The 144,179-nt window shown below is 36.2% G+C and overlaps 1 protein-coding gene, 1 non-coding gene and 1 pseudogene across 3 annotated transcripts; 2 read left to right on the forward strand and 1 right to left on the reverse strand.

Moving 5' to 3' along the window:
- The first annotated feature begins 1,398 nt into the window (after positions 1-1,398).
- Positions 1,399-37,908, forward strand: LOC144374013 (axin interactor, dorsalization-associated protein-like). The gene is made up of 6 exons (XM_078036973.1): positions 1,399-1,564; positions 19,481-19,544; positions 19,803-19,909; positions 35,095-35,217; positions 36,841-36,963; positions 37,772-37,908. The coding sequence occupies exons 1-6, from the start codon at positions 1,399-1,401 to the stop codon at positions 37,891-37,893; spliced, it is 705 nt and encodes a 234-aa protein (XP_077893099.1). The 3' UTR covers positions 37,894-37,908.
- A 4,492-nt stretch (positions 37,909-42,400) lies between these two features.
- LOC144374018 (transport and Golgi organization protein 1 homolog) lies at positions 42,401-110,724 on the reverse strand (annotated as a pseudogene). The gene is made up of 26 exons (XR_013433543.1): positions 110,538-110,724; positions 89,930-90,063; positions 82,585-82,671; positions 80,286-80,844; positions 79,812-80,015; positions 77,492-77,637; positions 61,300-61,428; positions 59,005-59,026; positions 57,993-58,081; positions 57,675-57,752; positions 57,476-57,586; positions 56,336-56,407; positions 56,052-56,156; positions 55,286-55,408; positions 55,082-55,187; positions 54,018-54,073; positions 53,839-53,929; positions 53,529-53,667; positions 48,723-48,824; positions 47,797-47,857; positions 47,646-47,681; positions 47,502-47,569; positions 47,282-47,382; positions 45,941-46,017; positions 44,214-44,364; positions 42,401-43,205 (listed from the first exon to the last, which is right to left on the reverse strand). The product of XR_013433543.1 is annotated as a transport and Golgi organization protein 1 homolog (transcript).
- On the forward strand, positions 74,374-74,476 carry LOC144374026 (U6 spliceosomal RNA). Its single transcript, XR_013433568.1, has one exon. It is a non-coding gene; the product is annotated as a U6 spliceosomal RNA (small nuclear RNA).
- Positions 110,725-144,179: the final 33,455 nt, after the last annotated feature.

Consider the following 144,179-nt stretch of genomic DNA (forward strand, 5'->3'; position numbering starts at 1 on the left):
TGTCTTTAAGGTGGATGAGGTATTAATCAAACTAACAGAGAAAGGGTCTGCCAAGGATGTGGATTAAAAATAGAATGACACTGCAATAGGCAGATGCCTGGCACAGGAAACCCCCGGCACACTCCCTATGAGCACAGTGGGAGAGTATGGCTTGGGAGGATTTTTAAAGGCAAAAATAAAAGAATTACAACATATGTTTCAAAACAATAAGTCTTGGCCACATTGGTCAATAACAAGGTACATGTGAGTCCAAAGTTAAAGAGAGAGTTGCTGGGCAGATACCCTTGCAGAAGTCTGTTCTCTTTAAGGCTTCATTCCAGCAGAATTCTTGTCAAGAAATAATGGGTGAGATGGCTTTTTTCGTAACCTTCTCACTTATTTCTTTCTTTCTTATTCTTTTTTTTTTTAAGGTTGGCACACAAGCAAATTCATTGTGATACCAATGATGCTGATAACTTTCAGAGAGTCCAGGCTGTCCTGGCAGGCTATGCTTTGTCCTGAAAATGCTGTCCTGGGCCAGGGAGGAGAGCAGAAGCCTGCAGACCCCTCCATACAAAGGCAGCTTAGAGTATCTTACCTCCAAGGGGGAGATAATTTGTGAGGAAGGGCTGTGCAAGAAGTGTCTACCTAAAGCACATGTTGGTTTGAATTTGGCAACTGCTGTTATTTGGGGGTGGTCTTGCTGTCTTTGTGCCTGTTGCTGTGGTAGTGGCTGCATAAGTCCACCTTTCTCCAGAGCACTAAAAGATGCACAGTCAGGGATCTACCCCGGGGGTGACTGCTGTCCCATCAGAAGACAGTCACAATTCTGGATATTCTCTCTCTCTCTCTCTCTCTCTCTCTCTCTCTCTCTCTCTCTGTGTGTGTGTGTGTGTGTGTGTGTGTGTGTGTGTGTGTGCTTGCTAGGGAGCAGGGGGTTATTTGAAGGATTTGGGGTTTTCCTTGGTTATTTGTTTGTGTGTGTGCTTTTGCTTTTTGATTTTTTTCTTCTTGTTTTCTTCACAGAGCCTTCCTGAACTCAATAACTTATATGCAGATTCAAGAGAGTCCTTTGACCTGAACCCCTGTGGATAGTTACACAATAACCTATGTCTATAGCTCTCTAAAATGTAATGCCATGTTGTTCTCCAGTTATAAGTTTGACCCAGTCATAGACCTCTTCAGATCCCTCATCCCAAAGCTGCTGGGTTGGGGAAATAGGCTGCTATGCAGCACCTTGCTGTCCAGCTGGCCCAATGGGCACTGACAGAGAACTGACTACTATTTGTGGAGGACATGTATATCTGAGAGCTCAGGACCTCTCCATTCCTTTGATAACCTGGACCCTGCTGTTGTAGAAGGGAGGGCACATGCTGCTCTAAGTCCCCATGCTTCTTCAGCACTAGAAATAGTCCTGAAATGGCAGTTTCTTTTGGTAATTCTGGGGCTGTTGAAGCTGCTGAAGATAATATCCTCAGTCATTCTGCCATTGTCCTTCATACAGTAGATACTTACAAGGGACCTGCTGGTCCTGATACTGCTGCATCTTTCTGTTTTAAGCCACCTGTTTCAAAGTTATCCAATTGTAAGCCACCAAGATTTCCAAGATGCGATCTCTCAACAGCACCACTGCCCAGCCCTCTTCCCCCAGCAGGCTCCATTGGGAAGAGCAGGCTGGTTGTCATTCTCTGGTGACAAGCAATCGTTTTTTCTCCCTAGGTCATAGTCGGGCTCTTTTGTTTTGAAATCAAATCTAAAAAGAAAGAGAAATTATTTGTAATAAAATATAAGGTAGAGGATTGGGCTGTGGCTCACTGGTAGTGCACTTGCCTGGTATGTATAAGGAACTGGGTTTGATTCTCAGCACCATCTATACATAAATAAAAATTAGTAAAGTTAAACAACTATATATGGTAGTTTAGCTTAGTTTCATAACTATCACTGACTTGCTTCTTGACCTTGAGTAGACCCAAAAAAGGCAATCCTTCCTGGGATGTCCATATGACTGAGGTTATGAATGGTGCATAATTCCAAACTCCCAACTGTCCACAGAGTCTGAAGCAGCACTTCTGCCCATTGGAACCCAGGCTTTTAAAATTCTCCCAGCAACCCTTCTGCAAACTCTGTATTTATGCTAAATCGATCTCCAGCTGCCCTTCATACATTCCTAGAACTTCTTTTTTTTTTCTCAAGATGCCCCACCAAGTTACATTCATGACACAATGTATTGTAAAAATATTTTTAACTATTTTTGTATTTAAAAGCAACAAACAGAACAAGAAAGGGTTTGTCATCACTGGACTGTGCATTTTATAATTGGTCCTAATAAGTGCGCTGAATACTCTAGTCTTCATATTTTTATCCTGTAAAAAGACAGGACAATTGTAATGTGGGCCATAGTCCCCAAAGCTTAGAGGTAGGTGTATGGAAATGATAAAATGCTTTTTAGACTAGAAAGCATAATTAGCCAAGGGTTGGAAGAGCACAGACAAGAGTGTCTGAAAGCCTTTTGATATTTGATCACTCCTGGAACCCATCTTCAAGTTCAGAATGGCTTTAAGTTATCAAGTAAAAGCATCATTGATCCATAATTAAGACAATTAAAATTTTAACTATACTTAACAAAACAATGATATCTGAGGGTGCCCAGGGGAGCCTTTGGATATTGTTGATCTGAGTTTTTGAGACAAACTTCGAAGACAGCTGTATCACAGAATTTTTCACTTGGAATCATTTTCACAACTTTGGGCTTGAGGACATAGAACACCTTGAAGTCTTCCACCAGAGAGTTTCCTGTCTCTCCAACAGCTCCTGTGGACACAGCTCTGCAGGCTACATCCCTTAGACCACTAGAGGGCATCATCCACACAGTGCAGGTGGGGATGCTCTTCCTGAATATCCTGTTGACTCCTGGGGTGTTTTGTGTAGAAGCAGGTCAAGACTAGAGAATTTTTTGTCAGTTTTTTTTCATTTTGCTATCATAATGTTTGATTACAAAACAGTGTATACTCATTATTGTCATTTAAGCAACACCAGGAGTAGTGAAGAAATCTTGCATTTATGGTTGTTGTCCTTTGCCCACCCTCTTGGAATCATTGTGAAGAATTTCACATGCTTTGTTTTTCATGTGTCTCACATTTATTTAAGTGTGAAATTCTGAAATGATATTAAATTACTTAATAAAACGTGTTTTGCATGCATTTACAAGGGATGTAACACACAAACCTTTATTTTGTAAACATCTTCCTTCATATAATGAGACTGAGAACAGGTGGAAAAATAGCAACTCTTAGAGGGGGAATGTCTTATTTGGACAGTAACTTGCAATATTGATTGAAGTGGCAGATGCCTGGCAATTCTGCTTCTAGATGTTTCCACAGGAAAATGCTATGCTTTCTTAAAGAACACTGAATCCCCAGATAAGAAGGCTCACATAAAATTATCAAGTTTTCCCCCACAATATCTAATAGCTGTGATGAGGCTTGTTTTAAGTTTTTTTGTTTGTTTGTTTGATGGCCTGAGTGTTGGATCCAGGGGTCCTCTCCACGTAGCTAGTTTGCCAACCCTCTTTATTTTTGGAGACACTGTCACACAGAGTTGCTTAGGTGGTTTTGAATTTGTGACTCTCATTCCTCAGCCTTCACAGTTGTTGAAATTATAGGTGTTGTCCACCTTATCAGAATTAGTTCATGGTTTTGGAGGTTTCAGTCCCTATTCAGTTGCCATGAATTTCTCATACTTGGTTGGGCATTCCACAGTAGTTTAGCTCAGTGGAAAATTATCAAAGATTACTTAAATACACAAAAATTCTTATAGTTCAAAGTTAGGGATTGGTTGCCTAATATTGTGAATTTAGGGTTAGAAACACACACACACACACACACACACACACACACACATACACACACACACACTTTGATTTCTTGTTATGTTAGAGCACAAAGTAATAAAGTATAAAATGCAAAACATCAAACTGCTCCCTGTCATTAATTTCCTCTGCCCAATAATTCCAGTTTAGTTCTCATAATGTGGTAGTCTCTCCTATTTCTTCTGTGCATATTGCCTGTGTTTCTAGTGTATATAGAGAGAAAAAATATAAACAGGGTATCAAATAATACATGTTTTGATTTTACATTCATGTCTACATGAGTGCTAGCATAAAAGCTTAGGAGATCATCAAAAATTTGGAAAAAGTTCATTAATATCAGTACACATAAATCTACTTTATTCCATGTAGGAGCTGCAAACAATCCTGTGGATGGATATACCATTATTTACCCAGACAGTGCCCTATTCATGGACACATGGCGTGTTTCTTTTTTTCCCCAATATAAAACATGCTTCATGAACATACTTGTGCATATATATTTTTAACAGTTGCATTTATTTATTTATGTAGGTGCTGGGTTTTAAACCCAGAGACATTTCACCATTGAGCTATATTCCCAGACCTATTTAACTTTTTATTTTGAGACAGGATCTCACTAAGTTGCAGAGTTGTGTGCCCCTGAACTTTCAATTCCTTGCCCCAACCTTTGGAATACTTGAGATTACTAGCATGTGACCTCCTATATTTTAATAGCAAATTTATAAAACAGCACAGAAGATGGACAGTATTAAAAACCTGCACTAGCATGTAGGACAACTCAGAAAGTCATAGTGAGTGAAATCCACTATATGATCAAAATTCTACAAATGACATTTAGTGGCTGTCAATAAGAAGCTAATTATTTTTTTAAAAGTCAAAATGCTGCCATGGTCCAAAAAAAGAAAAAAAATAGCAGTACCTATATTATCCTTATACAGTTGAATCGCCAGAAGTTTTTCACTGAAACATTTTGATCTGCTTTCCTGCTTTGCATGCTTTACATTTATATAAAAAATTCACACACAAACAAAAATGGAAAAGCTACCAATACCTGATTCCTCTCCCCTAGTTTTCTACTTGTATTCATCCACTGAGATTCCTTTTGACACCTTGGAGACAAAGGGAATGTTTAACATCAGATCTACCAAGAGTGGTTTGGTTTGTTGTTTTTGAGATGCTGTGGATCAATCCCAGGGCCTCGTGCATGGGAGGCTTTCACACAGCTACACATACACACAGCCCCATAGTAGGTTCTTATGTAAGTTCTCAATGTGTCAGAGTGCTATTTGGAGGTCATTTGGCATAACTGCTGCACGTTTGGCATGGATAGCACAGATCTTATTTGTGTCTTCTAAAAAGACAACCAGAGAGTCTTCATTTGCCTCCCACCAATTTGGATAGCTGCCCTCTGGAAGCAGAAATCTGTTTTTAAATCCGAGCATTTTCTCACACCATACTCTTGAAGGCAAGTAAGTCAATCTGAATTTTTTTCTTTTTTAAAATTATTAGTTGTTCAAGACATTACAAAGCTCTTGACATATCATATTTCATACATTTGATTCAAGTGGATTATGAACTCCCATTTTTATCCACATTCTATCTCTGCAAATAGCCAATTTTTTTCAAGCCTGGATCCTGTCCTAACTCTGAATTTACTTCATTTGTGTTCATTTAGCTAATTCAGCATTTCATTATACATAGCCTTATTTTCTTCTCTGGTTAATTATATAAGTAAATCTTGTCTCAAGAACCTTGAGAGCAGAAACCTGCTTCTAGAGACAGAATAGGCATTTAGGGTTAGGGTTAGGTTGGGTTAGGGTTAGGGTTAGGGTTAGGGTAGTTAGGGTTAGGGTTGTTAGGGTTAGGGTTAGGGTTGTTAGGGTGAGGGTTGTTAGGGTTAGGGTTGTTAGGGTTAGGGTTAGAGTTGGGGTTGGGGTTGGGGTGGTTAGGGTTAGGGGGTTAGGGTTAGGGGGTTAAGGTTTAGGGTTGGGGTTGGGGTTAGGGTTTGGGGTTTAGGGTTAGGATTAGGGTGAGGGTAGGGTTTAGAGTTTAGGGTTAGGGGTTGGGGTTAGGGTTAGGGTTGGGTTAGGGTTAAGGTTTAGGGTTTTGGGTTAGTGTTGGGGGTTAGGGTTAGGGTTAGGGTTAGCATGTATTATGATTTTATTCCTTTTTATTGGTGAATTTACAGTATTACATTGTATGGCTGTCTCATGTTTTATGTGCCTATTCACTCATTAGTTGGTTGACATTTGAATTTTGGTTATTTTCAATAAAACTGCATTGAACATTCATGTCAATATTTTATGTGGACACATTCTTCATTTCTCTTGAATAAATACCTATAAGTAGAATTGCTGAGTCATATGTTCAGTTTGTAACTTTTTACAGTAGCTGTCAAATTTTCCAAATTGGGTGTACCATTTTATATCTCTACCAGCAGTATGAAGGGGTTTTCTGTTTCTCTGTATAGCAGCATTTATTATTATTTTTTTTTGATTGTAGCTATTATCAGTATACTTAACTATAGGTTTAATTTACATTTTTCTAATGTCTAATAATGTTGAATGTCTTTTCATATGCTTATTTTTCCCTCTGTAAATCTTGTTTGTGAAATGTCTGTTCAAATCTTTTACCTATTTTTTAAAATGAATTATCTCTTACCTATTGAGTTGTAGGTGTTCTTTACATTTATGTGGTGCTGAGGATCGAACCCAGTGCCTTGTGCATGCTAGGCGAGCACTCTACCACTGAGCCACAACCCCAGCCCTGATTATTAGTATTTAAACAGGAGTTGAAAGCTATACTTTTTTTTTTCCTGACAAGAATCCTGCTTAGGGGCTGGGGCTGGAGCTTTGGCTTATTGGTAGAGTACTTGCCTAGCATGTGCAAGGCACTGGGTTCCATCCTCAGCACCACATAAAATAAATACATAAAATAAAAGGTATTGGTTCCAACTACAACTAAAAAAATAACAAAACAAAACTATTTAAATTAAAAAAAGAATCCTGCTTAGGTTGATAGCCACACTTAGCAAATTATATGTAGAAATATTCAAATAAAGAAACTATTACACTATAACTTCCCTGAACTCAGGGATGTATAGTTGACATTGCTAAGGGTGTATAGACCATGAATTCCTTTAAGAGTCCACATAGGTCAGCAAGAGTTTAAAAAAAAAGAAAGCAAATCCAGAAAAAGGACAATGGGCCATATTTATTTGTACCTTCTCCTGCATAAGAATTCATAAAACTGTGAGACTGTGAGTAAGTGAATGACATTTTAGAAAAATATATTGTGTGGTTTCCAGCTTTGGAAGCAAGTAAGTAAATGGATGAAAATTTGACTAAGTAACATGGTGGAGCTATCTTAGCAAATGTTAAGATTTCTTGTAAGAATTTATTGCTTAATGATAAAGGATGCAGACTTTTCATAAAGAGGATAGAGACCATTGAGAATACTACTTGATCTTTAAGGATATGATTGCATAGAGTAGAACTCTTATCTAGTACTTGTTTTTTGGAACTGTGATGAACTCTCTTTTTTAATTGCCTTTTTCTAGCTAGCACTTGCTGCCATTCCTACTCCTATACCTCAACCAAAATAGCAATCTTATTTTCAAAATCTTTTGCTAGCTTTTTTCTTGCATTTTTTTAGCATATACCATAAAACTCACTATTTTAATGTGTACAGTGAAGTGGTCTTTAATGTATTCACAGTGTGTTATAACCATCACTATTGTAATTCCTAAAAATTTCTCCTACTCCCAGAAGAAACTTCATACCTGGTGTCAATCATTCTAAATTTCTCCATATCCTGGTAACCACTCATCTGCTTTCTTTCTCTATGAATTTACCTTTCCTGGACATTTCATGTAAATGGAATCATATAACATGACCATTTACATTTGACTTCTTTTATATAGCATAATCTTTTTGAAGTTCATTCATACTGTAGCTAGCATATTATCTGAGTTTCATTCCTCTTTATGACTGAATAATATTCTACTGAATATATGTACCACGTTTTGTTCATCCATTAATTGATGGACAATTTGGTTGTATGACTTTTTGATCATTACAAATAATGCTGCTATAAACATTTGTGTACATGTGCTTTGTGCGAACATTTATTTTTAGTTTTTTGGATATATCCATCTAGGAGTTGATGGAGCATACAGTTCCTCTGTATTTAACTATATTAAACTTTTCCACAACGGCTGGCACCAATTTACATTCCCATTAGCAATGCATGAGGGTTCCAGTTTTTTCCGTACTCTCTCTACGCCTATTATTTTCTTCATCTCTCTTTTTTTTAAATTATATCCATCTGCATGGGTGCTAAGTAATTATTTTATGATTCTGATATGCATTTCCCTGATGTCTAATGATACTGAATATTTTTTCATGTGTTTATTGGCCATTTTTATATCTTGTTTAGAAACATGTCTAATCAAATACTGTGTCTAAAATTGGTCTTTTTTTCCCCTCTTTCTTCATAAGAGTAAATTTTTGCCTTTTACTGTCTCAGAAATAGCTTTGGATCTTCACTGTTGAGCTTGGACTAGCATCATAAATTCATCCTGGAAAACTCACTCAAGGCCTACCTGCCATTTTTAGATATGATGATAACTGGGCAAGCAGTATTTTCTGTTTTTGATTGGTGGACGGCTTTTCTTTATTTTCCATTAAAAATGTTTCAAAAGCATATTTTGATGGAGTTATTGTCATGGCTGTAATTTGGATTTGGGCAAATCTTATTGGGAAATTAATTATGATAGAATGATAACGTATCTATGGTTGATACTCTTATTGGTGCTCACTGGAAGTGTTAAAGTAGAATCTAGAAAACTATTTATTGGTTGTTTATAGAAGAAATTAGTGCATAATAAAGAAAGTTAAATTATGTGCTTTTTGAGATTCTTTTCAGCTTTAAGATTCTGAAATTTGTCCCAGTGAAATGGTATTAAAAGTATCTTATTGCATCATTATTTTGTACAAACTTTTTTTTGTAAAAAGTTTGATTCTCAGGGTAATGTAGATTTGCCTTGAAAATGTGGAATTACTTCAAAAACAGAACGAAGTATTATGTACTTTATTGTTTTTAAGAGATTTAATTTGTTTTACTTTGTTGCAGTTGAGATAGTTTGCTTTCAGTCCTTAAAAAAAAATGTTTTCTTACAGATTAGCAAGACATCTACAAAAAGAGGCCCAAGCTCAACACAACAATTCTGAATTCACAGAAGAGCAAAAGGTACCATCAAATAATATCTAGATATATTCAATTCCAAATGAAATTGCTCTTGAGTCCATTAAGCAGAAAAATAAACAAAAAACTGTTATATTTAAGTAAAAAAAATCAGATTGATCATGCTTTGCCTAACATTAAGTGAACATTTATACAGATATATAACTTATCACTTAATGAATTTCTTTTCTTAACTATTTAGGCCTTATTTAACTCTAACGGAAGTCATCCACACTTTAGTTGAAAAGCATGGGTAACCCAAAGACTGGAGTTTGTTCCGAGTCACTTGGAAAAACAGAAGGATTGGGAATAAGTGCATTCCACCTCAATGCTTAACTCTGAATTTTCATAACTCTTTATGTATCACCTCTCAAAGCAAAAAAAGAAAACACACACAAAACCCCCCAAACCAAAAAACAAATGGAAAAAAAATTAGGTCAAGTCAAGAACTTGGCATACAGACCTGTCAGCTAAATAAACATATAAGATTGCAAAATGTTTCACTACTGTTCTTTCTTCCTTGAATTAAAATTTTTGTATGTCAAGTTGATTCCCTGATAGAGATTATGTAAAAGGGGATACTTTAAAGTAACTTATTCTAAAAGAAGAGAAGAAATGGGAGGAAACAACACCCATTTTCTCCTGGCTCAGAGTAAGTAGTGTTAAGTCAATTTTTAATCTTGTAGATAGTGAAAAGTATGTGTTAGTCTTTTCTTCATCTCTTGTTTTTGAATAAATTTTATTTTTATTTATTTATTTATTTATTTATTTATTATTGGTTGTTCAAAACATTACAAAGCTCTTGACATTTCATATTTCATACATTAGATTCAAGTGGGTTATGAACTCCCATTTTTACCCCAAATACAGATTGCAGAATCACATTGGTTACACAGCCACAATTTTACATAATGCCCTATTAGTAACTGTTGTATTCTGCTACCTTTCCTATCCTCTACTATCCCCCTTTTCCTCATCTCTTAAGAAAAGGCAGTGTGAAAACCCTGGTGACCTAATTCAGTCTTATTAATACTTTTCTTTTTTTGCACAAGGGGAAATGGGAGTAATTTTTTGCATAACTTTTTAATTAAACTTAAGCAAGTTTTTAATCCATAGGCCTGTGTTTATTGATTCTTAGTTCCAGGAGTTTGGGGAGAAAAAGCCCCCAGAGGGTTAGCCATATTTCTTGCCCAAATATATTTGTATTTTTAAAATATTTAAAATCTACTTAAAAAATTATGTTACTACAATTTGAAAGGGTGTTTTTCGTTTTTCCTTAGTAAGTGCTAATATCCACAATAGATTTAAGAGACTTAGGATGTTAGTCCTGGAAAATAATTATCACAAAGGAAATAGCTGATATGCTTAAGGAAAGGAACAAAGACTATACACTATCCCATTTCTGTAAGATTTGTGAAATCTATCTAGGAACTGATTAGGAAGTGATCAGCTGGCATCATTGAATTAAGACTTAAAATATCTAAATCTTGATGAATAGAATCTTAGATATCCAGGTACATAAATTAATAGTTAATGAAGTACGTTATGAATATGAAGACAATAAAAAATGTAAAAAAGTTTTAATGATCCCATATTTTAGTCACCTATTTGCCTTCAATTAGTTAGATTTCTCCAGCATTTGTTGCTCAGGAGTAGAACCTGTGAGCCACATGACCTGAGATTAAAGTCTTTTGACCTCCTAAAACATTTTAAAATTACAAAACAAACAGGTTAATATCAAAAAATGAACCTTGTTAAGTGATGAGGAAAAAATTAACTTTTTCTTCATTTTCTTTATTATTCTGAGACTAGAGTTGTTGTTGAGAATGCTATTGATTCTTTAATTTATAGCTGTCCAGCTTGTCTTTGGTTATAAAGACCCCCAGATCTTGTACTCCAAAAGATCCAGGAGGCTGCAGGACCTAGGGGAGAGAGCTGAGACCTAGAGTCAGAAGACTTAAGTCTTGCATCCTGGCTTTGGCTCTGGGCCTGGTTTTCCTTATATAAGAAATGAGAGATTAGAGAACTCTTAAGTGACTTTAAAAGGTCTTTCCTTCCTAAAACTCCAGTGACCTCTACCTGTGAAGTGGTCTGTACCTCCTCCTTTCCTGGAAGCCTGATTTCTGAGGAACATATTATTTATAATACCTGCCCAGGAGGCATTTCTGGCTGCCAGGTGTAACTGCAGACCATATCTAATTAAATTATATATAATTAAATTATATATAATTAAAATAATCTATAATTAAATTATATATAATTAAATCATATCTAGACCTACACCAAACCAAACTTGATTTAGAATTGGTTGTGGCATATTAGTTTAGAAGAGAATATATACTCATCTCTCTCCCACTTCTCAGCCCTTTGTCTTCTGATTCTCTTCTCTAAAACCTGCAAGGTGCTAGAAAAGGAATAATAATTTATTTAAAGAAGTATAGATCTCTTTTGTAAATTTTTTAAATTGTAGATGGACACTATACCTTTGTTTTATTTATTTTTTTTATGTGGTACTGAGGATCGAGCCCAGTGCCTCACACATGTGAGGCAAGTGTTCAACCACTGAGCTAAAATCCCAGTCCCTATAGATCTCTTATAAATAAAAATTCTTGATTTTAGTAACTGACAGTTAAAATTATCTTGGGATTTATAGCATTTTTTTCCTACAGAAAACCATAGGCAAAATTGCAACATGCTTGGAATTGTGAAGTGCAGCTTTACAGATAAATGGATTTTTTTAAATGAATTATTCTAAATTGTTCTGATAAGATATTAGACATTCATGCCCAAAGCAATATTATCTCAGAAGGGTTTTATAACAATTGGAATTGATCAGTTGAACTCACACTTAAATGATTTAGTTCATACTTTGTAAACGGTAGAAATAAAAGATATGATTCTAATTTTTTCTGTTTCTATTAGCTTGAATATTCCAAAAATCAGTTTGGAACTTTTCATTTTCTACCTTTAAAACAAGAAATATATTTATTTTAAATATTTTATTCTTGCCATTTAAAAGACATAGGGTGCAGTGAAATCTTTGTAATGAAAAGATATAATATGCATATTTTAAATTTAGTCCACACAGTCCCAGGAAGAATTTAAACTGGAGGACCTGAAGAAGCTAGAACCAAGTAAGTTTTGTTTTATATTTTTTAGTGATTTTTTTTTAGGAAGAGAGTTTTATCTGTTGTGAATATTAAGATTGTTTAGCACAGAAAGTGATTGGATTTATTTCTCTTATTTTTTGGTGCTTTTAAAATTCCTACAATATTTGTATTTTTAATTACCATTTGGGTTTAATCTTTATTATAGAATATATATGTTGTACTTCATCTAAATATCCAAATTAACCTTTAATTTGTCTTAATGGCTTTAATAAGATTATAATTATTTTGATAAACATTTTCAGTAGAGTCCAGTAGAGAATATAAGGTTACAGTCATTAATGCCCATTCACATTACATGTTATTGAAAACTACAGTCTGAATGTTGGGAATGCATTACAAAGTGTTTTTTTGTTGTCTCCATTTTTTTCCCTTCTTCAAAATTTTAAAAAGTAAACAATTCCTTCAGTTATCTTGTTGGTTAGGATATTCCCAAATAAAGCCTTTTTGCTGTTTCAAATGATTGCTCTCTTAGAACTGTCTGCAGTATGGGCAAAGGCACAGTGTGAATAACTGAATGAATGTAAGTTAATGTAGCCTTTTTAAAAAAACTTTTTTAGTTGTAGACAGATACAATACCTTTATTTTATTTATTTGTTTTTATGTGGTGTTGAGGATCGAATCCAGTACCTCACACATGCAAGGCAAATGCTCTGCCAACTGAACTATAACCCAGCTCCTGTACTCTTTTTTTATTGAGATAAGATTGCACATCTCAGTGCATTTATGTGACTAGGGAATAGTAGATTTTATTTATCCAACTAAGTAAGATTTTTAAGTAGGGAATCATAAAATCAAAGCATTTTCAAACAGAAAGGAGTCTCAGACTTGTGATCACATTCTCTATTGAGGAAAGAAATGAAATGATTTGTTTGTCCTGTTTCACTTCAATCTCCAGTAACTGAGCAGGGCCTAAATCTCAGAACATTTGTCAGTGTATCTCAGTTCACACTAGTGCAATCCTTTTAATGTAAACATGCTTTGAGTAAGAGATAAAATATTAATTTAAGAACTAAAGAGAGCCTTGCACAGTGGCGCATGCCTGTAATCACAGCCGCTCGGGAGGCTGAGGCAGAAGGATATCAAATTCAAAGCCAACCCTAGCAAAGCAAGGCACTAAGCAACTTAGTGAGACCCTGTCTCTAAATAAAATACAAAATAGGGCTGGGGATGTGGCTCAGTGGTCAAGTGCCCCTGAGTTTAATCCCAGTACCCCCTGCCAAAAAAGAACTAAATAGAATGTTCCTATAAATTCCACAAACTGCCAATATCTAATTCATTATAGCAATTCTAACAAAGACATATATTATTGAGATAGCTGAAATGTGATTGTATTGCAGATCCAGGATAGAAAAAGGATTCTCAGAGTATACTGAAGGGGATCTGATTTTCTGTTGTTTGGGTTGGAAAAGAGAAGTTAACAACAACAACAGACAACAACAAAGGAATGCATAGCAGATTTGTTGTGATTCTGGTGGCTTTTCCACAGTTTTAGATGATCATATTTCATTTCTTCAGAACACCATTCTTCTGAATATGGCAAGAATTCTGTCATTTTAATAGTTTTGGTTTCTTTATGTAATCCAGATCATAAAGTTTTGTTTTCTTTGTGGTTCTGGGGATCAAACCCATGACCTCACACATGCTAGGCAAGTATTTCACCATTGAGCTACATCTCCAGCCCTAGATCATAAGAGTTGGAGATGTTGTAAGAGACACAACTTATATTCAGAAATAGTTCTTATGCCTATATCCAATGTATATAAGGATACTAATCAATGTAATATTTCTCACAAATTTTGGGGTTTTTTTGTATCTAAAACTTTATTTCTCAAAAGCATTAATAAATACTTTGTATAAGATTGAGATATAATTTATATAAAGCACAATTCACCAATTTAACGTATCATTCAATTTTTTTAGTAAATTGGAAGAGTTATGCAGACATCACCACAATCAATTTTAGGACATTTTCATCACCACAAGAAGAAACCCTATTCCCATGAGCAGTCATTCACTTCTTGCCATCCCCCTAAAATCCCTTCCAATTCCCAGCCCTATGAAACCATTAGTTTGATTTCTGTCTATAAATTGTCCTATTGTAGACATTTTATTTAAATGGACTCATATGATATATGATCATTTATGACTGACTACATATAAGATTATTTTGAGAAAAACACATTGATGGCTTTAAATAAAAGATTGCAACAGTTGTTTATATGGTGGTTCTACTGAAAATTATGTTTGTGTGTGAGTGTGTGTGTGTGTGTGTGTGTGTGTGTGTGAGAGAGAGAGAGAGAGAGAGAGAGAGAGAGAGAGAGAGAGAGAGAGAGAGAGAGAGAGAGATGATGCAGGGGATTGAACTAAGGGCTTTGGGCATGTTAGACAAGTGCTTTACCATAAACTATGTCACCAGCCCTCAGTTTTTTATGATAAAAATTATTAGGATTTTGGCTTCTTATTCAGTCACTATTTCCTATTAGTTGTTTGTTTCCAAACAAAATTTAAGAATCTTATAGATACACAGAGTGGCCGTAAAGACTGTGGATGTTTATTTCATATATTTATTATCTCTTCTCTTCCTCTGAGCATACTCAAGTACTTCTATTGCCTCACAAGATCTTTCATTAATTGCCTTTTTTTTTTTTTAGAATAGCATCTATATGCTAAGCACTCGAATCCTCTCAGTAACATTCTGCTAAGGACAACACCGACACTAGCTTGTAAATCCCAGCAATGAGTTTTAGGGTCACCTGGATTGGTTCTTTCACTATGCTGTTAGTAATACCTGTAGTGGTGCTGTACTACATCATTCCTAAGTACAGCTCTCCAGTTCAAATTCCTAAGAAATTATTGACCCATGTATTAGTCGAAGATCAGGTTAAAATCTATTAATTTTTTGGCTTTTTAAAAAAGATTTGGAATAGAAATGGAAAGAGTATTTTGGAGATTCACTTTATTATACTTTATATAATGTTTTTCATTTGTACTTTTCCCTTCTTGATAGTTATCTTTTTAGATGATTTTAATTTGCTGTTGCTTCTCAAAGAAACATAAGTGAGTATTCTGTATTTCAGTAGGGTAGACTCTGTAATTTGGAATTTATCCAAGCAGGGCACTTGTTGTGAGTTAATTATTGAGTTGGAATTAAATATTTTCTACAAATTGGTATTTAGTAATATTTCAGATTAAGTATACTTATTCAAGCCTTCTTTTTAAAATGTTAAGCCTCTTCTAAGGAAAATAGTGAATTCTAACTTTTAATATGTTGAACTTAACTGGTTTCCTTTCTTTTAAAAAAGTTTTTTTTTTAAATTTAATGCGTGTGTGTGGTGCTGGGGATCGAACCCAGGGCATTTCCCATATAAGGCAAATCCTCTACCACTGAGCTACATCACTAGCTCTTGGCTGGTTTATTAGGCTGATGTATTCTTTACTTGAACATTTTGAAATCTTTTAAATTCTGCTGAAAATACTAAAACTATGATTGTGAAAGTCTGAGCCATTTTTTCTTATGTTAATTGCAGTAATGTACTGCTGCTTACTCAAGCATATCTCCCCACCACCACCCTGCAAAATTCCCTTCTGTTAAGCCACCCTTCAAGGCTTCACAGAAATCCCACCTCTCCCTGAAAGCTTTCTCTGCTGTCTCTATTTAGGCATAAATAAACTCTGCCTCCTCTCCTGTATAGAATCATTTTAACTATCCATTGTCAGATTCTCACATGTGTTATTTTCACTTGTATTTGTTTTAGTCCTCAAAGAGATTTGAATGAACTCTTCCCCCACCCCAGAGCCTATTGAATGCTTTAAGTGTAGTATGAACTTGGCAAGATTGTGTTGAGTTAAATAGATTTGAATGTTTTGAAGGAATCTTTTCCTATAATTTAAAAAATAACCTTTCAAAATTGAGGCAGCTGCCCATTTTCCTACCACAAAAATGAAACACGTCAGTCACCAAAAGCAAAATGCATTTTGATATTTGCCTGTGTGTCATCTTTTGAGGGTTAGCTTCAGGAGGTTGGTAGGTCTGTGCTCCAAGAGAAAGGCTGGGAGTGCTGAATTTTCCATGGTGGAGTAGCATCAGATGTCTGCCATGTAGTGATCCAAAGTGTGTAAGTCCTACCAAATCAGCCAATGAATCTCCAACCCATGACATGCTTCATACTTATGATAATGTCTTTTGTAAAATTCAAGCTCCTCTTCAATTCCTCCTAAGACATCATTGCTAGTATTGGTAGAAAGAAAACTCTATGTAAAGTTTAAGCTATTTTAAAAGAACAATAGAATCTGTTATTCCATAGTTGTTGAAAATGTAAACCTATAATACAGTTATAGAAAGTAAAACAGAATTTGTTTTAAAGCTATTTAAATTTGTTCTAAAGCTATTCACATAAATTAAATGTTTCATAGTACTTTAACTTGTAAAAATAATATAACAAAGCTATTATTCTAAAGCAAATACTTCCTCTTCAGAGCTTTGATACCAAAGAAATGAAAATACTATTTAATTATTCTGTTACAATACAAATGCAAGATAACCACTGAGCCACATCCCCAGCCCTATTTTGTATTTTATTTAGAGACAGGGTCTCACTGAGTTGCTTATGCCTCACTTTTGCTGAGGCTGGCTTTGAATTCTTAATCCTCCTAAGCCTCTGGGATTACAGGTGTGCACTACCACACTCAGCCAAGATATTCTTAATAACCAAGATATTTTTCAACTTTTTTGTTTGTTTTTGACGTACTGGGGATTGAACCCAGGGGTGCTCTACCACTGAGCTATATTTCCAGTCCTTTTTATTTTTATTTTTTAAAACATTTTTAGTTGTAGATGGACACAATACCTTTATTTTATTTATTCATTTCATGTAGTGCTAAGGATTGAACCCATTGCCACATGTGCAAGGCAAGCACTCTACCACTGAACTACAACCCCAGCCCTTTTATTGTTTTATTTTTATTTTGAGACAGGGTCTCCCTACATTGCGTAGGCAGATGAACTTCTAGTCCTCCTGACTCAGGCTTTTGGTACCTGGGATTACAGACACATGACACCATAACAGGATCAGCTTTTAAAAATTATTGTTATATACATTTTTAATGGTTGATTTCTTTGCTCATTTCATTAAACTCTTATTACAATATGATCATTTCTGTGTGTTTGTTTCTGGTATGAGTGAGACATGATCTTTTTGTTACCTGCTCCCCATTCTTGGTATCTATTCCATTGTTGTGTAAGTGATCAATATTTATTAATATTACTTATTAATATTGAGTTGATTTAATAGTTTAGTAACAATGATCATGCAGAAGTATAGAAAAGATGTTCTTGTATTAAAAAATAAACAGTACTTCTTAGTGAGATAAGAAATATTAGGATTCTAGTCAACTAGATCAAAAAGGTCATGGAGAGAGTGAATGTCCATTTTAGATTTTCCCTTGCCATTTTGTATACATTTATTTAGGCTGTAATTCTCTCAATAGCCTGTAAAGGAAGTAGCATTCTCATTTTAGAACTGGGGAGATTAGAGTATTTATGTAAATGTTCAAGTTATTGTTGTAATTGTAGGGCTAGGTTTTGGTTTAAACCTTCTACTTTGATCTCCTGCTGCTTCCCCTTTGCTTGTCAGACTTAAGTTCCCACAGTCCTTTCTGTGCCTTGAATAAGGCAAACTGTTTCCTACTTGGAACCTTTGTTGTTGCTCCAGCCTGTTCTTTAATACCTGGGAAGCCTTATGCTAGAGCCACTTATGGATGATTCCTCTCATCTCAGGTCTTGGCTCAAATGTCTTCTTACAGTTTAGTTTTGAAAGGCACCCTGTCTACCTTAGCTACTCTACCAGGTTCTCTCTGCTTTTACACAGCATCCTGCTTGTATCCTTCATACCACTAATCACATCTTACATTATCTTGTTTATTTGTTGGCATATTTATTGTCTACTTTTCCTTAGTAAGGTCTAAGGTCCAAATATGAGTTCTTGATTACTGTGTATCTTTAGCACCTAAAACAGTGATTGGAACATTGTGAGTACTCGGTATGCATTTGTTGAGAAGAAGAAAGAGATAAAGAATGAAGAAGAGCTAAAGGGAGAGAGAATAAGAGTGAGTAATGAGAATCTGGGTACAAGTTTCCAACTTCTTTCTCACTGGATGATTGACTCCTATTGGAATAAGTTATGTAATTACAACCTGTTCTTTTTGAATTTCCTTATTTAGGAACCCAATATGCCATACTCCTTTTAACTGAAATCTGCAAGACTCCAAAATTAAAGTCTGAGTAATTAGAGTAAAAACCATGGGTTGCCCAATTAATAATGCTAAATATTCACCTTGAAATAATTGCAGGTAGTCACTAGGAACCCATAAATTGGGAAATGAAACAATAAATTTCATAAAATACTTTTCCAGATACAGATAGAATTGTAGAACATCTGTCTGTAGGCTTACATGCCAGAAAGTAATCAACCAGGACACAAGAGGTGATAGCATTATGTTGTTTGATGACTTCCCTGAGGAGAAAGTCTGCTGTGTGTGTGTGTGTGTGTATGTGTATGTGTGTGTACACACGTGTAAAAATATATATATATATATATATATATATATATATATATATAAACACACATATATATATATATATATGCATGTATATATGTGTGCACACATATACAATAAATTTCATCATAAAAGGAATATTGGAATTATAACCTTGCTGCTACAAACCTTACCAGTGTGATAAGTATTGAGGGAAATCTATTTAGGATAAAGAATAAGATGTGATTATCTATTTCTCTTTAATTAATCATCTTCAGTATCAATCTTTTAATTAAAATACTTCAGGAGAAGAGGTATTCTCTTTCACTGGTACCCCATATCACCTAGGACCTTGTACATTGGAGAACTATTTTATGGTTCATTTTCTATGAGGGCTCTGAGACTTTCCTTGGAGATCTTACAGTACTCTGAAAATACTGGTACCTGCAGTCCATTATGGACATTTTTATTTTGCTAAGACACTCAGTAGTCAATTGCAGAGTCTTAAAATGATAGTGAAGCTCGGAATTTAAAATACATATATTAATGTGTGCTTAATACACTATAAAATATGATTAAAAGTATCAATTTAAGATATAACATATGAGACTAACTAATATATAAGACTTACATAACATGTAAGACTAAGATATAAGACTAATGTTTGTCTATGTCTTTATTCTAGTCCTAAAAAATATTCTCACATATAATAAAGAATTTCCATTTGATGTTCAGCCTAGCCCATTAAGGTAAATAAATAAGCATCCATATTTTGTCTTCTGATTTTATTATCTATTTTATGCCTGTTTTTCAAATATTTCTGTATTTTTTTCCCTATCAAATTTGGTATTGGTGATATGACTGGTAGCAATGAGATGATTGACATTGACATTTATATCAACATCAACCTAATAATCAGCATCTTATCTGGGAAGTTAGTGGCTATGAGGGTTAGCTGGTGTATTAAGTGGAGTAGCTCACTAATTTTTCTGTCCTTTTTTATATAGGAGAATTTTAGCCCCTGGTGAGGAAGAGCATTTGGAATTTGAAGAAGATGAAGAAGAAGGTGGTGCTGGAGCAGGGTCTCCTAATTCTTTTCCTGCTAGAGTGCCTGGTGGGTACAAAAAATATACATTATATAATTTAAGGTCAGGTGTTTGGAACTTACTTTTGTACTTGTTAGTGGCGGGTAAAACATCTCCAGGTTTGCCAATCTTAAGCAAATTATCATGGCCATTCTGTTAGCGGTAGCTATCGGTTTATTGTGAAAGTATCTTACTATTTGTGTCAGGGATCCTCAAAACATCCCATGTTTAGTGATTGGCTAGGAAGACCCACAGGACTCAGCATATAGCTGTACTCACAGTTGTATTCTGAGTCATTACAACAAGAAAACACAAGAACAAAATCAGCAAAGGGTAAAGGCACACAGGCAAATTCCAGAGGAAACCAAACTTCTAAGAGTCCTCTCCCAGCAGAGTCAAATATGTATTTGATTCTCTCAACATTCTTTCACACCTGTGAAATGAAAAAATATTGTCTATTGGGGAAGCACTGTAGAGATTCAGTGCACAAGACACTTATTGGGGTTAGCATGAACCAAAACTACAGACTCCAGGAAGAAAGCAAGTGTTCAGCACAAACCATATTGTTTGCATGGACGGTTTAGGCACAGTGATCTTCTTAACAGGGCATGATGGGAATCCTGCTGAAATCCAGGTTCCCAGATGCTAGCCATAGACCAACATTGTAAGTAGGCTTTCTAGAGTAACTGTTTGCTATGTTAATTCTTTTCTTTATATATCTAGCTGTTCTTTAAATAATCATATATGATTGTGAAACCTGGACCTGGAGGAATAGATACTAAACAGTTGCCCTTAACAGGGAAATAAAGAATACATAGCAAGTCCTTTTTATTTTTGGAAGATCTTGACAAGGTTGTAAAATACCCTAGTCAAGCACCCTGAGTAAATTATTTGCCTCTTCTACTTCTATACTTTCTTCTGTTCTTATACAGTGCACAGTTTTTACTTCTGATGAATTAGTTCATTTTTGGAAGTGTAGAAATAGCACTGTACTATTGTGATGCATTTTTTTAAAAGACTCTATGCTTTATGGTATAATTAAATATAATATACATATCATCCAGAAAACTTCATAATTAAAGTCATATTCCAGTAATTTAAATACTCTTTGGTAGAAGACGTTTGTAATATAAACAGTATAGGCTTAGACCAATAACATACCTGCACTTTTGAGTCTAACATCTGCCAATCAGTAGTTAAGTGACTGTACTTAATTCTTTATAAAAGGAGATGTTGACAATGTCTAATTAATAGGGTTACAATAAAAATTAGGCACCACATACAAATCATTTGGCATTATACTTTTCATTTGCTGGGGTAGTGGTGGCTACTGTATTTTCATTATCACCTATAAATGATGCTAACAGTCCTACACCATAGGATTATTAGAAAAATTACAATCACTATAAAATGTTATTGTTAGTGTTTCTTTGGTACAAGGTAATTATTTCCAATCTGCCTGTCTTTATGAATAAAGAGCTATATTTTACTTGTTATATTTGTAGGAAATTCAAGATTGCTGAGATGATGAGGTAAATAAATTTGCTAAAATTTTTCTGCATTTTTTATTTCCTTTTCAAACCACATGCTGTAATTGAAATAGATTCCAGTTCTATAAATTTCTGGGTTTGGTTATTTGTTCACTAGTTATACTTCTGTAGCAAACAAGATCCTTAAAGCAGATGATGTAAGTCATGAAATGGACAGGTCTTTGTGGGGTTCAGGTTGCTGAGTTGAAAAGAAACTCTGTAAATTAAGTCTATTTGCTATGAAAGATTAAGCCCAAAGTAATTAGATTTTTTTATTCTGATATAGCATTTTGGTATTTTATTTCAGAGATACAGAAAGCTAACTAAACCTTTCTATTCCATGAATTATTTTCCTCAAAGTAAGAAAGAGTACATATAGTTCAATTGGCTATATTTGATTTTTGATCATATTTTCCAGGGCCTGTGTCATTATAAAATTGAAAATGTCATTGAAGGACAATTTGACCTTTAACTTAATTGTAGAATGGGAAAAAAATTGTTATACTGTAGACATCCAAGATTTCATTCGTGATAAGGCTGTTGTGTCTACATTATCATGGCAGGGTGCTTCTAAGAATTATAACATTTTTATTACCTTTATTTTATGTAATTTATATAATTGTAAGTTTGTTGTACTTTTTTTTTTTGGTACTGAGGATTTAACACAGGGGTACTTTACCAGTGAGCCACATTCTCAGCCCTTTTTATTTTTTATTTTGAGACAGGATTTCACTTAGTTGCTTAGGGCCTCACTTAGTTGCTGAGATTAGTCTTAAACTTGGGATCCTCCTGCCTCAGCCTCCCAAGTCACCTGGATTCCAGGCTTGTGCTATAGCATCTAGCTTATTGTGATCTTTTTAAAAAAAGATTTATTAAGGTGTCCCTTACATATATAAAAGGCATCTTTTTTAATGTACAGCTTTATAAGTTTTGACAAACACACATGGTAAACACTACTACTGTTAAGCTAATGAGATAAAGTATAATATATGAATATGGTATGATCAAGAGTAGTTTATTCCCATTTAAAATCAAAAATGGATTTTTATCCAACCTTTCTTGAAAAGAATAAAAAATTGTTGAACCTTTCTTTGACATTATTATCATTTTCAAAGCCTTCAATTCTCATAAGACAGTAACTTTTTTGTACTGCTTTAAACACTAACTGGCTTAAGTCCAAATAGTAGTTTAATTTTCTTAAGGTAATCTCAGTAGATTTCATTTAAATAGAGGATAAAAATTTATAACCTATTATTTATTACCTGAAAATTTATTTATCATGTTGAATATTAAAGCTTCTAAATGATAAAACAAAGTAATACAAATTTAAAAAAAATAGCTGGCCAGGATTATATGCTTATAATCCTAGCTACTTGAGAAATTGAGGCAGGAGGATTGCAAGTTTGAGGCCAGTGGGGGCAACTTAGAGAGACTTTGTCTCAAAATAGAAAGAACTAGGGATGTAGCTCAGTGGTAGGGTGCTTGCCTCACCTGTGTGAAGCCCTACATTCATTTCCTAGTACCACATGCACAAATAGCCATGTCACAATTTTAGACAAAATTTTAAAAAACGTTTCTGAGTGACCTAAACATAAGCCTAGCAATCTCAACATTATTCTAGATTTGTATTGGTTATTCATCTTTTATATAGTCTTAGATATGTACAAAAAATGTTTTTTTGAAACTCAAAATGAAGAGTGAATCTTACTTCTTTAATATCAAACCTGTACTTGTTTCTTTCCTGCATAAATATTCAATTCTGAGTTGAACTTGAGATTAAGCAAATATGTATTTCATTTTCAGCTAAAGTGCAGTTTTTTTCTTACCCATGCATATAGGAAGTTGAAAACTGCAACAAAATATTCATTGCTGTTCCATGAATATTAGGGCATCCTTATTTCACAGAATTTCAGAATATATTTAGGGTTAAACAGTAAATACCACCAAAGTGTGCAGATAGACTCTGGCTCTCCGAGCACATCCTTTCTCTCAAAGTCTCAAATTCTCAGACTGAGCCAAACAGTCAGAGCCAGAGTCCCTCATCCAGTCATGTACTTATATTGAAAGGAAAGAAAAATACCATTCAATGTTATCTGGTAGTTCTCCTAGCTGTTTTTCAATAGTTTTAAGGCTTGTTAATATTCTATTACTCTCAAGCAGTTTTGAAAGATTTCTTTTTTATAATTTGTTTCTACATGTTTGTTTGTAGTACTGGGGATTGAAGTCAGGGATGCTCTACCACCTAGCTACATCCCCAGCTCTTTGATTTATTTTTTTATTTTGAAACAGGGTTTTGCTAAGTTGCCCACGCTGGCCTCTCTTGCCTTAACTTGCCAAGTTGTTGGGATTACAGGCATGCAGCACTATGTCTGGCTCAGTTTGTTTTGTTTTGTTTGTTTTGTTTTTTAATCCATGAATCTTGTCACTTGAAGTCAAAAGGTTTTCTCCAGAGCTTTGCAGAAATTGGTTCATAGGAAATGTCTATTGAGTAGGCTCTTCATCAAGGCTCTAAGCAACATCTGGCCTGCTTTTTCTTTCTTTTTTTTTAAAAGAGAGAGTGAGAGAGGAGAGAGAGAGAATTTTAATATTTATTTTTCAGTTATTGGCGGACACAACATCTTTGTTTGTATGTGGTGCTGAGGATCGAACCCGGGCCACAGGCATGCCAGGCGAGCGCGCTACCGCTTGAGCCACATCCCCAGCCCCAGGCCTGCTTTTTCTTGAAAGTCCTCTGGCCACTCAAATTTTTAACCCAACACCTGTAGTAACTCTTCCTTGCATGCTAAATGGCATCTGTGTATGAAGCATATACCCACTGATTCATCTTAGGTTTTGTGAGAGTATTTATTATTTTTTTCCAGATATGATGGTGACACTTAAGAATTCAGCCATTATCCAAATCACATATTTCTGAACACAGAAAAATACATATTTCTAGTACCAGTCAATAAAGAAAATAAAAACAAGAATATACTCATATAACCTATATACAAACAACTTTAATAAAGTATAATTTTTGACAGACATAGAAATATTATTGTTTGAATGCTAATGACCCCTAAGATTTTTATCAAACTTTTAATATAATTTCAAAGTGAATAAACTTCTTATGATTTTACTCTTTATCTTGAAAGGTTGGAGCAGTTCCTCAACTACTAATCAGTTACCAACCAAAAGAAATTGTGCATGTGTTTTCATATTTTCACACAATTTGTATGTGTGTACAAATTGCAGATGTGCAGTACAAATTGCAAAATTTTTCTCTTGCTAGATTTTTAAGACCCATTTCATGTTTTGTGCCATTTACAAAATGTTATGACCAAATAATGATTTGACAATACCATTATTTTAAATTATGTTAAAATTATCCCAAAATAATAGAAAATATTATTTTATATATATCCTTTTTATTGGATTTTAAAATTACAAAGAAATGTGCACTTAAAAAATGTGTGTGACAGACTTTGAATTGATAGTATCAAACATCTGAATTTAATTGCAAGTATGATAAATCTAAAACAAAGAAGACATAAATATATAATCACACACATATGATAATGCTTAGTTTACATTTTAGATATCAGGTCCATCTCTGTCCTAAAAGTATGGACAACAAATTTTGTACTCCTTATTCATGACATTTAATTCACCAAACACCAAGGCAAAATGAAGACTGACTCACCTCTTATTGAAGTAAATGCCTGTGACAAACATTTGTACAATATCATGTAAAAAGCAAATTCAAATCAGTGTTTTAAAAAAATATAATCTTTGGTAATTTTCCTCTTTTAATGTTCTTACCTAGACAATAATGTACTATTTTGGAACAAAGACTGTCACGCCATTTCCAATTTTGGACTAGAAATTGTCCTTATGGTATGATATGAGATATAAACAATAGAAATTTTTAAAAAGCAAAAATAAAAAGTTGAAAGAAAAGAATGACTTCCTCTTCTGCATGTGAGGACAGGGCCTTAAGGATCCCACTGACCTTCATATCCATGTCACTCCAGACTCATCCTCGGGTTGGTGGTCCTTTCATTGTCTGATTCTCCATGATCTCTATGGCTACACAGAGACTATTGAATGTGAGGCCATCCTACTTGATACTTAGACCTTCATTTTTCTCAGCACCCTCTTGGAACAAAGAAGTTATGGGCGGGGGGGGGGTGAGGGGCTTCAGATGTTCTCCCATTGTTTTTCTGTACCTGTTGCAGGTACAGTGGTGTTTCATTGCTCGGTCTGTGTCAGTGCTGTTGGGTGCCCAGCAGAGGCAGAGGCCTTACTTGCACAATTCCCTTTCCTCTCCACAGTGGCAGTGGCTGTAACATTCTTGGCTAGGTCAGATGTTTTTACACAGTTTTTAAAACATTCTTAAGCAAACTTGTCTATGTTTAACAAACAGCCATTTGGGGGATCCATAGCTACCTTCATAAATTGTTTTCCACAGATGAAGCACAATGAAATAGAGCAACTTAAGTTTTTACCCAAGTACCACCTGTTAATAAACAGTTTCCATCAACAAGATGGACTTTTTGGTATCCCCTATTACAGTAGTGTGGTAAAATGGTTCCAAACCTTCCAATTCATTGTCATTATTTTATCAGAGTTGTCTTTAGGTTTAGGCTTAGAATCTTCCTCTCACAGAAAATCACACTGAATTCAGTAATTCCTTCCAACTCTTTTTGACACCAGTGAGAGCATGCTTACTCTGGTTGGTGCATAAGAGGTGGTTGGGGGCAGATAAGTCAGAAAAAGACGTGCTTTCTGTGTTCAGTACAACTTGGGGCTCACCAGCTACCAATGGCTTCCTTTGTCTTGCAGTAAAAACTGAAAGTGGAATTAACCAAATGAACACAGTCCTGCTGCTCACTGCTATACGAGTGTTAAAGACCTATCATATTGCTATCTGGGCTACTCAGTCTCTGTCCATTCCTGTGAATGTGCACTGCTCAGTGTACAAAGTTCAAATGTTACTATTTTTTAATCAATCCCTTACTTGGGAGTTCTTAGTGACAGCTCAATAACATCCCTGGGATGTTATTGAAAACTTGGTTTGGACAGCTGTAGCCATTTAGAGTTTTCCATATTTAAAAGTATGAGGCACAAATAGTGGCCTCACAAAAATGTCTATATTCTAATCCTGGGAACCTGTGACTGTTATGTTTACATGGCAAAAGGAACTTTGCAGAAGCTTGAGATGGGGAGGTTCTCCTGCAGTTCCTTTTAAGGCTTTAGGGACAATTAAAATAAAAATGTTAAAATGAGACATGATGGTTAAAAGCATGGACTCTGTAGCCAAACTGCTGTGATTATGGATAATTTGTTTTTCTATGCCTCACTTTTCACCTCTGAAAAATAGAACTAAACTATTGCTGTGAGGATTAGATGAGAGGAGTAGGATAGTATGTGGCACAACACAAATACTCACAAGTGTTAGCTATTTCTTATTTACATAGCAGTTCCATGTGGAAGAACATTTCTTCTGATATTTGCTCTAGATCTGAGAGCAGATGATGTAGCTGGAATAGCACAGTTTACACTGGATTGTGTGTAGTGATTTCTTTCTTATCCTTGTTAGTCTTCGAATTTTATGAATGTAGTTGACTTGTTCTCATATTACACTATGTAATTGGATATGTTAATTCTTCACTTAGAAATCTTCCTTTTAATGCATTGGCTCAATTTACAACTATCATGGTTCTATCTTTGATGCAAAAACATGCACCCTTTTTCATCTACCTGGGAGCTATAGATGGTATGGTATTATTCTAGTATTTGATCTTCTTTTATGTTTATTATTTCTTCACTCATTGATATAGATTCTCTAGCCATTTGTTTACTAGAGCATGATAACCTCTAGAACTGGAAATTCAGTCATTCATTCAATAAAATATTTCTTCAACAAAGATCTGTTTATTCCTTGTGCATACTACAAAAGGAACAGTTCCCACACCTTTCAGGATGCTTATTGTGTAGTCAGCAAGACAGAGCCAAAAGCACATGATTATGATTAGAGATGTGCACCAATGTCGTAGGTTGGCAAAAAAGAAGGGCTGAGGGAGTTCAATAAATCTGGCCAGATTTAGGACTCACTGAGTATGTAAGAGTTGACCATGTAGAGAGAGCACATCATAGAGCATTCTGAAACACCTTAAATAGGCACCTTTCTATGTAATCTATGATCTTAATTACAGTCAGCTTCCTTCATTATGGAACACAATGTTTGACATTCTACCTTGAATTAAACAAGAAATTCAGACTTGAAATCACTGCCTCCATATTAAATTATCTGAAGCATAATGATTACATTAAACCTTACTGTGTAGTCTCAGGAAAAAAGATTGTTGGTAAGGAATGTAGCATCAGCCCTACCATTTCAACTGAAAGATCTAGATAATGACAGCTTATAAAATTGACTCACCCCAAAGTAACAACAAGTTTAATTTCAACTTGGCAAAAAATAATCTTAACATCAAAAAGACTTTTTGAAAGTTGTAAAGCAATCATCTTTTGAATGTCAAAACAGGTAGTAAAGAGGTAATACATAAAAGAGGTAACATTCTTGGGGGTTTTTGGGGGTGGGGTGGGGTGGGTTCTTTTTTGTCTTTTTAGGAACTGGGGTTCGATTCCAGGATTTTGCAAATGCAAGGCAGACACTTTGCCACTGAGCTACATCCCAACCCAACATTCTTAATATATAAAGAAAAATGTTAATTGTAATAACCAAAGCAGAATACATGAGAGGAAAAGACAATATGAGCAAGCATGTGAGCGTGCACACACACACACACACACACACACACACACACACACATTTTAAAAATACCCGTTAAACATATAAAAAGATACTCAACTTTATTTTTAATAAAAACATAAATTAAAGCTACTGTTGGAGAGTCTTAGGGGAAATAGATACTTATTAATCACTGGTGGGAATAGAAAAATGGTACAGTTCCTTTGGAGGGGAATTGAGCATTCTCTAACAACATATAAGTACATATTTTTTCCTTAGCAATCCCATTCCTGAGAATTTACTCTGAAGATGCACCCCCAAAATACAGGAAAAGAGGGGAAAACATATGCATATACACAAGATTCTCTGTTTAGGTGTTTTTTATAATGATAAAAAGTTAGAAATAATGTAACTGCCAAATGAAGATTGACTGAATAAACATAGGATGCTGTGGAAAATAATTCAGAAAATCTCCCTGAACTAATGAGTGCTTTTTCAAATTATTGTTAGCAGAATTTATCAAGGTAGTTCACATTAGCAGATTAAGGGGAAAGATTTCATAAAGTTGTCAACAATGCAGAAAAAGTTTTCAGTTAAATTTGAAATACAGCCTTGATTTTAAACAATTCTTGGCAAAGAACAGAAAAACATCCTTAACTTGATAAAACATGGCTACATGACATTTACAGCCCAAAATCATTTAATGATGAATTTGAACAAAACAAGATTATCTATTACTTCTTTTCATCAGCATTGTTTTGGAAGCCCTAGCTACTGCACTAGGACAAGAAAATGAAATATAAAAGGGGGGATGTTCTTTATTTGCATATTTATGAATATATAGAGAATATATGCAAAAACCTATTCATAACTCATTAATAAGATAATGCGGTTCCTGGATATAAAATCTGTACAGACAAATCAATTCTATCTCAAACAAGTAATAGTTGCTTAGAAAATGAACTATTATAATATTTATAGTAGTATTAAATAATATCAAGGACCTTATTATAAATTCAACAAAAGAAATATAAGAATTTTATGTAGAAAATAAACCTTTGTTAAAAAAATAAAAGAATATCAAAAGAAAATGAAACTGGAGCCATCTTGAAATTAGAGAAAAAGATGGAAGAGTGACTTAATAATTGTTATGTTTTGTGAGATGTTGAATTATACATTCTCTTTTACTTTTTTCATTTCTCTCAATTGAATTGTTTATGAGAATGCATTTTATAAAAACAGTGAAGTCATTATTCTTTTTTTCATTTGTTCATAATAGTTATTCTTGACATTAGATTCATTTGGACTAATTATAAATGCATGGAATATAATTTGCTCCAATTCAGTCCCTTCACCCTCCTCATCCTCCCTCCCACTGTTCCCTTTCATCCACTTTACTGATCTATTTATGTACATTTTTTAAAATTAGTATCTTATAGATATTCAAAATGATGAGTTTCATTATAGTATATTCACATATGTGCATTGGAAAGTTAGTTTGGGTTCATTCCACAGTTTTTCCCTACCCACTCCCCATTCCCTTCTTTTTCTTTTATTGATTTTATTTTTTTTAATACACGACAATGGACAATTCTTATTACACATATAGAGCACAATTTTTTTATCTTTGTATAAAGTATGTTCACGCCAATTCACGTTATTCATGTACTTGTTTTTTTTGCATTACAATTCTTATTACACATATATACCACAATTTTTCGTATCTCTCTATATAAAGTAGGTTGACACCCAATTTGTGTCTTCAGACATGTTCTTTGGATAATGATGTCCATCACATTCATTAGGAGGCTAATCCCCTGCCTCCTTGCTTTCCCTCACTCCCCTCTTCCCTATCTAGAATCCATCTATTCATCCCATGCTCCTCCTCCCTACTCTATTATGAGTCAGCCTCCTTATATCAGAGAAAACATTTGGCATTTGTTTTTGGGGGATTGACTAACTTCACTTAGCATTATCTTCTCCAATGCCATCCATTTACCTGAAAATGCCATGATTTTATTCTCTTTTAAAAACGTTCATAGTGTATATATGCCACATTTTTTAAAATCCATTCATCCACTTAAGGGCATGTAGGTTGGCTCCACAGTTTAGCTATTGTGAATTGTGCTGCTATAAACATTGATGTGGCTGTGTCCCTGTAGTATGTTGTTTTTAAGTCCTTTGGGTATAGTCCAAGGAGAGGAATAGCTTGGTCAAATGGTGGTTCCATTCCCAGATTTTCAAAGAATCTCCATACTGCTTTCCAGATTGGCTGCACAAATTTGCAGTCCCACCAGCAATGTATGAGTGTGCCTTTTTCCCCACATCCTCTCCAATACTTATTGTTGTTTGTCTTCATAATAGCTGCCATTCTGACTGGAGTTGTATCTTAGTTTTGATTTGCATTTCTCTGATTGCTAGAGATGTTGAAAATTTTTTCATATATTTGTTGATTGATTGTATATCCTCTTCTGAGAAGTGTTTGTTCAAGTCCTTGGCCCATTTTTTGATTGGGTTACTTGTTTTTTCAGTGCTTAGCTTTTGAGTTCTTTCTATACCCTAGAGATTAGTGCTCTATCTGATGTGTGAGGGGTAAAAGTTTTCTCCCAGGATGTAGGCTCTCTGTTCACCTCACGGATTGTTTTCTTTTGCTGACAAAAAACTTTTTAGTTTGAATCCATCCCATTTATTGATTCCTGGTTTTAATTCTTGTGCCATAGGGGTCTTATTAAGGAAGTTGTGGTCTAACCCACATGATGAAGTTTAGGGCCTACTTTTTTCTTCTATTAGACGAAGAGTCTCTGGCTTAATTCCTAGGTCCTTCATCCATTTTGAGTTAAGTTTTGTGCATGGTGAGAGTTATGAGTTTAATTTCATTTTGTTGCATATGGATTTCCAGTTTTCCCAGCACCATTTATTGAAAATGCTATCTTTTCTCCAGTGCATGTTTTTGGCACCTTTGTCTAAAATAAGATGATTGTAATTTTGTGGGTTAGTCTCTGTGTCCTCTATTCTGTACCATTGGCCTACCAGTCTGTTTTAGTGCTGAAACCATGCTGTTTTTGTTACTATTTCTATGTAGCATAGTTTAAGGTCTCATATAGCAATACTCCCTGCTTCACTCTTCCTGCTAAGGATTTCTTTAGCTATTCTTGGTCTCTTATTTTTCCAGATGAATTTCATGATTGCTTTTTCTATTTCTATGAGGAATGCCATTGAGATTTTGATTGGAATTGCATTAAATCTATATAGCACTTTTGGTAGTATGGTCATTTTGATAATATTAATTCTGCCTATCCAAGAGCAAGGTCGATCTTTCCAGAAATAGTAAATGAATTCAGCAAAGGAGCAGGATATAAATCAATACCCATAAATCAAAGGCATTTCTGTATATCAGTGACAAAGCCTCTGAGAAGGAAATGAGGAAAACTACTCCATTCACAATAACCTCAAAAAAATGATACTTGAGAATCAATGAAAGAAGTCAAAGATCTATACAATGAAAACTACAGAACCCTAAAGAGAGAAATCAAAGAAGATCTTAGAAGATGGAAAGATCTACACATTCCCTTCTTAAAAGGAGAAAGGGAGGAGGAGGGAGAGAGAGAGGGGGAAGGTGGGCAGGGTCAGATCAGAATATGATAGCCCAAAGGGTGAGGTTTTGGCCTGCTGAGAACTTCTAACTGAAGGAGATTGGAATCCCAAAAGCAACCTCAGCAGCAAAGCCTCTGCTCTCCTCCTGCCCTCCTGTCCATTCACCCTTCTCTCCCAAAGCCAGTCATAAAACCTAGAAAGCGCTCTTTCTCTCTTTCTCTTTCTCTTTCCTTCCCTCCCTGCTATTCCCTTACTGTCCCCCTACCCTCCCTTACCCCTCCCTTACAAACCCTCATTCCAGACAGGACCTGCCTTAGGTCCAGAAGGAAAGAAAGCTATACAGAGAGGCCAAGAAGAATCTGACCAGACAGGGCTTGCTGGGACCCTGGCAGCCTTTTACCATTAGCTCACACCCCCTTTTCCAGTCATTTCTACATGGCCATACATTCTTCATGGAACATAAACAAAAAAACAGGAGTTTTCCCTGGATCTGTAGGTCTTTATTTCTGAAGGCTTTTAGGTCAAATAAAATTCTATTAAATAATTGTTATGATTTTTAAAATGTAAAGATATATACTAGTTCATAAATTAGAAGAAGCAGTTTATAAAGATAGACTCTTTCTGAAACTCATCTGAATTTTTATTGCAGTTCCTGGACCTTTTATACAGCTATAGAATTAAGATACTGTATTAGTGGTAAGAGGATAAACAGTCCGGTAAGACAGAATAGAAAACTCAGAAAGTGATTGCCACATGATTTATGATTGAGGTGGGACTGCAGATCAGTGGTGGAAAATGTCAGTCTTTTTAATGAGTAGTGCTGAGACAATTGAGTATTTATGTGAAATTGAATAAAATTAAAGCTCCTACTATACACCGTAGTCAATAATTCTATGTGACATATAGAATTAAGTGTGAATGGCAAAACTATGCTTTCAAGATAATACCTTTATGATTTTGGAATGGGGTAAGTTTTCTTAAATATGACATAAAAAGCACTGATTGTAAAGGAAGATATTAAGAAATTTGAATATTACTAGCAGTAAGTATTTATCATAATCAGAAGACACCATGGCAGAGAAAAGTCATTCTTAACATTCAAAACTAACAATTGGTGTTAGAAGTTAGCAATGGTTGCTATCTTTTGGAAGAGTGAATTGGATAGGGTGGGGGGAAGGACACTCCCAGGAGGCTGATCATATCTTTCCTAGATCTGATACTAGTTATACAGGTGTATTCACTTTGTGGAAGTTCAGCAAACTGTACTAACAATTTGTGCATTTTAAAATGTATATGCTCTACTTCAACAAAAAGTCTTTATAAAGGAAAACTACTAAGAAGCTATTTGTAAAACATTTGTCCAGCAAAATAATAGAGACCTCCTACAGCTCAATAAGATAGACATCTCAATAGAAAATCGAGCAAAATAATTGAACACACTTCAGAAAAGAGGAAATCATACATTTGATTTATTCTAAAAGGTGCTCAACCTTATTAATCTTCAGAGGAATGCAAATTAAAATGATTGATCTCTTTATACCAAAATTGGCTAACATGAAGAATCTGAGAAAACAGTACCTAGTGAGGATGTGGAGCAATGGGAACACTACTGCACTTGGGCTAGGAATAAAAGTTGGCACAACCACCTTGGGAAATGGATTGTCATTACATAGTAGGTATGGAGGTAACATGCCAGGTGACTTAGTGATTCCCCTGTTTCAGAAATGGGTGCTTATGTGCACTAGAAGATGTTAGAAGAGTATTTATAATAGCCTGTTAACTATATCCAAACACTTGAAGTAATTCAAATGTCTATCAACACAAGAATGTGTACATAAACTGTAGCATATTTATACAGCCATGTACTACATAATAGAATGAACTTTTCTGCAGAAAAATTCATATATGATATACATACATATGAATATGTATGTATATATATATATAAATATAAATGTATACATATTCACATTTTTCATAAAATTTCAGAAGTGTTACTTAACTTTCTGAAGTTCATCCCAGATGTCCAGGTACAAGCCCCTCTTCTAAAAGTACCCTCACTTGTCAATCAAAGAAGATGCATAAAAGGTATTATGTATATATTTAATGATATCAGCCTGAGCCCATTTAGGTTTGTTAATGCAACAGTGGAATGCAGCCTCCAGGCCTTCCTATTATTGCATTTGTCTGTATCGTCTTCATATTTGTTTAAATTAGAAAGTAATACATTTTAACAGCACTGTTGAGGTACAATTTGCATTTCATAACATTTCCCTTCTGTAAGTATAAAATTCATCGATTTTTGACACCTCTATAGAGTTTTGCATGTGCCATCACTATACAAGTTCAGAACATTCCCATCACCTCCCAAAATTTCCTCAAGCCACATTTGCCATCAATCGTGTATTTTCAAATGTAGTGTGTTGATTACTTCATGTATTTCAAATAACTCATCATTAAAAGTAGCATAACACATTGTTGAATAGAAACTTGAAAAACATCAACCAAAATCTTTTGTTAAGTGTATTTTGAGGTTCTGTACACATACTTGATTAAAATCAGCTTATTTGCATCTGTTCTCTATTGGTAGTTTCAAAAAAGGGAACATACTGAACAGTTGATTTCTTCCTTCATATGTTCTTGGTGGGTGAATGTTGTCATGTTGTTCTGGGTGGGTTTTAGTTTTAAAAATTTTAGTTGGTTTTGGAAAAAATGTTCAGTTATACAAATGGCCATTTTATATGTCAGTCTGTATAGTACTAATTTCTGAGGGAATAAATCATACAAAATAGAATGAAGAATAGAAGTTAGACTATATAGTTAAATTAAAACATAAATATCAAATTGTAAATTATTTTCTTTATTAGGAGTAACTAAAGAGAAGAATGTATTGATCAACTGTGATATTAAATGTCTCAGACTTTAGAACAGTATAACAAGTATTTTAAAAGCTTTTCTTGTCTTTGTTCTACCACTTCATATTAAGATGCTGAATATAATATAGAAGTACATATTGAATATAAATATTATGTGAGCATATTATACTATTATGTATCATTGGGCTTCCTCAAGTGATGTTTTTAACATACTTTTATTATACATACTATATACTATTATTATAGAAATTATTATTTCTGCTTAAAGGTGATTGTATGGGTGGGAAATGCAGATATATTATGTGTAAATTTAAATATCTTTCTAAAAAAGTATAACATCAGATGTTCATGAATTTTGGAAATAAAAATACATAATGCCTAGCTAGTTCCTAAGAGGTAGGCTATATCTTCTGTTTGTCAAAGTATTTACTCTGAATTGTTGGTGGAGCTAACTTTTATTGAGGTTTCTCTGTTGCCAGGTACTTTATTACCAAGGTTGCCATCAGAACCGGGAATGACATTACTCACTATCAGGATTGAGAAAATTGGTCTGAAAGACGCTGGACAGTGCATCGATCCCTATATTACAGTTAGTGTAAAGGGTAAATAACTGGCAAATTGCATTATGTTTTTTCTCATATGGGACAAAGTTTTTGACAGGGGATGATCTTGTATATGTGACAACTTACATTAATGCATTCTATAATGAGGCAAAATCCTAGAAGAGATCATAACAGAACATAGTTCGAAAGACTTACAAAAAATATTTCCTACTTATACACTCACTTTTGCTTTTGAGTTTGTATAGATTTTTGCTCTTCAGATTCCATCTAACGTGCAGACTAAACATACACATTGTCCTTAAAAGCAGCTACAGCCTTCAGGATGTAGATTAACAATAGCACCCCTCACCTTCTCCTACCCAGTCTATATTCATTTCTCTCCACAAAGCCCCATGTCCTGTTTTCCCATCTCTCCTGCTTCAACCCCTTCTTCTTCCTGTGCTACCGAGGTATCTACTTAGGTGAGTCCTACAGAGGCAGATGAAAATCAGGGGACAGGGAAGTAGGGTGCGTCCATAACATCCATGCCCTGAAAGCAATCCCGTGGGATGATGATGTGATTAAGGAATAAATTATACCATTTTACAGAAATAACTATAGGTAGTACAAACGGCTTATTTTAATCTATAGTTTTGCACCAAAGGAACAGATTGGTGCTGAAATTAAATGGAGGAACTTTTATCAATTGACCACAAAGAAAAACATTTATTTAAAGAACAGAATCCACAGCACTAATACTGGTACACTTTTAAATTCCGATGTTACCAGTTATCAAATATATAGTATACTGGAAAATATTTACATTGTTTGATAGGCCATTTGTAAAACTGCATACTCATTCAGAAAGTATACTTAAAACACAAAAATATTTAATGATGTTGTAAATGTTAAATTACCTTTGCATATGTTAAACTGAAATATTTTTATGTAAATATTTTTTAATTATTAAATGTACTAAATTGTTTTTGAGCTTTTTGAGACACATAAATGAATAACACATAAACACTGAGGAGTTATTAAATGAGTCCATGTTGCATTTGACTAAACTGAGATTTTAAAAACCAGAAAATTAAAACTATATATAACGTACCATCTGGTTGTTGTAAATTCAGGGTATGTTGTAAACAGTATAACCAGAATTTATATATATGAAAAATTATTCATTAACAAAAGGGTTTTTGTTGGCTGTTCTCATCCATTTTTGGTTCTTAACAGGGAAATTATGATAAGGTTAGGTTTAAAGGCTTTTCTAAATAAGTCATACTTGATCAAAGTTAGAAATTGGTGGCAGAGCTCCATTGTGGCAAATTAAATACTCCAGATTTTTTTTTTTGCATAGAAAAATATAGTGGGCTATTCCCTAAGAAAAACATGTTTGTTCTTTTTACCACTTCACTATAAAGATCAAGTTTTGTCCACTTGGCCATGTAAAGGCTTCCTTGTTCCCTTCATGAGGTCTCCTATCCAGTCTATATTCATTTCTCTCCACATACCCCATGAACTTCAACAACTGTCACATACTTGCTCACACCAAATAGGAATCTCTTAACCTGAGAATCTCCTCTCAGCTCTTTCCATGCCTCTTTAGGAACTGTAACCTTTGCAGTTTCTATATTTTCCGTCTGTATATGTGAATGCTCATAAGCAGAAACTTTTCTCCAGATCTGAATGGCATAGATTTAACTACTGTGCAAGATACTCCTGTGGCTTCAAGAAAAGAAGATACATATGTTCATTTTAATGTGGACATTGAGCTCCAGAAGCATATTGAAAAATTAACCAAAGGTTTGTAATTATCAGTTACTGACTTCTTAAGGACACAGTACTTATCTGGGTTTGTGTTCATAGTGTACTTAACACAAGATCTTATGTCACATAGTTATGAATATTGACTTAAAGTCAAATCAATTTTTTTAAAATATGAGAATTAGCAGTTGCATTATCTAGTTGTGTAATAATGTGGTTAAATATTATTTGATAGGGAAGTTTTTCTCATAATACAGAGTTAAGGAAGCAGGTTCCCTAATAATTACCTTAAGTCCTTTTAGGAACCTAATGATTACTTTCTAACAGTTAAATTATTTTTTTTTCTTTCAATAAGATGCATTGGGTAAAAAGATAGTATAACTGGCAGTTAGTTTGTAAGAATATGGAAAGGACAATCTGGGCGTGGTTGTTTCAGGAGGGAGAGAAATGATATAAAGTAGAATTTTTTTAAAGGAACTCTTAAATTTCTATTCTATCTAATATAGGTGCTTATTGAAACCATTTTTATAGGTACTGCTGATACTTAAGTAACTTCTGTTTTTCTTGTGGTATTTAATATTTTATATTCTTTGGTAGTTTATGATTCTACCTGTGTACATAACTTACATTCTTGCTATACAATTTTGTTGTACTTTGTAGAATTAAATGATATGGAGAAATGTCACTCAGACATGCTAGTACCAGAGCTTGGAGTGACAGCCACAGTGAGTTATCAACAGTTGTGTCATCAGACTGTTTGACACGTTACTTTGTAAAATCATAGGCTTCTGGTGACACATAAGAAATGTGTGGTCTCTGGCTTATGTTGTTTGTTTTAATTCCTTAGGTGCAGCTATCTTCTTTGAATTCAAACACTACAAGCTTACAAAAAGGTTTACCAGCACCAAATGTTTTGCTTTCATGGAGATGGATGAGATTAAACCTGGGCCAACTGTAATAGAACTGTAAGTGATATACATATAGGATTCATACTGTTCTAATGGTTACTAGTTCATGTTTCTTCTTAGTCCCTCTTATCGAGAATGTAACATTGGAGTAGATCAATCATCAAAGTATTTTAAATCTATTGTGGTTACAGATACAAGAAACCCACTGACTTTAAAAGAAATTGCAGTTATTGACCAAGAAACCACTTTATCTTCATCTACATCAAACTTTGCACAAGGAATGATTCTGACATGAGTAATGTCTAATTTCTGTGAATTTTACCACTCAGTAGAAACCATCATAGCTCTGTGTAGCATATTCATCCTTCAGGAGGCAGGAAGTGAGCCGTACCTATAGGCCAGTGAGTCCATTGCAAAGCTGTACCACAGAACTAAAGTCCAGTTCCTCATTGTTATGACTCCTTTGGATACAGGTTTATTGTAGATTTTGAAACTTGTTTTTACTTTCCTATTAATTGTGCAATTAATAGTCTATTTCCTAATTTACCACTGTTCCTACCCTGCTTCCTGGAACAATACTGCTGTGGTAGGTATGCTCATCTTCAAACTTAGTACAGCAATAAGAATGTGCTAGGATTTACACATTTGCTCACTTTTGCTCCAATATGGTCTTTTGATTTGAATTAACTTCAAACTTTTGAATTGAAGTGGGTAGGATAGTACCAGATTGCTTTGAAAGGAAATTGGATTAGTTATGGTCTGTCTTATAGGCTGTTCCTTAGAGCTGGCCTAAATTCACCCTCATCTGATAGTTCTACTTAGAAATAGTGTGCCTTGATCAGATCAATATCCTATATGGGAGTGTTCCCCAGATTGTAGCTGTGATTTTTTTTTCCAGATGACCAGATTGTTTTTCTGAAAGTGAGCACATTTTTAGTCATGTTGATTAGTTGTTCTACATCACATTGCTATTGTTTCTAGGGTTAACATTAATGATTCTAGGGTTAACATTAAAACCATCTCTCTCAGAATAATTACAAATTTTGGGGTGGGTTTATGTCTTCTAAGTCATGTCATCTAAAAAATTGAGTCAGATGCTAATGAGATACTTTAGGAACAACTGCTGTTTTTCTGACAACTGATTGTGAAACCTTAAAACCTGCATACCTTGTCTTTATAAAGTGATGAGTATGTGTTGAGAGCCACAGCCAAAGGGGCCCCAGCAAACTTCCAGCTGCCAGCAAGCTTCAGACTGCCAGCTGATGATTGGCTCACAGTGGCCCCAGCAACATCTAGCTGATTGGCTCCTCTGTGGTGATGTTCATTGGGCTGTTTCCCTGCCCTTCAGACTGCCAGCTGATGATTGGCTCACAGCGGCCCCAGCAACATCTAGCTGATTGGCTCCTCCACGGAGCTGCTCATTGGATGACTTCTTTGGCTTTGCCCACGCAACCCAGCCAATCGACCTCAAGAGCAGGAGGATTGTGGGAGGCTGAGAGGCTGGTGTGGGGGTGAGAGGCTTGTGGAAGCCGGTGGTGGCAGTTGGGCTCTGAGGGTTTTTTCCCTGAGGAGCTGTTTTGTTTGGCGTTTGTAGTTCTAAAAATAAAGTTAGTTTCTTTTTGACAAGTGGCTCCTGATTTGTGCCAAGCCAGACTTCGGCAAGTATGAAAAATCTGGAAAGATATTTTATTTTTTTTTAATATAGGTAGATATGACTGCCATTTATTTCCTATTTAGATATATTGACATTCATATAAAATATGCAGGTCATTAGCCTATTATAATTTCACTATTTACATTACTTTTAACTTGATGAGACATAAATAAAACTTTCATAGTACACAAGGTGCATATTTGATACACAGAACATAAAGATTTGTGAGGAGCTTTTTTGTGGGTTACATGTAGAACCCACGTATTTTAATATTCACTATTTTAAATGAACAATGCATGAAGGGAATGCAATACTTGGCCTATTTTTAAACTAGTGTAAACCCTAATCATACCATCCGTTTGCTTTTTAAAACAAATAACAGTTGTTTTAGCCCTTGCACTTCAAGAGATCTAGTCTTTAATTTTTCAGTTGTCTGTTAGGTCAGTTTTGTTTACTAGACTCATAAAACTATATGAGCCTGAAAGAATTATCAACCAAATTTAATCTTTTCTTTCATCTGGATTGGGTTAATTTCACAAGTGCAAAAATAGTTCAGTCTACAGTAGTTCTAGGAAATGAAGAATTTGCCTTAATAAAATGTTCACTCAACTGAAACTCTGAGTAGTCAAAATTTCCAGACTGTAAACTTCTCAAGAGAAGGGCCTCATCTTCTCCATGTCATGTAAACTTTCCAAGGTGCTTGGCAGCAGTCTGTACCCTGTGGAGTACTCAGTACCTTTTTGTTTGATGTTACTGATGTTTGATGTTGCTCCCTTAAAATCTGCTATTAAAATGTAGCAAAACGGATACATTGTTCTTTCTGTTCTCTCATACTATAAAACATGTATATCAAAGTGATAATTTAAAAAAAAAAAAACAACCTTTTTTTTTTTGGTTGTAGATGGACACAGTACCTTTATATTTATATGTGGTGCTGAGGATCAAACCCAGTGCCTCACATGCAACCCCAGCCCCTCAAAGTGATAATTTATATGAAGAAACATTTAGCATCCTTCACATAAAAATGCTTTTTTTAACCTCTATTTATTTATGTGGTGCTGAGGATTAAACCCAGGGCCTTGCCTGTGCTAGGCAAGTACTCTACCACTGAGCCACAACCCCAGCTTCCACCAAAGAATGGGGTTATATGAAAAAAAAGAGGATGCTTTGTATGAATGTCTTTCATCAGCATTAAACAAATTTAAATTGAACATTGTCATCAGCTTAGCTTTAATTCAGACCTGAATGACCAAACCTCCCCCCCACAAAAAAGGTGATTTTATCTTGAAGCAGTTAACACAAAGCAATCTGTATCTCACAAATTAGTTGTTTAAATTTACTTTCTAGTGTGGGAGGAGATGAGTTACTGGACAATAATTACAACTATAGCAATAATACTTTCAGGTTGAAACACTACTGCTTCACAAATGAAATGATTTTAGTAACTAAATTCAAACACAACTTGCTGGAGAGGACTTCTAAAACTTTTGAGATACAAAAGTATACTTGAATCAAGGGACAGTATTCTCTACACAACCTGTATATGGGCAGCTACCTTGGGCTTTGCTACAGAAGTGGTACAATCAATCAGATGGATGTAAGGAGAGGCAACTATGGGTGGGTTCAGAACTGCTCAGATAAACTACGTAGAACACATTATAACTTACTAATAGAATAAATACAAAAAAGGCTTTAGAGGGAAAACTACTGTTGCTTTGAATAAAATAATAAATCTGCCTTTTCTTGAAAATCTATCTTCCTAGCTGACATCACCTTTATTTAAATGGTATTTTAAAATTAGAAGTTAAGTAACTTCAGCATTGCCTTGTGTCCTGTAGAGGTTGAAAGATACATTCAAAATATGTTTGTGACTTAAATTTTATTTTACATGGTTAAAAATGGCATAAGCTATTATATGGTTTTCCTCTTACACACAGCTGCTGCTTCTAATATTAAATGGAGGTTATGTAGATAGAATTTGAGTCCTTTAGGAAGAATTCATTTTTATTCTGAGTTATCTTCAGTAGTTTAGAGATTTTGTTTCACAGATATTTTGTTTCACACTGAAGCTTTTGCCCGTATTTTGAGAATACTCAGGGGACATAAAAAAACAATGATATGTTATGTTCTAGGTTTTAACAATCCTATTACTTTCTAGAATTTAAAAGAATGGAAGAATATGGTCTAGCAGTAAACAAAAGTATCAGGCTTTTATAATTTTATTTAAATCTTAAACCTCTTAAAATGTACTGTTAAAATTGCCGTAATTAAAATTACAGTTCTGGAGAGCTAGTTCTTAGAAACATTGTTTTAAAGACAGTAGTTACAGATCCAGGACTTGCTTTAATTGTTTTTTAAATAAAATATGTTTGAGTATCTATCAAAAAAAAAAGAATTTAATTAAGCCCGTAGTTGCTGAGTAAAGACATTATAAGCCTTAGAGTTTCATTCATTCTTAGAGGATTATACTTTTCTAATTTTTTTATCATATTCCTTGAAAATCAGTGGGAAGGTATGGGAAAGAGAAGAGTGTGTTGTGTACATTTTTAAAAAGAAATTTCCTTATTTTTTATAGACACAACATACCACCATATATTTTACTGTTACAATGCAATAATGGCAAAAGCAGTAGCTCTTGCTACTAATGTAAACTCATTCTCAGAAAAGCATTCTCACATGGACAGTAGTTAGAAAAAAGTACATGAATGTGCTACAAAAATAGAGCCACAAGACTTCTCACAAGTAAAAGAAATCCTCTGTAGAAGTCCACAGTTGACCAAGGTCCAGCCTCCTTAACAGTGAGCAACAGGGAATATGCTGCCAAGTCACTATCTTCAGTTCTGAGAGTGCGTTTACATGCTTCCCCAATGACACAAAATCTCATGACGATCCAATGAATCAACAGACACTTGGGAAATATTAATAAACAATTTTTATGAACTATTACAACAAAGAACTTCAGCAAGAAGGAAAATGATGTTTATGATCTTTGAGTAAACATTTTTAGCCCAACAGTCTCTGCGACCAGATATTGAAAGAGAAAAAATATCAAGCTTATAAAACACCATTTCTCTGTTATCAACTGGAATACACTAATAATAGGATAATGGAAATACATGTTCTTAAAGCATTTCCACAGGAAATGTCCATAATTATGACATTCTAAATCATTTAGCAATTGTATATGCTACATTAACTAAAACAAAGGTATTCCTTATTGCACATTTTTAAATTGGAAGGATACTCTAGCTTAAGTGGGGGATATTTAGGGGGAAAATATTTTGGCTCAAAATGTATACTGCGCCAAGGCAGCTTCATTCTGAAAACATAAACCATTTAAAATAAACTTTTATATTTTGAAGCCAATAATCCTTTAACTCTGACTAAGTGTCAGAGGTTAATTTTATGGGCCGTGTTTTTAAGGCCTGTGAACAGCCCTCACTACTCTTGAGAATTAGGTGGAGTTTCATCTTTAAAGCCTGAAGGCATTAAGTCTTTTGCAGCAGGTGCTGGCCCATAGTCTTGGGGACCATGAGTTGGAGGTGGTAATGGGGCACCAGGAATGAAGTACTCTCTTGGGCCAAATGAGCCTAAAGGTCTAAATGGTGCTGGTGCAGGTCCTGGAAAAAAATCACGAGGGTCAAAAGGCAAATCCCATTTTCCAGGTGTAACACCTGGTGCATATTCTCTGAAGCCTATTGGTGGACGCATACCAGGACCTGGAAAATAAAAAGGAAGTTATGTAAATACCAGAAATTTCTGAACTAGGGTGATTTCAAGTATGTTAATATAGTCTTTAATTTCTCCCAAGCCTAGAACATCAGCTGGTGAACATCCTGACTTGCCAGATGAGGCAAACTGAGATGGAACAAGTTTAGGTTATAGCCTTTGACCAACCAGCCATGAAGCAACATATTAAGGATTTAACATGGCTCTACCTAGCTCCAGGCTTGTCTTTTTTCTTTCCCTACTATATAATTGCAGAATTATTTCTATCTCACAAGAGCTCCATTTATATTTGGAAGTATTACCATGACAAGATGATAGATTATGAAATAAGAACTTTACTACATCAAAGAAATTTTGATAAAAGGAAATCTCACTATCTATTACTGTATCCATTAAAAATTCATGAAGTATTTCAGCATGGACTTTACACATGCCATCAGAATCAAGGTGCACGCATGCCCTCCTGGAAAAGGCCTTCCACAGCCACCTAATTAAACCAGGAACATTTATTAGGTCACTGTTAAATCCTCTTTAACACTTCCCTCTGACTTTTTTCAAGATAAGGAGGGTTTGACTTTTCCTTTTCTATATTCTATAACCTACTGCTTATGCTTCTATTATGGGTGATTACAAACTTTATGTTATAGGATTTTTATATCTGTGACAAAATTTTAAGTTATGGCATGCGTCTCATCCACCTTTCCATCTATTGCAGTGCATATCAACAGATTTTCAACAAACATCTGCAGAAGTAATATTTCTGGCTTTTCTGTATATAGCCCCTTATCCTTGTCTATGAGAGATAGCTATTGCCTATCTCAGTATAAGATTATGTAGTGTCCCATATGTCCCAGAAAACTGGAGGAAAAGTTAAAATGTACTCAGCTTTATCCTTTCATTGTTAAGACCTGAGATAGCAACCAACTGTTTTAGCAAGCAATAGAAGTGGAAGATGAATGTGATTTATAAGTCAATCACTACTGTTCAGATCATCATACCAAATGGTGGAGGAATTGGCCGAGGCCCAAAAGGCCCACCGAGCTGAAGTGGCGGTCCATACCAAATGGGAGGTGGTGGAGGCCGTCCCATCGGGGGTCCCATGAAGGGTACCCCTGACAAAGGAGGGGGCCCTTTCATAGCCATATGAACCTGCAATTTAAGATTTGAAAGCAGTTAAAAGTTTTAATATTCCTATGTATTAAGACAAAGTACCAATACCTATAAAAGCTAAAACCCAAAACCTGTCCAGAGAACACCATCAGTGCAACAAAACTCTACCCACCCCTCCTGTGTATTCCCACTGACAGCTTACAGAAGTTGGAAGGATGCCACAAGAGGGAGCAGTTTGTTACTGATTATATCTGCACAGGAAAGGCAAAGGCAAGAGGACTGGCAGGGGTTATTAACAGAGGTGATTTCTGACCAGTATGTCATGCTGTATTCACTACAATCTATTTCAAAGGGAGTCCCCCCATCCCCATCACTTCCCTTTCATCACAATAACTCATTACTTCCATATTAAGAATGAACAGAATAAAATGAAAAATCCATTCTCTACTCATGTAATAATAGCTACTATTCTATATCTTCAGTAAGTCTTTCATATATTATTCAACCTCTGAGATCTTTAAGTAGACTGTCTTGTTTTAAATAAGAGGGAACAAAAGCAAACGGGATATCATAATTTGTTGAAGGCCACACTGCATATTAAAGAACTCAATCCCAGGTTTGCCTCCAAGCCATGCTTTTCCCACCTCTATTTCTCTCTAACAATGGGTCTTTGCTCTCTTTTAAATCTTCTACTACAAAGGGGTTTGGGGTCTTATCTAAGCTGCCCTTAGATTTCTCCAGAGATGTATATTCCTGGAATATATATACACTGGAACTTGAGAAGTATTTTCCATCACAGTGCTATATACACAAATTAGGAAGACAAGCCTTTAATATTTACTTTCATTTACTGTACACCATTTGAGATATTGGTTTATCATTTCCTATGAGTAGTGGGTTTGAAACTAAACAATTAAAAATTTATTTTATTATAGAGCTGCAGAAGACCTACTAGATATAATAGCAACACAGTTACAAGAGAATACACTTATGTGAACAAATGAGACCATTTTTTGGGACTGGCTCAAGAGGTCATTTCAGATGATCATTGTTTCACAGAAAATCTGATACCAATCTAATTCAAATCACTCAAAATAGGGTTTGCACAAATGGAGGAATTCTTAAATAACATTCTTCCAAACAAAAATAAAAATGATGAATTATATAATTTATAATGAATTTACTTTGCCTTAGAACATTCAACACAAAACACCATATAAAGTTAGAGTGATAACTTTTCACATTCTGTAGTTCATTATAGTTGTACACACTTAAGCAACATTCCCAAGTTAAAGAGAAAAGTAAGCTCAATATTGCATGCAGTTTAAAGCAAACAAGATCAGTGTCATGCTCTGAATATCCTTCCCATAAATGCACAGAATAAAACCCAATTCAGTTCTCAACCTCTAAGTACTTACTCCAACTGGATGCTCAGTCAAAGAAGTAAGGGTGGAGACTGAGGGGGTCTCAGGTTCTTGGGGAACAGTTTGCTTTTTAAAAAACAAATGGGATAGTACAAATAGAACACAAAGAAGGATAAAGCAAAGAGCAAGTACTGTAGGAAAGCTACATGTTCCTGCATGACCACATGATTCACAGTAACTACAGAACTTACCTTGCCCTCATTCGTCACCTTAGCTGGAGAAGAACTTCTGGAGCTGCTGTTCATGTGAGCTGGACCACATCCTGAGTCTGTTAGAGATCAAAGAATGGATTCAGACTATTCTAACATGAAAAGAATAAAAATCCTCCATCCACAATTACAGATTCTTTGAAATTACTTGGTCCCTTTACCAGAGGCAACGGGTTTCCCAGATGCCTCAGAAGACCAGTATGAGGTAAAGGTCCATCCATTGACCTTGGGAAAGAAAGATCAGAGCCCTTGTATGTATTTTTCAGAAGAAATAAACCACTGGTGGACAGGTCAGGGTTCAACAATAACTAGAAAGCAACATGAAAAATGGGTTGCCCAGGGGTTGGTGTCATAGCTCAGTTGTAGAGTGTTTGCCTAGCATGTGTGAGGCACTGGGTTTGATTCTCAGCACACATTTAAAAAATAAATAAAGATATGTCCATCTACAATTAAAAATATTTTTTTAAATGGGTTGCCCAATACGTAAATCACAATTTATGAAGAGACTTAAGTAAAATAAAGAACTGCCTTGGGTTGATAGAACAGGAGATTAATAAGTACTGGTCCTAAACTTTAAGCTATAGACTTAAAGTATGTGTAGGCTGGCTTTTCTTTAGTCTGTATAACCTGACTTCCAATCTTACCAAGACTACAGTCCTATTTAGAATTTGAAATAAGATTCAGTATTTCATGTTGGAAATATGTATGCTACATAAAGTTTAAGGCTACTTTTATAATATTTGGGAAAGGAACACCATAGAGATTTAATTTAAAGATAAAGGTTTACACTTCGCAGTGTAAAATTTAAAAGAAAAAAACAATACAGGGACCTCCAGGAAAAGAAAAATGTTTTCTATTCTAGAACAGAATTTCCAGAAAACATTCACTAAGATAAAGTAAGAAATTATCTTCTATATATTGTACAGGCCCAAATTCAATGTTTTCATTAGAATATTCAAAAGGGGAAAAAAAAACCTTGAAGCAGTTTACTATAAAGCAACACGTGAATGCTCACCAAATCCGTTTCTAGGCATATCTTTTTGATTAAGAGTAGCAGAAGGAGGTCTCCCAGCTGGCTCTGCTGTCAGTGGAGGGGAACATTCTCCACCACTCATGGGGGATGGACCAAAAGAGCCATTATGGCTCAGTGGACCTAAAGACCTTACTACTTTAAGGCAGCCTTCTCCCTGACACCAACCCTCACCTCCTGCTTTAGCAAATCATTCAGATTATTTCATAACCATTACACACAGAAATAAAAAGTAATTTACATACATTCTGCACCAAGAAATAAAATAGCTCCTTTTACAAAGTGCCCCCTACCTCTCTGAGGAGGATTTTGTAAATCTGGTCTTCCCAGCATAGGTTTTACAATCCCGGGTTCATCTTGACGCACTGCGATCTTTTGGGTCATTTCCAATAGTCTTGAATATTGAGAAAGAATGGACTGAATTATGAAACAGCAATCTATTCCTTCATAGATAATATCTAGCATAACCTTAAAACACTATAAAACATATAGGAAGATACCAAAATCACATACTTCTGTCTCAAATTAGCAACTTCCCTTTTCTCTTCAGCTATAGCTCTTTCTGCAGAACGAGCTTTGAGCTATTAAAGAGAAAATATTCAAATTCAGTAGCAGTAGGCTATGCACAAAATAAAGAAAAGGGGGAAAAAATCTTACCCAATTATCATGAGCTTTCTTCTCATGCATAGCAATCTGAAAAAGACAATACATTAAAAAATATGTTTTTAGGGACTCATTATAATAGCCTATAATTGTCTGTATTAGATATCAAGAAATTCTGCAACTACAGGACAGTATTAATTACTACCTGGTTTTTAAATGAGTGCTTGGTTTTCTGTAATGCTTCTTCCATCTCTTCAATTCTCCGCCTAAGAATTACAACAATTGAATAACATTTGAAACATTTCTGACCATTTTCCCTTTATTCCATCAGCTATACTTTTAAAGACTTTATCATACATAAGAAAAACATTTCTATAGTTATATGAATCCAGTGTGATCAAAACTAATACTACAGGCCAGGTGCAATGCCACATGCCAGTAATCTCAATGATTGGGAAGCTGAGGCAGGAGGATTACAAGTTCGAGGTCAGTCTCAGCAATTAAGTGGGAACCTATGCAACTGAGACCCTGTCTCAAAGTAAAAAAAAAAAAAAAAAGGTATAAGGATGTAGCTTAGTAGTAAAGCACCAAAAATAAATAAATAAATAAATAAAATAAAATAAAGACCCAATACTAATAACTTCTTTATCATTTAATTGCTAGAGATTCTGAATGATAAATTATAATTTCCTTAACTGTTCATCAGTGTGTTCTCAAGTAATTCTGCTAGAAATATCTTCCTCCTTAAAACTTTTTTCTTTTTTTCAAATTATATCCATAAAAGATTTCCAAGGTCTATCAAATGCCACACTTTTGTGGGTCTTGATACATCACACAGCAAACTGATTTCTTAAAGAATTACTACAACATACAAAACCCCCAGAACTGTTTGCATTGACCAAGTTCCCTATGGTCTTGCCCATTGGGTATAAGTAAATTTTTGTTAACATTTTTCATTTGTAAAGTTGAAATTTATTTTTTCTCCTCTGTGAATTGAATGTATTCATATCCTCTCGTTATTTATACTTCCATGCTATTTTCTTCTATCTACATAATGTAAAAAAAGATTAAAAAAGAAAGCCACCACTAGTTTATTAGACATTGACACCCTCCTTTAGAAACTGAACTCACTTGTAATTTTTAACTTCCTGTACAGCAGAAACCACCTTTTCATCTGCAGCTGACAGCCGCTGCTCTTTTTCTAGTCTCTCATATTCTTCTTGGCTCACTTTCCTAAAATAAAGCCAGTTATCAAATCAAAAGTTTCTCTCTGTGAATATCACTTCCCACAATTCTATAAAATGCTTAGGCACATAAAATAGGAATTCAAACCTGCAATTTCGTAAATCAAACTCTGGCAAATCACTTACATTTTCTAATTTTTCCTCTTAATTCTCTATTTACCAGTAAATAAAATAAATGTGAAAACAACATGTGCCCCAAGGGCAAGTCTCCTGTGTGTAAGATAATAAAAACTCACTTTACTTCAATGTGGAAGATCAGGACTGATAAACCTAACATAATTAAACATATTAGGATAAAGCAAGGGATAATTCTTTTCTCGTTTCTGCCATGGGTAGGAAACTAAGTATATCTTTGTCATGGAGGAACTCTTTTCTCAATCCAAGACTGGTACCATAATAAAGATATAGTCAATCAAAGAAAAAATCTTCTAGAATATGTCTTTTAGCTATGCAATTAGCCACAGAACATTTTTCACACTTTAGATATATATTTCAAAAGAATTGCAATTAAGCAAAAAGACAAATCTGAGTTTTGATAATGTCTGTCAACCAGAAAAAGAAGCCAAACTGACCCACGATCAGAGTATTATCTACTGACAAGTTTTAACTCTGATCATGAAACTCAAGATGTTCATCTACTGAGACAAAGGTAGCCACATTTAATGATTTTAAAAATACTATTTTCTGCTATCCTTGTACTACTTTAGCCATAGTTCCAATTCAAAAGATAATTAACTTGAAACTTAATTTTCCACAAATCAGAAGAACTATAGTAAAAAAGGATTATTGATACCAAATAGAAAAAGGGGATTATATATTCTTATATAGCTTCTCATTTAATTCTCCAGCAAGTATTTTATGAGTGGCTATAATATACTAGTTACCTTGTAAGATGCTAAAGAATAAAAGAGCTCACTGTTTCAGGTATAAATGATGCCTAAAGGAATATAATAATTTCCCCCACTGGCTTAAGAAGGAATATGGAGAAAACTGAATCTTGAAGAACAGAGAGAATTTTGTTTCCAATTACCAAAGAGTTAGTCTGAGAGCACTAAGAACAATCAAAACATCTTTATAAGAATATAAAATTGTGTTTGAAAGGATACAAGCTAAAAAGGCAGTGAAGATATATGTATGTGGCCAAGATCCATTAGAAAAAGGAATCTCAGAATTACAAGTAAAGCTGACACTTTAAGGTACTTTTCTCCTAGGTTTACCCACATATTGAAGATAACACAAAGATATAATGAGTCTGAACTAAGCCTTCATCAAATTCCTGGGCTTAGAGGAAAAAAGAAGTGTTTGGGGCTACAAATAAAGGGACCCTTAATAAAAGCCCTAGCCTTTGAGTTTAGATTAGAAAGTACTGCACACTTAAGTGATGAACAGGCAAAAATTCCAAAAGGAACAATACTGAAACATTGAAAAGACAAGTCATTTTTGAATTATCTTAATTGCTGACTAAGTTTGAAGTGACAATCTTACTCAAGTAACCTCAACACTTTTCTATAAGAAGATAACTTCATCTTAGTCCTCAAATTTCATGTATAATTATCACAACAATGTTAGCCAATCAAAACTGACCAGGCACTCTATAAGACAAAATTCTGTGAGAAAAAATCCCACAGAAAAGGAAACCACCTAATGGGGTTAACCGCACATGTTTTAAAATCACTGTGCTTTATATAGTCAAAAAAGTAAAGTCAAGATTATGAATTTCAGGTCTGGGAATATAGTTTAGTTGGTAGAGTGCTGCCTTGCATGCACAAGGCTCTGAGTTCAAACCCCAGCACCACAAAAGAGGAAAAAAAAGATTATGAATTTTGTCAAAGGATTAGAAACTATAAAACCAAGATATAGTTGGGTGTGGTGACCTACATACAGTCGAAGATACTTGGAGGCAGAGGCAGAATGATGAGATTAAAGATAGCTTGGAAAGCAGTAAGACACTAGTCCCTTATGAGAAAGAGCAAGGAGTCTGGGGAGGTAGCTCAATAGTAGAGCACATGGCTCAAGGTCCTGGGTTTGAGCTGTAGTACTGAAATAGGACTGGGGTTGTGGCTCAGTGGTGAAGCACGTGCCCCACATGTGTGGGGCACTGGGATCAGTCCTCAACACCACATAAAATAAATAAAATATTGTGTCGGGCTGGGGATGTGGCTCAAGCAGTAAGGCGCTTATCTGGCATGTGTGCAGCCCGGGTTCAATCCTCAGCACCACATACAAACAAAGATGTTGTGTCCGCCAAAAACTAAAAAATAAATATTAAAATTGTCTTTCTCTCTCTCTTAAAAAAATCCTATAAAAAATAAAATAAAATATTATGTCCATCTACAACTAAAATAATATTTTAAACCCTGAACTTTTTAAAATCCTAAACTCAATGAATGATTTTAACATCAGATTTGGGAAGTAAAATAAATCCTACCGCTTTTAAGACAGGTCAGAAGAAAATATCCAGAAGAAGTAAATCCAGAATGTAGGAGGCAGGGGAAATCAAATTCTAATATGCATTATTATAATCAGAAGACAGAATGAGGTAAAATCAACATTTAGAAAAAGACTCGAAAATTCAAGAAATGTTTAATGGTCCCAAGCAACATAACTGCAAGAGGAAAAAGTGGGTGGGGTGGGGAAAACTACACCTAGGCACTTCCCAATACAACTGTTAAAAAAAGAGAGAAATGACTACAGGAACTAGGGGAGGGAGATAAGACCAAACAACAATGATAATGGACTCCTTAAAGAAAAAAAATTAAAACAGATGGTAATTAATTGGATATTTTCAAATTGCTAAAACTAAGGAACAGTCAAAATTCAGTAGCCAAAAGAAAGATCCTTTAAAAATGGAAACTGGTTTTAACTCTAATCATGAAGTTCATGTCAACCTAATACAGATTATAAAGGTAGCAATATTTAGTGGATAAAATACTATTCTCTGTTTATCCTTGTACTACTTTGATACACTAATCAAATCTATCATTAAAGGACAATGTTCAAATAGAATGAAAATAATTTCAAATAAGAAACCAACAGTGTAGAATGCAGAACTACAGAAACTTTATGTGTATAAATTGAATGAATGTCTTGTGGAGTTCACAGTATATGAAGTACTAACATACGATGCCACAACAGTTATCTGATTCAGGAGCTACTTAAAGCCCATAAAAACAAGTAATAAACCTATTAATCTATGTCAGGTTTTTATTAAATCCAGAATATATACCAAGGCCTTTAAATTATGAGAAGATGAATAAAATTATAATTATATAATTATAATTCCATTATAATTTATGATTACATCAAGCTTATACAGGTGATGAGGAAAATAATTAAAAAATATTTAAACTATTAAAAAGATACAAGGAAGAAAAAAAGAACAGGTCATCAAATAGAAAGCAAATTCTTCATAAACCACAGGCACATATTGACATGGACAGACTTATATTTTAGAAAGTCCACTCAAGCAGCTATAGAGAAAATTACTAAGAATTTGAAATAAATTATATAAAAATATAAATAATGGAGAATGAAGACAGATGACCTAGGTTAGAAACAGAAAAGATGACACAGGCATGAACTAACATAGTACCTGGGGATGAGAAAAAAAGAGTACAAACCACAGATGATGACTGAATGAATTTTGGAGGAGTTGAGGAAAATAGTGCTACAATTTAACTGCATTACAAAGAAAATTAATTGCCATTTAGGTCATTCATATTACTAGTAGGGACAGAGAAAACAAGTGTTCTTTTGAAAAAAAAAGTGATAAAATGAGAAATGTTTCTTTGAAACAGGCCAGGCATTTAGAACTGGCCTGAACAAAAATTTGAGATTCTAAAAAGGTCGCTTGGAGATCACAGAATTTTAGAAAAGTTAATGGAAAGGTTTCAATATTTAATGCATTAATTAGGCAACAGAAGTCAAAATACCTAAAAACAGTTAGGTCTATAAGAAGGTCTGTGTATATATATATATATATATATATATATATATATATCTTGTTAATAAATCAGGTGCAAACAAATAAAATCTGACACACAAAAAAACTATTTTTAGAGAATTCAAGTATTTTTGTGGATTAAAAACTTCAAATGAACTTCCAAAAAATAACTAGCTCCACACTGAGAAGATTAATATATAAATATATACTACAAACAAGTACTTCTGTAATCGTACCTCCTAAAATCCTTGCCACAGTTCAATTTTTAGTGTGAACATCTGAGATACTCAAGTCCAAAACTTGTACCATCAATAAGTAAATATTATTCCTTTTTGAAGTTTTTATTCTACTAAAACATGTCATTCCAAAACACTCAGTATTTTTAAAGGTCCAGAGTTAGAGATACAAGTTCAAAATATTAGAATTACATAACTGATCACAATGAAAGGAAATTAAAATAAATAGTGGGATCATAGAAAGGGTCTAGATCTTTGAGAGGTATTTCCACATCAGTGACTGTTAATACTAGTTTACCACTTCTTGCCTTCATATGAATTTGACAATTGATTACGATGTCCTCACAGCCTTAGTTTATGGTTCCAACTACCTCAGGACTCTTAAGACTGATGATGGAAAGAAAAATGCAACTTATAGGAAACAAAACACAAAGGAAAAAAGACAAATCTCTACTAGATAAAATTATCTGTTAGTTCACACAATGATAACAATAACAAACAATGGAAATCTTACTTTTTTAGTGCCATCTCATTTTGCTGGTAGAGTTCATTTAAAATCTCCACTTTCTGCCTAAGAGTTTTGCATTCCTCTTCCAGTCCAACTTTAGAAGACCGTAGTGAATTGCAGTCACTTTCTAATTTTTTTATTTGGTCTGTAAAGGATAAAACAGCTTATCTCTATATGTGTACAAGGACTTAAGAACTTGTTTGAGGGAGTAGTGCCAAGAAAAGTAAGAAGCATGAAAGCAAGAAGCCATTCTTTATCTTTCCAATAAATTTTTAAGTCTTTCCAACATGGCAATTTCTTCTCAAGAAGAACCCACCTTCTAGATTACATTTTGTGGACATCGAGGCTCTTAGCTTAAGTTGTAAAAGTTTTAGATCCTCTTCAACTACTGATATTGTAGTTTTTGTCTAAAAATTGCAGAAAATAGAGGTATTATTAAAAGTGAGGCACAGGAAGAATTCACAGGTACTATGGGACTCTTACAAAGAACTATACCTGAGAGACATCCATCATCGGCTTAATTTGATCTTTGATCTTCTCGTTCCGATCACCTAAAAAACAAAAGACTTTAGCTTTTTCTTTCCTTACTTTTAACTCTATATTCTCCTAACTTCGCTAAACTAAAGAATGATTGTGTTCAAACACTGGAAGAAAAAAATCAATTAAATAATTATACTGATTAGACTAATGACTTTTAAGAGAATTGCAAGCTTAGATTTAAAAAAAAAAAGAGAGAGGTGAATTTCAGACTGGGGTTGTGGCTCAGTGGTAGAGTGCTCACCTAGCATGTGTGAGGCACTGAGTTTGATCCTCAGCATAAAAATAAATAAAAGTACTGTGTCTGTCTTAAAAAAAAAAAAGGTGAATTTCTAGTTTGCACAACTAAAATGTTATCTATGCTATTCTTGTAAGATAAAAGCTTTTCTTCTCTCTCAGATCTATCTTCACCTGGGCAATAAGTGTCTTGTTTAGAAAGATTCAATCCATTATTTTCTCCCTGAATCTACTACCAGGTGTGGTTTGAAATACTTGCTATGTAAGCAATATCCAACTTGGGAGAAAACATCTGGAAATATTTTCCTCATCAGTAAACACTGTTACACTCCCTCTCTAGCTTTCTGATAGTCTCTAGCCTCTGTTCTCACAGCCTTAGTTTATGGTTCCAAGTGCCTCCGGACTGACTGTGGACCTTAAAACCACAGAGCCATAGAGATGATGAGTATCAAAATCAAGTATCATCTGCATAAGTTAAGAAATAAATTTCTCTTACTGTACAATGTTCAATACTTAGAGGTATAGGATATGACTATTGTAGCTGCAGTGTACTTACTAGTTTTCAATAGGATAGAAAAAGTCAGTGTTCTTCACATGCCTATTGCTACATTATACCCCAACAACCCACCTCTGCCAATGCAACAGACATATCTATAGATCCAGTGATATGTGTCTACAACCCTGAAGCTTAAGAAGAAATTAAGCCAGCTGAAAAGTGGCATCTGTATACTTAATTAAAGACAGGAAACCAAAAAAGGATTCAACCTCCCTGAGACTGATCTTACCTGCTAACTCTCCATTGGTTAATTCATCTGACTCATCTCGACTTTGATCCTCAGATTCAGATTCACATTGAAACCGATTCAACTGTGTGACGTGATTAGTCAAAGCCTAGAAAAGAAGCAAAAGGTTGGAAGACTCTCGATTTTAATTCAGAAGATTTCAGGAGAATTCATGAGATGAAACATGTATTTGGAGTATAAACTTACATTAATAGTATCATCTTTTTGACTAAGAGCTACTTGTAAATCTTTCTGGGTCTTCTCAAATGATATCATTTGTTCACTGAGCTCAGCGTGTGATGTACTCCAGTCTTTTACTTCCTGCTGCAACTGAAAAGTCAAAACACATGAATTCCTATGGGTTAGGGAGGGGTTTCTGCACTGGATATATCAGGACTACAAGACTTAGACAAAGAAATAGAGAGCCATACTCCTCGGTGGCCTGCCTCAATCGAGGGGGTTGAGACCTTGGTTAAGGAAGAGGGCAGAGTGGCCCCAACTCTCACAGCTGCAGTAAGAACATCAGAGCTATCAGGAAGTTGACCCTGTTTATTGCATTCCCCAGAAAATTGCTGCCAATTCAAATAATTTATCTCCAGCAGGAATGGCTGGGCACATATGACTGTCTCCTAAATTTAGATTCCTTATCATGTAATCTTCCCTTGGCCGGTGAATCAGTAACTATTCAAAAGAGGATCATAAAATACTTAATTTTCTGGTTTAAAAAGTTTCTTTGAGGCTATGCAAGTTAATAACTGATTGACATTTGATAAGGAAAGCAATAATCCAAAAATCCAAAACAGATGGAGACCATATATATGCACTCAATTTGGGGAGCATTGTTTAAACTTTGCATATCTAGAAAAGGTACTACATGAAAATTCCTTACCTCAGAAACAGATCCAAGAAAGATACAAGATAATGATATTCACTTCTCTAGTTTACATTATGTATGACATCAAATTTTCTTTACCTGCTCTTTCTCCTTCTTAAGCATGGTATTTTCTTTCTGAAGCTGACAGCATTTCAACTTCACCTTCTCTTCACGAAGCTTAGCTTCAGTAAGGAGAATTTGAAGCTAATGAAAAACACTACAGTTAGTGAATTAATTCCAAAGAAGAAACAAAGTTATACTTTCCCAAACAAGACATCATATAGTTCTCATTTTTTGCACATTTTAGCACACCTCAAATTTTTGGTCCGCAACAAAACTAAGATGTAGTACTAATATCCGTTAGCAATAGTTGGCAGCTTTACCTCTGAAAGTTCAGAAGTATTTACTGAAATGACATCTTTAAGCTTCTGTATAGATTTCTTATTTTCCATTATCTGCCAGGTGAAAACAGAACACAAAATATGCATTAGGATTTCAGTAGAAATACTGATATATATATCTGTGTGTGTGTGTGTGTGTGTGTGTGTGTGTACGTACACATACATATATATACTAAAAAAGATAAACACAACAAATTTTTTGTCAAGCCATCCCATTACATTTCAGGTAAATGCAGGGGATCCAGCTTTGGACTAAGCAAAAAATCAAGAACTGAAAGAGATGAGGGAAAATGAAGTCATAAATATTTCATGGCATCCACAACCTTACTGTTTATGAGATAACCAGAAAAAAAGTTCAAAGTATAGAAAATCATAATGCAATAAGTAAATAAAATGTTTTAAAGCATAGAAAATTAACTAATTAATTACTGTTTCAAGTAAACCAGTTCAAATTAGTAATTTTTTTTCTAGTGATAGAGAAAAAAATTTCCCAAGATCATTTTTAAAATTTTCTTATCTGAAGTAAAAAATGATAAAATTTAAGGAAGAATAGACTAATCTCACATACAGAATTATTCCAAAAAAATTATAAAGATACTTGCTCCTTAAGGAAGTGGACATAAATCTGCAATCTTTGTTTGCAATGCCTGGGATTGAATCCTGGGCCTCATGCATGCTAGGCAAGTGCTCTACCATGAGCTGCATCCTGAGCTTGTAACTCTTCATACTTTAACTGTGGGCTGTGCATGGTAACTTCCAAAGAATACAATATGAAAAGGATTGGAAAGAATTTTTACAGTGGAGAAATCTGATAAATACTACCTCAGCTAGGTGATCAAGCTTACTTGGGGGTAGGATATTTCAGAACACACTCTCTACCATCTTTTGCAACTTTTATGTAATTACAGAAACTTATAGAAATTGAAAATGAAATATGTAAGTAAAATTTTTTTAAGTTGTTGTATCAGTACTTAAAAGTTCCACAAAATGGGCAGAAGTGGGTTCAACTTCCTTGACTCCTAATCTTACTTTAGTTAACAGCTGGACTAAGTTCAACTTAACCAATTTTACAAAATATTTCAAAAGCCAAATTGCAGTAATACTTAGCAGCAAAACTCTTACCAAGTCCTGATTCTTAGCTTTCTGTTCTCTCTCAGATTCTAACATAACATGAAGACTTTTAGCTCCCTCATCCAGAAGTTCTTTAGCTTTTTCAAGAAGCTTCATTTTATCCTGGAAAAAAAAAGGTGTCAAGATTACTCACTCATTACATTTACTTTTGAGTTTAGAATGTAATTCCCCCCGAAGAAGGGATTTTTACCTTATAATTAGTTGCTTCATCAGAAAGAATCATATTTTGTTTCATGGTCTCTTGGACCTGTTTCTTTGATTCCTTCATCTATGTAAATAAAGCATTCAGAATTAAGATACACAAATTATAGCGCTACCATACAAGTTACTTCCAGACAAGTGACCCTTTCCAGAAGAAAGCAGTACTTAATACATATGACTGTTTAGAATTTGGATGATTTGTAGGAAATAATGAAACAAAAGTTTTAAAATATGATTTTTAAATTAAAACAGGTAGGAATGATTCAAGCTAGAACCAAGGGAGAAAGAAAGAAAAAAATAATTATACCTTCTGTTCATAATTTGACAATTTCTGCATTAGTTCTTCATTTTCTTTCATGAAATTGTTCACCTTTTTGGAAATTTGCTGTTCATTGACTAAAAGGGGGAAATACACAAGATTATTACAATCACTAAATGAAATTCAATTACTCAATCTACTAAAAGCAAAGACATGTTATATGGTACTATGAGGAAATACTTCTTAGCATAACTATTATGCTTTTAAAAAGCAATCTATGCTTATTAGCAATAAGAGTATAAAAATTATTAGAATTTAAGAAAAATATAAGAACAATGATATTTTGCTGGGTGCAGTGGTGCACACCTGTAATCCCAGTGGCTCAGGAGGCTGAGCTAGAAGGATTCCAAGTTCAAAGCCAGCCTCAGCAAGAGCGAGACACTAAGCAACTAAGTGAGACTTAGTCTCTAAATATAGGGGGTTGGCGATGTGGCTAAGTAGAGTGCCCCAGAGTTCAATCCCAGGAACCCCTCCCATCCAAAATGATATTTCAATTTAAACTTATTTCACAGATGGGAAATACAGTAAAGTGTTGTAGCTTGATATTCCCCCCTTCTCAAAACACTTTCTTTTCCGAAAATGGAACCATTTAATTCTTTGCAAAGAAAAACAGAAATGAAAACATACTGATTCACATTACTATTCTTCAAATTATCTACTCAATTACTTAATTCATGATTAAATCATTAGCATAGAAATACTCTTCAAATGTAATACATTTGCATTACATCAATATTCAAAGTTAATCTGCCCCAAATTAAAACTTATCATCATCTCCCTATCCACAATTTGTTCCTCCTCTTTATCTCCTATCTCAGAGTTGGAACCATCATCATCTACTCTATTATCCATGCTAGCAACCTAGGAATAGTAAAATTTTCAGGAGGTAAAAAAGATAATAGACATTAAAAGTCACTGTATCTACTTCTAACATACATAAAACACACATCAAACACCAATACAAAGGGTTATTACAAGTTTAAGAAACCTAAAAATTTACCTTGATATACTCTATCTTTTACCTAGAAGAGAGAAAAAAGATTAAATTCGATGTCAAACATCTGCTCAATAGAAACAGCATTCCTAAAACAACAGTCAGAATCATAACCAAGTGAGAATTTAATAACATTCTGGTTCAGGATAATAATTTATAGGATTAAAAATAAGTAAAGGTTAACAAGCCTTTTAAATTTAATTGGTAGTGATATTTCATAAATAGCCTCTGACATAAAAACACTAAGATATGTACCTTATTTCACAGCAAAGATGTGTGTATGTGTGTGTGTGTGTGTGGGGGGGTATACTCAAAATCATTTACTTGACAATTCTAAATAACCAGGATAAAGTCTAGAAACAATGACTATTCAAAAGAAATCTGAGGAAACAATATTAAATGCATAATCTTTGTACTAAGATATGCCACTTTCACTCACCAGAAAACATGTTAGAACTCCAATTTAAATTTGGCTATTGGCTGAATTTAGAAACTAAGAGGCTACATCATCTTATTTCTGCAAACCACTAAATATATAGCAAGAAATCTGAAAGGAAAGACTGCTTGAAGAAAATGCACAAGCAATAAGAGAAATGACAATTAACATATTCTGGAAAGGACAAAAACAATCGTTTCCAAAAAACAGCAATAAACTACCTGATAATAAAACCTAAGCAGAATTTTTTTTTAAAACATCACTAAATTTCTTTGTAACTTAGCATATTACTTGTCCTTTCAAATGTTATAAATGGTGATGGGATATTCAGATGTGTCCACGGATCATCCAGGGGATCTTCGTAACAGGAAATTGAATTCAGAAAACTCCAACACAGAAAAAAATGAACATTTCTTTAATGTCATAGCCTTGCTAACCTTTTACTCAAAATGACAACAGAGGAAAATGAGAAGTAGCATAAAAGCAGTCATCTAAGGTAGGGAGACTAAAGTTTTAAAGTCAAATGCTGAAACTGAGGAGCAACAAGCTAGGAACCACATCCCACATAACCTAGTGAAAAGAGAAACAGGTACCAGGGTTCTTGAAATGAAAGAAACAAGAGAGAGAAATATAAAATGTTTTCATGTTTTTCCCTTCTCTTTATCCTTCTATTTCCTTTTTACTTTTAACTGAGAAAAAGTTCAATGAGATTAGAAAATTCCTCACAGGAATCCAGGCAAACGATTCTTCTATTTAAGAAGGGAATACTTTTTAAGAGATTTTACACTCAATTGTACAAGGAGAGGAAACTTATCTTAACAATGATATGTCTGAAATAATTAAGAAATCAGAAAAAGAACACTCAGATTTGAAAAGATTTGTATCCAATGTTTTTGGCCTCTTTAACTGTTAGGCTTTTCATATGCAAAGTCCATTTACCTAAAATAATTTTCTTCCAATTATGTTAAATAACTATGAAACAGAATGACCTACAGTACAAACATAAGTATGTATAAGCGCATATATATATGTGTATATATATACACATATATATACACACACACACACACACACACACATACATATATGTACACACATACACATAGATAGACTAATTCTGCTCAGGAAAAAAAAAAAACCTTAATGAACAAAACATTTAATGGATTTTTGGACAACACATAATCTATACTTCCAAATAAAAAGGGATTTTCTGTACATATGATCAAATCATAAAATCTGGGAAAAATTTATATAAAAGACTGGAAAAATTATATCATCTCCTTTTTCTCATTTTACTGTATTTCTTTGCAGCATTTCCCCCTGTTTGTATGTTTATATTAACATACAGTTCATCAACATTTAAATCTTAGTTTCTGCTTTTTTTTCCCACTTCACATTTAATTGTGAGCATTTTCTGTACCTCAAAGCTTTGAAATAAATAAATCTGCCTACTATTCCACTAATCGAGCATACAATAACCCCTAAATGAATTATGTTGTGCTAAGTCTTCAATCTAATACACTGTTCCACTGAAAAACATTACCAAAATCTTCAAAGCATAGTTATTTCTTTAAGATAGATTACTAGACATATATGCTACATAAAAGGATATTTATCTAACCTATCCCATCTTTTATCCCACTTTTAAGACTTCTGATACATATGAAACTACTGGTCAGGATGGCTGTAAGAATTACCAGTTCTACCAACTGCACCCACACTAAATTATTTTATAATGTTAGTTTGACTTAAACCACTATTTTGTGTTTTAGCAATTGAAAAAGAAAAAAAGGGGGGGAGGCAGTGACTATATAAAATAATCATTGTGCTTATGTGCTAAGGTATAAGTAAGTTAATTTACTCACAAGAGCAGTTCTCCAATAGAAAATGACAAAGGATACAATCCCAAAGAAAACAGTGAATACTACAGGCTTCCATGGTAGTCCATAAAAATCAGGCCCAGGTTGAGTATCATCAGGCAATGTAGTAAACAGCTTAAACAGACAAATTAGAAGAAATGGGAAACCTTAAATTTATAACAAAACAGTCACAAAGAATCATGGCAATTCTAAACCAACTTCCTCATCAGAAATCCACCTCCTCAATATTTTCCAATAGCTTCTTCAAGAGAGAAGATACTGGCAGTCTCATATTTTTTGTTCGCTTCCAGTGTTTTCAAGTATAATGAATCTAAATACTTTTTAAAAATATTTATTTATGTATCTTTAGTTTTAGGGTGGACACATTGTTTTGTTTTTATATGGTGCTGAGGATCGAACCCAGTGCCTCATGTATGCTAGGCAAGCGCTCTACTGAACCACGACCCCAGCCCGAATCTAAATACTTTAAATTGAGCATACATTTCCAGTTTGTAACAGGCCCTATATCATCACATTGTTTAACACCTGGCTAGAATCCCTCTGGATCATTCTTTTCTCTTAGATAACCTGGTTTTTATAATTTAAAATATTCATTTAAGACAAAACAAGTATATGAAAGAACTAATTAATTTTATGCCAACAAATAAAAACAATAACGATATATGTATAAGATTTTAAATCTTACTTCCATTCCACTCTTATATACAGATACGTGACATGTAATTTCAGACAACTCTTGAAAACTGGCTTAGATAAACTTCTCTGAATTTAACATCCTTCTATAAAATTCAGAGCCTAATTTTAAATGGTTGCTCAAAGGCAGTGCAGTAAACACCTGCCTACTCTTCCCTGTTTTCACCGCCCTCTACACGTAATAGGAGATAACTGTCACTTGGGCCCAATTCCCCTGCAGTCTCCTTAGGAAAAAGACCCATAGTAACATTAGCTGTTTGGATTGTTGGCTGCATTTCAGAACATACCATGAGGTTGTCACCTCTATTCCGTCAAAAAAAAAGTGCAAGTGGGGAAAGCTCAAGTACACTCTCACCGGCCTCGCTTAACCATACAGTCACGTCCTGCCTGCCTTGGGCCTGACACACTCCATTTCTCCGTCGCCACGACAGTCAGTGCACCCACTCCGCCAGAACTCAGCCACCCGACAGGGGTCCCAGGAGCTCTGGGTCCCCCAGGGAAACAGTGACAGAAGGCTCAGTGGCAGGTACTGAGTCCATGGTGTAGGGACGGCTGAGTGGAAGCGACGCTTCCCTGCAGAAAAGCACAGGACCCTCTCTTTCACCGTTTCCTACTTCAGTAGGACCCAGCGCAGGGGGCGGGTAGTGAGAGTGAACTTTGCCTTCCTCCACCACAGGCGCTTTCCGCCCAAGGCACATAAAACCCATCATCAGAGGAAGCCCCTGGGTGGACTGCAGTGAGCAGACAGAGGATGCTGAGGGGCGTGGCGAGGAGCAGGAAGAACCAACTGCGGAGCCCGGCGGGGGACAGCGCCAGTAGAGCCAAGCGGAAGAGTCCAAATGAAAGGACTCCAGAAGAAAAGAGGCTCACCTGTCCCCGGAACTGGGAGAGGACCGGCGATTTAGAAGGCCCTGGAGGAAGCCAGGGAAACTAGCAGAAGGGGATTATAGGCAGAGACTAGGAAAAAGGAGAAAGTCAGGCCTCCCAGCCCCTCCCAGAGCAAAACCCTTTTGTCAATGTGTTGAGACACCAGGTACCTACCTGCCCCCAAAGTGCAGACAGAAGAGGAGAAGCTTCTCCTGCTCCCTTCTAAAAGACTACTGCTCGGACTGGGCTTTCCTTCCCTGCTCATTCTAGTCCTGTTTCTTTCTCCAATTGTGGATGACACTCTTTTTAAAAAGCCTTACCCTAAGGAATCATGTCATTATCACCCACGCCGGTGGCTTCATTTCTGGATGCCACATTTTAGAGTTGCATGACTTGTGGAAAAGAACAGAATCATGAATAGCCCGAAAAGCACGTGCTAAAAATTGAAGAAATTGGGGACATTTAACTTGGGGAGGAAATGAACATCTGGGGATCTTTAAAAATCTGTCGTCAAGTTGAATATAGTCAATTCAAAAGAACAAGAATAAGCAGGAAAGCACTGAAAAAGAAGAGCAATGAAGGGTACAGGGAGGGCAGACTATATAATTAATTCATGTACCCCTCGTCCAAGCCCAGGAATACATAGAGATTGTGGGACAGAATAGAGAATCCAGAAACAGAACCAACTGGACATTTGGGGTACAATAAAAGTTAGTTTGGGGAAAATAGACTTTCTAATAAGTAGCGTTACCACATGGAAAATTATAAAATTGGATTTTTCTCTACTTATTCAAAAGATAAACTACAAATGGATAAGAAACATGAATGTAAAAATAGAAAATAAACAAGTACTAGAAAATATTAAGTGAAATTTTCTATGTATTATGAGTGGGCAAAACCTGCCTCATTGAAAAACTCTTTCTTGGCTGTATCTAAACCTGCTACACACACACATACACACACACACACACACACACACACACGCAGTTTGACAATGACAAACTGAGAAAAAATATTTGCAACATATTATTGTCCAAAGAATCATGTTCCTGAAATATAAAGAACATTATAAATAAAATGGCCATCAAACCTATACAAAAATGGGCTGAAGAAATAAACAGATCTCAGGAAAAGAAATGCAAATAGCTATAACATATAGAAACATGCTCTGCTTAGCTCATAATGAACAAAATACAAATTAAACCACACCAAGACACCATTTCTCACTTGCATTGGCAAGATCCAAACGTTTGACAACATACTCAGTAGGTGAGAGAATGTGGGGGAATACAAATTCTCAGACACTGCTAATAAGTATACAAAATGATACAACCCTTATGAATGAGATTTGGCAACATCTCCCAAAACTGCTTATATATTTACCTATTAACTCAACAATCCCACTGTTTTTTTTAACTTTTTCAGGGCTGGGGAAGGGTATCTAGGGCAAGTGCTCTACTGCTGAGCTATAGTCCACCAGCCCTAACTTCTAAAGATACTGGGAATACAACAACAAATGTTTAAAACTTGTATTTACAAAACTATGTTATTCAAGCATTAATTATAACAATACAAGATGGTCACAAAAGGCTGAAACAACCGTCATCAATGAAAGTTGTTGAATAAACCAAAGAAGAAAGAAAATAATTTTAAATACTGCTAAGAGCTGGTTTACGGAATACATTTTTTAAAAATGAAGTAGAGAAAAATATTTATAGAATACTATTTGTATCTTAGAAAGTGAAAAAAGATGAATATATTATTTCTTATAGCTTTGAGGTAAAACTGACATGCAATAAATTACATGTATTTAAAGTGTGCAATTTGATGAATTTTAACATGAAATTATGAAATCACCATTATAATCAATATACACATCCTTTACTTCCAAAAATATTCTCATTCTCTAGGTAATTTTGCCCTTTGTCACCCTTCTTTCTTGCCCCCCACTTTCCCATTCCTCCAGCAAAATGTCTTATCTTAATAGATTGCTTTGTATTCCTCAAGTTTTATGTGTATGGGATAATATATTGTATTTTCTATGGCTTCTCTTATTCAGCATAATTTGAGATTCATCTACATCAGTTTATCTATCATCTATTTTTATTGCTGAGTAGCATTTCATTACATGTACGTACCACAATTTGTCTATCATCTATTGATAGACATTTGTATTTTTTTCCAGTTTGGGGCTTTTACAAATAAAATAGCCAAGAACACTGATATAAAATTCCTCCTATTGCTATATAACTTATCTCTTCTTTGGAAAAGAATGGTTGGATATGACTGGTGTATGTTTACCTTTTTAAGAAGGTGATTCTACCACTTTATATCCCCACCAGCTGTGTACCCATCCAGTTCCTCCATCTCTTCTCCAACCACTCAGCACAATTGTCTTTAATATTAGATATTTAATAAGTGTGTAGTGGTAACTCTTATGCTTCAAAATTGCATTTCCCTGATAATTGTGTCAAGCATTTTTTAATGTATTTACTATCTGTTTATCTTCTTTGATGAAGTGTTATTTTACAGGACTATATTTTTTCTAATGCATTCTAAGAGTTCTTCATATATCCTTGATGCAAGTCTTGATAAATGCTTTACAGTAATTTCCTCCCAGCTTGTGTTTTGTCTATTTCATTGACTTCAAAGTGTATTTTGAATTAGAGGTTTTAGTTTGATGAATCCCACATTGTCAAATCCATTTTAATGCTTTTGTTGTCAAATTTAAGAAATCTTTGCCAAACCTAAGTTCAACAAAAATTTTTCTCTTATTTTTTTTTCCTAGAGGTTTTGTAGTTTTGAGTTTAATATTTAAGTCTGTGAGTTAATTCAGGTGTCTAATGCAAGGCATGGATCAATATTTTGCATATAAATATGCAGTAATTTCAGTACCATTTGCTGAAAAAACTTTCCATTCTCTACTTGTCTTTCCATCTTTGTCAATGACTGTTGCCATATATATTGTGTATCTATCTCTGAATTCTTGGCTCTGTTTCAATATGTTTTGTCTGCAATCCTGATTACTGTAGCTTTAGAATATTTTTTTTCCTCTTCGTATGGTACTAGGGATTGAACACAGGACCTTGCATATGCTAGGCAAGTCCTCTACCACTGAGCAACATCCCCAGCCCTAGATTAAGTCTTGAAGCCACGTATTCTAGGTCTGTTGCAATCAGCTTGTCATTTTCTACAAAACTCTGCAGGGATTTTGATTGGAATAATGTTGACTCTGGTGATTAAACTGGGATGAATGGACACCTTAGTCTTCTGACTCATAAATTAGGTATATCTCTCCATTTAGGTTCTCTTTAAATTCTATCAGCAATATTTGATAGTTTTTAATATATACATTTTAGTTTTTGCCATGTTTATGTTTAAATACTTCATATTTTTATTCTATTGTACATGGAAATCTTTAAAATTTCAATTTCTAATTATTCATTGTTAATATATAGAAAATATAATTGCTATTAGATGTAAATTTTATCTGTCAACCTTACAATAGCTTTTTTCTAGATCATACCAGATTGTATCTATATATATTCATGTTATCTGAAAAGAAAGAGAATTTTATTTCTTCCTTTCCAATCTGAGTGCATTTTATTTCTTTTTCTTGCCTTAGTATACTAGCTATTTCCTTACTGCACCCCAGTACAATGCTGAATAGATGTAATGAGAGTAGACATCTCTGTTTGGTTTCTAATCTTGGGGAAAAGTATTCAATTATCAACCATTAAGAATGAGGTTAGCTGCATTTTTTCAGAGGATGTTTTAAGCTCCCTTCTATTCCTAGTTTGTTGTTTGTTTTTCTACATCAATAATCAATGCTGAGGGGCTGGGGTTGATACTCAGTGGTAGAGCACTTGCCTAGCATGTGTGAGGCAATGGGTTCAAATCTCAGCACTGCATATAAATAAGTGAATAAAATAAAAGTCAATCAACATCTAAAAAATTTTTTAAATAATAATCAGGGCTGATTTTTTTTACATGTCGATGCGATTTATTGTCACCTACTTGTACATGCACACAAAATAACAATATAATTTGGCCAATATTACTCCCCAACATTTCCCCCTTCTGCTATGTTTTTTAAATGCTTGTTTTGTATCTCTCGAGCTAAACACAAAGATTGTGCTTTTAGGTACATCAATGTGGTAAATTTCATTGATTTTCAAATGTTAAATAAATTTTGGATTCTTGACATAAATCCCCATCATCCGTCTAGTTTTTGTCTATGATGTATTTTCCTTTTACATATTGTTGTATTTGACTTAAATTTTTGTTTAGAATTTCTGTACAGATTCATTGGAGATCCCATGAGAGGTATGTGGTTTTCTTTTCTTATTATATCTTTGTCTTGGTTTGGTGTAGTGATAACACTGGATTCATAGGAGAAATATTTCCTTGCTTTAATATTCGACAAGGGTTTAGTATTACTACTACTATTAGGAATTAGTATCATTTCTTCCTTACAGGTTTAATTGGATCACCAATAAAGCTATCTTCGTCTTATATTTTTTTCTTTCTAGAAAAGTTTTTACCTATACCTTCAATTTCTTTAATAGTCAACAAGGTTTATGAAATTGTCTGTTTTTCTTGAGTGAACATTTGCAATTTGTGGCTTAAATAGAATTTCTTCATTTCATCTAAATTGTCAAGTTAATTAACATAAACTGTTCATAATATCCCCATTATCAGTCTAGTATCTGAGAAATCTGTAGTGCTATCCCTTCTCTGATTGCGAATATTGGTAACCCGTGTCTCCTCTTTTATTTCCCTCACTAGATGTTGATCAATTTTATTCATCTTAAAAAACTAGCTTTGGGTTTCATTGATTTTCTCTTATTTTCCTTTTTTTAAAATTTTACTGACTTATAGTCTTTATTATATCTTTTTTTCTTGCTTACTTGGAGATTAACTTATTTTTCCTTTTCTAGTTTCTCATAGTAGGAACTAAGTCAATGATTAGAGACTTCTTTTTTAATAAAGCTATCTTGGGCCTGGTAGTGCTATAAATTTTCCAATAACACTTTAGTGACATTGCACAAATGGATATGTTGTTTTCAGTTTTATTCAACTCAAAATATGAATTTCTTCTCTGATTTATTTGACTCAAAAATTATTTAGCAGTGGGGGCTAAGGTTGTAGCTCATTGGTAAAGTGCTTGCCTTACATGTGTGAGGCACTGGGTTCGATCCCCAACACCACATAAAAATAAATGTACTGTGTTGTTCATTTATTCCAAATATATATATATGATAGATAGATACAGTTATAGATAGATAGCAGATAGCAGCCTGGCACTTAAGTTTTCAAATATTTGAGAATTTTCCAGATTTTTCCATTATTGATTTCTCATTTTATTGTGTTCAGAGAATAAGCTTTGCCTGACTTTGAATACTTTTATATTTACTGATAATTTTTTTAAGATCCAGAATATAGTTTATCTTGGTAAATGTCCCATGTGCACTAAGCTCCTTGGGGGTTTTCTATAAATGTCAATTAATTTCAAATGGATGGATTATGTCATTCACACTTTATACAACCTTACTTTTATTTTTCGTTTTCTGCCAATTGCTGAGGAGAGGATATTGAAATCTCTAAATGTAATCTATAGGATTCATCATTTTCCTCATAATTCTATCAATTTTGATACTTCATGTATTTTGAAGGTCTAATATTAAAAGTACAAGCATTTAGGTTTATTATATAATCTTGACTGATTCGTTTATCATTAGAAAATAACTTTCTTTAGTCCTGATGATATATTTTGCCCCACAACCTCTTTTGGTTTAATGTAGCTACTCCAGATTTCCTTTGACTAGTGTTTAACATGAGATACCTTTTTCAATCATTTTAGTTTTGACTTCTTTGTGTCTTTCTATTTACAGTGTTATTCCCTTAGACATCTATTTGGGTCTTGCTTCTTTGGGCAATATGACAATCTCTGTTTTTAACTGATGTATTTAGATACTTTCCACTTAATAGGATTACTGCTGTGCATAGGTGTAAGCTTAATATAATCTTCTATTTGTTCCTTCTGTTCTTTGTTCTTTTTCTTTTCTTTCTGTCTTCTTTTGCAGAAATACCACTATCGGTATTTTTAGTGATTCCTCTATTGGCTTATTAAACTATAACTCTGTTTTCTAATCTTAGTGCTTCAGGGTTTAGAATATACATCTTTGTCACAATCTACCTTCAGATGATACTATATTACTTCACATATTCAATAAGAACGTTGCAATAGTTACTACCCTTCTGAGATTTATACTGTTGTCATGTATTTTACTTTACATGTTTTCTAAGTCCCATACTACACTGATATTTGTCTTTAAACAGTCAATGACTTTTTAAAATGTTCAAATAAGAAAAATTATTTTAAATATTTATGCACACAGTCACCATTTTCAGTGTTCTTTACTCCTTTATTCCATTATTTCCATCTGCTGTCTTGGTGCAAGTGTAGGTGAATTCTTTCAGCTTGTATGTCAGTACAAGTCTTCATTTTAGAAAGATATTTCACTGGGCATGATATTATCGGCCAACATTATTACTCTTCAAATATATTAAAGGTATCATTCCACTATGTTCTCTTATGCCTAATTTCTGACAAGAAATCTGATGTCATCCTTAGTTCTTCTCTACATAAATGTCTTCTCTAACTGCTAAGATTGCTCTTTATCACTGGTTTTGAGCAATTTATTTATGATATAATATACCTTGATATAGCTTTATTCATGCTTTTTGTACTCTAGTCCCATTTAATATCCTGGATCTGCAGATGTACAGTTTTCACAAATTTTTGGCCATCATTTCTTAAAATATTTTTCTGAATACCTCTCATCGCTCAACTTGAAACTGTCCCACAGCTCACTGATGCTCTGGTTCACTTTTCTTTAACAGAAGAAATTTTCCCTGTTTCATTTGGGGTACTTCTCCTGCTATGTCCTCAGGTTCACTAACAATTTCATCACAATGCTTATTCTGGCATTAATCCCATCCACTGTGTTTATCATATATTTTCAACTCTAGAAGTCTGATTTTCTTAAAATATATCTTCTATATCTCTTTTTACCTTTTTAACACACGAAATATAGTAGTAATAACTTTTTAAAAAATGCCATTACCTCATTCTAACATCTCCGCTAGTTCTCAGTTGGCTTTGATTGGATGATTCTTCTCCTCATCATTGTGGATTGTATTTTTCTTGCTTCTTTGCATGCCTGGTAAGCTTTGATTCGATGCCATACATTACGAATTACTATTCTTAATATTTCGTATACAATTAAATTACTGGAAACAATTTGATTCTCTTGGGTCTGAATATTTGTTAGGTATGACATAAATTGTAATAGTCAGTCCGAGGTAACAACCTTCTGATTATTCTACCCAACTTCCTTAGATAGTTTTTTCCAGGTGCTATTCTGGTCCCTGTGTTAGGACCTGTTCCTTCTAATCACTTAAGATGCTTTCTCTGACTTGCTAAGCAGTTTCATCACACTTATGTGCAGATCAATACCCTGCTGAACACTCAGAGAGCCTTTCACAGATTTCCAGAATTGTCTCTCAATGTAGCAACCTTCTTTTGGTACTCCACCCTGTGAATTCTAGTCACTTTGGTTTTCCTGGAATCTCAGCACCATCTCTCAATTCATGGTATCTTCTGGCTCTGCCTGACTTCCCCTTCTTTGTCATGGCTTGGGAATCTCTTAACATAGTAAAAGCTGGGGCAACTAAAGAGCTCATAGCATTTGTTCTTTATGTTTCCAGAATCATTCTTTGTTGCTTGATCTTCAATGTTACTGGATCTTCAAATTTTATGTTTGTGGGTTTTTTTTCATATTTATTTTAGTTGTTTCAGTTGGGAAGGTGAAGCCAGTACCTATATAAAGCTATCATAGCTAGATGTAAAAATCATTTGCTTTTCTTTTTCTTTTTATGGTGCTGGGGATAGAACACATGGCCTCATGTATGGTAGGCAAGTGCTCTACCACTGAGCTACATATCCCTTTTCTCATTTGCTTATTTTTTTAATAGCAGAATGCATAATGAAATAAATTTTAAAAGTTAACTATAAAAGAGAGTAACATCAGGGTAGACAGAACTGGGACAAAAGCTAGAGTTCTTTCAAAATCAGGCAGGAGAATCACAAGTTCAAAGCTAGCCTCAGCAACTTAGCAAGTCCCTACACAACTTAGTGAGAACTATCTCTAAATAAAAAATAAAGAGCCTAGGTATGTGGCTCAGTGGATAGGAGCCCTGGGTTCAATCACCAGTACCAGAAAACAGAAACAACTTATTTTCACAAATTAACTTTGGCTCTTCTAAATATTTAAATAATTGTAAAATAAACAAAAAAAAATCTTTAAAAATTAATACCTAAATATTGAAAGCAAAAATAAAACAACCTGTGATATCATGTTGGTGACAAACCACAGAAATGAATTATTTCAAACATACCTTAGTGGGATATAGCTTAAAGACAAGAGAATTTCATTTCATTTCAGGAATACATTCCTGAAAGTATTTTAAACAACATAAATATAGTCGTGTGTTGCTTAATAATGGGAATAAATTCTGAGAAACACATCTTAGGCAATTTCAGTGTGTAAACATCATTGAGTATACTTATACAAACCTAGAAAATATAGCCATTTCCACACGTAGGTATTCATATATGGTATATCATCGCTTTGGGGATAAAAACCTTTAAGATATTATTATACTGAATTCTGTAGACAATTGTCACATTGTAAATGTTTATATATCTAAACATATCAAAACACAAAAAAGATTAAAAATACTAGGTGACAAGAATTTTTTAGCTCCATTATTATGCACTAATGACCAAAATGTCATTAAGTGGCACAAGACTGTAAACAATTATATTGATGTCATTGAAAACTGTAACTCCAACATCAGAGAAAGAAAACACAAATCTAAGATAGATGAAGTGAAGTAAAATCTCTCTAACATCCTGAATTTTCATGGGAATTATCTAAATGACATGATGAAAAATCCCCACATATTTCTGAGCTTTGTTCACTAAAAAGGCCTACAAATGACAGTCAATTTGAGCAATAAGCAATCCTAGTACTTGGAATGTAGCCTCTAAATATCATTTCCTATTGAAAGAAACCAAAGTTCTTTTAGAGAAATAGTTCCTTCAAGGTCTGGACAGGGAATATTTAAGATGAACTTGGTACATCTCATAGTTCAAAAGCAAGGGAAACAGGTAACAATGACCACTAGATGGTGGCAAAGGGTCCCAGGAGCCAAGATAAAGAGGCTTCTACAAGGCAAAAGGGGGAGAAATTGAGCATCAGATAAGAACAATTACTATTCCTAACTGGATTAAACACACCAAATATTTTTAAATGCATGACATCATATTGACTCTTAAATAAAAGTTAAAAAGATTTCAAAAGCCCCTTTGGGTATCATTTGATAATGCTAGAATAATACCTTACTATTCTGAAAAGTGTTTAAATGAAGAAAAGGAATCAAATGTTTATCTCCTGCCTTAACTATACAAACCGAATATCTGTGTAAAGAATAATCAATCATAGCCAGGCGCTGTGGCACACACTTGCAATCCCAGTAGCTTGGGAGGCTGAGGAGGGAAGATAGCAAGTTCAAAGTTAGCCTCAGCAAAAGTGAATTGCTAAAGCAACTCAGTGAGACCCTGTATATAAATAAAATACAAAATAGGGCTGAGGATATGGCTCACTAGCCAAGTGCCCCTGAGTTTAATCCCCAGTACCAAAAAAAAGAAAGAATAATCAATCATAAATTTTTATTTGTATAGGCATCCCAGCCTTTAAATGAAGAAAGAAAAATCCCAGCAATTCAGACCATTGCTATTTTGCAACCTGTAATATATTAGCAAATCTCACCAAGGTCACTGTTGACTAGTAGTCAAGATCAAAGGAGAGGACATGCAGATGTCAATGCAATATTTCCTATTAAATTTTCATAAGAAACAGAATTGAACCTAAACCTGACTACCAATTTCCAAGAAATATAAAGCAACAGAGAGAGACTGAGGTTGTTAGCTCAGCACTTGCCTAGAATGCATGGAGCCCGAGGTTCAATCCCCAGCACCACCAAAAAAAAAGGCAATAGAGAAAACAGGTTAAATTGTTGTACCAGGGGGATGTCATTTATTCACTCAAACTACAATATATCCTAGAAGTCCCACAAACATATTTTTTTTCAATTATTGCAAAAAGTTACAACAAAAGGAGAAATCAATAGAGAGTAACTTATATGAGACTTGTTCTCCCACTGAAAGCAACCAGAAAGTTGGAATATATATACTGGTACCAGGGATTGAACTCAGGAGCACTTGATCACTGAGCCACATCCCCAGTCTCAGCCCTATTTTGTATTTTATTTAGAGACAGGGTCTCACTGAATTACTTAGCACCTCACTTTTGGCTTTGAACTTGTGATCCTCCTGTCTCAGCCTCCCGAGCCACTAGGATTAAGGCATGTGTCATCATGCCCAGTCAAAAAAGATTTTTAAAGAGCTATTTTTCAGATAGAAAGCCACAAGGAACATCCAACTGTCACCCCTAAGAGCACCCTCTAGACCTCAGTTTGAAAAGGGGAACACAAATGGGGCACAACAGTCTCACTGAGGAGAGAGAGACCAGAGTTCCAGGAGATTAAGCAGCCAAAAATATGTAGAGAAAACTACCAGAAACATGGGAGCCACAAAGAAAAAGAGTTCCAGAAATCTGCATGGAGGTGGTCTTCAGTTTGGGGCTACTTTCTAAGCAGTACCTGTGAGGGCCAAGAACAACTATAAGCTAACCAATCCCACAGTTGGCACTGAGCTGGGAGAAGTCTGGATTCCAGCTAGCCAGAGAGAGTTGACGTACAAAAACAGTATGGTCAACAAGCTCATGAAGAAGTATTTGATCCTGGCATCATGGCACATATCTGTAATCCCAGCAATCAATCCCAGGTTGAGGCAGGAAGATCCCAAGTGTGAGGCTGGCAACTTATCAAGGGCCTAAGAAAGTTAGTGAGACCCTATCTCAAAAGAAAAAAAAATTCACTCAATATCATTAATTATCAGGAAATAAACTCACAAAGACATACCCACTAGAATGGCCCAAGTGTTAGTGAAGATGAAGTCAAGTGGAAGTCTCCTAAATTGCTGGTGGAAGTATAAAATGATTGTGGTCATTTTTTAGCATGGCTTGACAGTATCACATAAGACAAAAACATACATTAAACATATGAGGCAATTGCACTCCTAGATATGAGTCCACTTATAGTGGCATATATATGAAACAGTACTGTAGGAAAAATGAATCTATAGTTTAAAAAAAAAGTTATCAATGGTTGCCTGGAATAGGTGGTGAAGGCACTCACTGGGAAGGATTCCAAGGAAACCCCTTTTCTAGTGAAAAAAAACACTGTTCTATATCTTTATTATGGTAGTTTTTACATGGGTATCTACATTTGTTAAAACTCAGAGTATGCTTGCTTTGGCAGCACATATACTAAAATTGGAACAATACAGAAAAAATCAGCATAGTCCCCGAGCAAGGATGACACCCACATTTGTGAAGTATTCCATAGTTTTGTGGAACCAACCCTTCAGCAGATGAATGGTACATATATGAAATGGAATATTACTTATAGCATTAAAAGAGAAAAAAATTATGGCATCTGCGGGTGAATGGGAATATCAGGTTAAGGGAAGTAAGCCAATCCCCAAAACCAAAAGCTGTATGTTCTCTCTGAAAGTGGATGCTGACCCATAATGGGGGTGAGGTGGGTGGTAAGGGGCATGGAAAGAATGGAGGAACTTTGGGCAAAGGGGAGGTAGGACAGGTGAGGGGGCAGAGGGATAGGAAAGATGGTGGAATGAGATGAACCACATTACCCGAGGTACATGTAGGACTACACGTGTTGTGTACAACTAGGAAAAGTTTTGTTCCATTTATATACAATGAATTGAAATGCATTCTGCTATCATGTATAACCAATTAGAACAAATTTAAAAAAACTCACTGATATTGGCTATCAAGGAATTACTGTTAAGTTGTGTGATGGCCCATGGGTTCATTATACTATTCTCTATGCTTTTCTTTAAAGCTTTTCTAATTAAATTTATTTTTTAACTAGTACATAGAAACAAACATTATAATTATTGAAGTAGGTAACATGACATTTTGATGCATGTATACACTATGTAACGTTTAAATCAGTTAAATACATCTACCTCCTCAAACATCATTTCTTTATGGTAAAACTTTCACAATCTTTTTTTCTAGTATTCTAAAATATACAGTATGTTATGGTTACCTATAGTCCCCTACTATTCTCTCTGCTCTTATTTGAAAGTTTCCATGATAAAAATACTAAAAATAATTTTTAAATTAAGATATAACTTCAAATATTTAAAGGATTTCTATGTAGAAAAGAATTCAATTTTATAGAGGAAATCATGTGGAGGAAAATTTGGAGTCAATACAAGGATGAACTAGACAACAGAAGAACATATAGCCTTGTAAGAGAGTGACTCATGCTAGGAAATACTGGTGTACAGGCCTCATAACTATTCGTCAGGGCCACAGTAAAGAAAATAACAGCAATGAGTGAGAAACTAGACTAACAGCCTTCCAAGGTTTCTTCTAACACTAAGATTCTGCTAAGATTCCATTGATCAATGAATCTGATTGGTGCACATCTCCCAAACACATCAGAGCCTATTACTCTCCAGTCCTATCAGATATCATACTACTTGTTTAAGATTTTACATTGACTTGTTCATAATTTTTGCATATATTTGTTAAGTCCTTTTCTTAAGGCTTTCAAAAATCACAATCATACCTTACACCTGTTAGACTCTTTTAGTCCTCGCACAATGTCCTGTACATACTGGGCCATCAAAATGCCTTTTTGAAATCTCCTTTCAAATCAGTCTCCTAACATTGTGCCTCTTCTTTGCCATTCACGTCTATGTCTTACCTATCACCATACAATCACTGACCATACCTGCACCACATTCATGTCCCCTGACCTAGACCTAGAGGAGGGCTCTGTGCATACCTAAAAAATATGAATAAAGAAATCCTTCCCATATCATGAGGCTGTTAACTTTCCAAGTGATGCTGATTCATTCTGATAATCAAATTATGACTGTAGAAGACTGCTTTAATCACTGGAAATATAATTATTCTAACTGCCTGGCTCGTACATACCCCTTACCCAGGTGGCTGCCACCATCATGAACAAACATGGAGCCAACTGAAAAATGATTTGTTTCTCCCCACCACATCTTTTCCACCCTGGTGGTCTTTCCTCCCCAGGTATTCATTGTCTTTATATCACCTTCTGACTGTCTACATGAGAATTAGGGCGTGTGTAGGGGTAAAACCCTTCAAAATGCCAGACACCTCACCAGACATTTTACCTTGTCAAATCATTTAATTCTTATGATTGGAGTAAGCATTATCTACATTTTTCAGATGAGGAAAACTTTTTTCAAAAGTTTAGTTATTTGCCCAAACGTCTAAATGATAACCTTGGGATTTGAAACCAGATCTACCTGGCTTCAAAATCTACACATTTTACAAGGAAAACAACAACATCATCTTTCTTACACAAGCCTTGAAATAACACAACCTACAGGAAACAACTTCAGTTGAGGAGGATTACTGTCACAATGGCCCTAGGACCATCTTATCCTCCAACCTCTAAAAGCTTTCTCATTCCTATAATTAAACTCTAAAAGTCCAATATCAACAAATACCAATAGGGGGGAGGTAAGTCCTAAAATGCTTAGATAAGCTTCTAGACAGATTAAATGTCTTGTTTGGATCATGATTTTCTTTAGAAAGATCAGCCTTAAGTGACTCTTTCTAAGAAACAGATCTAACCTAATTCCTTTCATTCTTAAAACTTTCTAAGGATCCCCACTATTAATGGTCTAATGCTACTTTGGCTCATGACTTCCTTTAAGATTTGCTGGCCTCTCCAACAGGCCCATCCCCCTCCAACTTCACACTTTACAACACCAACTATTCACATTCTCCTGCCCTCCCCAAATATCCTTTCTTCATGTTTCCATTTCTCTGAACACATTTCTTCTGACTGCCAGCTTCCCCCACCACCCCAGCCTGTCTAATCAACAACAAACCACATGTCAGACTCCTGTTTGCCCTTTGCCTGTGCTTCAAACACATCTCAACCACTTTCTGACCTTACTGATCACCCTTCCAACCATAATAAATGCATTTATGGACAATAATGTTCTACCATCGAATAAATACCTCTCTTTCTGCCATTATCTTACTGTGTTTCAAGTGAATGCTGTTATCTCCCTGCCAGAATGAAAGGTTCTGAGGGGAAGAACCAAGTTTTTACAGGTGTGCAAATGTCCAGCCTTGGTAGACAGCAAATCTTCCTCATGTGCTAAACCAAGTAGCCATTAAAGCCACACCCCTATGGCTTTTGTTTCAGGAGCTATCTACTCAAAGGGTCAAGAGTCATTTTCATAAAGACATTTTAAGTTTTTCACTTCATGACCAGAAGCCACTTAAAAACTAATAAATAATCAACATTCTAATTGAAGAAACTATGTCAAACTTACCATCTTAGACAAATAAAGCAAGAATGAATATAACAAGAAAAGTATGTTGTCCAAAAGGGTGGCATCTGCTGGCTCTTCGACCTTTATCTCTAGTTGGTTTTCTGTATCAGCAGCATCAACAGGAGTACCTTCTGTTATAAGTAGCTCTAAAATTGAAAGGGGAAATTGCTATTTTATTTTATGCTATAGAATAAGAATTGTCTCTCTTCAGTTTCAATATTCATCGAGTGTTTCACTAAATATATGAGTCACAGTGCCTGGAATATGTGGCTCTCCTAAAGACAAATAACACAACAGAGAAGAAAACTTCAAAATCCTAATTAGAGCTGTCAAACCCTTCAATTATAAAATGAACAATCTCCAGTCTACTCTCCACTACTTCCATGGCCATACAACTGCTACCAGAACAATATTTACTCAAGAAAAAATTTTAAAACCAGAGATATATAGACAGGGTCACATTCAAAAAACATGGATTTAGTGCTGGTGAAACTTTGTGTTTAAAATTTTAGGAAAGCTGAAAGAGAGGGAGTCTTGGTTTGCAGATTTGCAGGTGAAATGGGCCAAGGCTTAACACAGTATCTGGCACCTGGCAGAGATACTCAACAATTATTTATTGAATGGACAGATGACAACTATTTAAAAAGAACACAGTAGTACCAAGAGAGACTAAAGGGAATTGGGTACAGACCTGCATTGAGGCTCTGTGAATGAGGTAGAATTCCAGTTAGACCTGAGAGCTTGTAGGGGTGGAATTTCAGTATGAGTTACATGAGCCTGGGGTATGTTTGATTAAACAGCAGGAGTCCAGCATGCAGTTATTAAGAAGTTGGACAAGTTGCCTCTAAGGTCTTTCTCAACCCTGAGATTCTATTCACTACTATTTTTTTAAGCTTTTGCCTAATTTTTTTTTTTAGTTTTTGATGGACCTTTATTTTATTTATTTGTATGCAGTGCTGATAATCAAACTCAGTGCCTCATATGTTAGACAAGCGCTCTACCACTGAGCTACAACCCCAGGCCCTCCATTCACTATTGGTCTATTAATTTGACTGCTGGTGAAGTCTGCCCCATTGGCTCAGCATCTCAGCACCTGAGACACATTAAATGACATTTGGGAAGATTTTACCTATTAAAGGTCATTGACATCATTTTGTGGTGGAACTTAAAAGGCCAGGGAAATAATTCATTCTTAATTTTGTAAGTCAAGTTTTCCCTATTCTTGAAAGTTTTGGAGCATGAAAATAACAAATCGTAATGGTGCATGATTCATTTTCATAACATTATAGAGTTAAAGACAGTTCAGAAGTCAGTAGTGTTCATATATGGATGCAATGTCTTCTGGAAAATGGGAGAACTCATATGTTATTCCTTCTCAAATTAACTGAATCCCCCCTTGCTATGAGTTCTCCTACACTCTGTGTGTGCAGATGGTGGGGGGGAGGTTCAGATCAGTGCTGCCAAGCCCTGCACTGGTGCAGGATAATGCTTATAGCTATGCTTACAGACCAGAACCTTTAAAAACACAAAATACAGTAATTATGGCTTCATAGCACCATACTGGATGGATTAAAATAAACAATTAGTCATCATCTAATTTATTGATAAAATGAGAGTGAGCAACACAAAAGTAGAATGCTGTTGATGCCATTATTGGGGATTTTTTTGAAAAATTGTTTCTCATCTCCCACTGGATACTGTGCACTATGATGAAGTATTTGTAAGTGTCAATCTAAAATCGATTGCAGTTCTGTACTGTTTGCTGTAAGTATATAGTATAAAGATCTGGACCATTGACTGCATTTGAAAAAGTTTAATTACCATGTCCAGGAAGCAAGTCAAAACAGGACTTGAGCTATATTATATTCCATTTAGAAGAAAAGGGAAGAAAAACACAGAATTTATGAGACTATGAACAGTGATTATTCAAGCTAACTTGTACTAGGCCAGACTTTCCTGGAAGGCCTGCTAAACACAGATTGTGGGTCCCACCCCTAGAGTTTCTGGTGCTGTTGGTCTGGTTGAAAACTACAGTATTAGAGCATAAGGCCTTTGAAGAAAAATATTTTAGTTGTAAATGGTTTACACAAGCTAGTCATACCTAAACATTTGCTTTTAGGTGAGTTACAGTCTCTGGCCTATTTTTGATTTCTAGTCATCTTTATTCTTGCTTTTCTCTCACTTAAGATATTTTTTTTTTTGAACTCACATGTACCTATATCACTCTCTGCTCTATTTCGTACCTTTGGCAACAAATATCCTTGAAAGCCTTCATTATGGTAATGCCTCTACTTTGTAGAGAAAAATTGGCAAGCTTTACCTGGGTCTACTTTCTCAGTATTTGGGATCTGAGACACTTCTGAAACACCCATGTCCTCAGTCACAGGTTGATTCAAGAGGCTGGGCTCTTCAGGATGGTTCATATTAAAATGATGACGCAGGAGGTTTGGCTCTTCATGAAGATTTCTATTAAGACGATTTGTGTTCTCTTTAGGAAAATCATCTTCATGGGGTGGCTGCATCTCTACAAGGGAGAAGAATGCATTGAGCCAGATGGATGACACTATCTACCCCCACTTAAGCCCAATGATCAGCACTCCCCCTCAGCACACAGTTCCAGATACCTCAACACTGCCCTCCATGTCCTGGCATGAGCCCATGAGAACAACTGGGCAAGGATACAGGAGGGTTAATTGTTTTCATCCCATTTAAAGGATGACTGAACTATACAGTCAAATTTATAAAAAAGCCTCATCTGCCAGAGGACTTTCCTCCTTTCCCATTTCCATATCACCTCGTTCCTTGTCCATCATGTCTACCCTTTTGGCTGTGGTTTCAGTTTTCTTTAAAATCTTCCAAATTATACTCATTTCTTGTTTGTTTTCTTTGGTTTCTAGATAAGGATTGATTTCTTTTTTCAAAAGTTTATAAGCATCAGTCTTCTCCTGTTCGTTTGAGACCTGAGAAATGTTGCTGGTTTTGTTTTTTTCACTTTCTGGCACTTTCAATTTATCTGGTAGTATTTCTTCAAAAAGTTCAAATGAAGTTTGTTCACCCTGAGCATTATCTGTTTGACTATCTGCATGAGGATGGTTCTTCTGAGCCAAAAATTGTTCCTCAAGATCCACAGTGTTTTCTGAGAATGCACTTTCAATTTGTTGTGAGTTTGCTACTGCTGGTTTAGGTTCAGGTTCAACATCCTGGGAGACTTCAGGAAATTGTCCCACTTTTTCTATAGCTTTCTCAGAATCTTCATTTGCGGAATCATACAATTCCCAAAATCCTAGAAGTTCTTCTACGTTATAATTATCAAAATCGTCTCCTCCAACATCAAAACAAACAAAATCTGTCTCCTGTAAGGAAAAGAAAACCATTAATGTGTCAATAACAAAGTATCACAAAAGCAAACTCATCCACGCTCCCAAATTCAGGATTGGTTCTAAAGAATCTTTGAGGTCAACCAGATTACCCTCCTCCAACCCCCACTGCCTAACTCCATCTATGGTTGAGTAAATCTGTCTTTTTCTAGACTACAGTGTTAGAAAGTCTATTCTTTCTTTCTTTCTTTTTTTAACATGGGTCATATTCTTTAAAAAGCATAATGAGTAAAAATGGTGACAATTTGGTCTCCAACTGCCTGACTCTTGGGTCTCTCTCAATTTGCTCTGAACATAAGTAGGGAAAGGCAAGGTATCACTTATAGGATCCTCCAGCTCTTAATATCTACACCTATGTTTCAGAAATTTAACTCTTAATCATTTGCTCAGGAGAAGCTGGAAGATCCTGCAGCCTTGAGAAAGATGAATCAGTTTTAAAGTATCTTACTGAGATACAAGTACATTGGATGGAATAAAGAATGATATTAAGGAGGCTCCTCACATTACTATTACCACAAGAACAAACTGAAAACAAGATTCAACAAGGTATACACCTTTCTCTTCATCAGGGTTTCACAGTCACTAAGATCTCTCTCAGGATTATGTGTATATTATCTAGTCTTCCTTCTTGCTACTAGTAAGCAAATTGATATAAAAGGAGCCATAGTATGAATGGACATGTTTTTAAAAATTTTCCATTCCTAATTAAATCTTCATAATATTCTTCGGGGGTTCCGGGGGTGGGGGAGGCAGTTCAATGTAGTAGGGATGAGTGATTTCCTCTCCTCATCACATGCATTTCTAAGCCATGAGGGATGCATGTAATGGGAAATACAATAAGAAGGCAGAGTTCAAAACAAATGAGTTCTCTGTAATCAGTGAACTGCTGTCACAGCTTAAATCCCAAGAACTCTCTTTACCAACAATGAAGTCCAACAAGCAACAGAAGTGATTTTATGGCCCCTGAGATTATAAAGAAATTTTAGGAACAGCAACAACAAACAGGATGACTTTATCCATTCAGTCCATCTAATCTAAGAACTGTCCTAGCCTAGCAGCTTGCATATTCTACAGCCACTACAAAGAGCTGCCCAAAGATGTTTCAGTGTTGGTGGGCATCAATTACTATACAATTTAAAACTCTAGAAAATAATCAGCTGAAGTGAGAATTCTAGAACACGAAATCCTTTCAGTCACAAAATCAATTTAAGTCAGAGCACCATACAGGAATGTTGTATAAAGGAAGCAGTTGGGGCCTTAAAAGATCTGAGACTGAACATCACCTGAAATGCTCAGGTCCCCTTTTCCAAATCTATAACATGACTATGATCCCATATATGACTAAGAATAAGAAAACCTTTGTAAGTACATATTTCTAACCTAGTATAAAAGTTAGAGTTTATTAATTTAACCTAAATATACTTAAAATGTCTAATAACTATCCAATGAGATTTGCCTGTAAAATGAAATTATTTGCCTCTTAGAATATCTGTTTCAATATATTAGACAACTCTCAGATTATAATATAATCACCCTTGAATGCCTTTCAAACTTTTTTTTTTACAGGTAGTCTGATTTCAAATGAAAATCTGACACACAAATGTTAGATTGCCCCCCAAACACATTATAAAACATTCAGAAGCAGTTAACTGAATATAACTGATGGGTTTATAAGCCAGTTTACAATTGAGAACAAAAAAGAAATCCATAACTTACATCTGTTGGAATTTGTAGCTCTTCTTTAGTATATCCACGAACTACCTTGATGAAATCTTTTGGAAAGTATCCAAACATACGGCCAACCTATAGTGCAAAAGAGACAAATATCAAATAAATTCTGTACAAGGAATATAAATAAGAGATTTATCAGAAGTGGCAGGAAATATACACATAATAGATAGGTATATGGTATAACCAAGAAAGAAAGTTGCTATAACAATTACACTGAGATTATTATTCCAAATAAAAATTAAGTACAGAACTATTAAAGCAACATTTCCAACCACTGAAGTTTTCTTTTTTACATTTAGCTTAATTCTCAACACAGAGCATATAAAGTTAAGACTTCTGAAGTAAATAAAAGATCTGCATAGAAGATTATTGGATACTATATGGTTAAAACTATGTAAATCAAAGCTGGTTATAAATGCAATTCCAAATAACCTCTAGCAACAATTTACCTGTACATTTTGTAGCATTGCTCATAAACCAATATTTATGTCTTTCTTAACCAATACACAATAGTCATAAAAATTAATAAGTAAAAACAATACAAAAATCTCTAAAATGTATTACCACTATAGCAGATGTATTGATAGTATATGCTTTCCTAGCTTTGTCCAAATCTACTTTTACAAGCACTTGGGGAGTGCTGAGGGCCATTGTCAAGTAGGAATGAAGTTTCAAAATTTCCTTGCCAGCGTACCCCATGTTAAATGGATTTCGCTGTTGACATTGCATGTAAGGTGACCTTGCTCAAGGAACAAGGCAGATCCGGGTTTAGAGCTGATCAGGTTTGAGGAAGTATCCCACTCCTTAGGGTGTTCCCGGTTTAAGACAAAAGGAGTTTTAGAAAAGTTGGAGGTTGAAGATGATTGCTGCTGGGAGTAGGGCATGCCTGCAGCCTGAGTTCCCGCTGAGTTCTCCTGGAGAAAAAGTTTTTAGGAGGTGAATTGTTCGGGAGATTGGATTGCCCCTGAACCTGTGTGGAGGTGGTGTGAGTCGGGAATAAAGAATTGCTGTTTGAATCTACAAGGCTGTGAGTGCCTCCTGATTCTGTGCCCAGCCAAGACTGCGGCATTATGGTGGCCAGTATGTGGGATGTCTGAAGCTTGGGGGTAAGTGAATTTGCTCGCTCCTGAAGGAGAGCAAAAAAATGGGTGACCACTTCAAAAAACAATGTGTTCTTGTTTTGATTTATTTTGTTTTCATTTCAAGTGGCCTGTTCCTAAAACTTTCTCAGGAAAACTGGGGAAAATGGTTGACTCAAGGTTTGAAGTTGTTCGCCTCCGAGGAAGAAAAATTGTTAGAGGAAGGAGGTACCCCAGTAAGACCAAGAAAAACTATGGCATATGTTGATACAATACAAAAATGTAGCCCATGGCTTTATAAAGATGAGTTAAGTATATCAATGGGACCATTATGGTATCCTGTAGAAGGATTTTCTTCAACAAGAAAAAGATGGCTAGTTCTGTTCACTATACTTGTCTTGGTTTTTACAGACAGCTGATTTATTTACAAAGCTAAAATGTTAAAATATCAACCACTAAATATGAAATCAAGTACTCTTTACTTATTAAGTTCCATAAGGTAATATATTTAGACATTATGTGTGTTTTCATAAATTGGCAAATGGAAAAATGTTTAATATTGCTTTGGTCTGTGTCTTTGCTGAAACAAGGTTACTAAGTTTTAAGATTCTATCATGTGTAATTTATATACAGAGAGTATAAGAAGTTTCAGCTGGGTTTCAATTACAGTATAACAGTACCTTAAAAAACATGAAAGTATTTCATTTTATTAAAGTGGAGTAATTTTATAAGGGTTGTTTTAGAATGTGAATTTATAAAAAGGGTTAATGGTTAAAAAAGAGATATAAAAAGATTCAAGATGTGGAAATATATTTTAATATAAAAGGTTAAAGGAAAAAGAAATGTTTCTAGTTGAGATAATCTCTGTGTGGTAAAGTGAAAAGTTGTAAAATGTCATTTAAAAAGATTTTGAGGAAACTAGACTTAATTTAAAAGCTTGAGAAAGGTAGAAAGAAAAAAGGGTATTTGTACATGGAAGATTGAGACAAAGCTTCTTAATGGAGTAAAAAAGAGCCTTTGGTTGAAGGGCAGCCATGTAAACTAATATTAAGCGATTTAAACAAAATCTAAGCCTCGTTTAAAAGAGTGAAGCTGTAGGTGGTGAAAAAGTACATTTAAAAGTACAGTATAGATGATAAATGAAATGCTTTAAAAGGTTAAATTAAAGGTTGTTGAGATACCTTCATGGCGGGAAAAAAATTGCTTTACTCATCAAACTATTAAAATGTACTTATTAAACTAAAAAGAGGGAGATGAGATAATCTTTGTTTGTTAAAGTAAAAAGTTATAAAATGCCTAAGTACATTGCAAAAAGCTTTAAAAGGTTAAATTGAAGGTGGTTAAGATGCCTTCATGATGGAGGAAAACAAATATAACCCATGAAAATGGGAAGATAATAAAATAAAAGATTTAGATAAAGAAGATTAAAAATTTGAAGTGGAAAACTTCAAAAACAGAAGTACAAAAAGGTAAAAAAAAAGAGAGAAGATGTAGAAAGATAAAAAAGATATAGGAAGATAAAAAGATGTAGAAAGACAAGAATTTTATAACCACAAAATAGGAAACAAAAGAAAACTAGGAGAGAAGAAAGCAACTAAGGGTAAATATAAAAACCTTAGAAGAAAACTAGAAGATAGAAATAAGATAGAAAATGGTTAAAAATGTCAAGTAAAGGTATTTCAGATAGAAAATACAAAAGGCTAAGACAACTATGGTTTCAAACCACATCTAAAAATTAAAAGGACTAAAGTAATTCTAAAAACTAAGGCAAAATGCTTTTGAAAGACTTAAATTTAAAAGGATCTTAAAGGGGTATATATCCCCCAAAGATAAACTTAAAATAACCCTTTTTTTACTCTATAAACTTTTTAAATTTGGATTCACCAGGACTTAATGCTGCGGAAAGACATATGTATCCAAAAAAATGTACATAAGCCTAAGGTACTTTGGAAAGATATTCTAACAGGACATTGGAAAGCTCCTGACCCAGTGTTTGTCTGGAGTTGGGGTTCTGTTTTGTGTTTCCACAGGGAGAACAGCAGCCGATTTAGATTCCAGAGACACTAACTAAAACAATTTCTACAGACCAAAAAGAAGATAATTTGACTCAAATCCATAACAGCTGATATCCAGAGCTCCAGCTTGGCTATTCTTACATCTGCGACAGTGATTAACCACGGTGCCTTTTTTCAATATCTATTTTATTATTGCATTTTTCCCACATCATAAAGTTCTATTTTATTTTTTGAGCTCATACAAACCTAGGTTAATGTTTTTCTGATCAGCTTTGTTTTTTGACTGTGTTTTATTTTTTGACTGTGGAGTTTTTAAACATTGCAATGGAGATTTTACCTAGGTAAAGCTACAAGGCTGTTATTATTGTCTTATGTGTTGTATGTTATGTGTGCACTGTTTTGTGTTGCATGTCAGTATGTGTGTATGTCCATATTTTTATATGAGGAGCGCTCATGAAAAAATGGATCCGAATTTTCTTTTTTTTTATTCACGTGATTTAAGTGGTTTAATCTAAATTAGGTAAACAGCTGTTAATGACTGTTTTCAAAGGTGGTTAACAGAACTGTTTACTTACTATTGTTTTTAAAGGTGATTAACAGATCTGTTTGTTTACTTTCACTTTTCCTTTTCATTATATTTAATAATTCTGTTCAGGATAATGTCTCTTTAACATTATTGCCAGAATTCCCATCTCCATCCCAGTGCCAGTAAAGACTAAGAAAACCAAACTACAGCTTCTATGATAGCTATCACAGTAAACTGTATAAACTGATGCATCAATGAATATAACTCAACAAGTAATGCTCAATCAAGGACTTGATTTACTTTGGGAGGAAATGGACATATTGATAGACTCCTCTGATTTGAACTGCTTGCAGAACTTGCCTGGACTATATATGAGTTGCATGCATTGTGAATTATCGTCTGGTGCAGCAAATTGTGGTACTGCTGGCATATCCTTGCTGATGGTGTCACCAGTGATGCAATTTCCTTGCCAGCGCACCCCATGTTAATTGTGGTAATGCTGGCATCTTTGCTGATGGTGTCACCAGTGACACAATTTTTCCAAAGGAGCCGTCAATTGGCTTGGTGTCGTGGCATTTCTCTATCCTCCTCCCTTCTACTAGTGATAGTCTAAAATTTGGGGGCCAACAGAGGTGAGGCAAGAACCTCACCCCCCCACTGGCACCAAGGTTAAATTTGGGGGCCAACAGAGGTGAGGCAAGAACCTCACCCCCCCACACTGGTGCTTAGGCCTATCCACAAGCATGGCTGAATGCTGGACTGGTAGTCAGTGACGGGTTGATCTGGTTGCAGTGGATTCAACCCAAGACAGGAAACTGACGTCTAAAGGGCAGTTCTCCCATGACGGGTAAGAACCATATGTTGAATTGAACAACCTACCAGGCACAGTCCTTTAGCCACATTGCTTGTTGTTTAATTAATCAGAAGGGGGGAGAAAATTAATGCTGCAGTCTTGGCTAGGCACAGAATCAGGAGGCACTCACAGCCTTGTAGATTCAAACAGCAATTCTTTATTCCCGACTCACACCGCCTCCACACAGGTTCAGGGGCAATCCAATCTCCTGAACAATTCACCTCCTAAAAACTTTTTCTCCAGGAGAACTCAGCGGGAACTCAGGCTGCAGGCATGCCCTACTCCCAGCAGCAATCATCTTCAACCTCCAACTTCCCTAAAACTCCTTTTGTCTTAAACCGGGAACACCCTAAGGAGTGGGATACTTCCTCAAACCTGATCAGCTCTAAACCCGGATCTGCCTTGTTCCTTGAGCAAGGTCACCTTACATGCAATGTCAACAGCGAAATCCATTTAACATGGGGTACGCTGGCAAGGAAAATTTGAAGCGTCATTCCTACTTGACAATGGCCCTCAGCAGGGGAGAAAATAAAATTACAATATAATGCATATGAAACCACATATCAAGCTTCAGTTTCACCCAAAATAAATCCTCTGCAGAAAAAAACCCCATTTATTTTCAGCACCAACAGTTAAATTATATGAAGTTACATAAAGTGTACAAAAGGTATATAAAGTTCTCCTTGAGAAAGACACTCCTATTACTAACTACTGACTAAAAGGAACAGAAGATTCTTGCCAATAATTAAAGGAAACTGATAGGCAAATCAAATGCACAAAAAAGAAAATTAAAAAAGGCATCTTATCACTACCTCTAAAATATCCCCATTCATGAATGTTCTTGTTATATCTAGAAACCATCTGAGAGCCAGTATTAGTGGTAGAATACTGCCATGAAGATTAGATAAGACGGAGCAATTAAAAGTTTCATCACTGCAGATAAAGTCTGAGACTCTAGAAAACCAACAACATTGCAGAATGAAAACTAAAAACTCAAAAGGAGAATCATTTTGAAAACTAAAGAGTTTTTAATTTCTTAAGTATAACACTTATGACATGAGAGGCGAGTCTGAGGGGAAATACACTTTTCCCTTCTGATGAAAATTCTATTAAGGTTAAATTTGGAAAACAGAAAGAAACCAGAGATGTATGGAGAAAGGAAACACATTTATCTCTTCTTAATCTGTGTCAAATGAGACCATAGATTATATAAAGCTCCATAATTACACACTGGGTGGTATCCCATTTCTTGTGATATGAAAAAAAAATGATGCAGAATCATGGAGGCTCATGACTGGAAATAATTTTTATATCTAATTTTGCTTCCATACATCATCCCTGCCAAGGTGCTGTTGATTTGATTTGTGGGTGGGGAGCCAAGAACTGCCACAAGAGAACAAATTCTGCATAAGCTACTATCAGAACAAATGTACTTAAGTGCCACTGCCCTGAAAGGAAATATTCAAAAGGAAGATGGATTAGACAGGGGTCCTTTCCTAACTGAGTTTTTCACTTTATAGGGAGCTAAGATAAAACACAACCTGACTGAAGGCAAAGAAGACAAATGAATGCCAGAGGAGCAATGCAAACAAAGTGCCACCCAAACACTCATTCAGTCGGCAAAGATCCTTTCTGGTCAGGTGCTGAAAGCAGGGCTCCTCAGGAAGACAGGATGAGTGCTGCCACCCAGAATGGCAAGAGTCCTAGGGATGAACAGAGTTAACAGGCTACAATGTGAGAGGAGAAAATGCAAATCAAGCCCATTTATCCAAAAGCTCAAAGAAGGGGAGAAAGATGACTACTACATGAAAAGTGCCACTTAGGTACATGGAAAAACAGTTCCAAGTTTAAAGGTTACCAATCCTATTTGGTATACTTGAAAGAAACAATACATGGTTCTTTATATGGAGTACTGCAACTGGGACTCTGTCTAAATATAAAGTTTGTACCTAGAGGCACCATGTTTCAAGATCATTCCCTAAGAGTCAGAAATGGCAACAAAATGAAACTAGTTTTCCATAGGGATTACTCTTATTTTCTGTCTTATTTTCTGCTGTGTGGTGTTTTATTTAGGGTGAGAACTTTCAAGGATGCAACCCGGAATGTCTCTAAACTGGAACATTCCTACAGTCATCAAAGACCCTTGCTACTATTTTAAGTAAACAATCCACATATCACATTTTTTTAAATGAAAAGGACAATACTCATAAGCCTCTCAATGAGGTCACTCCTAGTGAATCTCCCCATTTAATATATCAAAGCATGATATAAACAATGTCATGTCTTTCATCAGAAGATCCATATAACTGGCTGGAAGTAGAACCCCTGGGGGAACCTTCAGGCATAGAATATAGGAAAAGCAGGAAAAGGATGACCCAGAAGTTGCAAAAAAGAAAAAAGGGGGGGGGAAAGCACACAATGAACATAATATTCTGCTTTTTTAGAGTAAAAACAGCACAAATGATTAGGTAAAATACACAAAAAAAATCAAGTTTAAATATGCATGCCTGAGTTACTATCTCAGACTTAATTTACAGGATTAACTCTAATGTCCATGAATCCTTCCCTTTTGAAGCAGCAAAGCTAAGAATTGTCAGGTTTTCATCATGACGACCTTTATGATGTGTAGAGCCTTCTAGAACTTGATGTGAGGGGTAGCAACCAAAACCAGAGTTCAGTTCTGTTTCAGAAAGTCTCCTGACTTTCTATGCTGTGCCAGGCCTAAGGTGTGTTAGGAGCACAGGGCATGGCAAAGAGGTCAGGTTAACTCTACAAAGACCCCAAGAAATCAGTCATTTAAATCTACACTGCTACCCATCAAAAGTAAGAATATAACACCTGTCAAACTTTTACTTACACTTCCGGCCCAAAGTTCTGGTGATACCTCTGCAAGTTTATAGTAGACATATACAGGGTCACCTTTTTTAAAATTAACAAAACGACAATCTGGTCCTGTGAAATCTTCAACAGCTTCACCTCGATACATTAACACTGTATATAAACATTGAAAAAAGAAAAAACATTAGGATTTGATTTTTCACAGTCCATATTGACTCATCAGGAAATATGAATCCCACTATGAACAAAAATCAAGTTTCTCCAGTACTCTCTGGAATCACTTTTAATTCACCTGCTCAAAGTATCTAAAATCCTTAGAGATTTTATTGCTATAAAATACAATATTCCCTGCAATTAGACGAGGGAAAAGGAAGTTTCTCTATTTTTCTCTGTGCTGAGAAATAAAAAGCAAAGTGGCTACCACCAACCATAGCTGGTTTCAGTGAAACTCTTGGTTCTTGCAGGCCTCAATTTTTTTCTGTTTCATAATCATAAAAAGCTTCATTTTGCAAATATGTAAATCCAAGTGTAGACATGGACAGGCTTAAGTATGGCTTCATGCAGAGGTAATAGGGAAGAGGTTAGAATATCCAGGAACCCCCAAGGGGTTAATTAACTTGAACTAACTGCTAAAAGACATTACCTTTAAGTGGCTGCAAGTGCTACCATGCAGCCGTAAACACTGTCAATTTCATTTGCAGCAGAGTTGCTGTCTCTGGGTTCAGGATCTGGGTAAATAACCAGGAAATATATTTTCTCTGAGCAAATATTGTTGACTATATCCAACATTAAGATTGTTTCAAAACATCCTCATTCGTATTTTTTTTAATAAACAAAATCAAAAGTGGGTATCCTATCTGACAAGGAACAAGTTTAACCATGAGAAAAGGTCAGGCAATACCTTCATGCTTAAAATGCAGGAGTAGGATCACAATTGATCTAGAAACTGGTAGAAGCAACATTTTTCTTTTGGTTGACCAAATAGACAGTTTCTGATTTAAGATGAAATGGACAATAGATGTATGTAAAAAGCACAAAGAAATGGAAATAACACTTTTTCTAAAAGCCAATTAGCAGTAAAATACACAAGAATGTGTGTTTTATAAAAATATATGTCTGAGGAACAAACACAGATTTGGAGAGGGTAACTTGTTTTTTTGAAGCTAAAATAGGACTATTTTCAGAACTGTCAGCATCCTAATTCATATATAATTAAGAGGCCAAGTTGAAGGTGAGAGACACTTTAAGGTGGGGAATTCTCATCACAAGTGGAAATGGCAATGTTTCTCTTGTTCCCCCTTAGGTCATAGAGGATTTATAAATCAGTAATATATTAGGTGACAACATAATGCATACTATGGAGCACCTATTTAGTTTTTTTTTTTTTTTTTTTTTGGAGCACTTATTTGGAAGGCACACAAGGACACCTGACATACACACCTCACTACTTCCTACAACACAACACAGACCCACCTGTTGTTTTTGGTCACATCTGTTTGGACACAGGCCATTTCTCAAGTTATGTTACCCCACTGAACCTAACCAACACCATGTCTTAGTACTGACAAAGCATCAGTGATGAGATTGTCCAGGTATCCCACGTAGGATAGCGCTCAATAGCAAAGAATAGCAAAAATGAAAGAAAATATCATGGCAGCTGCTTTGCTTCTCTGAGTGTTTATTTATTCCAGCCTTAGGGTTACCTCTAGGAACTTCTTAACATATATTGGAGACATCTTTTTTCTTTATTGGAGTGAAACAAACAATTCAAATTACAAAATTTGGTTTTGGTAACACCAATTTAGACATAAAGAGCTCAATGGTAAACTTCTTGGCCTTTTTAGCATGAATATTTTAAAATATGTACTGCTTACAATTTATGGACAACACGGTCATCAAGTTGCAAGGTTACTAGAAACCAAGCGGGAGTCCATAAGAAGTATTCTGGGCCAGTAAATATATAGAGGAAAGAGGTTCCAACAACACTAGTGACTGAGTCTAAAACTGAATTGGCTTATAAAAATCTTGGAGTATTTATTATTGTTATTGCAACAAACCTCTTCATCTGAATCTGAATGGCTACATCCTCCCCACTGCCCACCTCCAATCCAGGAATTCTGTCCGCTTCCTGCGCACAGAAGAGGCTGCAGTTCCCAGGTGGCTGGTGCAGATCCTTGGCCTCTTTCAAAAGCAAAAGATTATTGGCCCACCTGCTACCCTACCTCAAATATGAAGGGAGGCTTCTATGCACAGAAATGACAGGATTGAAGCAGAGTCGGGGCCGAGACCTCGGAACACATTGCGTGCCTGGACTCGGTGCTCTTCCCAAGCCTAAACTCTAGTCCCTGTTAAAAGGCAAAACCAGCCCAATCCCCAGTGCAGCAAAAGGATGAAGGGGCCAGTGAGCCTTTCCCAAGGAGCCCCACCATCAACCTGCCGCGGGAATTAGGGCCACCGAGCCCTGGAGAGCATCTGCCCTGATACTGCACTGGCCCAGGTCCCTGTAGAGGGGGCAGAAAAGCGCTCTGCTACAGCGTGGGCACAACCCCATCACCCACTGAGATCCTAGGTGAATCCTGGAAGGGAATAAACTGAGAGCTGTCCCTGGGGAATCGTGTTTCCCAACCCCCGCCTAAGTCAGTAGAGAAAAATAAAACGCTGGCAACAAGTGGGAGTCGAAGCCCCCCCACAACCTGAGCGGGCTGGCTGGGGCGCCAGCAGAGCCAGAGGGGACACACGCAGGGTGCCGAGGCTCTGTCACTCCTGCTCCCCACCCGTCATCCTGTGACCCCCTCACCCAGCCCTCGGGGCTGGGGACCGGGAGATCGGAGCCCCATGCGGCCCCAAAGAGCCACAGTGGAGACCCTGGGCTGCCCGCCCGCCTGCGCACTCACTGCTGCATTTGTCGTCTGCACAGAGTTTGTGTTTCGACCAGCGCTGGCCGGTGCTCGGGTCCGGTTGGCCTGGCACTCGCCAGTTCGGCCGCAGCACGAACAGCCAGAAGAGCACCATGAACAGCCAGAAGACCAGCACCTGTGCCACAGCCATGTTGTGGTCACCTGGGTGAGCCGGTGGAGTAGGCTGCGGCGGGCGTCTGTGGGCACGTAGGAGATGGGGCTCAGGGCGCGTGTGGGTAGCCAAGCGCAGAGGGGTGGCGCCAGGGAAGGCTTAAGCCTTTCCCGGGTGACACTTCAGCAGGGATATCTGGGGGTCGATCCACAGACTCTACTGGAGAACGCACGGAGCTGGAGCTCCGTCCTTCTCTAGTCCAGACCTTCTCCTCGACTGAAGACCTTCTCCTCTAGTCGCTGCCTTGGCAACTAGGACTCTCCTTCTCGTCCAATCACCTGCCTTTGCTTCTGTGCCCTCACAAGCGACCCTCCACATGATTCTAGTCATCACCCACCCATCCCCCCCCACCCTGCCAACTGGTCCTTTCTGGCTTTCCTCAACGTCTCATTTCTGGTTCATCCTGAACTAGCCCACTCCACCATCACTCCCATCCCCCATTCCTGGTCTGGTACCTCCTTTTCTGAACTACCAAATCCCACCCCTGACTTGTCACATCTAGTCTCTGGTTCCAGGCTCCCTCCCCTTCAAACTCCTAGAGGTTCCTTGAAGCCCCACCCCAAGATCCCTCTGATTAGGAAAGGGGAAGTTGAATGGTACTGTGAGTGAGGGTGTAAACTGGAGACAGTGGCCTGCTTTTTTTTAAGGCGGGGACAGGTGGGGGCAGAGAGATGGACATTAGTCTTCAGGCTAAGATCTTGAGATTCTTATCTTTATCTGTAAGGGAAGAAATTACTTAATTCATAAGCATATTTTTAACTCTCATTTTGTGCTACCATTCATGCCAGACGCTGGACAAAGCCCAAGCATGGTGTGGGAGTGGATGAAAATCAAAAGACAAGATATTTGGTCCTGGTCCAAAAAAGTCCACAACTTAGTGGGAACCAACTGACAAAACTGATTGTCAGAGAAGAAAGCTAGTAGCTAACATTTCTTGAATGCTTTCTTTATGTCCAGTTGTTATTCTGAAGGTTTTATACATATCAATTCATTTAATCTTCATAACAATAGTACCTTAAAATAGTAGTAGGCCCTATTCCAATCCTTATTTTAGAGTAAATTGAGGCAGTCACACATCCAGTGAGTAATGGAGCTAAGTATCAAGCCCAAGGAGTAGACTCCTTTTCATCACAACCTATCAACTAACAAGCAATTGTACTTTCTGACAAGAGGAGCAAAATCTGATTTAAATCATAATATAGCTGAATTACTGATATGTACAGTTAAGGGGGGGAAGGCACAAGCTAGCCAGCCCAAGGAAGAGTGTCTGCAATGCTCCCATCCTGGGTGGAGCCATTCTCGTTTGTCTGTGACCAAGGGCTTGTTACTATAGTCTCTGCTAAGGTTATTCATCAACCTCCAACAATGAACCTATCAGTTGTTTCTCCAAATTAACTGAATCTTTAAAACTTAGAGAAAAGAATGTAGTCCACCATGTTCATAATGTTAAATAAAGAAAACGATGGGAAAAAAAAAGGTGTGCACAAACATTTGTCTACAGGGGCCATGAGAGGTCCCCGTTGGTCCAGTGTACTTCTGCGCTTTCTGGAGAACCAGTGGATCATACAGAGAAACTATCTATCTGAGTCATTCTTCATTTCTTTTCTACCATGTATTTATTATGTTATAAAATGTATCTAGTAGGCATCTCTAACAACATGTTGAAAACTGAACTCATTTTTCTCTCAAAATCTGCTTTCAGTCTTCCCTATCTCAGAAATAACAATGACAATTTAATTCCCATTATCCAGGTGCTCAAAGCCCAAAACTTACAAACCACCTTTGATCTCTTTTCTCTCACATTCCAACTCCAGTCCATTAGACAATATTATGTCTTTATTTTTATAATTTTATTGAGATATAGTTGACCTACAATAAATTGCACATTTAAGGTGTACGATTTGATAAGTTTTGACATGAATATACCCATGAGACTATCACCAAAATCAAAAAAGTATTTCATCCTTCTTTGTAATCCCTCCCCTCTCCTTTTCTGGGCTGTCTCCAAACATCTCCTGTCATCATAGATTGTTTTGCATTTTCTAGAATTTGATATAAATTACAAAGCATTTTATTTATTTATTTTTCTCACTTCCTTCTTTCCAAATAAGCATTTGAAACATGCCCAGAATCTGACCACTCCTCTGCATCTGCTAAGCCAATATACAGGCCAAACCCACATCATAAGTCACCTGAATGATTCCCATAGCCTTCTTCTGTCCTTGCTTCTGCCCTCATTTCCCCCAATATCTATTGTCCTGATGGCAACTAGAGTGATATTCTTAAATATAAATTTGATTGTGTCTCTCTGCTCAAAATCTTCCTATAGCTTCCCATTTCCAAATAATAGGCAATGACTTTAGCCAGGCCTGGTCATACTCATCTGTAATCCCAGCAGCTCAGGAGGCTGTCAGGAGGATCCTGAGTTCAAAGCAAGCCTCAGAAATGTAGTGAGTCCCTAAGAAACTCAGTGAGACCCTATCTCTAAATAAAATATTTTAAAAAGGACTGTGGGTGTTGCTCAGTGTTTAAGTGCCCCTGGGGGTTCAATCTCTGGTATCAGGAAAAAAAATAGCCATGACTTTATTATGGATTGCCCTGCCTTATTATGGACTGTTCTTATTCAATGTGACTCCCCTCATCCTTTTCTCCCCATTTCCTAACATTCTTCTCTAGTCTGTTAGTTCCATTTAAATACACCAATCCCACCCCTGCTTCAGAGCATTTATACTTGCAACTTTGCCTCAACCTTAACTGCCCAAATCATCTAACTAGCTAACTACCCCCTCACTTTATCATGTCTCTGTAACAGTGGCATTTCATGTGATAAAGACTTTTCCTGGCCATCCTACACAAAATAGAGCCTCTTGTCATGACTATCAAGCCCATTACCCTGCCTTTCTTTCTCTTCAGACTTGCCTTACCACTTTAGACTTCTCTTACCACTTGCCTTACATTTGTTTATCTTCTTGACTGCTCTGACCCAACCTCAAACACAATTTCCAACAGGAGCAGGAAATTAGTTATTTTGTTCACTACTGTTACATCAGTGACTAGGGAAATGCCTAGAATGTATGAGAGAGTTAACAAATGATTTGTTGGATAAACTCATGGTTCCAATAATATTATAAATATACTACACTATTAACCTAAACACATATATTAACTATTAAGCCCCCATATATAAATAGTACTGAGAGGAAATAAGCTATGAGAACAAGGCATTTAAGGTCCACCTCTCAGCAGCATGCATCCTCAACTCCAGGAATGTACACCTGAATGTGTTTGTTGAATAAAAACATACTTGTGTGGAGAGTAGTTGTTTGGTTACATGATACTGGAATATTTAAGTAGATCTTTTAAAACTAGTTTTAATTTTTTCTTATTTTTCTTATTATAGAATATGGTATGTTGTAGATTTTTTCTTATTGTAGAATAGAAATTAATGATAATTCATTGGTGGAAAAATCAGAAGAGCAAAATGATCTAATTGCATATTACCTTCTTGATATTTACTTTGACTCATAATCAGATATACTTTTATATGCATAGTCAGTGCTTCCAGTTACTGAAGAACTAGCTGCTTAGTTTGTAGAGTTTTCAATATTTTGATTTATCAGTATTATTTTTTAAACTTATTGCCTTAAAGACATATTAACTAGTCTGGTGGATAATGAGAAGAAAATTTCTCAACTGGCCACAATAAAGTAGTGGTGGTCTTTCTACTAGGATACATACAATTAGTGGATGAATCAGCATTCACTTTTACTCATAGCATTTAAATATGTGGCATTGATGTTTAACATGTTTAATATAAGGTTATATTAAAAACCTTCAGAAAAGGAACAGGATAGAATGTGGTGGTGATTGTTGGCATGGAGATAAATAATCTCAAGTGAATTATTCTTTAATACCTCAAAGGGAATTCTTACGGGGTTAGGGTTGAGTAATTGTTAAAGGTAAATGTGACCAGTTTGGGTGGAGGGGACATAAAATTCTAAGATATGAAGGGTTCCTAATGTCAGAGTACAATCTAAATGAGACAAAAACATATCTGAAACAAATAATTGGCAGCATAATAACATATACCATTGGAAGTTTGTGAAGGCACTTGCCTAGGAGCATTCAGTAGGCCTACCGCTGCTGTTACCAGGAAGAACCTCATCTATTGTAAATGATGTGCCAGAGAATAGTGTTAAACATTTATGGAAGACTAAATCTCTCCAAGAGGGGCAACAGATTTACCCTCGCATATGAAACATTGGAAAAAAAGTGGACAAAATACAAACAACAGTTCTCAGATATTAGATAATAAGCAGCATAAGAGTGACCTGATTAGATTATAGATTAAAGTCAGCAGAATAAATACATAAACATTTCTTACGACTAAAATTGGCTGTATGAAATGAGATAAATGATCTATTAATTGCCAAGATAAAAGTCTCTTCCCTATAGAAAGTGTGTATTCAGGACTAGAAATCTTGGCACTGTGTCATGTCAAATGTAGGAAAAAACCTGGCAGTTCATTTTGATGAGACTTAAGAAATTTCTTTTCCAGGGCATTTTGAGGTTTATCTAAACTTTGTAGATAATACAGGGAAGAACATTTTAATCTGCAAATAGATTATGTTCATTATTAGTTTGTAATCATTTCACAACTATCATATAATATTAAAGCATCATAAGAGACTGCCTATCATAATAGAAACTTTTATGACTCTAGCCATTAACATGTATTTTTCTAGTTATTGTAGACTCATACTTTTAAGCTAGTGCTATTGGTAAAATATATGATTATTTAAGTCTGATTGCCTTACTAATTTTGACCAGTTTATTTTTCAGATATCCATTTTGGGGTTTACTCTTTCAATTAATTTTTCGTTCCATGGACAATGAAATTGTTGTTGAGTATATAAGATGTTTCAGTTTCTATGTAAGTTGACCTAAGTGTCTACCACTATTGATGGGCAAAGATATAAGTAAGTTAGTATTTTTACTTAAAACTGTTATAGATCTAATGTACTTGATTTGTTTTCCTGACACAAAAGAGTATAAAACTAGAAAAACTAAACATTTTCAGGTATTAATTTCAGACATGATTGTAGGCCTGCTGCACAAAACACAATTAGGGAGATGAAGCTCAAGTAAGATGGTGGTCATACTGAGTTAAGGAGAAAATTATCAAAGTGCAAGATTATCATAGTGGTTGGAATTATGTGGACAAGAATGTCTGAGCTATTTATGGTGGGTGCAATGTAATTATGTGTGTGTTAGAGAGAGAATACTAAAAGCCTGGAGGAAATTCATTTTTGATATGAATGTACCAGATGAGACTCTTTAAGGCTTAGCAGAGTTTGACTACTATAAAGGAGACTGAAGATGATGCTAAATGGCAATGTTGGAAGAAATGGTTTCCAGCAGAGTCAGGTTGCAGCAGCTTCATTAATATATCATGCTGAAAATGTATGTGGCAGCCAGAGAGGAAAAAGGAAAAGAAAGGTGTGTGTGTGTGAAAGGAATCTGACGACAATCAAAGGGAGATCAGTAGAATAGAGGAAAGGGATCAGGGGAGAGAGGAAAGCAGGTAAAAGAGAAATACTCGAGAATGATATTGGCTAAGTTTTATCACTGTATTGTACATATGTATGAAAACATAACAACAGATCCCACCATTATGTACAAGTATAATGCACCATGAAATATGGAAATAAAGAAAAATACCAAACCTAGTGAGGCAAGGTGGAATATGCTTATAATCCCAGTGACTCAGGTAGATGAAGCAAGAGGATCACGAGCTCAAAGCCAGCCTTAGTAAATCGAGGTGCTAAAGCAGCTCAGCAAGACCCTGTCTCTCAATAAAATACAAAACAGGTCTGGGGATGTGGCTCAGTAATTGAGTACCCTGAGTTCAATCTCTGGTACCAAATAATAATAATAATAATAATAATAATAATAATAATAATAATAATAATAATACCACCAAATCTAATATGATCAAAACAATTCACCAGTAATTAGCCTGCATGACACATAAAACAGAATATCCTTTATAGGAAGACAATATAATCCAGACTTCCTATGATGTATCATCTATAAATGACCAGAATATCCAGGGGTGCTTAACCATTGAGCCACAACCTCAGCCCTTTTTTTGCATTTTATTTAGATATAGGCTCTCATTGAGTTGCTAAGTGCATCCCTTAGTTGCTGAGGCTAGCTTTGAACTCTTTTTTTTTTTTAACAATTTTAATTTTTAATAATGGAAACATTTTGCTATTCCAGAAAAAATTTCAGGGGAGAAAAATCTTCCCTATAAAAATAAACTCATCAAAATTATAAATATTATAACTTTTTTACTTCTGCAATTTAAAATGCTCCCCTGCAATACCACCCCTTCATATAACACCTTTCCTGTACCATCACATTTTGAAGAGAAAACAATATTACAGCAAAGCTCAGTTTTAATTTAACGTAACATTTGTAAAATGACTTTTTAAAATCTTTGGCCTTCAGAGCCTTTATTCTTATTTTACAACATTAAAAATGCTGCTGTAGTAACCAGTGTTTGGGAGAGAATATCACTCTTCTAGAACCATGAACAGACAGAATTTTAATACAGTAACTTACAAATTGTAACTTGTAGTGCACATGACAGGAAGGTTTGGATAAACACAGAGGAGAATATGCCTATTTCAGACAATCTACTTCAAGTAAAAAAAAAAAAAGAATTCACAGATACCCATCAGCTACTACTTCAGGTTCTAACAGTGTCATGAATCTGAGAAACAAATGCTTCACAAACTATAAATTTACTGGGATGAGTAATTAAAAGACCAGGTGGTTGATAACAGTATATTCAAACCCAATCCACAGTCTGAATAGGAAAACCAGTATTAAAATCATGAAGGCATTCCCTGAACAACAAAGGCCAAGTGTTGGGTGACAATGTCACTAAAACCTCATTGACACACTAAAAAGTAGTTACATGCAAAATTAAACAATGTGTGCCATGCATAATTTATTAGCTTTGAACTCTTGATCCTCCTGCCTTAGCCTCCTGAGTCGATGGGATTATAGGCATGTAGAATATCATTAAATTTTGCCAGAATGCAAAGAAGATAGAAAAATGAGAACCACAAGAGAAAATGTCACATATAAAAAAAGTTCCGTGAACTGACCCAGATGTTAGGATTAGCAGAAAAAAAATTTAAAAAGTTTTTATGACTAATTTCAAGGAATTAAAGAAAAGCTTAATCATAATGAATAAGTAGATATGGGTGTCAACATATAAATGAAAAATTTCTTTTAAAAGAAATAAAAAGTATAGTATTTGAAATGAAAAATTCATGAAACAAATCTATCATCAGATTATATAGTGCAAAAACAGCAAAAAGTTAACTTGGAGATAGACCAATAAAAATTACCTGGTCTAAAAATCAGAAAGAAAAAAAATAGAGACTTGGTTACTATCATTACAAAGTGACCTAACATACATATAATTAGATTTCTAGAAGAATAGAGGCATAAATTGTACAGAAAAAATATTTAAGACAATGATGGCTAAAATTATCTCAAATTAACAAAAAAGATGTTAACAGATTTAGGAAACTCAGTGAATACTAAAGTTAGTTACAAAGCAAATCACATCTAGATGCATCAGAGTCAACTGTAAATAATCAATTAGGAGGAAAAAGGTCTTGAAGGCAATTAGAAAAAAGTGGTGTGTTACGCATAGGTAAAAATGACTAAAATGATAGCTGACTTCTTATCAGAAATGAGAGATTAAAGTTAACGGAAAGGTTTAAGGTGCTAGAAGACAAAAACTGCTAATCCAGGATAAGTACTCTTCAAAACTGAAAGCAGAATAGACATTTTCAAATAAATAAAAAGTAAGAAAATTCAATACCAATAGATCTCTACTATTAACAATGCTAAAAGAACCTCTTCAGGATAAAAGGAGATGATCCATCAGGTAGAAACAGATGCACTGTGTGTTTTAGTTTACTGTGTAATAAACTTAATGGTTTAAAATAAAAATTGTTTGTTATTTCTCCTTATTCTATGATTTGGCTTTACATAATCTGATGGGTCCTTTGCTCTAGGTATTTATTAGTGCTTATGTGGTTTCCTTTAGCAGGGGATTGTTTAACCAAAGGTAGAACTGACAAAATAGCTTTGTTTACATGTCTGCTAGCTCAACTGGTTGGGTCAGGCTTATCTCCTCAAATGCTTTTAGTCATTCAGTCATTCTAAAATTTTTTATTTGTTTATTTGTTTTATTTATTTTATTTGTTGATTAGATTTCTAGAGGATAAAAGTAGAAGGTATATACCTTCCCAAGGTGTTAGGTCTAGGATTGGCATGGCATCACTTTCACCAAAAATATATTTTGTTCATTAAAACAAGACAAAAGACCAGCCCAGACTCAGCGAGTGGGAAAATAGATATTACTTCATAATGAGAGAAGCAACATGATACAGGAATGTGGAGAATTAGGGGTAGATATTTTTAGACAATGCACCATAAACAGAAATGAAAAGTACTAGAAATACTAAAATGTAGGTAAATATAAAAGGCAATATGTATACATATTTATTCTTTTAATTTCTTGGAAACATGACTAAGGTAAAAAACATAGGGTATACAGCTGTAATATGTATGACGACAAAGCACAAAGGACTTGGGGAGATGTGAGAAAGTATCACAATTTAAATTATGAAAACTGTGATAAATTGAAGAATGCATTTCATAATTCCTGGAAACATTGCTAAAACAATAATGTAAAGCAATAAAGCTAAACACTAATGGATAAATTAAATAAAATTTAATTTTTATTTAATGTAATTTTATTTAATTACATTAAATAAAAATATGAATAGAACGAAAACAAGAAATAGATAAAAATACATCATGAATAGTAAGCCAAGAAGAATGTAGAGGCTATACTAACATCAGATGAATTTAATTCAAGATAAAGAGTTTTATAAGAGATAAGAAAGACATTTCATAATACCATAATGTGTTTTTAAGAACACAGAAACATGACACCATACAACCAAACATTTATATGCCCCAAATATATGAGAGCTGACAAAACTGAAGAGACAAATCTATACTTTGAATTTTTAACACCCTTTTAACAACTGATAGTAACACTATAAAAAAATCACTAATGATACACAAGAGTCTGAACAAAACTATCAACCACCTTAACCTTATTGACATTGACTGACAATGCCCAACAACTCCAGAATATATATTCTTTTCTAGTCCTCATGGAAACTTGCAAGATAGGTTATATTCTTGGCAAAAAATTTTAAATATTGAATTTCAGTTTGTTTGCTGATCACAGTAGAAATAAATGGGGTATTCTTTAATAAAACTGGTCATTAAATAAAAGCCCTACAAATCATCAATAAACAGTGTTTTAGTTATCTATTGTTATATTTTTTAAAATTCCAAAATTTAGTGGCTTTAAAAAATAACCATTTGCCGGGAGTGGTGGTGCACACCTGTAATTCCAGTGGCTCAGGAGGCTGAGGTAGGAGGATCAAGAGTTCAAAGCCAGCCTCAGTAATGGCGAGACACTAAGCAACTCAGTGACACCCTGTCTCTAAATAAAATACAAAATAGGGCTAGGGATGTGGCTCAGTGGTCGAGAGCCTCTGAGTTCAATCCCCACTACCAAACAAACAACCATTTTATTTCTCATAATTTTGTAAGTCAAGACTTTAACCAAGGTTCTGCTCCAGTGTCACCTAGGCTCACCCATACAGCACACGCCTGATTTAGACTGCAAGGTCTGAGATGGCTTTGTATGTCTGGAACTAAGGTGCTGACTGTTGGCTTTATGTAGTCTCCCTTTCCATGTGGTCTTTCATATGTCAGGGGCTTTCTTCAAATGGACTCTCCCTCCAGCAAGATAGCCTGGGCTTCTTTACAGTGTGGCACAGGGTACCACAGAGAAGAAAAAATGAGTTTGTGCCTTTAAAGGATACAGTCAGTCCTTCCTCAAGTCTCAATCTTGGGTAGGATCTTGGTCCATGCATTTTGGGGGAATTTATAGTTGGATGACATTTTAATCTACATTACCATGTGAAATGTCTTTGTTTTCATGATTTCATTTTTGCTACATTGTTTCTTTTCCATACAATCAACTACAATATAGGATAATCTATTGACGATAATGTCTCTTCAATTGGTTGTGTGAAGCTTGCTCTATAATAATTTATATAGAAAAAACTTATGGGAATAATATTCTCTAAATGACAATTTCCTGATTTAAAAACATATAATTTGTAGCCAGTACAATAGTGCATGCCTATAATCCTAGCTACTCAGGAGGTTGACAAGTAGGAGAATGGTAAGTTTGAGGAGAGCCTGGGCAACTTGGTGAGACTCTGTCTCAAGAAAAATAAAAACAAAACAAACATTAATGACTGCAGATGTAGCTCAGTGGTAGAGCACTCCTCAGTTCAATCCTCAGTGCTGGGGGTTAAAAAAGGTCATTCATCACCATACTAAGACACTCCTTAGAGAAAAGTAATTGCAAGAACATTGTTCTCCTTCCTTGGGATATGTTTTTTTTTTTTTTTTTCTAGATTGGAATCTAGAAAGCCTTTTGTGTGCTTTGTGCTCTCATTATGGTTATGTGGCTTTTTAAATCTTGTTCATGCCATTGGATGTAATATCAGATTTTGGGTTTTTTTTGGTGGTGCTGGGGATTGAACCCAGAGCCTTGTGCGTGTGAGGCAAGTACTCTTCCAACTAAGCTATATCCCCAGCCCCAGTGGATTTTTTTTTTTGGAGGGGAATCTCTTCTTAACACATTTTGTGCCAGATTGTACTTGAGAAAGGGAAGTGATATGTACAGCATGGAACGATATTAGTTTCTGATTTTCCCACTTTTTAAAATCTTTTTAAAAAATTATTTATTTTTAATTCTAATTTGTTATATATGACAGCAGAATGCACTATAATTCATATTTCACATATGGTACACAATTTTTCATATCTCTGGTTGTATACAGAGTCACATCAGTTGTGTCTTTTTTGAAGAGAGAGAGAGAGAGAGAGAGGGAGGGAGGGGGGAGAGGGAGAGGGAGAGGGAGGGAGGGAGGGAGGGAGGGAGGAAGGGGAGAGAGAGATTTTTAAATATTTATTTTTTAGTTCTCGGCGGACACAACATCTTTTTTTGTATGTGGTGTTGAGCATCGAACCCGGGCTGCATGCATGCCAGGCAAGCGCGCTACTGCTTGAGCCACATCCCCAGCCCCTAGTTGTGTCTTTAAATGTGTACTTAGGGTAATGATGATAATCTCATTCCACTGTCTTTTCTATCTACTATTTAGATGTATTTGAGAACTTTAAGAAAAATCAGAAATACTCTTTCCTATTTTCATGAAATCATGAATTTTTAGCCATGTAAAATCTGTCCTGATGGGTTTTGGTTATATTTTTATACCTCATGAAAAGAGAAGAAATGTTCGCCAGGACAAGCCTCTAAACTGGAAGCTAATAGCCATGTTATCTTATGTGCTCTCTTCCTCCACATCATCACTTAGGTTTGAGTGAGGCCAAGAACTAATGACACAAAGAACAGAAGGAACTTTTCTTGTGATTACTGTATATTGTTTAAAGATAGCAAAGAATCAACTATTTGTAGCATTTTGAAAAATCCACATATAAATTTTTACTAGACTTTAAAATTTCTTCTTTGATACTCTGGTTCTACTCAAATGGTCCACTCTCAGAGGGGAAATTCAGAGAATCCTGGGAGAGTCATTATTTGTGAAGTCATAGTTATGAACAAAATCCTTTCTTGCAAAGACTTTCAAGCTGCCTCCCTTTAGCTTTCACTCATTAGTGCTGGTTGATACATGATGCTATTAAAAAAAAAACTGATCCTTATCTCACACATCCCTCTCACAAATATTGTAGAAGTACATTGTGATCCCACGAATCTTTGTCCATGGCCATCTTTCCCAGAATTCCCCAACTGTCTCTCATTTCACAGGGTTTAATCAACCTCCTTCCATCCTATTTCATATAAAGTAATCAACATTCCTTATAAAAGCTGACAGCACTTGGGTCCCCAGAACAATCCTTGTTGAGAAGGAAAAAAAGAAATTCATGACCAAATAATAGAGAAGGCAGCCGAGTCACTTAAAAGCTAAAATTGTAATAAAAGAGAAAAGAATGATCAAGGAACCAATTAAAAGACTATTCATGTATTTTTCTCCTAAGAACTATCAGCCATGCTTCCGTTTGCACAGGATGTTGGAAAGCGAAGCAAAATCCAAAGGACCACCAGGAAAAGTAACATCTTACTCCCCTAGTCCAGCTGCTGACCCCTCTCCACAATCTCTATTTGCAATGGAAATCTTACACCTTCTGGATGAGACAGAATGATGTAAATCGCTGGCCAAACAAATGAAAAGGCAGCAGCCTATTGTTAGTTCCTGGTTCACTTCCATTAACCAGTACCGGCTCAAGGGGCGGGCAACTCCATTTCCACCCTCAAAGGAGGAGTTGGGCGGGGCTAGGTTTTGCACATGCTCTCAAGGCAGGTTTCTGGGCATGCTCACCTTACCATATAACTGTGCTTTTTAAAAAACTTGGCATTAAAGATAAAGCAACCTTACTTTATACTTAATTGTGAATGGGCTGCTCTAACTACTCCTCTTTCATATTCATTTGTTATTTTTAACCATGCTTTATGTCTTCACTCTGTTTCGAAGAGGCAGCTGGAGCCCACAGGTCTAGACCCTCATCTGGGTCCTGCCAGAGGAACCATCTACCACAAAGAGAATCAAGACAGTCATCGAAGACAACATTCCAAATTTTTATCCAAGTAGAGAATCCAACAGTTAAACTGTCTGCAAAAATGTAATTTTTTTTTGTAGGTAGACTGAGATATATAATTATCTTTCTGAAAACACTGCAATTTTATTTTGTTCTAGTAAATAAAGTCAATCTAGATGAGTACAGAAAAGGGTGGAAACTTGGTACTAAGGTAATCAAATACAACTTAAAAATATGACCACACACATCTATTTTTTCTCTCACCCGAAACAGCTAAAGGACAATACACAGATTTCTAAAAAGATATATGAGGCAATGGTAGATGAAACAGTGCACGAATTCTTTGGAAGATAAAAAGTGGATAAGAAGAGGACAACAGATTCAAAAGAGCTGTGGAACCAAAACACTGGTATCTTGCTGGGGCTGACTGCAGGAACTGAAACCCTTTCAGTTCTCCAAAAACTCAGATGCACAAGCACAGGCACCACAGTACGGAGGAACTGAGAGGATCCGCACACCAAACACCAAGAGCACCATGTGCCCTCAGCTCCCTGTCTTTCCAATTTAAACCACCAATTTCACTGTAATGGTATAGGACTCGTCTTAGGATACAATGAGTTGTCCAGTGAAATCTTCAAATCTGACTTCCCCAGTGCAAAAGCTGGCTTGCCAACCAGTGCTGTTGGCATGAGGCCCAAAGGCCACCCACCTGTTCACAACAGAGCTGCCTGTCAGCTTTGGGGAATTTCACCAGCACGATGATCAGAGGACACCAGATGTTTCAGATAAACTGCTAACAAGAACAAGAGACTCCAAAACAAAACTTTTAAAAAGAGGAGGAAGAAGGAAAAGCAAATAGAGGAAAAAGAGATAATACAGTGGGCAGGGAAACACTTTCTGAAAAGATATAATAAATATCCTCCCTGAGATATATTTTAAAAAGCTATAATAAATGTCCTCGGGGAGGATATTATATCCTTGAAATGGGAATAAAATACGATTAAAACAACAAGCTGAGAACAAGAAAAAGTTCTTGAAGAATATAAATGTGATACTATCATAACAAATTTTAAAGATAAAACACAAGAAAAGTCCAAGAACTGTGTTCTGTAAAATAATGCCAATTGCCTAGATTTTGAATTCTCCATATATTCCATAAAAACCACACCAGTCAACAAGGATAATCAAACCACCCCTAATCTAAGCCTACCACAAAATTAGGAGTCGGGAACTACTATAAACTTCCACTTGAAGGTAAACAGAGAATGAACATCCCAAACCAGCTGAGCTCTGAAGCCCTCACTGGTCTAGGGAGGCAGACAGAGACTGCACAGGAGCAGGACAGTGGGGCTCTAGCAGTGCCAGACAGATGAAGTTCATTTTCCAGAATGAGGTCACCCCAGGATGACTGAGATTGGTAGTTCAGAGCAGTGGCTGCTTAGGAATTCAAAGGAAGGGCTGGAAGGAGACGCAGTCAGACATCTAGGGACACTTTGCTCTCGGGTGAGAAAGGGGTAATGCAGACAGCCTTCGACAGTCTATGGCAGGGAGAGAGAGAGAAGCAATGGGAGAAAATTCAGAAGGACAAAACCAAAAGCCTCGCCCAGCCCTTTTCCTACCAGTAAAAAAAGCACCCTACTGAAGCCACTGTGCTTCTCTGTATTTATGAGAGAAAGAACTCTTTTTCGGGGTGGGGTGGGGTGGGGTGGAGAGGGAGGTACTGGGAATTGAACTCAGGGGCATGAACCACTGAGCCACATCCCCAGCCCTATTTTGTATTTAATAGAGACAGGTTCTCACTGAGTGCCTCGCTTTTGCTGAGGCTGGCTTTGAATTCATGATCCTCAGCTTCTGGAGTCACCGGGATTACAGGTGTGCACCACTGTGCCAGGCTAGAAGGAACTCTTGAATTAAGAATCTCAGTAAGGGTGAAAGATCTATATAATGAAATTTACAGAACCTTAAAGAAAGAAATCAAAAAAAGACCTTAGAAGATAGAAAGATCTACCTTGCTCTTGGATAGGCAGAATTAATATTATCAAAATGACCATACTTCCAAAAGCGCTATACAGATTTAATGCAATTCCAATCAAAATCCCAATGACATTCCTCATAGAAATAGAAAAACAATCATGAAATTCATCTGGAAAAATAAGAGACCCAGAATAGCTAAAGCAATCCTTAGCAAGAAGAGTGAAGCAGGGGGCATCACTATATCAGACCTTAAACTATACTACAGAGCAACAGTAACAAAAACAGCATGGTATTGGCACCAAAACAGACTGGTAGACCAATGGTACACAACAGAGTATACAGAGACTAACCCACAAAACTACAATTATCTTATATTAGACAAAGGTACCAAAAACATGCACTAGAGAAAAGATAGCATCTTCAACAAATGGTGCAGGGAGAACTGAAAATCCATATGCAACAAAATGAAATTAAACCCCTATCTCTCACCATGCACAAAACTCAACTCAAAATGGATCAAGGACCTGGGAATAAAACCAGAGACTCTGCGTTTAATAGAAGAAAAAGTAGACCCTAATCTCCATCATGTGGGATTAGGCTCCAACTTCCTTAATAAGACTCTTTTGGTGCCAGAATTAAAATCAAGAATCAATAAATGGGATGGATTCAAACTAAAAAGTTTCTTTCTTCTCAGCAAAAGAAACAATCTGTGAGGTGAATAGAAAGCCTACATCTTGGGAGCAAATCTTTACCCCTCACACATCAGATATAGCACTAATCTCTAGGGTATATAAAAAACCTCAAAAGCTAAACACCAAAAAAAAAATAAATAACCCAATCAATAAATGGGCCAACGACCTGAACAGACACTTCTCAGAAGATAATATACAATCAGTCGACAAATATATGAAAAAATGTTCATCATTACTAGCTATTAGAGAAATGCAAATCAAAACCACTCTAAGATTTCATTTCACTCGTCAGAATGGCAGCTATTATGGATACAAACCACAATAAGTGTTGGCGAGGATGTGGGAGAAAAAGGCACTCATACACTGCTGATAGAACTGCAAATTGGTGCAGCCAATATGGAAAGCAGTATGGAGATTACTTGGAAAATTGAGAATGGAACCACCATCTGACCCAGCTGTCCATCTCCTCAATCTATATCCAAAGGACTTAAAAACAGTATACTACAGGACACAGATGCATCAATGTTTACAGCAGCACAATTCACAATAGCTAAACTGTGGGACCAACCTAGATGCCCTTCAATAGATGAATGGATTAAAAACTGTGGGGGGTGTGTGTGTATGTGTGTGTATACACACACATACACACATACAATGGAATATTACTCAGCAATAGAAGAAAATAAAATCATGGCATTTGCAGGTAAATGGATGGAGTTAGAAAAGATAATGCTAAGTTAGCCAATCCCAAAAAACCAAATGCTGAATGTTTTATTTGATATAAGGAGGCTGATTCATAGTGGGATAGAGAGTGGGAGATGGGAGGAACAACAAGCTCTAGATAGGGCAGAGGGGTTGGAGGGGAAGGGAGGAGGCATGAGGTTATTAATGATGGTGGAATGTGATAATTATTATCCAAAGTACAGGTTTGAATACAGGAACTGGGTGTGAATATACTGTGTATACAATCAGAGATATGAAAAATTGTGCCCTATATGTATAAGAATTATAATGCTTTCTGCTGTCATATATGAATAAAAATTTTTAAAAAAGGTCAGTAAAACCCTCTCACACCAGCCCATATTGACTACCTCTTGTTGATACAAGAGAACAGTCATTTTAAAAATAATCATGAGGAAAAAAAAAAAACCCTTTCAAGTCTGAAATTCAAATATTTCAGAACAGAAAATGGACAAAAAGATAAATATTGGGGCTAGGGTTGTAGTTCAGTGGCAGAGTGCTTACTCAGCATGTGTGAGGCACTGGGCTCGATCCTTAGCCACCACATTAAAAAAAATAAAATAAGGGCATGCTGTCTATCTACAACCATATATAGTTGTAGATTATATATATATATATATATATATATATATATATATATATATAGAGAGAGAGAGAGAGAGAGAGAGAGAGGGGGGGGGGACACCAAATTTGAGTAAAAAGAAAAAGGAAGACAAAATGATCTCCTACACCTCATGGGTCTTTTTTTTTTAATATGTATTTTTTTAGTTGAAGTTGGACACAATGCCTTTATTTTTACTTTTGTTTTTATGTGGTGCTGAGGATTGAACCCAGGCCCGTGCACGTGCGAGGTGAGTGCTCTACCGCTGAGCCACCACCCCAGCCCCCCACCTCATGGGTCTTAAACGACCTAAAGCACATGACATAGTCAGTACTGTTGATGAACACAATAAATGTCCATAAATATCAGTTGCAATTTAAAAAATATTCTACTATTGAGAAGAGGAATCACTGTGCAAAGCACCACCATAAAGATAGGAGGTTTACCAAATAAACTCCAGAGAAGATGTCTGCGTCAAGGGAGAAAAGGTTCAAATTTAATCCTTGAGACTGACAGGACCATAAACATTAATATCATCACTTGGATTCAAAGTCCAGCTTCAAGGGAACAAGGATTACTCTGGTAGTTCTTGGACCAGGAAGCCTTAAGAATGTCATCAGATGACTACAGGGCTGGGTAGGAAAGAAAGGTCCCAGAGCAGGACACAGGACTTCCCGTGGGGACGCATCTCACTCACACCCTACCTTGAGGTGATGAAGTCACTGGCTCACCTAACCCCAACTCACTTCCTTCCTCCTGTTCTCTGATCCCTCCTCCAGCTGCAGGCAGGGCATCAGAGGCCCACTGGCTATTCTCTGTCTCTCCCAGGATGGACTCCAGGTCTACCTCCTCCAGGGTGCTCCCCTCAGAGAACAGCAGTTTATCCAAGCCAAATTTCAGTATGTCACTCAATTTGAATGAAGAAAACGAGAGATCCAGTTAGTTCTCATGAAAACACAGATGAGGATGTGTGACTTGCTAAGTGTCTAAATGATACCAGGTAATTCTTTCCCTGATGGACTTTCTTCTCTTCCATCACAAATGACACCTGCCAGGCTGTTTTGAAGTTGGATGAGGAATAAGCAGAGAGGTGATAAATGATGATCAGAGATGTTGACTTTGACAATTATTTACAATACCAAAAAAAAATTTGGGCCTCCAATTTTTTTGAGGAGTGGGGGCAGATAAAATGATTCCAGCATCTTCTATAGCACTTCTCACCAGCATTTTTTACAGGCACTTCCAGCAGTCCTGAGAGAACTCAGAGAACCTGTTGGCTACCTTCTTACCTCTCCTACTGCTAAACTCTTATAAAGAGAAGGTGCCACTGAATACCTCATCTCACCATGAGCTGCCACCTGTCCTTGCCAAGCCGCTTTGCTACTACAGTGGTTTATGGGACCCACTTTGGCAAAACCATAACCACCCTGATCACCAGACCCAAAAGCCCTTTCTCAATTTCAATCTCCCTAGATAGTCCTGCGGCACTCCCCATCCTGCCCTCTTGCTCCCCCTAGGGGATATACTCAGCCTACTTCCTATGGCTACAGGAACCAGAATCTTAGATAGTGTTACCTGGCTTTCATTTGCTACTTGCAACTCTCCACCTCCCTAAGTACTATCTCTTAGGAATTTTGAACCAATTGGGATCCACATCATGGGACTTCATTTTCATTTTGCCCTTTTAGATTTGGTTAATTATCTATAGATTGTCTATTCTATAACTTGGAAACTTTAGCTTGAAAATACCCGAGATGAAAACTATGACAAAAACTAAGCAAAACCATACCTGTTATATTTATATTTAACTTTGGTGTACATATATATATAACCAAGCCAAATGGCTTTGGCATTTAGTACCCAAAACAGAAGAAAGCCAAGTATTTATAATGAGGCTCAGTCCATACTGGGACCCTTCCCTCTTCCACTCCTTGGACTATGTCTCCTGGCTTCCCTTGCTAATGCTCACTCACAACATGTCTTTAAGGAACTACCCATTTTTAAATGAAAACCACTTTATTATAGTAACTAAGAGCATGTAGTTGGAAGTTAAAGAGTGCTCGGATTAGAGTCATGAATCTGATGTTTGGAAAATTTCTTAAGATGGAGGTAAAGACAACATCTATCTCTTTTTTTTTGTTATTCTTCTTCTAAAACAACTGGAAAAAGTGCACGTCACACAATGCTTAGCACACAGTACGCATTCAATAAGTGTTCACTGCATCTTTATCTGTTCTCTGTTTCTGTTGTGTTCTCCTTCTAAAACAAAGAACCTGCTTTCCTTTTTCAGGACTTCACTACTCTATACTGCTTAGATTTATCAAACCAGAACCACGTCTTTTACTATTAGATTCTTTTAATAACTTAAAAAAATGTCCTGCTGTATTTTGAGACAAGGCACTGAGTTATCACCCTTGTTCCTGGCAACCATAAATAACTCACAGTCTGAGGGGAGGAAAGAATCAAGACAGAACCAGAGTGTGATTTCTTGCCATGGCTTGGGCAGGAAGTCCCACCGAGGTCCTCTCCACCAGCCCATAGTTTGTACTGGCCCCAGGATCTGGTCCCATGGCAGAGTTTTTGCCTGTGCATTTCACAATGATGTGCTAGCAGCCAATGCCACAGGGAAACCCCTGACTGAATGCCTGGAGCTCCCTCCACTGGGGAAGCATCTCCTCTAATTCCTGATGCCTGTGCCTTCACAACAGCCCATGATGAGCTCCTCTCCCAAGGTCCTGTGAAGAAGTATATTTAGACACCTACAGTGTACACGCACCTCTCTCTCAAGCTTTCACCTTCCATTTGAAATTGCCTCTTCAATAGTGTGAAAATAAAATGCACAGCCTGCCCGGCCACCATGACAGATGAGCATGCAGAAGAGTCAAAAAACAAAAGGCCAAAGACTCCAGTTACTCTCTAAGATAAACTAAAGTCAAGCAAACAAACAAAACCTAGGGTTCTTCTTTCGGGTTCTAGTACCCCCAAATCTGTGACCCTTTCCTGCAGGTGAGTGACTCCCTAACAAAAACAGCACCTTCCCTGTCTGCAATGCTGATGTGTAAAGATACAGATGTGAGAAAACTGCCATTTTTAAACTCATGCTTGGGCTAGTTGTAAATTTGATGATTCTGCTTGTAATACTGTGTAATTTTTTCCCTTTCATATACCTCTTGAATTTTTTGTTTGATAAGCTGATCCTTTTAAAGCCTGGTTTTTCTTGCAAATTTTTCTAATTCCTTTCTTTTCTGAGTCTCCCTCTAACAATAATGTATATTGACTTTTACTAAAAATTCTGTTGACTAAAGCCTACATTATCTTCATATTTCTAATTTCTATCCCTGTCTTCCTACTTTCTACTCTCATCTTTCAGGCTTAAAGACTTAAAGCCATCTTGGAACTTGCTCTCTCTCACTGCCTGCCTCAAAACAATAGCCAACTCCTGTCATTTCTCTGCAGTTTCCTACAGCAGACTTTCCCACAGCTACTACCTTTTCTCAGACATTTAGTACTCTCTTCATGCTTGAATCATACTAGATACTAGGGGTTGATCTCTCTGCATCTAATCCCTCAGAAGGACTTGGGGTATATTATAATATAGGTTCAATTTTATCTCAAAGGCTGCTGCTAAGGAATAACTCTAAACCTCCTACCAAAAGAGAGCTCTCTAGGATATTCTAAGCCAGCATTTGACTCCCATCTAATTTTTCCTTCTTCAACAAATTAACTCTAGTGCTTTCATCCCTATATCCTATGGCATAATTTTGAATTCCTAATCTTGTTCACTCATCTCTGAGTATGGAATGAGTACTGTAAGTCACTACTCAAAGCGTCTGAGATTAAGGAGGAGCTATGGAACTAATCATCACTGATTAAAAAAAAAAAGGAAGAAAAAAAGAACTTAAACAAATTCTCTCTGAGGTAACTCGTGGCACACTCATCTTTAGAAGCCATAAAGAGATTAGATCCATGATGTTCAGTTACATGCTGAAAGTCATACATCCAATAAGGGATAAGATGTGAATTTCAATCCAAGTTAGATGGTTCAAAGCTCATTCTCTTTATTCTATTTTCTCTGCCTTTAAATGCCACCCTCATTTTTAGCTTGTATGGCACCTTGCATGTAGTTAGGTACTGAGAGGGTAAGAATTAGGCCAATGAAAAAAATGTGTAATTTGCAACAATGGGTGGTTAATGCTGGTCCTTTTTATTTGCATTCTCATCCAAAGATAGTACTGGTTATAAATCATGAGACTCTAAAAGGAACACATTTTACCTGGAGGTCAGGATCAGCCAAAGGTTTCTGGGCTCCCAGAGTAAAATGGTCTCTTTCTATGATTGTGTTGGTGAGCTGCAGTTTGGAGGCTGCTTTCCTATAAACTTTTTCTTCCACAGTGTCTCGGCCAATCAGCTGGATCACTTACACAGCCCTGTACGGGAGTCAAATGAGAGCAGTGTTAGAAGTCTGCAAAGCTGGGGAAAAAAGCATGCCAGGAAAATACACCCAAAAGGAAGCAAAACCAAATGCCACATTCAGGGAACAATGAAAAGGACACTGCTCATTGGGACCTGAGTATTTGTTAGAGAAATCTGGCCTCAACTTCTTCCTGAACTTTTCCCCAAAAGAGGAAGAGGAAGGAAGATGAAGTGACCACTATTGGGCCTTCATCTGTAGCCAGGATAACCCCTGGCAGGCATGTTACCTCAAGTCAAAGGGTAGCTGAACACAACTTTGTTTCCTCTTTGTGATACTGGGAACCCAACCCAGGAGAGCTTTACCATGAAGTTATAATCCTAGCCTTAAAAAAAAAAAGTTTTGAGACAGGGTTTAGGTAAGTTGCAAGGTTGGCTTTAAACTTGATCTTCCTGCTTGAGTCTCCCATGCTGATAATGATTACAGGCATGTGCACCCACTGGCTTTAACTTCATTTTTAAACTGAATTAGGATCTAACGTGAGAAACATGAACTAAATAAATTCTAAGTTTCTTCTAATCATTTTGGAATTTAACTGTTCTTTTCAACAAAGTGAGTCTGAACTGATCATGGGACCACTGATCCCCCAACATGACTCTACAAGCCAGCAGCACAACGGGGTTCAAACCCAGTGGACTCTAACTCCAACGTGGCACTGTTGTCAGCACTACACGGTCCACCTTCCTCCCCAATCCACAGCTGCAAGCCAACAGAGCAGAAAGGTGCCAATGACTAACTCACTCACTTGTTTTGGCCAATTCAGTGAGCTCTGGCAGCTGCCTGCAAGTCATTTTGAGGATTAAAATCACTGTCAGAAAAAATAACAGTATCTGCTGCTTTTAAGTTCATGCCAACTCCACCTGAAAACCATACAAAAAAGGAGCATGATCAGCAACACACAAATAAGGAACTAGAAAACACACAAGGCAGGACTGGGTCCTACTGAAAATCTGAAATCAGTCCAACTGACTGGTTTCATCCTTCAAACTGAAATTTATGCCCCAAACTTCAGGTTTTGACCACCCTACAGTGGTCAAAAGTGCTACCTCACCTTTCATTGCGTGAACTGGGAAAATTTAATTATCAAATATAACAGAATGAGAGGTAAGCAGAAAAAAAGGATGCTTAAGTTAATTGCACGAAGACATTTAATATTTGTTTGAAAACCTTGATTGGATTTTGCTTCAAACAGTCTGTGAATAAGGACACAAGTTCTTTCAGAAAACAGCTCCAAAAATAAGAGGTCTGGGGGCTGCAGTTGTAGCTCATACAATATGATAGGTCCTAGCTTAAGTAAGTTCTCTCGACTTTGTGATCTTTTATCCAATTTTAAAAAAATTACAGGAATGTCTTAGATGCCAAGGGCAAGGGTGGGAAAAAACAGAAGGTGTTAGACTCTACGGGGGAAAGGGGTAGATTCTCGACTTTCTTCAAAGGAATTCTCAAATTTTATTCTAAGAAGAAACTAGGAAGAAAGGAGAAAAAGGCACAGGTGGAAAACAGTTTGATTTTTTTTCCTGAAAGGGTAGGTGTATCAGGAAGCCCATGGGCACACAGTTTCAGGGAAGGGAAGAACCAGTCTCACATCATACCATGGGAAGATGCTGAGAGCTAAGGTTCTAGAAGGAAACTAGAGAGTTCCCACTGGTCTTTGACTAGGTTCTGAACACACACCCATTTTCTCCTTATTTTTCCATTAAAATGGTGAAATGTTTCATTTGTAAATGGCAAACACAGTAAAATGTTTGCTTTGGCATATGAGGGAAGAAAACTTCATTTGACAAAGAAAAGAAAATACTTTGAAAATGCTTTGAGATTTAATTAGCAAGTGACCTCACTCAGCACAGCACAGTCATTTGTCAGAAGCTTCCCTGGCTGTCCTTCCCCACCCCATCACCACCCCTCCAATGCACACACTCTGTGTTATAGTGTGTTTTATGTTACCAAAAGGGCTCTTATATATAAATGTTTCCTTTCAAATACAAATAACTCTGACATGGTTACAGATGTTTAGTTTCCAATTAGCAGTAACCCTACACTCAAGAATGCCCCTCCTTTTGCTCCTGACCTTTTGCAAATGATGATTTCCCAAAGGAATCTGGCATCCATACAGGAGAAAGAATGGAAAGTGGGAAAAGTGCCAGAACTTTCTGCTTTCAGATATCCTATACTAGGGTACTCTCTAAACCCCATAACCAGGTTAAAAAGCAAAACAGAACTGCTCAAAAGGTAATGTAATTGCCAAAGAAGAAAGAAGCCATTTTTTAAAGTAATATTTAATTAAATGACATTAATTATAAAGCAATGATTAAATGTAATTTCAAATTTCCTTCTAGTACAAATTGTTTAAATGGAAGGTTAGATGATAGTTGGATTTACATATTTATATATATATATATATATATATATATATATATATATATATATATATATATATATATATATATATATACTAAGCAAAAACACATTTCCAGGTTACCATTTTGCAAGCTATTGAGAGGAGGGAGCTGGAGTAGTGAGAAAATTTAGAACCTAGTGACTACCAGGATAAAAAATTGGAACATCTGGGTTTTCACTCTGCTTTGGACACTGAGTTTTTTGAGTTGGCAAGTCCCAGTAACCTCTGAGTCTCAGTCCAGTTGAGAGGCGTGCAGTAATCTACATCCAGCCCTTTGATGTGCTCTCCAGGAAGCGCTCCAAGAAGGTGCTTTGGAAACACAAAGTTGTTTCGATGCACTGTGCCCATGGCTTGCCAAGTGCTCACACTGCTGAACTGCTGGCCTCTAGGTAGCCCCAAAGAGAGATTTAAAATCATGGGGTAATTCTACACTGTTTTAAAAAGATATGATAATAAACTGATGACATGAAGACAAACAGGTTCTTTCTTTGTCCTCTATTAACAATGATGAGGAAGAGTTTCCAGCCTCTGTTTGTGCTGCACTGCTGGGGGTTGAACTCAGGACCTCACACCTGCCAGGCAAGTACCACTGAGCTATATCCCCTGCCCATCTACAGCCTTTCTGAAAAAAAGAATACCCTCCATCTCCCAGACTCCACTTCTTCGGTAAAGTAAAGCAAACAAATTGAGGTCTTGAAGGTCGTATAAACTTTTATCATTGTCTGAAAATCATTTCCTCAATAGCCCTGTGTGTACTCTAAGACCGTTCTGGGCATCTACAAAGCCTACAAGACATGCAGATACTAATGCCTTTCAACTTCTAGTCTCTCACTTCAATAAATTCATTCCATGTTCACTTTATGTATTTATTTAAGATGTGGTTTTGCTATGTTGCCCAGTTTGGCCTTGACCTTCTGGGCTCAAGTGATCCTCTTGCCTCTAGCCGGGAACACAGGCCTGTGCAACCACACCTGGCCCAATGTTCATTTTAATCACATATTTGTTATCCTGGCATTGTGTGACAAGAAAAATGATGTATTTTTAATTACAATACTTGTATTCTGCAATTGTATAGTTCTTGGCAGTTTATGAGATGCCTGTATACCTGTAATCTCTTTAGTATGCAACATTCCTGTAGGACAAGAGGGAATTAACAGGTGAAAAATAAGATAAAACTCAGGAAGGTTAGGTAGACCCCCTGCCAGGATGTGTAAGCAGCAGTGCCCAGGACAGAATTGTAATCCATGGCTCCAAGGGAGAGTTCCTTGGCTACCCTAAGCTGTTGTTCACAACAGGAAGTTAAGGAAGCATAAAAGTATCTACCAGATATAAAAACACACGCTCATGCCAGGGGCAGTGGCACTCATCTACAATCCCAGCAGCTTGGGAGGCTGAGGCAGGAGGATCCAAGTTCAAAGCCAGCCTCATCAACAGCAAGGGACTAAGCAACTCAGTGAGACCCTGTCTCTAAATAAAATACAAAATAGGGCTGGGGATGTGACTCAGTGGTCGAGTGCCCCTGAGTTCAATCCACCTTCCCAAACACATACACACACATTCATTTACAAGAATATGAAAAATCTCCAAATAAGTTCAGTTTTTTATAAACATTTTCAGGATTATGAAAACACACTGGAGCCTAATATAAACTATGGACTTCCTCAAAAGAGAGACTTATGAACATGTATATGTACACACACACACACACACACACACACACACTTTCCCATATAGTTTATCCAGGTCAAGAATCCCCAGATTCTTTGGCACACACTGGATGGCCACACAGTGTGGCAGTCAGGTGTGTGCTCTATTTCATGTGATATACAAATGGAATTAGGACACTGCTCATGGGGAACCACTAGCTCAGGGAATACATGCTGGTCACAAATCTGTGGTACCCACAGAGACACACATGCTATGGAGAAGGATAACAAAGGGAAGTGGGAGAGAGAGTTGAAATGGCTTTCTGGAGGAGAGAGTACCAAGGTATATATCATCCTTCCAACCTTTGTACCTAACACTTCAGATACCAGGCAAGTTTAGAATGCAGTATTCTGAGCACAGGAGAACTATTCTGCCGAGACCATTCTAATTTCCCCTTTCACAGGGCGCAGCGGAGTACTTATAAGGTGTTTCCCCTTGTACATTCACCCTTTGAATTGTTCCTTTCCTAAAGAATTCAAAGGTTAAGTGGCTGCAGAGCACCAAAAGTGTTTCTGCCCACCCAACCTATAGGGAGATCCGCTAAGTACCCACAGCAACCTCAGTCTTTGAAAGTCTTAGTTGGTTTCAGGCTCTAGCCAATATCCTCTTCGACTCTTCCTCACTAACATAATTATTAATGCTCCCCTGGTTCCTCCTTAATCCAAGACCCTACCTCCAGTGCTGAGCTTTGATTTTTAGGCTATACTCTCTATATAGTAGAGGTCCCCAAAGTTCAGATGATGATGGACAGGATCCCCGACTTAATCAAAGTTAGCACTTTGGGAGCTGAGCTGAGTTCAAATAAGCTGTGTCTGACTATCCTCACGATACCTACTGAGGGAATTCAAGAATGCCTGACCATTAATATTTCTCATATGGTATGGCTGCCTGGTTTTGGAAAATGGTCACCCACTGGCAACCCACAATTGGGATGACCCTTTTGCTGAAGGTAGGGTAAGACTAAGCAGCCTCCTGGTCATACTGCTCATTTTGGTTTTTGTTTGTTTTTTAAAAAAACTTTCTTCCTATATTTATTTTGTCAAGCCAACTACCGTTTAATCTGTAATTCCCTGAACACTTGCAATGAATGTCCTTTCACCCTTGCATCCTTGGGAAACATCTCATCTGAACTCTGCTAAGGAATGACCTCAGAGTCAATCACTGTGCAGGTACTGCACTTGAACAGTTGGCTTTCAGAGCAGGGGAGGACTCATCTACCTTTCCCACAGTATCCCTCGGGCCATCATGTCTACTAGAATGAAATGATCTTGAGAGCAGAAACAGGATCTTCATAGAGCACACAGGACAGGAGTCAAGAACATGTTCTGGAATCCAGCAGACCTAAGTTTAAATCCAAGTCCTACCACTTACTACTGTGTGACCCTGTACAAGCGAGTAAACTTTCTAAATTCTTCATATACCACATAGGGCCTTGTAAAAATTAAATGAGATAAAGCATGTAAAACACAATGCCTATCAGACAGTGATCAAAAAGTGGTAGCTATTATCAAATCTAGTAAGTGGAATAATGTGAAAACTTAAAACCTCCATTAACATATATACACTCTCTCTATTTTTCTCCAGTGTTCTGTCTCAACAACTGTCCAGGAAACAGCCCTGCCTGTACCAAAGAGGCTCTTCATGCTTACTACACCTACCCTTCTCCCTCCTCACCAAATGAGCTGCAACAAGGGGCAGGAAGCTGGGGTTTCTTTGCCACCTACTGACTATTCTCTGGGTTCAGAGTCCAAATCTATTTTCTGTTGATTCTGGTGATATTCCACCAGACTTCTTTTTCATGTGGTTTAAATCTTGCATTGAGGAAAGCATGTGCTTTTAAAAGCATGTGTATATACATATACATGTATAAAAAAGAGAAATACTAAAAAAAATAAGTTTGTATCTAGTGAATGTGAAAAGGCAGTCATTCTCTGTGTTATGGTACTATTAACCATGTTGCAATTCCAGGCATCCCTAAAACCATTCTCTGCATTCTTGGAGAATACAGCAATGGTCAAGGTTGCCAGATTCTCTACTTGTCCTTCCTAGCCCCGTTTTCAAGTCATCAAAAAATCTACCACCACCTGAACTAATTGCTCCTTTCCTGTAACTCAAAAAAGTTGCATTTACTGTAATTGTGCACTCTGCAGAGCTCATGAATTTCTTTATTTAAATATATTTCTTAGAAAAGCAGTGGGTTCAGAACTTTTCAAGTTTGATTTTCTAAAGTCCTTCATTTGGGGGGTATTAAGGGGAAAGTAAGAACAGTAGAGAGTACTGATCTAAAAACTGTACATCTCCAGAAGTCTGGGTGGAAAGCCTTCTAGATCTAACAAACAAAACAAAGCAAAAATTATTATGCTTTTGGGGCTGGGATTGTGTCTCAGTGGTAGAGCGCTTGCCTAGCACAGGCGGGACCTGGGTTCGATCCCTAGCACCACATAAAAATAAAGGCATTGTGTTGTGTCCATCTACACCTAAAAAATAAATATTAAAAAACAAAACAAAAAAAAACCTATTATGCTTTTGAGGTAGAATGTTTAGTGTAAATCTCTGGACCTACCAAGTAGCTCAAAAGTAATACTGCTCTTTAAAAATTAAGACTCTTCATCATGTTAAAACCTTTCTAAAGTATACTTTTATGGCAGTGACATTTTATGCTGACAATAATAAGCCATGATAGAATATTTTAAAACTTCAGTGCATGACCAATTGGGACAAGCTAAACAGCAGCCTGGGCCTTAGCAGATGCATGATTTTGAGGCCACCATGACTCTGGCTCTCAGTTACCAAGGCTTTTGTCCAGGCTGATCTGCCAAAGAATATAAATTCTAGGCTATGAAAATGGGAGCTGCCAGGAGCTGGGGAGTGGTTTCCATCACCTTGATATATCTCTCTCTTTTTTAAAAATTAATTAATTTATTTTAATTGGATATATATGACAGAAGAATGCATTTGGATTCATTGTACACAATTGCAACACAACTTCACATTTCTATGGTTATACATAATGTAGCAAGAACTGGGCACAGCACTCAGCCACATAATGTGGCAAGGACACAAGGTCACAGAGATAATGGCTGCTAGCATTCATGCCATTCCTTTTAGTGCAAGAAAATAAAGTAAGGGAATTTTTCCACCAAAGAAAGGGAAAGGTTTACAGTGTGGTAGTTATTTTTAAAAGCTTTTGGAAGAATGTGTTTTAATTATTTAGAATTACAGCCAGGGGATGGGGGTGTAGCTCAGGAGGTAGAGCACTTGCCTAGTATGTGCAAGGCCATGGGTTTAATCCCCAGTATGGGGGCTAGATAAAAAGCCACAAAACAGAATTACAACCAGGTATAGTGAAACATACCTGTAATCCTATCTATTCAGGAGAATTATGCAAGAGGATAGCAAATTCAAGAGCAGCTGAGGGAACATAGAGAAACCTGTCTCAAGCTCAGTGGAAGAGCACTTGCCTAGTATGCCAAGGCTCTGGTTTCAACCCCCAGTACCCACCCCACACACAGAAAATCGGAATTACTAATATTCCTTCTCCTCCTTCTTCTTCCTTTTTCTTTGTGCAGAATTGGGAATTGAACCCAGGGGCACTCTACCACTGAGCTGCATCCCCAACACTTTTTGTTGTGTTGTTATTGTTGTTTTGCAGTAAGGGAGATTGAACCCAGGTATGTCTTACCTCTGAGCTACTTCCTTGCTCCTTTTTACTTTATATTTTGAGACAAGATCTCACCAAATAGCCCAGGTTGGCCTCGTACTTGTGAACTTCCCACCTCAAACCTCCAGAGATCCTGAGATTATAGGCATGTGCCTAGCATGATGCCCACTGTGTCAAATATTTCTTAAATAAATGAAAGGATGCATGATTTCTGTATATTAATCCCTTATTACTTATTCTTATCAAAATACAGATGAAGTATGAAAATTATGTTTCATTTAAATTTTTCATCATTTTTTGCCTAGACAACAACAAATGCAATTTTGAAAATAAATCCATTGGTTATCATGGGGTGATACTTTTAAGTATTTATCCCACTTTTATACTCAGATAAACCCTATACAACAAGTACACATCATTATATAAATATATGTTGGTTTTTCACTTTAGTGGGAACATGTACAAAATGATGAGTCCAAATAAAACATAACTACAACCAAATAAAAGGCCTTATACTGATTTCTTTCTGTCATGACTGTGGATGTGGAATCCTTTACAAGCAATTTAGCCAACTAATTCCAATGGTTAGAATTCGTATTTGCAGACCCCATTCACAATGAATTGACAGCCTAAATATGTTTTCTACCAATCCAATTAGTCTTTAACAAAACAAAGTCTTACAGCTTTATAAAGTACTACCTTTTAAAAGGCAAATCAGTCACAGGACTTTGAGCCAAAGGCATCCACCAAATTGTAATCTTTCTTCAAAATATAGAACCCTTATCATACTGGGCTAGGTTCCACAAAGGATTTGGCAATGTCCCCTGCTGTCCTCTATCATCATTGATCACTTCAGGTCAAATTACCCTTCAGTCACTTGAAGTATCATATTTATTTAGAGAGAAGTTCAAAATGCCTGAATAAAAATCTTTAATATTTTTAATGACAAGCAAAGATAAACATAGGTCAGAATCTTCATGGGCTTAGGAAAAAATAATAAGTCATCAGCTTTAAAAGACTATTTTGGTCATGTGAAACCTTCTCATGAAGCAGAAACACATGGTTTCCTTTGTGTCTCTTTTAAGTGAGATTACTTTTGCAACATCCTAAAATTAAAATATTAGTATCTAACTATGTAGCCAGAGGCAAGTTACATAATGTCCTCTCATATTCCCTTCTGTAAAAGGTTATTTTAGTAGAAGTGATCTCTACAGTTTCCTTCAATAACAAGATCCTATGAATCAATGGGCATTTAAACAGTCCAGGCAGATGGCTATCTTTTTTTTTTTATTATTCTCACATATCTTCATGGTCTCTCTTGACTTGTTCCATTGCTTAATCTCATAATAATATTGATGCTGATAATAAAAATTTTATGCCTAACACTAACCATACTCAATCTCCTTATAGTTGGAGCCAACATCCTCCAGTTTGGGCAATCTGTGGAGTTGGAGAACAAATGACCAGTGTTTTCTACATACAGGAAAACCTTTCATTAGCTCTACTGAAATCCTGTCATTAAAGCACCCCTGACTCTTCCCATCCAAGGGCCACAACAACCCAAGTCCTTTAATCACAGAAAACCTCCTCTCTAGAATCTAGTTAATTATTTTACCTCTACAGAGAGTTGAATTAATCTGTCCAATACCATCAGCAAAAAACAATGATTGGTGCTACTGCTGGATGAGAGAAATTTGAGCATTTCTTTTAATATGATTGATCTGTAGAGATTGCAATTGTTTTTGCTGAAGTTAATTAATGCCCCGAATGACCTTCCTCATATTTCGTAGCAACACTTCAAGCTGAAATCAGAAAGAATGACTTTTTAAAAATCATAAAGTACAGGAAAAGTCTTGAAAAATCCCAAGAAATTGCACTTTTTTTTGCCTGGAAAAAATAGCACAAAAGAGCAAGGGATACTAAGATGTTAGCAAGAGACCCATCCCAGGGAAAATATCTTCTCTCAAATGAAAACTTCAGTTAGGTAAACTGAGTCATACTTCTGCATGCCTACAGTATCCCAAATAGACTACAGCCAGCCCTTTTTAAAATAAGTCCAGGGAAAGTTTTACATCCTCCTTTGGTTGACCCATGCCCATGTTTAGACTGCCACAGTCAAAAAGTACTTCCTTCTGTGTAAGTAGACTCCTTCTTGCTATAATTTAATTTTGTTTTTCTGGTTCTACATGCCAGAGAAATAAATGAATCTATGCCTAAAAGACTTGGTCCCAGAATACACTCGAAATAACAAAACAAACAACCCAGTTAAAAAAAAATGGGTCAGGGGCTGGGGATGTGGCTCAAGTGGTAGCATGCTCACCTGGCATGCATGTGGCCCGGGTTCAATCCTCAGCACCACATACCAACAAAGATGTTGTGTCCACCGAGAACTGAAAAATAAATAGTAAAAATTCTCTCTCTCTCTCCTCTCTCACTCTCTCTTTAAAAAAAATGGGTCAAAGCTCTGAAAAGACACTTCAACAAAGAAGATATATGGATGGCACATAAACACATGTAAAAGATGCTCAAGATCCCCAGTTGTTTGGGAAGTTCAAATTAATACCCCAAGTAGACATAACTACATACTCACTAGAAAGGCTAAAATGAAAAACATCGAGCACACGAAGTGTTGGCTAGGACATGGAACAACTGGAACTCTCATACTCTGTTGGTGGGAATGTAAAATAATACAATCACCTTGGAAAACAAATTGTTCAATTTCTTAAAAAGTTAAACATACACCAACCATATAGTTCACCCATTCCACTTCTGTATGTTTACTCTAGAGAAATGAAAGCACGTCTAGAATATGACTTGTACATGAAATCTTCATAGCAACTCATTTATAATGGTCCCAAATTGGATACAAGATAAATGTCTAAAATGGTTGAGTACATAAATAAACAGTTGCGTACGTAAATAAATATATGGTAGATCAATATGATAGAATTCTATTTGATGATAAAAAGGAAAAAAAATTCATGGGTACATGTAACAAATGGCTGAATCTCAAAATAATTAGGCTGAGTGAAAAAGTCAGACAAAATAGAACGCGTACTGTATGATTTAATTTACATGAAATACAAAGAAGTACAAATTAACTTAGAGTGACAGAACCCGGAACAGCCAATGCCAGCAATGGAGTGGCTGTGTAAGGACTACAAAGGGTGAAGGATATGTTCACTATCTTGACGATGGTGATGGTTTTAGGTTGTATATAAACTTATCAAACTATACATTTTAAACATGCGCAGTTTATGTCAGACCTCACTGAAACTGTTCTTAAAGAAAATCCTATCATATCCACTAGAAAAGTTAAGGTATAATCCTGTCTTCTTTTCTCTTCTCTTCCTCTAGCCCTATCTCTGGAACATCCTGTCTTCTCTCCCTCAGATTAAACAAGTCCAGTTATTTCTTTTAAACTTTTCCAACCAGAATTAACTTTTCCTTGTGCTCTCTTAAAAAATCAAATCAATAAATACTTAAGTCCTAATAATCACATAAGAACTAAAAACCAAAAATGTTTTTAGGACAATGTTCTGAAGCTTCCACATGCTCTCTTCTAGACAGTCTCAGAGAGATTAAGTAACTTGCCCAAGCTCATAAAGAAAGTGAGTGAACAAGCTGGATTCAAAGTCAGGTGCCTCTAACTCAAAAGCCTACACTAGGAGCTGGGGTTGTGGCTTAGCGGTAGAGCGCCCGCCTAGTACATGTGAGGCCCTGGTTTCGATCCTTAGCACCACACAAAAATAAATAAATAAAATAAAGGTATTATGTACAACTAAAGAAAGAAAGAAAGAAAAAAAAGCCTACACTAATATTGAAACTGATGCACTCCAATTCTAAGGCATTTTTACCAAAGAATTGAGCAATAATATATATTAAAAGAAATTCAGCTGTATTACTTTTAAGTGTACATACAACTCAAATTATTCAACCAAGAGATGCCAAATCTGATGGACCGTCTTCAATAAACTCATCTGCATTTGGTGGTACAATTTTCCATGTGAACTATTAAGGTAAAACAGATTTTCTCTTCTTCTTGAGTAGATTAAACCAGTTTTATATATTAAGTACCCCCCAAATTTGCCTTTTCCATAGCAAAAAGGTAACTTTGATTCAAACCAGTTTGAATCATCCCAAATTCTGAAAAAAAACAAGCCAAATCAGTGACTGTCCTCACTAGATATAGTCCAAATGAATGCACAATGGAAACAGCTGTGCAAAGTCCAAAGATGAAACAAAAATGAGCACACACACGTACCCTGCCACTAATTAAAAATATACTAGTGTTACAAGTATACAGTTTCAGTGGTGGTGTTATCTTTGTTCAGAAGCATGGTACATTATTGTAAAGCTGAAGCTATCTAGCATTTAATTAGGTTACTAATTATGGGGAGACTCATATTACCTTTAAGTCTTTTCCTGGATTGTGACCATGCCTTAACGTATTAATTTCATGATGACTATATTTTAAGATGGGGCACATTTAAATGCAGAGTACTGGTCACATTCTCCAAAATGTCCACATGATAAGATTTTACCTATGTATAGTTTGAGACATTTATTAGAAAAAAATCACTGTTAATTCTCACTCCTAATTTTAATAGTCAAGAGATATTTTATATTGCATTTTAAATATAAGTTAGCATTTCACAGTCTTCACCCAAAGTATACATACAAATATCAACAGAAACAAAAAAATCATTAAGTGACATTCTGTATTTCCATTTGTGTCCAATCAACTAATAAATTCAGCCTTAATGCACTATCATCTTACTCCCTAGCTCTCCTTTATGCCTATCAGAAATAAAATAAAGTCAGTGTAAAATGTATGAGTCATTATTCTTCAGTCATGCCAAAGCCACAACCTTTAACCTAAGATTACAAATAAAGTGCTATGTGTGAAATTCAATACTGTTTTAACTTTTGGGTGTTGAGGTCTAATAAATATAACATTTCGGAAGAAAATTAAAACATTCTGGATCAATTCCATTCATTTTCATGATTTCCTCAGTAGATTTCTATGGCTTTGACTAAGCTTGCTAGTGTGCAGATCTGGGATAAACTGATGAAGTTTGCCATCATTTAGTTTATAATCTGTATCACCAGTTAGTACAAGGCACAGAAATGTTCATTACCCTATGCACTTCAAAGTACTTCATTTATTATCTAAACAGTTATTCTGACAAAACCATTAGTCAAGAAGAAAGTAAAGATATATTATTTTTTAAACGATGCAACTTTCACACTAGACTCCTTTAACCACCCATGCTATTTCTGGCAAAGTTTTTATTTCCTAAAGAATACATCCCCTGTTGCCATTCCAATTTTTTCTTGCCTATGAAAAGGCCAGGGCTTGTTTTTAATTAGTTTTCACTCAAAGTGAGCTTTTATATATTTCAAGATTTACCTTAACTTTTCCCTAAGTCCCTCATTTTTCTAGCCTCTTCTAAGGAAATACTAAATTTAAATATGAGCAAGCGCCTGCAAAAATCAAATTGACTTTATCAGCTAACTTCAAGTGATGACAGCGATGAACCAGGAGACATGCACACAAGGTAAAAACAAGACACTTTACATTGGAGTTCTGAGCGAGGGCTTTTGGAGTTAATAAGAACTAAGTTTCATGATTTAGAATGAGGTATATTCTCTTATTCGCTTTTTCTTTCTTTTATTCTTCAAATTCGTACTGCAGGTATATTACCAGATAACGTGCTTGTAGGATTTTGTCTTATGAAAAACACAATGTTCTGGTCTTCAGAAGCCCACATCACCAGTGAGCTGAGAGGGTGGGTTGAATTATGTCCATAGTCTTGTTAGCAAAGATGGGTTGGGCTGCAGACCAAACCGAATAAAACAACATGAGGTCAGATATGAACTTGTTTAGTAAAGAAACATAACTTTGTCAACCATTTTAGCCATTTTTAGGAATACAGTTCAGTGGCATCAAGTATATTTACTAAAACTACCAAGTAGTATTACTTTAGATTCAACTGGACTCCAGCCTCAATGTCTGGATATACAGTCAATCACTGCTTGATGCTCATGGTTTCACAGAGATAAATGCCATTCTATTTCCAGGTAACCTCCTCAATATTCAGAGCCAGAGCTCAATCAGCACAGTATAGTTGTCTACTGAGGTGAGGAATAGGCTGCCCAAACCAAGCATTTGTCTATTTCCTTCCAGATGAAGATAGAAACTTTGATCTTCTCTTCCTTGCCATTAAGCAAAGAAGGAACCCACTATTTCCTGACCTTTGGGAGTTTTGCAAACTTCAGACTGCAGTTCAGAACACAGACAAAAAACTGTCCAAGAAAAACATGCCCCAAATAAACAGGATATAAACAAAGCTGTAATGAGGTAATTAATGGTAGGGACTTGACTCCCCTCACTTTGCTTCTCTGATAACAATCTGGCATTTTATCAGCATCCTCTTTATCTGGAAGGATTCACTACCTGGAACTATTCTGGGAGGGGACAAAGACATGCTTTCATCTTGGAAAGGAAATGGAACTACATCTAGAAGGGGTAAGGAAGAGTCAAAGCCATAAAAAGACCTCCAAGTCTTTGTTTGACAGAAGGGAGAAGTAAATGGAAAATAGGATGCCCTGTTTCCCTGAAAGCATAGAAGCAAGTTCTAATGGGAAAGAAGTCAGAGTCCTCAGCCAGGCCACAAGAGTGATGACTGTGCTTCCCGCCTTTGTTCCAATTCTGCATCTTCTCCCCATTGTCATCTAATTATCTTTCTTTCAAAACCAAAGAAACTTAAACTAATTTATATCATGGCATAAGTGACTATAATAACATAAAAGTCATTTACCTCCCACTGTGATGTCCATTTTCTTAGAAGGGATGAAATTCAAATACTAAAAGAATAAAAGTCTACCTGAGTCTTTAAGACCTGGCTTAAGATGAAGGCTGCATTTGAGATATCTGGGTGGGGAGAGGGCACTGCCTAAGATTTCTCAAGTCATTTCACACAGGTTGCTAAGTAGGATTTTGACAACATTTTTTCAAAAGTACACAGTTGTATCTCAGTATTCATGGTGGGTAGGTTTATTTCAGGACCCCCACAGGTCCCAAATGCATAGATGCCTTATATAAAATGGCATAGTATTTACATATAACCCATGTACATCTTTCTGTATTCTTTAATTCATTTCTAGATGATTAATAATACCTCATACAATATAAATGCTATGTAAATAGTTGTTACACTGTATTGTTTAGGGGCTAATAGGAAGAAAAACCTGAACATGTTCAGCACAGATGCATTTTTCCCCAAAATATTTTCATTTTATCCTTGGTTGAATACATGAATGCAGAACTTGTATATACAGAGAACCGACTATATACTGTTAAAATCATTGTCACCATGCTAGATGGCATAGGACTTTCAAGAATTAACTATGCACTTATCAGTGTTTAAGGAAAACCAAAATTATTTTCTAAAGTGAATTTTAACTTCACCTGAGCACTCTGAGAACATAGGAGGTGTTCTTCAAGACTACCATTCTTAGGTTCCTCCATCCTGTAAGAAAATGTTGACCCTATTTCTGGTTCGGCTCACTTGAAAGACCAGGATTCCATTTTACTACAAACAAAAGAGCTGAGCTCTGTGTGCTTGTCAGGGAGCATCATCTCAACTCTGTATCTGCCAAAAGCTCCTAAAGACTTGGCTAAATATTTACATACTGTGCCTGAAAGATATGTAATATTAACAGTTATGTGTATTATAAAAAGCCCCAAGAGGTAGAGGACAGGGAGATATTGTTATCTTAGGGACTTAATTCAAACTTCACTCATCTATAACTTTCAAATCCAAAAATCTACAGCACCTTGAATACAGAGCTTAGAATGATAATCTGCTAATAACAGATTCCAAGTAACAATGGCTATATTTGTTTTTATGGCCACACTGAATGCAAAGTCACTACTTACAATAGTGCTTCTTTGTGGACGTAGTTCAAAGGTTTGGGGGTGTCTATGAGTCTGCCTTTTTTTTTTGTACAATTAAAACCTGGAAAGATTACCGCCAAGGGACATTCTCATCCCCTTTTTATTTTTTATTTTGAGATAAGGTATCACTATGTTATTGAGGCTGTCTGCAAACTTGCAATCTTCCTGCCTTTTCCTCCCAGAGAAGCTGGAATTATAGGCAGTGTGACCATACCTGGATACAGGTCTGTAATACAGTCTTACTTTAAAAAGCTAAGATCATGATACCATTTTAGGTCATATACGAATCTTTCTCCTCTGAATCCTGACTGTTTTTCACTTGCTACTTAATTAAAATTATCATTAGATTGTAATTTTCTCACAAAGGTAGTAAATATTTTTTAAAAGTACCTACAAGCTTCCTATTGGGCACTGTACTAGATCCTGTGGGAGATAACTAACAATATAAGATAGTTACTGCTCTTGGAGCTTAAAATCTGTTTAGAAAACAAGATATATATGTCAGGGTCAAATGAATGATGTTTATAATAAGAGTTCAGAGTTGGAAAACATATCATTGGGGGTAAAAATGTTAGGGAAAGTTTTGTGGGAAAGAGGGAAAACAAGATGAGCCTTGAAATACTAGTAACACTGAATTAAAAACAAGATAAAACAGAGTGGGTAGGCCCAGCTGGATGTAAGACAAAAGGACTTTGTGACAAGAGAAGGTAGAAAAGGTAGACTGGCAAAAGTTTCTTAAAAATGTGAATGCCAAGCTAAGCAGCTTCACTTATGTTTTACTGGCTTTGAAAATTTCCCTTGTAAAAAAATTCTAGTTGACACAAGAGTTGTACAAATTTATGGGATACAATGCAATGATTCATTACATGTGTACACTATGTAATGATCAAATCAGGATGATTAGCATATCTACCCATCACTCCAAACAAGTTATTTCTTTATGATGAAACATTCAAATCCTCTCTTCTAGCTATTTCGAAATATGTATACATTATTTTAACTATAGTCATCTTACTGTGCGATCACATACCAGGACTTATTTCTCCTATTTAAATGTAAATCTGTGCCTGGCCTGAAAAGTTTATGAGCAGGACATAGAGAAACAAAGAAGATGGACGAGGCAGGGAGAGAGAGTAGAAAACTGCTGACCCAACAGTCACTCACTAAATGTTTACCTTGCTACCTCAACTATGGCTGAATTTCTGAAGACTGGAACTCACACTTCTTCACGTCCCTCCTGATACACAACACAATATTACATAAATGCCACTGGGCCAGAAAATATTTTGGCAATAAATGAATAAATAAACTTAGAGAAGAAAAATTTTCTAATATGGTTGATCTCAAACCTATCCTTCAATGCCCTTTTATTTCTCTCAGTGACTGTTACCCACCCAGTAGCCATCTGACTCCCCAAGTCAGAAACGAAACACCCCATGCACAATCAACCAGCAAATCTTGCTGCTTCTACCTCCAGAAGGTCTGTTGAGTCAACCTCTCTCCATCCTTACTGCTACTGCCCCAGATGCTATAATACCCTTTTTGCTTCCCACCACCGGCTTCAATCTAACTCTGTTGTGATAAGAGGTCTTTCTCTAAAACACCAGGAAGAAAGCCAGAGAGTGAATTGGGGGTCATATTCACTCTTACAACAACTCACTCTTTGGAGAATGACCTCAATCCTTTTTGAGGGCAGTACCCCCAAATGATTTCACTCTAAGCTCTACCTCTTAAAGGTCCTACCACCTGTAAACACTGCTGCAGTGAGGTCCAAGCTCCCCACACATGAACCCCTAGAGGACATGCTCAAACCACATCCAAACCATAGCATCTGGGTTAGGTACCTGTCCTTGGTTTTGCACTGCAACCTGTGCTCTCCCCATCACAGAACTTGCAGCATGTCATACACTGAACTTCCTCTTTGTTTGTGTATTTATCCCACCAGATGATAAATTGGGCCCAGGCAGAGATTCTAACGAATGTTTTTTCCACAGTCTCTCTGATACTAAGTATGATGTCCAGTTCACAACTGTATCCAATGCAAACTTACTGCATGAAGCAAACAAAAGGACAGAGTCCTTAAGACAGACCAAGAGAAAGAAATTAGGATGAAGATGGGAACAGAATAATTTCATGAAGCTCACAATTAGCCACACCTAATGGCATTCAGAATCATCATTCGGGTCAATAAACTGAGTATCCTGCCAGGGCTTGACATTTTCTTAAACACAAATAGATAAAGCTTGTCTCACCGGTTTATAAACAGTTCAATTTGATTTCATCCAAACAAGCAAACAGACTGATGTTACCACCACAAGATATAACAAGCCCTGGGGGTGAATACTCCAGTGACAGCCATTTCAAACCTGTTTATTTATATGGTCAAAACTAGTTCAGCAGCTTCATGAAAACAATAGAAGTGATAACCAAAAGGGAAAAGCTCTGTAAGTTCAAGCTCCCAGGAAGAGAAAAGACAACCAAAAATTGTAAATGGGATAAACAGGCAGACATAGGTGAAAACACACAAGCCAGGACACAGGGTGAGAATAAGGCAGCTTTAAGTTGAGGATGCCAGACTGTGAAAGAGGTGCACAAACCCCTGGCCCCCCAGGGAGGATATACAGGTACAACAGGAGGGAGGACTGCTGGGCCCAGGGAATCCCACCCAAGAGTATGACTATACGTATGAGGACAGATCAGACACCCCACACCACATACGCTTCACTGCCATATTTTCATCTGGTTATTCAGAGAAACTACAGTCACAGGAATAACTTTAAAAAGCTTTCATAAAATAATTTCTGTCCATAAAGGAAATCTACGTTAGTGAAAGGATCTTTTTCAGGAAGAGGGCTGCTCAGAGACAATTTTTATTACCTGAGACACTGCTGATCTGCACACAAGACAGTCTTTATTCACTATATAATTTCTCCTCTCACCTTGCTATATTTGTTCCCATCTCCCCAGAATCCCTGATCCCTGTTCCTCTCTGGAGCTTGGGAAACTTCATAAGTTTCGGTCATCTGGCCCAGTCTCATATTTTGTGGGACTCTCCTATGTATATGCACATAATTAAAATAGCATTTGTCCTGCTAATCTGTCTTATGTAAATTTAATTCATAACCCAGTCAAAGAACCTAGATTGGCCATAAACAGAAAAAGTTAAAATGCCAGAAGTATATGCTTCATAACAAAAGCATTATTATGATGAAAATAATTATGCAATGAAAAAAACAAAGAATTTGCAAAATGTGTTAAGGAAAAAGAAGGTATATTCACCCCTAGTCCCTATATATATATACATCCCACATCATTCTTCAATCATCCCAGGAACCAAGATCAATGGAGCAACTCACAAAGATATAAAAGGAAAAAACTAGAGAAGGCAAACAAAACCCCGCAGGCTCGAGGAACTGCTGGGCAACAGCAGCAAAGGCATAGGTGATGCCCAGCTTTAAAAAGGACAGGACTTATTCACAGGCCATGGAGCAAACACTATAAATCTAGTCATTAGATGGAAACAATGGCTAAAGGCAAAAACCTAGAGCTTTTCAGTTGGTGTTTCAAATAGAAACCAAATAAACTATTAAAACGGAGCAACTCCCTAGATTTGGGCTAATAAAACCAACTCAGAGGACAGAAATCAGCAAAAGGGCCTGTCTCCTTGCCACACTGATTGCTGATAAAATAGCAAGCTCATCTTAAGAAAAACAACATCCTCCAAGTGGAAACAAACTTACAAAGGAAGACAAAGCACACACAAGCATTTCAAAGGATATGATCAAATGCAAAATAAAAAAAAATAGAAACAACTCATAAAAGAGAAATTTGGCTTTGGAACCTCTCCAGGAGGAACATCTCTGACTCTGTTATTGGAATCCTATCCCTACCTCTGACTAGGCAACACCATCACATATTCCCCAGAGCAGCAATGAGTAAAAGAAGGAGTGAATAACAATTACATAAGAATTTTCTTTTAAATGAAATGAAATGAAACTGAAAAGAATGATTAGAAAGAAATCAGGAGTCTCACAGTCAGAATCTCATACTCAACAAAGCCCTTGGGCTAGAGACATAGCTCAGGAGTAAAGAGCATCGCACACAAGGTCCTAGGTTTCAACCCTAGCAATAAAAAAGCAAACAAAAAACCAAGCCCTTGTACCCAAGCAGTGGTTCTACCAGGAAGTCTCTTTATTCAGCTACAGGCAAACCATGTAGGAAGTCCAGGAAAGGATCTGCCCCAGGGTCTCTAAGTGCTGACGGATTAGCTATCCTCCCAGTCTCTTCATTTCCCTTCTAATCCTCTGCAGACGACAGTGAAATTGCTGGACTTGGTGAATGCTTTTGTAACCCTTCCCTTTCAGAACCTGCTCTCAAGATGGGGAATTTCCAAATGGCTAAACTGGCTATCACAATACCATATCCAGAGAGGGAGTGAAAGGTTTTAGTTCTGGAAGTGCTCCGCCATTTGCCAAGGAAGTCACTGGTCCAGAAGCAGTCCTAGAAACATATTTGCACTCACTTCACTGGTAGCTGTTAATTTTGATACAGGTTCTTGCTAAATTGCTGAGGCTAGCCTCAAACTTTGTAATCTTCCAGCCTCAGCCTCCAAGTCACAGGGATTACAGGTAAACACCAGTGCACCCAGAGACAACATGCATCTCTTAAACGCCTCATGTGTGCAGGTTTCTATTTAGGCAGTTTCTATGGATTTGTTTTCACACCAGAAATTATTTCTTAGAAAATGCTTCTTGCTGAAGGGGCTGGGGTTATGGCTCAGTGGTAGAGCACTTGTCTCACATGTGCAAGGCCCTGGGTATTCGATGCTCACCACCACATAGAAAGAAAGAAAGAAAGAAAGAGAGAAAGAAAGAGAGAAAAAGAGAGGAGGAGAGAAAGAGAGAGAAAGGAAGAAAGAAAGAGAGAAAGAAAGAAAGAGAGAGAGAAAGAGAGAAAGAGAGAAAGAGAGAAAGAAAGAAAGAAAGAAAGAAAGAAAGAAAGAAAGAAAGAAAGAAAGAAAGAAAGAAAGAAAGGTATTGTGTTCAACTACCAAAAAATATTTTAAAAAAAGAAAGAAAAAAAATGTTTCTTGCTGAAGTGCATTTTCTAAACAGTCTGTTGTATACTTTCTGGAGATGACTGGCAAATTCCTACCTTCCCTTGTGTAAACCTCCTTATCTATTTATTTATTTATTTATTTATTTATTTATTTATTTATTTATTTATTTATTATTTTTACTCATGCTGGGGATTGAACCCAGGGCCTTGGGCATTTGAGGCAAGCACTCTGCCAACTGAGCTATATCCCCAGCCCCACAATCCTCCTTTCTGTATGTTTGTTTCATCCCTGTTCCTCAACTTGGGATGCCTTGTGATCTGCTCTAATCAACAGAAAGCAGCAGAAGTGACACTGTGTTAGTTCTGGCTTAGGACTTCATAAGCATGGCAACTTCTGTGTTTATCCTCTTAAAGCCCAGTCAGTCCCCAGTCACTGATGCCCGCAATTCCAGTTGCAGCCACAGTAAGTGTGAAGTCATCTTGGTCTTTCCAACCTTGGTTGAGGTCTCAAATGAATGCAGCTTCTGAGTGATTCCATAGGACATCACACAGTGAAGAAACCACCACCACCCCCAGCTGAATCTAGTCAGCCAAGAAAAATATAGAAATCATAAATTGTTGCTATTTTAAGCCATTAAACTCAGGGATGGTTTGTTATGCAGCAATATGTAAGTGAAATAGTCATAAAACTGAAAGCATTGTGTTAAACTTCAGGGAAAAGTAATAATAAATAAAAGAAAAGCTGATAATAAGGAACACAACTCCAGAGGCCAGCAGTCAATGGTATGAAAATCAAGGTGTCAGCATGACACCTCTGGAGGCTCTACTGGAGAATCTTATCTTTACCTCTTCCAGCTTCTAGTATCTGCCAGCACTTTTTGGCTTATAGCTATGTTAATCAGATTTCATTTCCTGAACAAAAACCTAACCAGAACAACTTACAGGAGAAAACATTTATTTTTGGCTTATGGTTTCAAAGTTTTAGTCCACAGTCAACTCAATTGTTCTGAGCCCAAGGTGAGGAAGAGTATTATGGCAGAGAGGTGTAGCAGAAGGACACTGCTCAGTTGATGGCAGCCAGAAAGCAGGGAGAGAGCAGGAGCCAGGGACAGAATACATAATCCCTATGGGCACACCTCTAGTGACCCACCCTCTCCAACTTTACCTGCCTTTAGCTACCACCTAGTAACCCATTCAAATGATTAATCCATTGATTAGCTCACAACTCTCATAATCTGATCATTTTACCTCTGAACATTCCAGGATCACGAGCTTTTGGGGAACACCTCATATCCAAACCATAAGAAGTCGCATTGTTTCAATCTCTGCCTCTGCAATCATGCCATTTTTTCCTCTTCTCTCTCTGAAGACTCCCTCTACCTCATGTCTACAAGTGATTATATTAGGGCCCATCCAAATTATACAAAAGAGTCACCTGCTATGGCTTGGATATAGTTTTAAAATATTACCCTCCAAAGGTTCACATGTTGGAGATTTGGTCCCAATGTGGCAAGGTGGGAGCTGAGAGACACTATTTAAGAGGTGGGGGCTCTAATGGAAGGTCCTAAGGATATTAATATTAAGTAGCTGCTCCCAGAATTCATAAAACCCTGAACTCTCCTGAGAGTTGTTATAAGAGCAAGCCCAATCTCTAGACCCCTAATCACTCTCTGGCTTCCTGTTTGGTGATGTGATCTCTGGCTCCCACACATGTTCCCTACCATTTCATGCTGTCCACGATTAAGCCCTCATCAGAAGCGGAACCAACTGGGCCACCTGAACTTGGACTTTCAGCCTCCCAAATATTAGTCTGCCTTAGGTATTTCTTTGTAGTAACAAAAAAAAATAGACTAATACATCACCCAATCTCAAGGCCCTTAAGTTAGTTACATTAACAAACACCCCACTCCATCTATTCTGTACAAGGTAACGTTTACAGGTTCCAGGAATTAAGACTTGGTCTCTTTAGGGGCCATTACTCTGCCTGTCACAATTGCTCAGACAAGAGTTAAGCACAAGAATGAACATACTAGTTTAGTCCAAGGCTGTTGTTTTCTAAAGCTTTAAAGCAATAGACTACTTTACTCAAATATAATCCCAATAGTTAAAAACAAAAATGAAATAATAAAAAAATAAAAATAAAAAATAAAACTCTTTAAAAAAATGAAGAGAGGATTCTGGGAAGATAGCTAAGTAAGAAACACCAGGAACTTGTTTCCTCAGACAACAAATGCACTGGCAGAATGTATCAAATGTAAGTATTTTGAAACTCTGGAGTCAACCTTAAGATTTGGAGAGTAGTAAATTTTGGCCAATTTCAGTTCACAGCATTGTAGCACCTGCCTATGCACCAGTCTCACGACAGGTAACTACAGATCTTCTCTGGGAGAGCCTGCACAAATTTATAGGACAAGAAGAACTCTGTCCAAAAATTGAGGATCTACATACTGATTACTGACAGATACAACTCTGATTTTAGAGACACAAACCCATGGGCAGGCAGCCATTGTTGTAATCCTCCCCCAAGTTCCTCCTCCTCTGATTGAAGAAAAATCTAGGAGATTTAATGAGCCAAAGACCTTTCTCTTTCTTTTATTAACCTACCCATTCATTTTTTCTACCCATTCATTTTTTACTTCTTACCCTATTGAAAGTCAGACATTTTAAAAAAAGCAACTACATATACAAGGAAATTTAGAAAGTCACCACACACATCCAATAAAAGGTGCAGGTTGAAAAAGAACTGAAAAGAACTTAAACTTATACTTCAGGCTAATCTCCAGCACAGCAACAATAAAAAAAAATCAACACATTCTGGAGAAGAGATAGAATCTGATTTCTAGAGCTACATTATTAGATTTAAATGTCCAGATTTTAAAAAAAAAGAAAAATCCCAAGAAACAGGAGAGTGTGGCCCATTCAAAGGAAAACAACATCATCACAACAGAAACTTTCCCTGAGAAAGACCATATAGATGGTGGGTTTGCTAGAAAAACCTTAAAACAACTGACTTAAAGATACTCAAAGAAGGGCTGGAACTGTAGCTCACAGGCAGACTACTTGCCTAGCATGTGTGAGGCACTGGCTTCCATCCTAAGCACCACATAAAAATAAATAAAGGCATTCTATCCATTTACAACTACAAAAAAAAATTTAAAAAGATGCTCAAAGAATCAGTTTATCCTGCTAAGCGAATTAAGCCAATCCTCAAAAAATCAAAGGCTAAATCTACTCTCTGATAAGTGGATGCTGATCCATATGGGGGTATGTAAAAAATGGAGAAACTTTGGGTAAAGAGAAGGGAAGGGAGGGTGGGAAGGAAATATGGGGGTGGGAAAGAAGGTAGAATGGGATGGACTTTATTATCCTAGGTACATGTGACAATACATCATGTATATATATGTATATATATGATGTGAAAATATATATATATATATATATATATAAAACATATATATGATGTGATAATATATCATGTACAATCAAAAAACTGAAAGTTGTGCTGCAATTGTGTACAATGCATTCTATACAATCAAAATGCATTCTGCTGTCATATATACCTAATGAAAATAAATAAATTTAAAAAAATCTTAAAAGGACTGGGAATGTGGCTCAAAAAATAAAAAGATGCTCCAAGAATTAAAGGAAGACATGAGCAAAGACAAGAAAATGATACACTAACAAAATGGAAATATTAACTAAGTTATAGTAACCAAAATGAAAAATACATTACAGGGATTCAAAGACATATTTGAATAGGAGGAAGAAAGATCAATGAAACTGAAGTTATGACAATTGAAAGTATTAAGTCTGAGAAGCAAAAAGAAAAAAGATAGATCTTCAAAATTAAAAAAAAAATACTGATGCACAAAATTTCAAAATCTGGGTATCTTACTCAATACTGTTCTAACAAACAAAACCATCCAAGTAAACAAATGGATGTCCCCAGTCTTCAACTTTTACTTCTCATCCAGCTACAGTGTATCATCCATGCAGCCGTCAAAATTATTATACTAAACAAAGCTAATCCTGTTATACCTGTGCTTTGAAATACTTTCTTTGCTCTCAGCTGGCTAACAAGGTCCTCTGTTCACCTCGGGCTTTCCCTCCTTGCATTGTGCACACCTCATCCCCAGGCTTTTACACAGAAGCGGTCACCCCCACCTTCACTCTCTCCCAGGCAAACATTTCATGGCCTTCCTCTCTGCCATTATCTACTTCTTTCTCTGGGTGTTTTCCTTGATGCCCCAGACCATTCCCATGTGCTCTAACATACATTCCCACATGCTCTCATGGCAACACTTAAATCCTTCCTTGAAAACCTTCATTCATACATTTGACAAATACTGAGCTTCTGCTCTGTCAGACCCGGCCCTTGGTGCTTGAGATACAACAGGGAATAAGACAAAGAACTCCTCCCCATGGAGCTGATGACATTCTAGTAAGAGGAAGCAGACTAGAAATTAACGTCAAAATAATAGCAAAGAAGTAGAATATTTGGTGATTGCTCATCATTATATCCCAGGAACCTAGGACAATGCCTCGCTCCTAGCCAGTGCTCAAAAAATACTTACTGAATGAATAAATACAGCAGTGTGAAAATATGCTATGTGAATGTGAAGTATTGTCTTCTGCCTATGAAAACCTCTTCTCAGAGTCTGGTCTAAGCTTTCAGAGGCCTAAAGCATGTTGTGTTAGTCATACCAGGCCATTCACTACTTAGACTTGGTTTTACAGTTGGCAAAAGTCATAATTTTACCAGTAATTTTCAGATCAAATGAGTTAAGCACTGAAGTCTCGAAAGTCCCAACTTGGCATACTGTGCATCTTCCTCAAACTCAAAACACAAAATTAAAAGAAAGCCAGTTCCTTATATGGTTTGGACACCAGAATGCTGGCTTCGTGCTATATATAAAAGGTTAATACTGGAAAAGTCAATAACTACCATGAACAAGGACCCTGTCATATCACTGTCAAGGCCTAATCCTACCTAAGTTATCACCTGCTGAAGTAAATTAAAGTCAAGAAAGTAAACATTTAATGAATATTCACTTGCCTTTGGTCCAAGAAAGTCTTAGAAATAAGCTTTCCTTTAATTAAAAATAAAAATAACCCAGAAAGCTGAAATAAGATCTGAGGAACACTCAACACAGGTCAGCCAGTCAGCATAAGTAAGAGTTGGCAGTGCCCAGGTGAAACTGCTCCAGGATGTGACTGTAACACCATTCTGTTCATGCAAAAATTTGGAAAACAGATTTTCTGGGCAGAACTGGGGCCTAACATCTCCACTACCAAGTTCAAAGCCAAAAAATAAATCTGTACAAAGGTACCCGTAGTTCTGAAAATAGCTCACTATCTTTACAGACAGCAAATACATCAAGCCTTGGGACTGAGACACGCACCAATCCATCAACCAACTGACAAGCCAGTATTATGTACTATGCTAAGTGCTCTGAAGCATAGTCACACATATAAGAAAGACATAATTCTAGGCCTTAAGGAACTTTAAATCAAGTTTAAAAAATAAGACAGAAATGAATGGAAAAACAAAAAAAAAATGCAAGCCAGATTGAAAGGCTGGCATTCTAAGAGCCAGAGAAGTGGTAGATTGTTGCTCTGGAGGCCAAATCAATTGGGGAGAGCCCAAAGAGGGACGCTCAGCAAGGCTGGTTTCACAAGGAGTGGGACTCACCAGGATGTTTGCAGACTGAGAAAAGCAGAGAAGAGCCCTACACTGTTCTAGGTGCCCTTCAGTCTTGAAGGACAGATGGGAATTACCTCTCCCTGGGCCATGCGAGGCTGAAGGAGGAAGAAGAGAATGTGTGGAGAAGGAAGAGACTGACACACTGCTAAGGCAGAGATGTGTAAGGCAGCCATGGAAGGTGGAGAAGGCTACAGCAAAAGGCTCTGGTGTAGAGCAGGCCAGACTGTGGAGACCTCAAACTCCAAACTAATGAATTATTTCCAATTACTGGTAAGACACTTGATGATGTGGCCCAGAAGTATCACAATGAACTGTGTTTGGGTCTTCCCCCTAAACAGTTTCATGTAAGTCTACACTGTCCACACAAAAAAAGTAGAGCAAATTTTTTTTAATGTGTTAAAAGTTGAAAAACCAACATATTTTCATAGATATTTAAATAAAGTCATATCACTGTGACTAAGTTTTAGATCATGCAGTAAATCATACATATCTGAATAAGAGCTATAACTACTGAAAGATCCATTTTAAACAGCACTAAAAAATGACTTCTGAAAGGCAAATCTAATCCTCCTACACCTACTCCATCACTTCAAGGCAAAACATCATGGCAGGGAGCATGTAGTAGAGCACAACTGTTTACCTTATGGGAGTCAGAAAGCAAAAGAAAAGAGAGGAGGGGTGTAGGTCCCAACAGGATTTTCAAGAGCACGCCTCCATGACCTAACTTCCTCCCACTAGGCCCCACCTCCCAAAGGTTCTATTACTTCCCAATAGTACCACAGGATGGTGATCAAGCCTTTCACACATGGGCCTCTGGGGAAATTCTTAGATCCAAACTATAGCAACAGTAATACAATAAAAGCAAATTCCTTTGGGGAAAAATGAATGAAGGAGTATGCAAGTTAAAAAAAGATTAAAGACAGAATTAGTGGTAAAGTTGAAAATGCAGAGATTAGAACAACTGTCAAGTAATTCTACCTATAAACAATTCTTTTTATCAGGGAAAACCAGAATACTTCCTGCTCTCTACCTCTTTCTTCACTGAGTCTCCAACATATGGTTGGCAGGGACTTGGTAGTCAGCTGCAAAGTGACAACTGTTACCAAAGTATTTCTCTTCTATTCATTGAATAGATAATTTTTTTCTTTCTTTCTTGGCATAAGAAAGCTTCTATATATAGACTTGTATAAGAGATAGAAGAATTTATTAGCTCTAATTTATTAGAAAATTAGGTTACACCAGGTTGTATGCATGTGTACAAGCACATATGTACACTCATTTTTTAATTACATAACATATAAACTCCCTTAACAAATATTCAAAAAATATGAAAGGGGAGCCCACCCTGTGCAATTGCTATGTAGCATGATCACTGACACACCATACACCCCTAGTAGGCAGTCAAGGATAGGGTCAAGATACAACATTTTAATATTCTGTCCAGGGTATGTGATACAGGTTTAGAACAGAAAGAGACATTTTTTGAAAAAAATTAAATGAGATTTGAGTTCTAAGCCATGTGACTTTGAAGAAATCCTACACCTATAATCCAGAAAAACCATGCTATATTTTCTGGGCTTCTAAGGAGAAGACCAGCAATACTTGAGTTCTTGGTAACTGTCTTCCAAAGCTGTAAGATACTTCTCCCATGAGAGGTCAAAAGTAAAGAAAGGGTTTCCACTAATCCATACAGCATCTATAAGTGAATTAGAAAAAATGTACCTCTTCCTCTGAGTAAATGAAGCTCCATTCCAAGGCACATAGCATGATGAGTGGAGCACAGCTGGATTTCAAGACTACACAGCCCTAAGCCTGGAACCTTCATAGCAACTTCACAACTGCCAGAGGGCAGAGTCATTGGTGCCAACAAGACACAAAGTAACCATGGCAGTGCTGCCAGGAAGATCTGAAAGTGTCTTTTTTGTATATTCCTCTGATATCCCCTGCATGCTGTGAATCAGAACTGACTTGAGAGAAGCAAGATAAAACTGTTCTAGATGAAAATATAACCTCAGGATGGGTCATAGGAGGACTCTAGTTGGGTTGCTTGGCAAGCTCTATTGGAAAGGCTGAGAGTTGCCTAGGGAAAGGCAATCAGGTGTCCAACAGTCACTAAACATAATAACGAGAATCAGATGCTACTTTAAAAGAACAACTGCCCAGAAAACTCTAAGGATCTATGCATATGTATCTATAAGTCATTTTATGTAACTTAAATTTTGACTAACTAACTTCATCTACAAAATGTACGTCAAACATAATCATTTCTTACCATCTTTACTAACATTTCTCTATTCTAGGCCATCATCACCTTTTGGCAGAACTATTATAATAGCTTCCTGATTGGTCTTCCTCCTTCCTTCTTGCCACCTTAGAATCAAGTCCCCATTTATCTAGATTAATAAAAAACCCATCATTCCCTGCTATAAAACCCCCTTGTGAAGGATTTTTCAATAGGCTTTTCAATAGCAGAAGGAATCACAGTTGCATTTCAAGTGTTTATGCCAACACTTGTCCAAGTTGGGTTAATGCCCCAAGGGGTAAACTCTGACCAACAAGAAACAAGCAATGGGACTCTTCTAAGAGGTGGTAGTTTCACATAGTAGAAGATGTACCATGTGACAAGACAACCAGCTCAGTTTTCTTGCAAGGTTAGGGCCTACTTGGTAGCATCTTTCCTCCTTTCTTGCCTTATTTATTGTTTTCTTTCATTCTTGCTGCTCTGGGTTTGTACCACTCAATAAAACCTTACCTCCAGTTGCTTTCTGAGGACACAGGGCCCAAGCCCTACAAATCAGCTAAAATGACCTTTTCTGCAATCCTATCACACACAAAACTGCTTTACCACCCTTCAGATTCTGAAGTCAGACAGATAATAGTTGCACATTCTTAGACAAAGGTATTTCACGTCTCTTAGCCTTATTTTATTTATATATAAAATACGAAGTATAATAAAGTTTACTGAAATTAATCAATGTAATATAAATGATGCCAGGTACATTATTTATATTAGTATTTCCAGTGCTTAATATGTCATCTACTACACTGTAGGTATGCCTAATGCCTACAATGTTTACAATAGTACATTTTCTCTGTATTTAAAAAATTCCAACCAAGTAGCAAAGATTGAAAGACCTGTAAGGTCTCAATACAAATAGCCAGTAATCTTTAAAAACACATTAAATCTATACAAGAATGCTCTCTGAAAAATGGCCCTTTACTGCAAATAATTCACTTTACCTGGGTTTCTGCCTCTCCAACTTATCAGGAAAAACAATTAAGTCAAAAGTACAGATGTCGCCAGCTTTAGGCACAATATATTCCTGAGAGGATGCACACAAATCAAATTTCTGTAAATCAAACCATATTTCACAAACACTAGGGGAAAAACACCCTTTAAAATGACTTCAACAAATAATGCTATAG

This window comes from Ictidomys tridecemlineatus, unplaced genomic scaffold (genome assembly GCF_052094955.1).
Source record: "Ictidomys tridecemlineatus isolate mIctTri1 unplaced genomic scaffold, mIctTri1.hap1 Scaffold_55, whole genome shotgun sequence".
Lineage (NCBI taxonomy): Eukaryota > Metazoa > Chordata > Mammalia > Rodentia > Sciuridae > Ictidomys > Ictidomys tridecemlineatus.

Coding starts and splice junctions, on each gene's coding strand:
- LOC144374013 (XM_078036973.1), top strand. CDS start 1,399: ATGGCAGTTTCTTTTGGTAATTCTGGGGCTGTTGAAGCTGCTGAAGAT. Junction 19,545..19,802: donor GTTCAGCCTAGCCCATTAAG/GTAAATAAATAA, acceptor TTTTTTATATAG/GAGAATTTTAGCCCCTGGTG. Junction 36,964..37,771: donor TATTGAAAAATTAACCAAAG/GTTTGTAATTAT, acceptor TTAATTCCTTAG/GTGCAGCTATCTTCTTTGAA.